The sequence below is a fragment of the Ictidomys tridecemlineatus genome, chromosome 2, assembly GCF_052094955.1.
Source record: "Ictidomys tridecemlineatus isolate mIctTri1 chromosome 2, mIctTri1.hap1, whole genome shotgun sequence".
NCBI classification, from domain to species: Eukaryota; Metazoa; Chordata; class Mammalia; order Rodentia; family Sciuridae; genus Ictidomys; species Ictidomys tridecemlineatus.
Window position 1 is genome coordinate 8,581,149 of NC_135478.1, and position 116,269 is coordinate 8,697,417.

The 116,269-nt window shown below is 47.8% G+C and overlaps 3 protein-coding genes and 1 non-coding gene across 12 annotated transcripts; 3 read left to right on the plus strand and 1 right to left on the minus strand.

The window, feature by feature from the left end:
* The first annotated feature begins 3,790 nt into the window (after window positions 1-3,790).
* Qtrt1 (queuine tRNA-ribosyltransferase catalytic subunit 1) lies at window positions 3,791-11,350 on the plus strand. Its single transcript, XM_005336140.4, has 10 exons — window positions 3,791-4,070; window positions 4,305-4,373; window positions 4,483-4,621; window positions 6,642-6,720; window positions 6,822-6,937; window positions 10,168-10,306; window positions 10,559-10,634; window positions 10,772-10,881; window positions 10,954-11,041; window positions 11,124-11,350. Exons 1-10 carry the CDS (start codon window positions 3,828-3,830, stop codon window positions 11,274-11,276), a joined length of 1,212 nt encoding a protein of 403 aa, XP_005336197.1. The 5' UTR covers window positions 3,791-3,827; the 3' UTR covers window positions 11,277-11,350.
* A 3,453-nt stretch (window positions 11,351-14,803) lies between these two features.
* On the plus strand, window positions 14,804-104,027 carry Dnm2 (dynamin 2). Of its 9 annotated transcripts, none has more exons than XM_005336146.5 (21): window positions 14,804-15,152; window positions 49,589-49,662; window positions 58,132-58,281; window positions 59,437-59,640; window positions 62,919-63,017; window positions 68,109-68,269; window positions 71,887-72,029; window positions 73,248-73,383; window positions 74,901-74,968; window positions 76,846-76,984; window positions 77,966-78,052; window positions 80,410-80,480; window positions 83,787-83,838; window positions 84,807-84,818; window positions 88,714-88,827; window positions 95,372-95,481; window positions 98,361-98,472; window positions 98,963-99,127; window positions 100,177-100,409; window positions 101,350-101,601; window positions 102,255-103,194. In XM_005336146.5, exons 1-21 carry the CDS (start codon window positions 14,992-14,994, stop codon window positions 102,319-102,321), a joined length of 2,610 nt encoding a protein of 869 aa, XP_005336203.1. In that variant the 5' UTR covers window positions 14,804-14,991; the 3' UTR covers window positions 102,322-103,194. The 9 variants fall into 9 exon arrangements, with proteins under 9 accessions (XP_005336203.1, XP_040146386.1, XP_005336202.1 ...); XM_005336145.5 differs by lacking the exon at window positions 76,846-76,984 and adding an exon at window positions 75,547-75,685 and having other exon boundaries at window positions 14,805-15,152; XM_005336144.5 differs by having other exon boundaries at window positions 14,805-15,152; window positions 102,252-103,194.
* Window positions 83,085-83,157, plus strand: Trnav-cac (transfer RNA valine (anticodon CAC)). Its single transcript has one exon. It is a non-coding gene; the product is annotated as a tRNA-Val (tRNA).
* Tmed1 (transmembrane p24 trafficking protein 1) lies at window positions 103,775-107,194 on the minus strand. Its single transcript, XM_005336141.5, has 4 exons — window positions 106,970-107,194; window positions 106,213-106,310; window positions 105,902-106,085; window positions 103,775-104,743 (listed from the first exon to the last, which is right to left on the minus strand). The coding sequence occupies exons 1-4, from the start codon at window positions 107,150-107,152 to the stop codon at window positions 104,525-104,527; spliced, it is 684 nt and encodes a 227-aa protein (XP_005336198.2). The 5' UTR covers window positions 107,153-107,194; the 3' UTR covers window positions 103,775-104,524.
* Between the last annotated feature and the right edge of the window lie 9,075 nt (window positions 107,195-116,269).

A 116,269-nucleotide genomic window follows, 5' to 3' on the forward strand; every position in this document is an offset into this window, starting at 1 on the left:
CGGGTTCTCACTGAGTTGCCTAGTCCTCACAGTTGCTGAGGCTGGATTTGAACTCATGGTCGGTCTTCCTGCCTCAGGACATTACTAGTGTGACCCCACCCAAACAGAGGTTGAGATTTAGGAATGTAGTTTATACGTCTGTTTCCGAATTTATGGATATTTCATATTGGATTAGGTCCAACTCTAATGTTATTTCCTCCTTATCTTTCCATTATTATTATTATTACTATTATTTTAATATTTAGTTTTTTGATATAGTTGGACACAATACCTTTGTTTTATTTATTTACTTTTATGTGGTGCTGAGGATCGAACCTAGGGCCTCAAACACATTGGGTGAGCACTCTACGGCTAAGCCACAACCCCAGCCCTAAAAGGATTAATTTTTGTTTGATAGTACAAGGTGCTTCAGGGACTCAAGCTCCAAAAAACTAGTGAAATTATTGAAGAACAACCATTTAGGGGCTGGGTTTTCGGCTCAGTGATGTGTGTTTAGCATGCACTAGGCTCTGGGTCCAATCCCCAGCACTGCAAAAGAAAAAAAAAGTTAATCAGGGGGCTGGGGTTGTGGCTCAGTGGTAGAGTGCTTGCCTTCGCATGTGTGGGGCACTGGGTTTGGTTCTCAGCACCACATATAAACAAATAAATAAAGGTCCATCAATAACTAATAAATTTTTTAAAAAAAATAGTTAATCAGGCTGGGCTCAGTGGCACATGCCAGTAATCCCAGTGGCTCCAGAGGCTGAGGCAGGAGGATTGAGAGAGAGTTCAATGCCAGTCTCAGCCATGGTGAGATGCTAAGCAACTCAGTGAGACCCTGTCTCTAAATAAAATAAAAAATAGGTCTGGGGATGTGGCTCAGTGGCCAAGTGCCCCTGAGTTCAGTCACCAGTACCACTCCCCCCCAAAAAATAATCAACACAGGATGAATAAGTCTGAGTTCTGAGTTAAATTGTTTAGGAAACTTATGTTGTTTGGGATCATGGTAAAGCTACGGGCTAATATAATTTGTTATATACCACTTAAATTAATAGAGCATGAACAAAAATACAAAAGGTAAAAAAGTAAAAAAAATCACAGAGTGCAAAAGTTTCACAGTACTAGAAGGAAAACATGAATTGAGAGCTGAGTGTGGAAGCACATACATACAATCCCAGCAACTCCAGAGGCTCTGGTAGGAGGATTGCCCAGCCTGAGCCACTTAGCAAAACCTACATGTCAAACAATAATGTTTATTATATATTATGTGATATTATATGTTAATAATAACATTATTATTAATGGAGCACAACCATCACACACTATGTCCAAGACTCAACATCTCTCACATTGGAGCACCATGGAGAATGGCTATGTATCCACACATGTTTATGTATAGGTCTGTGTGTGTGAGAGAAAAAAAAAAAAAGGGTCTGGGGTTGTAGCTCAGTGGTTGAGTGCCCTTGAGTTCAATCCCCAGTACCTCCAAAAAATAAAAATAAAACAAGGGCTGAGGATGTAGCTCAGTTGGTAGAGTGCTTGCTTCGCAGACACAAGGTCCTGGGTCCAATCCCCAGCATCATCAAAATAAATTAAAAAAAAATAAATGTATTGTGCCCATCTACAACTAAAAACAAAACAAAATAAAAAAATAAAAGATTAGTGATGTAGCTTTATAGTAGAGCATCCCTGATTCTATCACCAGTACTGCCAAAATAAATAAATAAATTTGGGCATTGCCAATGTGTAGAGAAATCTCACAAGGCATATCAGTTATAAGTGATATATAGTGATGGAGGATGGAGTGTTTATTTATTTACTACTTTTTGGTGTGGGAAATTGAACCCAGGGACACTTTACCATGAGCTACCTCCTCAGTCCTCCCCTTTTTGTGGTGCTTGTGGGGACTGAATCCTGGGCCTTATGCATGTTAGGCAAGGACTCTACCACTGAGCCACATCCTCAGCCACTCCTGCTTTATTTTATTTTATTTTTATATAGGACTTCATTAAGTTGTCCAAGCTAGGCTTAAATTTGTGATCTCCCTGCCTCAGGCTCCTGAGTCATTGGGATTATAGGCATGCACCTCTATGCCTGGCTGGGGTAGAGTGGTCTTGAGATTGTGTAGTGGTTTTAGAATTTTCCTAGGAAGAGCAAACACAGTGAAAAATATAAGCCCATAGGTTTTTGGGTAATTCAGAGGGGATGAATTGTCAAAGCCAACAGCAAGTGCAAAGGTCATGAACTGAACCACCTTGATGGGCATTTTTCAGGTGTGACCTCAATGAAATCTCTCCACTGCCTTCAGAACCTAACATCACTAGCCTTTATTACAATGTAACAGGCCTGAGGCTTCCGCAGAGGCAATCTTGCCCAAAGCAGCCCAGTTTAGGATATTTGCCGTATCAGTGAAAGTGTTTTAGATCAATGGCGCCTCCTGCTGGCCGCAGCTGGCCACAGCTGCATTTCTAACAGTAAGGATTATTAGATATTCTGTAATATTATGTTATTATTATTAATGGAAAACAAACAGCGTACAGTAAATCTGTGACTCAGCCCCCCCCCTCACTCCTGAGCTGCATGAAGAAAGGCACAGTGGGGATATACATATAAGCCTGTGTGTTTGTGCACGTATATGTATACACTTGTATGCACTAATTGAACAAACCCATATGTGGACAGGTTAGTGGCCTCAGCAGACTCCCCTGTCTTAAATCTAGGATTCCTCAGTGACGCACGCCTATAATCCCAGCGGCTCGAGAGGCTGACGTAGGAGAATAGCGAATTAAAATCCGGCCTGAGCAATTTAGCAAGGCCCTAACCAACTCAGTGACACCCTGTTCTAAATAAAATATATAAAAAGCGGAGGAGCTTGTAGCTCACTGGTTAAGAGCCCCTGGGTTCAATCCCCAGTAAATCCCTCCTCCGCCAAAAAAGCAAACAACACCACCACCAAAAACAAAACAAAACAAAACAAAAAACTAGGATTCTTCCTTTATTGAAGGAACTAATGTTTACTGAGCACTTATTGTGTGCTAGGCCTGGATCTAAGTTATTGAGACAAAGGAGTGAGGAGATGAAAAATATCGGAGCCAGGCATTGGGTAAAGAGTTATAGTATAACTGTCCTTCTCATTATATGTATATATGTATGTGTGTACGTGTGTCTGTATTCCTTCCCCCCCCCCATTGAAGCAAAGGGCACTTTACCACTGAACTACATCTCCAGCATTTAAAAATTGTACACACACACACACATACACACACACACACACACGTTGGCTTTTTTTTTTTTGGGGGGGGGGGAGGCAGGCTGGTTTTGAACCCAGGGGTGCTTTATCACTGAGCAACAACTCCATCCTATGTATGTATGTAAGTAAGTATTTATCTATTTTAGCATAGGGTCTTGCTAAGTGGCTGAGGGTTTCACCAAATTGCTGAGAGTCTCGCTGAACTGTTTATCCTGGGCTCGAACTCATAACCCTCCTGCCTCACCCTCCAGCGTTGCTGGGACTAGAGGTGTGCACCAGACGACCGGATCCTCAACCTGTTCAAGGCCCTTAAGCCGAATTGGCTACATTTCGTGCAGGACAATATTACGGCACTGAGAGGCTTTGATTGTAGAGAGAAAAGTCTCCCGAATGGAATTTGAACCTAGAAAAATTTAATTCTTTGCATTAGAGCGCTCCGGGAGGGAGCGTTCAGGAATCCTGCGAAGACGCGCTCAGACTTCGGTTGCCGTGGTTCCCTGACACTCTCCCGGATTCTCCAGCTCTGAGCGTCACGTGATCGTAGCAAATATGGCGCCGCCCACCAGGTTCCACGTCCCACGTGGTTCTGGTAGTCAAGATGGCGGGAGCAGCTACCCCGGTTTCCCTGGAGGCGACTCCGCGAATCATGCGTCTGGTGGCCGAATGCAGTCGCTCCAGAGCTCGGGCGGGCGAACTGCGGCTGCCGCACGGACCGGTGGCCACTCCAGTGTTCATGCCAGTGGGCACTCAGGCCACCATGAAGGGTATCACAGCCGAGCAACTGGACGCCCTGGGCTGCCGCATCTGCTTGGGCAACACCTATCATCTGGGTTTGAGACCGGTTGGTGAACTGTGCTCTGGGAGGGCTGTGGGGAGCGTTGGGGTGGTGGTGAGGCCTCAAGGTCTGGGCATGGCTCCAAAAGCATCGATAAATGTGTATTGAGTACCTCGGGTCGCCCAGGCCTTGTGCTGGGCTTGGGAGAGCTGCGGGGATTGAAGCTGGCAGCTCTGTCCCCATTACGGGCCCCTAGAATTGTGCTCACCAGTAACCTGGTACTTTCTTCTCTCACTGCAGGGCCCTGAGCTGATCAAGAAAGCCGAAGGTCTCCACGGCTTCATGAATTGGCCCCACAATCTGCTGACAGTGAGTGGAGTGGGGTTGGGGTTGGGAGCCCACTAAATGTCTTAGCTTCTCTGTGGTGAGGAGGCCGCCGTCTCCACACCATGACAGCTCTGGGTGGGGTGCCCTCCAGGACAGTGGTGGCTTCCAGATGGTGTCCCTAGTGTCCCTGTCTGAGGTGACAGAGGAGGGCGTCCGCTTTCGCTCCCCCTATGATGGTGATGAGACCCTTTTGAGCCCGGAGAAGTCCGTGGAAATTCAGAACGCACTGGGTGAGTGGAACCTCTAGAACTGCCCCTTTAAGTCTGTAGGGGATGGAAGTCCAGAGGGTCATGCCCCTTAGGCATTGTGTGGTTTGGGGGGAAATTACTCCCCCTCCCTGAGCTTCACTTATTGCAAGTCAAATATGGTAGCACGGTTTTGGTAGGATCATTGACAAGAATAAATGAAGTAATGTCGGTAAATCTCTTAGAACAGTGCCTGATATGTAATAACTTTTATTATCATCATTGCTATTATTTCTCAATAACCAATTATCTAGACAAATATCTTTTGAAATCCTGGTGACGAAAAGAGGAGATACCAGAGGCTTCTGGCCCCTTGATTGCATCAATATCCTCAATTCTTTTTTTTTTTTTCATTCTTTTATTTTGTTTATTTACTTTTTTTATGTGGTGCTGAGGATTGAACCCAGTGCCTTACATATGTGGTACTGAGCCACAATCCCAGCTCTATCCTCAGTTCTTTCATAAGGACAATTCGTATTTGTCAATCTTTCTTTTTTTCTCTCTTTGTATTTTTTATGGTGTTGGGGGTGGAATTCAGAGCTTTGGGCATGCAGGCATGTGCTGTACCACAGAGCTACACTCCCAACCCTAAATCATGTGTATTTTATGCTGGGTTTGATGATGAAGTGATAGTTATGAAGCAGTGTTTTCACGGGAGAAGAGGTGTCTCTAAAGAAGATCCAAGGATCCCCTGAGAGAAAGGATAATTGGACTTAGGACAGTGGGGTTCTTGGCTTAACTGATGGAAAAGAATTTCACCCTGCACCAGAGACATAGAGGTTGATTTAGGAAAGTAGGTACACATTCAAGGTAGAATGCCAGTAATCTCAAGAGAGAGGCCTTTTGGGATAAAGCAAGGAATACACATTCAAAATAGAATGTGGGCCATCTTGAAAGCTTTTAAAGTAAAGTGGGTGAGGGGTGGGTATAGGAAGGTTTGTAGGAACAATATCAATCTGGTGATCTCAAGATGACTCATTGTGGTCTGGATAATCTCAGAATCCTCAGGCTATGTACATAGCACTGAGAAGTCTCTTAAATTGTAGGATTCTCAAATATCATTTCTCTCTTTACTTAATTCATTTATGAGGGGAGGTTAAATAACAGTACACAGGCAGATTTACAAATTCCCAGGAATTTGGGAGTAATAGGCCTGAGAAAGAGGCTTGCTGTCTTAGGGAGTGTTAGGCCTAGAAAAGTATGCAGGTTTTTTTTTTTTTTTTTTTTTTGGTACTGAGGATTGAACCCAAGGCCACTTAACCTCTGAGCTACATGCCCAGCCCTTTGTATTGTTTATTTTGAGACAGGATCTCACTGAGTTGCATATGGCTTCACTAAGTTGCTGAGATTGACCTCAAACTAACTTTCTCCCCCCACCACATTTTTTTTTATTAGTGCATTATGAAATATATTGGTCTCAAACTTTCAATCCTCCTGCCTCAGTTTCCTGAGTCACTGGTATTATAGTCATGCACCATAAATTAAAATTTTTATTTCCTTGTCCCTCTTTATGTCTCCTTTCTTTTTATTTTTGTATTGGGGATCGAACCTAATAGTACTCTCCTACTGAGCTCCATCCCCAGACTTTTTTACTTTATATTTTGAGCTAAGGTCTCACTAAGTTGCTCAGGCTGGCTTTGAACTTGGTATTCCTCTTGCCCTAGCCTCCTGGATTGCTAGGACTACAGTTGTGTACCACTATGCCTGGTTTCCTTTCTATCTATCTATTTCTTTCTTTCTTTTTGGTTCTGGGGGATTGAACCCAGGGCCTTATGCATTCGAGACAAGCACTCTACCAACTGAGTTATATGCCTAGCCCTCTACCCATTTCTTATTCCTTTTATTCTACCTCAGTATGAGGTAGGACGAATGGTGTGTCATCTAATTATAATAAGCTGAGGGGAACTTGGAAAAACCTTTTGGATTCTTCTTGTCTTCAGAGGTAAGGACATGTCTTTCCTTCAGGTGTAGATTAGGCCCAGTGACTTGCCCTGTCTTATCTCAGGCTCAGACATCATCATGCAGCTAGACGACGTGGTCAGCAGCACTGTGACAGGTCCACGTGTGGAAGAAGCCATGTACAGGTGCGTGTGCATGTGTGTCTTGGAGGGGCCCTGGGTCCTACAGCCCTGCCTTGCTACCCTTTTTCAGGCCCCTAGGGCTCGTGACCAGAGCCCTCTTACAGGTCAATCCGCTGGCTGGACCGGTGCATTGCAGCCCATCGGCAACCGGACAAGCAGAACCTGTTCGCCATCATCCAGGGTGGGCTGGATGCGGATCTGCGGGCCACTTGCCTTGAAGGTAGAATCACATGCTGGCAGGACCAGGGCTTGTCCCTTGCTGAGGCCCTCACACAGGCCTGGCATACAGTGCTGCTCCTGCAGTGATTGTTAATGGGTCAAAGGGTGTTCTGGCTAGAAGGAACAAGGCAAAGACCCTGAGGCAGTGTGCAATAGAATGTATTTGAGAATGGGAGTAATTCCAGTAGCTAGTGGAGTTTGGGTATTCATCAGGCACCATGCCAAATGCTGGTCAGAAATTGACCTTTTGAGTCTTCATAACAATACTGTAAGATAAAGCCTGCCAGGCTTCCGAGACCTATAAGTATATGTCACTTGTTCGAGGCCTCACAGCTTGGATATTTTAGAGCTGAGATTTGGACCCAGGCTTTGGGCAGAACTTACAACATTAACTGCTCTAGTGTGTTGCTGCTGCCTGAGATAGTAGGATACACGGGGTCAGGAGTCAGGGGCTAGGCTTGGGGCATTGCTCAGTGGTGGAGACCTGGGGACACTGAGGTGCTGGGAAGGTGCTGAGCAGGAGGGTGGCCAGAGCCAAGGGACATCATAGAAAAATTTATGGGTGGGGGTAGGGAATTGGAGACCCATTGGGAGGCTGGAGTACTTGCTCAAGGAAAAAACGAGAAGATTGCGACCATGGAGTTAAAGTCAGGGGCAGAGAGGAAGGTGAGCCAAGTCAGTGAGGTGTTCTGAGCAAACTTTTGGGCATTCATTTCTGTCCATCTGAATCCCTTGATCTTTTGCCTTGTGGCTGTGTGCTCCTGGGCCAGCATTTCCATCTCTCTGAGCCTCTTTTCCTCTGTAAAATGGAAACTGAATCCCAGTTATCTTGGAGTGGAGGTGAGGATTGAATGGGAAAGTCTGTTCAAGTTATCCTACCTATTAGCAGGTGCTGAAGAGGTCATTGTTGTCCTCAGACCTCCTCCTCCCCCATTCCTGGTCCAGTAAGTCTTTTGAACAGAGACCCGCAGTGAGAGATTCAGCTCATGTCATGGTTCAGTGTGTATGGATGTTTATGAAAATGGAAACCAAGGCTTTCTGAAAGCATTACTTTTATACACCTGATGCTTTCTGGTATTTTCTGTTCTCTTTCGTTAAAAAATGAAAAACAAAAAACAGGGCTGAGGTCTGGGGTTGTAGCTTAGTGGTTGAGCACTTATCTCACATCCTCAGTACCACATTAAAAATAAATAAATAAAGGAAACAAGGATATTGTGTCCATCTTCAACTTAAAAAAAAAATATATATATATATATATATATATTTTAAAAAGAAAAAAACAACAGGGCTGATATCCCTTAAACAAATTCGTTTCTTGGCCACCTGTAGCTTGACAAGCACCAAAGTGCTCAAAGTGTTGTTCCAAGGCTCACCTGCAGCAGATCATCTAGTCATATGCAGCCTTTTGGGCCCCTCTCCCATTCCTGGCCTCAGCAATTTAGTGAGGCTCTAAATGGGTCAGTAACTTAGTAAGACCCTGTCTCATACCCTGGGTATGTGGCTCAGTGGTGAAGTGCCCCTGGGTTCAACCCCCAGTACCAAAAAAAGGGGGAAGAAAAGAAATCCCGCTCCAGATAGCACCTGCTTCATCAATGGTATGGCCTCACTAGGTTGAACTGGGTAGTTGGGGTCTGAGACATACATGGGCTTGGAGGCTGGTTGTAGGTAATATCCAGTTTTTGGCATATACAGCCTGGGCTAATGGTTTAAGCTGTGAAGGCTTAGTTTCCTCATCTGTCAATGATGAGTTGATTGATGCTATATTTGCACCTCCTTTCCCTTGGGTTCTATAACTGTAGACTTTACCAATCATGGTCTGAGAATATGTGGGGGAAAAAAATTTGCATCTGAGTCAGATGCAGTGGTGCATGCCTATAAACTCAACAACACTCAGGTGGTGGAGGCAGAAAGCTCACAAGCCTCAGTAATTTAGTAACTTAGCAAGACTCTTTCTGAAAACAAAGCAAAACAAAACTGGTACATAGCTCCATGGTAAAATGTTCTTGGGTTCAATTCCTGTTACCCCCCCAGGCCCAAATTTTATCAGTACTAAAACATGTACAGATATTTTTCTTTTCATTATTTCCTACAGAGTGCCATATAACAACAAATACATAGCATTTATATTGTATTAGGCATTATAAGTCATCTAGAGAGGGCTGGGCATGGTGGCACATGCTTATAATCCCAGCAGCTTGGGAGGCTGAGGTAGGAGATCAGTAGTTCAAAGCCAGTCTCAACAACTTAGTGAGGTCCTAAGTAATTTAGTGAGACCTTGTCTCAAAATAAACAATAAAAAGGGCTGGGGGTGTGGCTCTGTTAAGCCTCTCTTGGTAAAATCCCTGGTACCAAAATAAAGAGACAGTCTATAAGAGGATGTACATAGGTTCTATGCAAGTACTATACCATTTGATATGAGGGATTTTAACATCCTTGGGTTGTGGTATCCACAGGACCCCTGTGGAACCAAACTTTTTTAGAAACTGAGGGATAAAGGTCACTAAACATTAGTCATTCTAGAGGTACAATGACAAATGAATGCTTTGGAATTTGCCATTCATTTGGAGGCCTTCCAGAATTCATGTATTTTAAATTGTAGAAATGTTACAGGGTTTGATGCCAGGATCTTACTCCGCATATGGAATGTTTCCATATTCTCAAATCTTGAAAATTCTCAACTCATAAACTCATCTGACTCCAAAGGTTTCAGCAATGGAAGTATGGATCATGGGCTTCTCCTGAGAATTAAGTAGAGGGTCTTGCATGTAGGGCACTCAGAGTCAGCATCCACAGACAGATTCTTTTCCTCCTATGTGTTATATCTCCCCATCCTTCTCTCTGTCTTATGGATATCTGGACAAGGTCTTTCCTGGGGACAAGGATATGAGGTACATTTCCTTTTTGTCTGGTCACCCTTTACCTTCAGCTCAATGATGTGGTTATACCAGCATAACTTGAAAACATTGTAAGTTGAAATTAATTTAATACATTTGCTTTAGTGAACATTGTAGCTCAGCCTAGGCAACCTTAAATGTGCTCAGGATGTGTGTTAGCCTAAGGTTGGGCAAAACCATTTGACAAAAAGCCTGTCTTTATATGATGTTCTCATGTTATTTATTGAATACAGCCCTGAAGGTAGAAAACATGATGATTGTATGGGTATGCTTTTGCATCTTTGTAAAATGGAAAATTCAGAAATCATTGTAAATTGAGGATCATCTGTACCCTCAGAGATGACCAAAAGGGACGTGCCAGGCTTCGCTATCGGAGGCCTGAGTGGTGGTGAGAGCAAGGCCCAGTTTTGGAAGATGGTGGCACTGAGCACCTCCAGGCTGCCGAAAGACAAGCCCCGCTACCTGATGGGCGTTGGGTATGTTGGGGTGAGAGGAGACAGAACCCTGCCTATGGGGAGCAGATTCCTGAGCACCCTTTCCCTCGCTTGTAGAAGACATGGGGGAAGGATACAGCCCTGCTGTGGGGGAACTAAGGAGGACATGACTGCCCCCAGGGGATGGTTTTGAGACTATGTGGCCCAGCTAGGGGTGGGATAGGGGCCTGGGAAGCCCATGTAAGGGCTTCAGGCTCTCTCTTACTCCCTCCATGGCTGCCCCACTACCCCCAGCTATGCTACCGATTTGGTGGTCTGCGTGGCTCTTGGATGTGACATGTTCGACTGTGTTTATCCCACAAGGACAGCGGTGAGGCCCTGGGCAGGGAGCTGACAGATGGGCAGGGTACTGGCAGGGAGGGAGATGGGGGAAGAAGGAAGCGGGAGAGGGACCAGGAAGGATTCAGACCTTGTGACCTGCCTTCCACTGCCATTCTTGGTCCCCAGCGCTTTGGCTCTGCCCTGGTGCCCACAGGCAACCTGCAGTTGAAGAAGAAGCAGTATGAGAAGGACTTTGGCCCCATAGACCCCGAGTGCACCTGCCCCACTTGCAAGAAGTAGGTGATGTAGTTGGGGGCTGGAGGTGGGGAAAGCTGGGCTCTGCTCAGCCACCCCCTGCTGACCTACAGGCACAGCCGGGCCTTCCTGCACGCTCTACTCCACAGCGACAACACAGCCGCCCTGCACCACCTCACTGTCCACAATATCGCCTACCAGGTGGCCTATACCTGGGGGTGGGTGAGGGCAGGGGGAGGTCTCCTGGGTGCCCCTGGCCCATACTGATGCTCCCTTCCTGCAGCTGCAGCTGATGAGTGCCATGCGCACCAGTATTGTGGAGAAGCGCTTCCCTGACTTCGTGAGGAACTTCATGAGCACCATGTATGGGGACCACACCCTTTGTCCCACCTGGGCCACCGAAGCCTTGGCCTCTGTGGGAATAACACTGGGCTGACCTGGCCAAGGGAAATGGAGGTTGGGGCTGGAAGATACTGAAGGATTTTTTAAGCTTTTAAAAATTCTAACGTAGTGTGTGTCTGTTTTCTTTTGGGAGGTGGCCTGTCCCTGTTACCTTCCTGGTCTGGGCATTACTGCAGTTGGATTGTCCACCCCTCCCACTGAGAGTAAGAAGTGACCACATTGGCTCAGTGGTAGTGACCATGCTTAGCATGCAGGAATCCCTGGGTTCCATCCCCAGCAGTGCAGGGGGGAGGGGAAAAAAAGGAACCATGGCAGCAGCTGGTAACTGGAAACCACTTGGCACAGCCCAGCATGTAGGATGTGGTCTCAGGGTGGGAGCTACATCCTTTTTCCTGTGGTCCAGGCTTCCCAACGACTCTGGAGGTGATCACTCTTGTCCATCTGTTGACAGGTAAAGAAACAGGCCCAGGGAGAGGAAATAGCTTACCTAAGGTCACCGTCAAGGAAATGGCAGTTTGATTCTGCCAGTTTGATTTTTTTTTTTTTTTTTAATTAAAGAGAGAGTGAGAGAGAGAGGGGGACAGAGAGAGAGAGAATTTTAACATTTATTTATTCTTAGTTCTCGGCGGACACAACATCTTTGTTGGTATGTGGTGCTGCTGAGAATCGAACCCGGGCCGCACGCATGCCAGGCGAGCACGCTGCCGCTTGAGCCACATCCCCAGCCCCTGCCAGTTTGATTTTTATCTTCACTTTTATTTATTTATTTGGAGATGGACACAGTAGCTTTGTTTATTTTTTATGTGGTGCTGAGGATTGAACCCAGTGCCTTGCTAGGCAAGTGCTCTACCACTGAGCTACAGCCCCAGCCTTTGACTCTTTTTTTTTTTTTTTGAAGTGTGAGGGGGTACCGGGGATTGAACCTAGGGGCACTTAATCACTGGGCCACATCCCCAGCGCTTTTTTGTATTTTATTTAGAGACAGGGTCTTGTTGAATTTCTAAGTGTCTCACTGAGTTGCTGAGGCTGGCTCTGAACTCGAAAGCCTCCTGCCTCAGCCTCCCGAGCTGCTGGGATTATAGGTGTGTGCCATGGCACCTGGCTAGTCTTGACTCTTAATTCAACTGAGGGCCTCACATATGTCAGGCAAGTGCTGCACCCCTGAGCTACATCCCCAGCGCTGCCCTTTTAAATTGTATTTTGAGACAAGGTCTCACTAACTTGCTTAGGCTGCTTAGAACTTGTGGTTCTCCTTTCTGAGCCTTTCAAGTAGCTAGGATTACAGGCATGTGCCACCATGCCTGGCTTTTAGTTTCAATTGACACGTGGCACAGTGTAGCTGTCAGTAAATGATGTGATAATACATGTGATCTAACATTTTTACACTATGGCATGTTTTCTTTTCTGGGGGCCATCCTGGGAATGGAACCCAGGGCCTCTGGCAAGCTAGGCACATACACACATACTATCACTAAAGTGTTGTCATGTGTATTTAATTCTTGCAAAGTTATGATGCAAGATACAGGTATGTTCCCATTTTATAGATGAGGAAATTGAGGTTCAGAGCTATGAAGCTATTTGGTTACTATCAGTGACTGTTCAGACATGAACTGGGTGGCTTAGAAAGCACATTTATTCATCATTGTTTTGAAGGTTGGAAAGATCATGGTGCTAGCAGATTTGTGTTTGGTGAGGATTTGCTTCCTGGTTCATAGATGGATGACTATCTTCTCAAAGTGTTCTCACATGGTATAAGGGACAAAGTAGCTTCCTGGGGTCTTTTATATGGGCACTAATTACATTTAAAAGGTCTCTGCTCTTATGATCTAATCAGTTCTTTCCTCCAAATACTATCACATTGGGGTTCGGTTTCAACATGAGTTTTGGGGAAATGAGAAACATGTAGGCCATAGGATCACACAGTTAACAAAGTGGCCCATGATCTAACCCAAATATGAGCTGTTACAGAGCTGGTGTTTTTAAGTTAGGTTTTTAAAACTGAAAAAGTTGTGAGGAGCAACTCAATAGTGAAACTATTTGTATTAATTTATGCATTCCAGAAAATTTCCATGTATGTATATTGTTTTTCTCTAAAGTCAGAATCCTGTACAATGCAGTTCTGAATTTTATTCCTTCTCACCTTGGTATCCTCAAATTTTGTATAGGCCAGTACATAAAGAGCTTCCTAATCTTTTCTCTTTCTTTTTATTTTTTATTTTTATTTTTTTACAGTTTCTGCATATTATTATTCAACCAACTCCTTGAATGGACAGGGAGTTTCTAGTTTCTGCAATTGGAATCACGTCTGCAATACCAAACCTTGTTGGTTGTTCTCTCTCCCTCACACTTATTTGTTTTCAGTTTTGGAGAGTAAAAGGCTCTTTATTACCTCAAAAGGAAAAAAAAAAAAAGTTAGGTGTAAATAATTTTTTTGCCCATTTTTGAGACCTGTCATGGAGCAGGCATATACTATCGGCCACTCCGCCATCCTTCCCACTGTTTCTGCATGTCAGTGTACCCACTCGTGTCAATCCCCTTCTGCATTCTGTGTTGCTCCTGTTAACACACTGAATTCCCTGTTTTCTGGCCCACGTATGCCCAGAAGAATAAAATCACTTTGGGCCTAGAGTTACAGTTTCCAGAATCCCCCACCTTTGTCTGAAAAACAGCGGCTTTGCATTAGGGAAAGGATCCTGTTGTTGAGTTCTCAGATCCGTGATGGGCTAAAATTGAAGAGACTAGGAAACAACGTTGGAGCATTCCTCGCATTAAGATGGGACACTCGCAGATGGGGGGAGGCACCATATTTGCAAAGGCGTGACTATGACCTCTCCCTAGGAAGCAATAGTGTCGTCTGACTCATCTTCAAAGCGAGTAGGGACCTTACTCCGAAAGCTGACTTGCGGGCTGGGAGCCATGAGGCATCGTGGGACTTGTAGTTTTCTCAAGACCCCGGCACTCAAGTGACAATCACTGGTTACTACCACGAGGTGTCACCCCACGGCAAGTACGGTGGATCTTACCCTCCCCTTCAGAAGACTGGAACGCGAACATCACTGAAGAACGGAGTTACTTCAACTGACAGATACAGTCTTCAATCGGAGTCAAGATTCGGATGTTAAAGCCCACCCTTTTTTCTCTTATTGGCGGGAATTGCGAAGTGGTATTTATATAAGCCAATGGGAAATTTATAGGGAAGTAGGTAGTGTCAAGAGACAAATCAATGTTTTAGGATCGGTTCCTAACATCATTGGTCAGCTTTCACGACTGGCGTGTTTGCCTACCAATAAGACGCAGATCTCCCTACTGGGCGGATCCGAAGTGTAGTTTCCCGAGACACCGCCCCGCTGCTTTGACAACTCGTTTTCTGCTCCCATTGGCCTTTGGACACCAGCGACACTTCTTTCATCCAATGAGCTTGCGTGACGTTCCCTAGGGGAAGGCCTACATAGCCTTAAGTCCGTGCCTCGCCTCCATTGGCTCAAGTGCAGGAGTGATAGCGGTCCTGACCAATCGGCTGCAACACAAGTGCTTTGGGAGCAGCCCACAGGCCGGGGCGGGAGGTCGCTCAGGTCGGATGTCGCCTGAGAACCGGATGAGGCGGCGACCGTGAGGCCGAGCCGGGAGCGGGCGTCGCGCCGAGACCCGGGCGGGCAGGGAGCAACGGCCACCGACGCCGCGGGGCCGGGTCGTTAAGGGTCGGGGGTGGGCGCGGAGCGCCGGGCGCTCGGGCCGGGGCCGCCGGCGCCATGGGCAACCGCGGAATGGAAGAGCTGATTCCGCTGGTCAACAAGCTGCAGGACGCCTTCAGCTCCATCGGCCAGAGCTGCCACCTGGACCTGCCGCAGATCGCTGTGGTGGGCGGCCAGAGCGCCGGCAAGAGCTCAGTACTCGAGAACTTCGTGGGTCGGTGAGCGAGCGCGGCGGGGACTGCGGGAGGGCGGCGGCCTAGGGCGCGGAGGGCGTACCGGGAATGGCGCTCCCTGCGCCGCCGGCGTAACTGCGGCGTTTGCGTGCGGGCGACTGGGACAAGGAGGCGGTCCCTGTGGGACGCCTGGGCCGAGGGTTCCCTGCAGGGTCTGGGGTGCAGACCCAGGGGTGGTCGCTTGGGCTGGGTATCGTCGAACAAGGAGTGCGGTAGACCCCCGCAGTGTTATCTGGTCCCACTTTTTGTAGGTCACTTCTGCCACCTGGTTGCCTGTGATGGGGATAGATCCTCCTGCTCATCTGTCCTTCCATCAGGGATGAAACCTGCCACTTAGATATTTATCGGGGAGACCCCTGCGGTCTCACTGGCGGTTCATTTATCAGGGGCAGCCCCTGTTGTCTGGTTGGCTGTCTTTCTGTTCTGGGCATGCCTCCCTAATACCACCATTTGGCTGTCCATCTGTCCAGACCCATCCAGCAGCATACCCCTCATTCCCCCCTGCCCCCGCCCACTATCTGGCTAGCTATACAGAATGATCTCTGCCGTTCGTCTGCCCATCTGTGTCCCTTGCAGACTAACAGTTATCAATTCCTCCCGATTACCCTAGCTGCCCTCCACTGTCTTACGGACTGGATTCTCCATGGAGTCTCTTGTCTGGTTCTTCAAGGCTGACTTTTCAACTTTGTGTCTGCTGGCTCCTCTTTTGCCATTGAATCCTATCTGCCCTGGTGTCTACTCATTACTTCCTTGGCAGCTCCTGACTCTCTGGCTCGACCCCTCTGGAAGGGGCTGACAGGAGGGTAGAGCAGAGAAGAGCTGAAGGGTGAGAATTGAACTCTTTCCTCTTTCAAATGGGTATAGGACCCTGTAGGGAACTTTCTCTAGGGATTTTTCCTGGCCCATGTCAGGGCATTCTGGGGCCTACCCTTGCACACAGGGGCCAGCCCCCAAGCCAAAGCTTGCAATTTAGGGGCCTCTGGGAATAGGCTACTTGCCTGATCAAGCCAAAGAAGCAATAACTGAGCAGCCCTGAGAAGCCTCAGTTTGTTCTACTTGTCCAGTGGGCAAATTCCAGTCTTTGGATTTGGGAAGTGAATGAATGAGAACAGTGCTTGCTGACACCAAGGGATGTCAATTTACCCCTTTCCCCTCCCTTCTTATCCTTCTGTTTCTCACATGGGCGTCCACTTCTGCATTCCAGGAAGTACTCCATTTGTGATGGTGTGCCTGCCAAGTGATAACATCCTCATTGCTGTCATCGTCTTCATAATTATTGTTATTATTGTTGTTATCAGTCTTAGGGATAGAATTCATCCAGCAGGTCTCAGGCTAAGCTCCTCCTTGGTTCTGTGTTTTGAATCCCAGCAATGAGCAAGTGGCAAGAAGGTTTTTTGTCACCTCCTTAGAGATGAACTGGGAGGTTCTGGAAGGACTTGCTTTCCATCCAAGGCCACCAGGCTCTTGCACAGCAGAGCCTGAAAGCACTCAGGCCTGCCCTGCCTTCTGAGAGTCATGGGATTTTTCTCACAGCAGCCAGAATTTCCTCCTTTGCTACTTTGTCTCTGGCACTGTCTACTGTGGCAGAAAGGTGTGGAGTTGGGGGCAGCTGAAATTCAGACCAGGCTGTGGGACCCTTCTGCATAGCTGTCTTCCTTCTTCCCCAGGCTTCCAGTGGGCATCTTCAGAACTCTTTTTCATTTGCCTTGTGACCTTGCACAAGTGGTTTGGCTCCTCCAAGTCTTGAATGATCCAAGTTGAGGGACTGGTGATGGACTGAGAGGAAAGGGGGACTTTTCCTTCTCCATCTTTTGGGATTGAGGAGTTCACCTCTGCATACTGCTCTGCTGTGGCTGACGGTATTAGTCCATCTTACCATATGTCAAGAAATTGAGAGTCAGCAACTTGGTGGCAGCAAGCACTGTTCTCATTCATTCACTTCCCAAATCTCCCTCCCCCCCAAAAAAATGGATTATGGTTCTTCAAAAAGAATGTGGCAAGGATACAGTGTATAGTGCATTGAAAGCCCTTGCTTGTTTTTTTTTTTTTTTTTTTTTTTTGGTGCTGGGGATTGAACTCACGGCCTTGTGCATGCAAGGCAAGCAGTCTTCCAACTGAGTTATATCCCCAGCCCTGAAAGCCCTTGCTTTAAGAGCTGGCTCTGTAGTAGAGTGCTTGCTCAGTGTGTATGAGACCCTGGGTTTGAGCCACAGCACCGGGGGAGAAAAAAGAGTTTGTTTTAGCTGGCTAGTAGGTATGCTAATTTGTAGTTCCTACTAATTTGGGAGGCTGAGGTAGGAAGATCCCTTGAGCCTGGGAGCTCAGACCAGCCTGGACAACATTACACTAAGTGCTTGCTTAGTGTAATGCCTGGTATACAGTAGGTCTCTAGGTCTCCATGGATGGGGCTATTACTTACTTAGCTGATTCCTTTTATATTAATGGCAAAATTGAACTAGAATTAAAATGCTTTTAAATTTTGTATTGGACTTCTTCTTTTTTTTTTCTTTAATTTTGAAACAGGGTTTTGCTAAATTGCTTAGGGCCTTGCTGAATTGCTGAGGCTGGCTTTGAACTTGGGATTCTCCTGCCTCAGCCTCCTGAGCTGCTGGGATTACAGGTGTTTGCCACTGTGCCTGGCTGAACTTCATTTTTTTAAATTAATTTTTTAATTGAACTTCACTTAAGCTTTATGAGGGTGGCACTGCAGTGGTCCCCATTTTACAGAGCAGGAAACTGAGGCTTGGAGAGCTGAGCCATGCACTCTTGCTTGAAGTTGTTCAAAGAGGGATTGGGATTCTGGGTTGGGGGCTCAAGTCTCTGACCCTTCCCCACCTCCTTCAGTCCCTCTACCCCTTGCCGTGCCTCCTTACACCCACCTCTCCCTGTCCCTCCAACCTGGTGCTCACCATGACTGTTGAGGTGGCTCCCATGGCATTGTCTTCCCAGAATCCTGCAATGTAGACATTAGCAGTTAAGATCATTAATTCAGTGCCTGAAAATCTAAGTTGTAAAAAGACCTTTTCTTGGGTACAGTACTCAAAGAGAGCTTAAATTCTTCTATTTCTGGAATGTGGGTAAGGCCTCTCAACTACAAAGGCCTGCTAGGAGGCTGCTGAAGGTGGGCCACACTTTGAATTACACTCCCTATTTCCTCTCATGAATTTGGCCCAACTGAGCTGAACCTGTGCATATACAGTGGGCATCCTGGCAGGCTTAAGGAATGAGTGAAAGCGAGTCAAGGGCCTGTGGCTAGGCCAGCACCTAGTGGGTCAGCACTGCTGCTTTGTTTTTTTGCTTCCTCTTTGTGGATTTTCTGAGAGTGGCCCCCTTAGCTCAGGACTGTACCAGGGGTTGCAGATCACTGGCCCTGGGAGCTGAGAGGTGCCAACATTTTAAATGTAGACTTCACATTAAATTTAGATTCCTGTGGTGCTAGAAAAAAACCCCACATCTTTAGAGGTTTGCGATGTAGTGCACAGGTCCTGGGATCCACCATGTTTGACTGTGTAACTTTGCTGAATGGATTTGGCTTTCTGGGTTCCTTTTCTCATGAGGGTGATAGGGTTGGGGTGTAGCTATGGTACAGTGTGTGCTTTGCTTGTGGAAGGTCCTAGGTTCCCTCCCAGTTTTTAAAAAAAATAGGGGTGATAACTGGATCCTCCCTTGGAGCCTGGTTAAGTTAATGATTAATTCCTTTGGTTCTCTACCCATGGCTCCAGTCACTCTCGTTACTACTTCACTCTGCGGGGCCTGCATCTCGTGTAGTTCTAGCTCTTTGAGTTTCAGGACCAGCAGTTCCTACCCCATCAGGCTACATTGGAGTTTGAGATCCTTGGTTTTCCTGCTCTGCACTTGCAGATAGATCTATAGGCCTATGGGGACGCCCCGCCCCCCTTTTTTTTTGGCACCAGAGATTAAGCCCAGAGCCTTGCAAGGAGCTGGCAAGAAGGAAGGACTGGGCATTTTTTTCTTTTCCTTTTCTTTCTCAAACTTGGACTCCTCCCTGTTTAGCCTCCTGAGTTGCTGGGATTACAGGTGTGCACCACCATGCCCAGCAGAATTTTTTTCTTCTAATGAGGAGCAGGAGGAAGGTGGGGCCTCCAGTGGGTGGGTCAGCTGGGCTCGGCTTCATGCATCTATTACCTCTCTGAGCCTCAGTTCCCTCAGCGGGGAAGGGGGCTGGTCTATTCCACCTCAGGGTGCCAGCCCTCACTGCAGACTGTGAGTCCTTATGTGAGGAACTGAACTCCTCTTTAAAATGGGAGTTATACTAAGGTGAAAATTCTTAAGAGTTGAGAGGAGATTAGATGAGACATTTTAGAATGCTTGGAGTTAGCACAGAGAAAGTACTTAAAACAAAAAGTCTTCATTGAAGAATGTTTTTAACACTTTGAAGCGATTTTTCTGTGTGCCTGGGTACATGGCCCTGAGATAGATACCAAAACTCCTGGCTGGGGGAGCTGACCTTCCAGCAGGGAGCAGATAAAGGAGAAACTGTGGTAGAAGGTGATAACACTTATGAAAAAAAGGATAAAGGAGTCATCATAGTGTGTGGGGGAATTATACTGTAAATAGGGGAGTCAAGTGACATTTGACTAGAGACTTGAAGGAGGTAAGGAAAAGAGCTTGTGGAGATTGAGGCAAGAGCATCCCAGGTTGTGGGAACAGCCAGTGCAAAGGCCCTGAGGTAAGATGGTACCTGGAGGCCAGTGTAGTGAGAGACAAGGTCAAAGAGGAATTGGGGTGGTGTTGCTGGCCATTTTGAGCCTTGGGAGCAGGGAGGGATCTGAACAGAGGAAAAATGGCCCCTGTCACTGTTCCTCTCTCTCTGAATCTAGTCCCAAGCAAGCTTGAGGGTGCTCTCCTCTGATTTTCAGCTTTCCCTTGATTTTATTAGAGTAGATTTTTCTGTATGTAGAGGCCCTCTGCCCTTTTTCGTTTAAACAAGAAACAGCTGTCTGTGGGACTCCAGCATCTCCAGCTACATTAACATTTGGTCATGGTAATGTGTTCCTCCGGGGATGTGGATGAGCCACCGGGCTGCTGCCTGTGCCTTGGTGAGTGCTGGACAAATGCATGCCAGATGGCTATTGGCGCACCTGACCCACCTCCTGGACTGGTTTGTTCCTTAGTGGATCCTAGGTGTTCAAAGCCACTTGGAAACTCTGGTGGTTATTTCTTTTTCTTTTTTTTTAACATTTATTTTTTAGTTATAAGTGGACACAATATCTTTATTTTATCCTTATGTGGTGCTAAGGATAGAACCCAGTGCCTCACACATGCCAGGCAAGCACTCTACCTCTGAGCCACAACCCCAGCCCCAAGGGCGGTTATTTCCATTGACCTTTCTTTTGGTGAAAACCAAATTGCATTTTGAAAAGGCCATATCCTTGCCCTGGTGGTCTCTAGTACCTTGGTCATCTCGAATGGGTGGAGGCCAGAGGTGTCTAGGAGTGTGGCTCTCCTGGTGTTGCCACACACCGTATGAGTGATCTCGTTTGTTTGGGCAATGGTTTCCTCATCTGAAAAATAGGATCATGATGCTTTCTGTCTTCTGAGAGTTGCCTGAGAATCAAATGAACTAATCCTTGTGAAACATAAGACAGGGTTCTTTTGCCATCTTGGTCTTGAGTGCTGTCTGCCTTTAGCCTGGATCAGGGCTCTGATGATCAGTGTTCATTTTTTTTTTCCTTAAAGAGAAGAAACTCATCATTACTTTGTTAATATCAGAAACTCCTCATTTTAGCACATACTTGAACTGAGTGCCCATTAGGCCAGGTAGTGTTAAGACTCTTGGTGGGTGCAGCTGTGACCTGGACCTGTGAGATGCTCACACATAAGAATGCACATCCCGTTCCTCAGATCCTGACGTGCCAGCTGGAGGCTGTTCCTGGTTTGTTTCTAAGTGGGAATCATGGCTGCAAACAAATATTTGGCTGTGAACATTATTTACACCCATTTTGTGTCTGATGGTGGGAATTTGGGAGCTGAAACACCCAACAATAGGGGATTTGGCCAAACAGTGTGTCCAGACAACTGACTATGAAATACACTGAGAATGATCTAGAAGAATACTAATGACCCAGAAAGCTGTAAAAGACTTGTATATCATGGGCAGCGTGGTCCCCTCTTCTTTTTTTATGTATGTATGTATGTATATACGTCTACATTTTAGAAGTCCTAGAGATTGAACCTGGGGCGCTGTAACACTGAGCTGCATCCCCAGCCCTTCTCATTTTTTGAGATAAGGTCTTGCTCAGTTGCTGAGGCTGGCTTCAGACTTGGGATCCTCCAGCCTCAGACTCCCCAGTTGCTGGGATTACAGATGTGCACCACTGTATCCAGCACACTCTTGTTTAAAACAGTTGTATTTTTGAAATAAAAAGCCTGGAAAGTTGTACTGCACTCTAACCCCTGACGTGGTTTACCTCCCATGATAGTTTGATTTGCTTTTACTCATTGGGGGTTTACTTTTATAACTAGAAAGACAAATATCTCTAGAGCTTAGCTCTGGGCTCTCCCAAGTGGGGTTGTTAGAGCTTTTTGCCCAGGGAGGAACTGAACTGAACATGGCCCTACCTATGTACAGGATATTGAAATTCCCTGGTAACAAGCTGGGTCATTTTGAGGGAGCCTGGAGGATGGCCTTCTGGATAGTTCTAGAGCTTTTTGAGCTGGGAAAGAAGGAATTGGTTACCGAATGGAAACCCACATTTCTTTTTGCATTTGCATTTGTCTGACAGCAGCAGCTGCCAACTTTTGCCCGATTTAAATGTGAATGCTGAAATTATAGGTTCCCCAACTGCTGAAAAAATGGGAGCACCCGCTAAACCCTAATTTACTGGGGTAAAGCCAACTGCATGCTGTAATTAGGCCCTTATTGTGCCAAAGCTTTGGAGAATTGCAAGCCAATAATGAGATATTTATAGGGCATTAGCTGCAATCTGAATAAAAGAAAAAAATTGCCAAGCCTCCAAACAAAATGGCACAGGAGAGAAAAGACTCCTGTTTCCGGGTACATTTTAGGTTCCTGTTGGTATTTGGCAACTAGGGCCTTGCTGGGTGATGGGGAATTTCCCCTGTGGGAGCACCCTCAGCTTGAACCAGGGGCTGAGTGACCATTTTCGTTTCATCTACTCTTGGATGTTTGTGACATAATACCTGACATTTGTAGAGATGTCCTGCTTGGAGACTTAAAATCTGATTATGTGGTCCCAGCACCCCTAACAAGACAGCTGCACTTTTAGGATCACTGCTTTACAGGGAGGGAAACTGAGGCTAGAGCCAAAGGACTGGCCTGAAGTCCCATAGGGAGGAGCAGAGAGGCTGGGGTGTGACCAGGTCTATGTCCTCCTGAACTCTTATTGGGGACAGTGGGAATGGGCAGGTGTGGGCTTGTCTTGGGAGCTGGGCTGAGTGGTAGACATGGCATTTGTGACTGAAGATGGGGCTGAGGTCACATAATGGAGCAGCTTTGGGGTCTCAGGATCCTTTTGTCCCCTCACTGACCTACACTCTAGTCCTTTTTATTATTTATTCTTAACTTTCTAATTTTATTTTTGTTTTTTTTTTTTTTTTTTTTTTTTTTTTTTTTTTTTTTTTTTTTTTTTAAAGAGAGAGTGAGAGAGGGGGACAGAGAGAGAGAGAGAGAATTTTAACATTTATTTATTTTTTCTTAGTTCTTGGCGGACACAACATCTTTGTTGGTATGTGGTGCTGCTGAGGATCGAACCCGGGCCGCACGCATGCTAGGCGAGCGCGCTACCGCTTGAGCCACATCCCCAGCCCCTAACTTTCTAATTTTAAAAATTTTTTTTAGTTGTAGATGGACACAATACCTTTATTTTATTTATTTATTTTCATGTGGTGCTGAAGATCAAACCCAGTGCATCATACATGTGAGGCAGGTGCTCTGCCACTGAGCCACAATCCCAGCCCCATACCTTTTAATTTTTGTGACAACTTATTTTACCAGGTTGCCCAGGAAGACTTTGAGTTTGTGATCTTCCTGCCTCAGCATCCTAGCTGTAATTGTGGACATGTGCCACTGCACCCAGCTTTTCTGGATCCTTTAAGGTCATCAGCTGTGTGTCTAACTGGCAGTACCTATTCTGAGCCAGGTGCTGGGGACCCAACAGGGACTAAAATGGACTGAAAAACAGGGGAATAGGTAAATGAAGAACAGTTTGAAGATCGTGGGGACTCGGGGAATGAGAAGGTAGCCGGGGTGGCTGCTTTAGAGGGGGCCGTTAGGTGGGGGTACTGCAGTTGAATCAGCTCTTGAAAGACTTGGAAACAGCCCTCAGGCAGAGGGAACAGCAGGCTCTGAGGTCCCTGCACACTCCTGGCCTGCTGCTTGCTCACTGTAGATTGGCAGTGAACTAGTGGGCACGTGAGGGTCAGGAAACCACCCATCAGATGCCTGCTTTGCCTAAATTTAATTATGCAAGTTGAGCATGAAGACAGCATTCTTGTAAAAAGGGAAACCATCACAGATGAGGAAGAGCACACCACCTACCCTGTCCCTTCTTCCCAGCTGTGTAAGAAAACCATTGTCAGTTTGGAGTCTATCCTGCCAGACCCTCTGGTCAGTTGGTCGGTTCAGTCTGAGGTCTGTCTGTTGGTCGATCTGTCTGTCTGTCTATCTATTTGGTACCAGGGATTGAGCCCAGGGGTGTTAACCAGTGAGCCCCAGCCCCAGCCCCTCTAGCCTGTTTTATTTTTTATTTTGAGACAGGGTCTTGCTAAGATGCTCAGGGGCTCACTAAGTTGCTGAGACTGGCTTTGAGCTTGTGATCCTCTGCCTCAGTCTCCCGAGCTGCTGGGATTATAGGCGTGTGCCACCGGGCCTAGTCTCTGGTGTATTTAGGGCCTGCTCCCTCTGGTCTTTTTATGTATGTGCTGGTTCTGTAGAATGCAGCATTGTTAGGGGTTGGGTCTTTTTTGGCATGTTTTCTTGAACTGGGATAATCCTGCTTATATCATTCGACAACTAGTTTTCCAAACAAAGGACACTCTGTAGAGATGTTTCTGTATTGGTATGTTTGTAACTGCAGCTTAGACCATTCTGACTACCCCAAGGGGTAAGGAATAGAGGCAGGGATGGGACAGCATTGGGGCATCACCTTGATTGTTCATCCCAGTGAGAGACAGCAGGATCCTTAATGTGCCATGATCTACTCTGGGCCTTGGTACAGGTGCCTTGCCCACTTTGGGACTGGTGCTTGATCCCACATTTATCAATGAGGAAACTGAGGCGTTGAGTTTGTCCATGGATGCTGTCGTTTTAGTGTGCCCAGAGCCTGGGCCTTGGTGGCCTTGCCTCCTGACATGGTGGCTTGTAATTCACCCCTGGTTTTATTGGATTTTCCAGCTTTCCTTTTCCTCTGATCTGGGTTCATGTCTTTGGCACATTTTCCATGTGCCGGGCACTAGTTTTGGTCACATGGGCCCAATTTAGAATGCACTTGGACATGTAGGGGAGGATATGGAAGGGTAGATGGCCAGTGCCGGCCCTCACCCCGGCTGTGGCAGCCTTACTGCTGGGATTGGATGAGTGGGTCTGGACCAGGTTAGAGAGACCTCCACAGTATCCCCATATCCCACATCAGTGTCCACACTACATCCTGAAAAGACACTACATCCCTCCTCTGCTTTGAGCCCTCCATGGCTCCCACCTCACTCAAAGCAAACCCAAGACCTCCCATAACCAGACCCCGTCATCTCCCCGCCCTCAACTCTCCTCTCTCCTCCTCACCCTCCACCAAAATGACCTGTCTTCTCCAGGACCCTCAGGCACACTCTGTTCCCATCATCTGCATTTCCTTTGTCCCTATTTCTCTGTGACTTGCTCTGCCCTCCTCAGTCCCTATGCAGATCTCGGGTCTGAGAGGCATCCCCTTTGCCTGGCTGGTGGAAAGGCCCTGCCATTCTCAGGCTGGCTGCCTGGTGGGGTTTTTTTAGAGTGCTTTGCAGCTCTGCAGCTATTCAGTGCATGTTTGCTTGCTGTCCCGGGTCTCCCAGAACATCTGCTACTCAAGGACAGGGGTTTTGGTCTGCTCATTCCTTGCTGTCCTGGCATGTTGTAGGAGCTTATGTATTTGTTGAATGAATAAATGTACATTTATTGAGCAGGGGAGCTAGACGACAGCCTTGAGACTTGCCTTTTAGGACTCACAGTCTTCCTGGGGTGGGTGGATCCTGAAGCAAAGGCATCTTCCTTGCAGGGAGGATTGAGCCTTGCCCCTTTTGATACAAAGAATAATAACAATGATAGGGCTAAGGGGGAAAATGGCTACAATCCTAAGTTAGGGTGCCAGTGGTATCTCTGCTGAATGGCTTCTTTGGTGGTAAGATTGGGCTGAGCAGGGTCCCATACTAGTGGGCCATCACCTCTTAACTCCTGCTTCCCGTCTGGGAGCCAGGTGGCCCTGGAAGTGTGGGCCCCCTGCTGTCTTTGTAACAGGAGACCTCCTTTGGGTCACCCTGAACACACTATGGATCCACAGGTGTGGACAAGAGGCCAGCAGATGCTCAGGACCCTAGTGACACCCCTGTGTCCAGAGGAAGGGGGAGGCACCCTAGAGACCCTGACCTGTGACACATTTTTCCAGTGATAAGAGTCTTTCAGGGCTGCAAGGCTGGCAGATGAGCTGAGTAGGCAGCAGCAGTTCCTGCTGGGGTGACACTTGCCCTCTGGGTGATACACCCTGGTACAACCAGGCCAGCCCCAGAGGAAACGCCCAAGGTAGACTGGCATAGACTGGCGACACAGCCCCATCTATCCTGACCCTGGGGCATGTCTTCTGTCCCGAGAGAGGGTGGCAATCTCCTGGCCTCAGAGACCCCTGCCAGCTGGCCCTGGGGCCTAAAATTTGTACCCTATAGAACTGTGCCTTAGGACTGTTTTTTCTACCTGAGGGCAATGGAGTACTAGGAACCCATCAATCAAAATCGGGACTGTGGCTGGATAGCACGAGCTACCAGCTCAGCTGAGGGAGTCTTCCTGTGGTTTGGGTTGGTATGTCTTTTGGTTTTGCAACACTGAGCTCCCTGTCGTCTGGTCGGAAGCCAGTCAGACGGAAGCCCAGCTTCTATAGCATCTGCCTTGGTGGCATCACTTGGTGGCACTGACTGGCACAGGCTGCCAGGGAGCTCTGGGTAGGCTTTCTTTTATTTATTTATTTTTTTATTTTTATTGTGTTTTACATGTCTTTATTCTAATTAGTTAGGGCTTTCTTTTTTATTTTTATTTTTGTGGTATTAGAGATTGAGCCCAGTAGCATGCTAACACTGAGTTCCACCCCTTGCCATTTTAGTTTTTATATTTAGGGTCTTGCTAAATTGCTGAGGCTGAACCTGAACTGTGATTCTCCAGCTTCAGCCTCCAGATTAGCTACAGGTGTGCACCACTGCTTTGGTCTCTGGTTTTTTTTGTGTGTGTGCGTGGTGCTGGAATGGAATCCTGGACCTCTTCTATGCTCAGCAAGTGCCTTTTTTTTTTTTTTTAATTATTCTGATTTGTTATGACAGCAGAATGCATTTCAATTCATAGTACACATATAGAGCAAAATTGTTCATGTCTCTTGTTGTACACAAAGTAGAGTCCCACCATTCGGGTCTTCATACATGTACTTAGAGTAATGATGTCCTTCTCTTTCCACTGTCTTTTCAACCCCACTGCCCCCCCTTCCTTGCATTCCCCTTTGCCCTATCTTAAAGTGCCTCTGTTCTTCCCATGCTGCCCCACCACATCCCCAAGCAAGTGCTTTATCACTGAGCCACATCCCTAACCCCTAATTTAATTTTTGTATGAGTTATGAGGTGTAGGTTGAAATTTTATTTTTGTTTGGCTTTATTTTGCATAGGAATGTCCAATTCCTCTGTTTATTTTAAAAGACCATCCTTTCTCCATTGAGCTGCCTCTGTCAGAAATCAGTTGGCCAGGTTTGTGTGGGTCCTTTCTGGGCATTCTTCTCTAACATAGATCTGTACTTTTGTCCATTTGCCAAAACCACGTTTTTTTTTATTACTGTAGCTTTATGGTTAGTCCTGAAATCAGGCTGTGCGAGTCCTCTGTTCTGAGTTGCTTTGGCTAGTCTAGTTCCTTTGAATATGTATTTTAGAATCATCTTGTTTTCTACAAATAAAAGATCTTATACACGGAGAGTTTCGTTATTGTTTTTATTACTGTTTTGTTCCATTCACTGTCACTGTCCACCCGTGCTTGAGTCTTGTACCTTTTGACTTCCGACTCTCACCACTCTGGGCTGTTTGCCATACAGTGGAGAGAGGGGGCCTGTTAAGAACACAACTGTGGGCCAGGCATGGTGGCGCACACCTGTAATACCAGCTACTTGGGTGACTGAAGCAGGAGGACCACAAGTTTGAAGCCAGCCTGTGTAACTTAGCAAGACCTTGTCTCAAAATAAAAATTCTTAAGAGGGATGTTGCTCAGTGGTAGAGCAGTTGTCTAGCACATATGAGGCCCTCAGTTCAAGATCCAGCACCACCATAAAAACAACCCCAGTTGTCTCTGGGTATGCACAGGGGATTGGTTCTAGGATCCCCACTGATACCAAAATCCTCTGATGTTCAAGTCCTTTTTAAAAAATGATATAGTATTTGCATAGAATCTATACACATCCTTCCAGATACTTTAAGTCATCTCTACGTTAATTAGAATACCTAATACAATGCAAATGCTATGAAAATACCTGTTGCTGCTCATGGAATAATGATGAGGAAAAAAGTCTGTACATGTTCATTACAGATGCAGTTTTTTTTTTCACATATTTTTGATCTGATGTTGGATGAATCTGCAAATACTGTGAATTCAGAGGCCTAAGTACCCCCTTCTGCTCAGAACCCTTGTTGGTTCCCAGCTCCCTAGGGACAAAAACTAAAAGTCTACTGCAGCCCACAAGGCTCATGTGGTCTCCTTACCAATCCCCATATCTCATCACCACTGTTCCTGCCTCCCCCCACCTCCCTGGGTTGTTCTCCAGCCAGCTGGGCTCTTGCCAGTCCTCAAACATGTCAGGCTCCATCCCACCTCAGGGCCTTTGCATATGCTTTTCCTTCACCTAAACTGCTCTTCCACTTAGGTAGCCCTAGGCTCATTTTGTCAGCATCATGAGGCTTCTGCTTAAATGTCTCCTTCAAGAGGCCTTCCCTGGCCTCTCTCTAAAATGTCCTACCTTGTCACTCTGTCCCCTTGCTCTCTATTTTTTTTTTAAACACTTATCATATCTCTGCCCTACCTATTTGTTTGGCCCATTGTTCATCTCCACCCATGAGAAGGAGGGTGAGTGCCCGATGGTGGGGCCTTCTTCCTGGTTGTGCCCTAGTCTTACTGTGTCATAGGTAATCAGGAAACCCATCTCCCTTTCTGTGTAAACTTATGATTAGTCTACGCATCAATCACTGCATGAGACTTACTCAACAAAGGTGGCCGGCCCTGCTCTGCTAAACTCTGACCTGGGCTACCACCCAGCTGGGACTAAACTGTCCCAATTGCCACTTCATCAAGCTAGGCCAGGTGGGGGAGACACATCACAAAGAAGTGGAAGCTCCAGATAGGGGCCACAGCGGGGAGGGGAGGCTTTGACAGTTCAGGGTCTTCCTGGGAGTGTTTGTGTGGGTCAGTGGTGAGTTTTTATCTTTTTTGGGGGGCGGAGGTACTGGGGATTGAACTCAGGGGTACTTGGCCACTGAGCCACGTCTCTAGTCCTATTTTTTTTTTTGGATTTTATTTAGAGACAGGGTCTCACTGAGTTGCTTAGCACCTCACTTTTGCTGAGCCTGGCTTTTTTTTTTTTTTTTTTTTTTATTAAAGAGAGAGTGAGAGAGGGGAGAGAGAGAGAGAATTTTTAATATTTATTTTTTAGTTCTCGGCAGACACAACATCTTTGTTGGTATGTGGTGCTGAGGATCGAACCCGGGCCGCACGCATGCCAGGCATGGCGCGCTACCGCTTGAGCCACATCCCCAGCCCCCTGAGCCTGGCTTTTGATCCTCCTGCTTCAGCCTCCCAAATTGCTGGGATTACAGGCATGTGCCACTATGCCTGTTTTTATGTTAAAGAGGATTTTGCTGGCACCTAGGGAGTCTTTGTGCTTATTGTTTCCTTTTCTCTTATAATTCGTTCCCCTCCCCTCTTCTTTCTTTATCTCTCCCTTGAATGTGCTGGGATATGTGCCACCATGCATAGCTGTTACATATTTTTATTGAAGTATAAATCACGTACCATAAAATTCATCATTTCAAAGTATGCTATTCAGTCCTTAGAGTTCAGTCACACCACCACTATCCAATTTCAGAACATTTCATCTCAAACGAATCCCACACCCATTAAGCAGCAGTCACTCCTAGCCCTGGTTCCTGACAACTTCTAATATTTTTTCTGTCTCTGAATTTGCCTATTCTGGTATTTCATGTAAGTGGAATCATATAACATGTGACTTTTAGTGTCTGGTGTGGGGGGGGCTACCAGGTATTGAACTCAGTGGCACTCAACCACTGAGCCACATCCCTAGCCCTATGCAGAGACAGGGTCTCACTGAGGCTGGCTTTTAATTTGCAATCTTCCTGCCTCAGCCTCGAAAGCCACTGGGATTACAGTCACCCAGCCTGTCTGGCTTCTTTCACTTAAAAAAATGTTTTCAGGATTCTAACATGGTGTAGCAAGTATCAGTCCTTCTTTCCTTTCTTGGGTCCTAATATTCCATTGTAAGGCTGTGACCCATTTTGTTTATCCATTCATCCCTTCATGGACACTTGGTTCCTTTCTACCTTTTGACTATCAGGAATAATGATATTATGAATGTTTGCACACAAATATTTTGTGTACACATATTTCTCTTGGGCACAAACCTAGGAGCAGAATTGCTATACCATGTGGTAACTCTTGTGTTCAACTTTTTAAGAAATAGCCATTACTATTTTTCCCTGTGACTGCATTAATTTACATTCTTACCAGCAGTGTCAGCATTCTAGTTTCCCCATATCCCTGTTAACACTTGTGATTGTCTTTGCATTTAGCCTCTTAGTGGGTGTGAAGTAGTATTTATCTCAGTACTTTATGACTAATGGTGAGTTTCTCATACGCTTTATTTGTGTACTTTCTTTGGAGAAATGTCTTTTCAGATCCTTTTTTTTTTAATATTTATTTTTTAGTTTTCGGCAGACACAACATCTTTGTTGGTATGCGGTGCTGAGGATCGAACCCCGGGCCGCACGCATGCCAGGCGAGCGTGCTACCGCTTGAGCCATATCCTCAGCCCTTTTCAGATCCTTTTAAAAATCCATTTTAAGGCATTTTGTAAAAGCTCTTTATATAGCCTTTTTTTTTTTTTTTTTTAATGATCCTGAGGATTGAACTGAGGAGTGCTTTTACCACTGAGCTACAACCTTAACACTTTTCTTTTTTTTTTTTTATGGTGCTGGGGATTGAACCCACAGCCTTGTGCATGCAAGGCAAGCACTTTACCAACTGAGCTATATCCCCAGCCCTACACCCTTAACACTTTTTATTTTATTTTTTTGTGATGGGGTCTTACTAAGTTGCTTAGGGCTTCGCTAAGTTTCTGAGGCTAGTCTAGAACTTGGCATCCTCCTTCCTCTGCCTCTCGAGTCATTGGGTTTGCAGGTGTATGTTACCAGCTACTTATATATTTTCATTTAATATCTTTTATAGTTTCAGCTGTTACATTTAGGTATCTGATCCATTTCGAAATACTTCATTTATATAATGTGAGGTAAGAGAACAGCTTTTTAATTTTTTGCATGAATATTTAATTGTCCCAACTCCATTGGTTGAAAAGACTTATTCTTTCTTTATTGAGTGATCATAGCACCTTTGGTCGAAAATCAGTTGGCCATAAGTGCAAGAATATATTTCTGAACTGATTGTCAATTCTGTTCCTTTGATCTATATATCTTCCTTTATGCCAGTACCACACTGTCTTGATTACTGTAAATTTTAGTAAGATTTCAAATTATAAAGTGTGAATTCTCTAACTTTGTCTTTTTCAAGCCAGTTTTGGATGTTTAGGTCACTTTCATTCCATATGAATCTTAGGGTCAGCATATCAGTTATTGTAGATGTCATTGGTGTTTTGTTGGGGATTTCATTGATTCCTTACATCAATTTGAGAAGTATCGCTGTCCTAATAAAATGAAATTTTGAGATGTAGCTCAGTGGTAGAGCACTTAACTAGCATGTATGAGGCCCTCAGTTTGATTCCTAGCACACCTAAGAAAATAGGAATCATATGAAGTCTTCCACTCCATGAACACAAGATTTTTAAAAAATTCTATTTGTTTAGGTCTTTCTTTTTTTTTTTCTTTTCTGTTTTTTTTTGTTGTTTTTAGTAAACAACAGAAATTTATTTTCTCTTCATTATAAATAAGTATTTAATTTCTTACAACATTTTTATTTTTAGTTTTTTTCTTATAAAAATTTGTACTTCTTTTGTTAAATTTTATTTTTTTACCTTTTTTTGTTTGTGTGTACGTTTGCTTCCTTTTAATCTTTTTGTCCTCACTTTATTGTAGTAGATAAATCTTTGAATATCTGAGTCAGATTTTTTTTTCTATAGGTTATATATAAGGCAAGTGCTATACCACTGAGCTACACTCAGCCCTTTTTACTTTATTTATTTAAAAGAATGTTTTTTTTTTTTTTTGTAGTTGTAGATGGACAGCATGTCTTTATTTTATTTGTTTTTTTTTTATGTGGTGCTAGGGGTTGAACCCAGTGCCTCTCATGTGTTAGTCAAGCACTCTGCCACAGAGCTACAGCCCCAGCCCCCACTTCTTACTTTATTTAAAAAAAATTTTTAGATATATTTTTTATTTGTAGATGGACACAATACCTTTATTTTTTTTATTTTTATGTGGTGCTGAGGATCAAACCCAGGGCCTTGCACGTGCTAGGCAAGTGCTCTACTGCTGAGCCACAACCTGAGCCCCCCTTTTTACTTTATTTTGAGACAGGATTTTGCTAAGTTGCCCAGGCTGTTCTTAGACTTGTGTTTCCCCTACCTCAGCTTCCCAAGTAGCTGGAACTCATGTGTGTGTCTCTCTGTGTGTGTGTGTGTGTGTGTGTGTGTGTGTTGCTGGGGATTGAGCCCAGGGCCTTATGCATGCAAGGCAAGCATTCTACCAACTGAGCTATAGCCCCAGCCCAGCTGGAACTCTTAAGTATTTTATTTGTTTATCTACCTGTCTATTTATTTATTTGGTGCTGAAGATCGAACCCAGGTCCACTCATGTGGTAGGTGAGTGCTCTACCTCTGAGCCATAACCCCAGCCCAACTATTTTATTTATTTATTTATTTATTTATTTTAAGTGGATACAATATCTTTATTCTATATTTATGTGGTGCTAAGAATCAAACTCACTGCCTCAAGCATGCTAGGTGAGTACTCTACCACTGAGCCACAACCCTAGCTGTTATTATTATTTTTTAATATATTTTTTAATTGTAGATGGACACAGCACATTTATTTATTTATTTATTTATTTTTTATGTGATGCTGAGGATTGAACCCAGTGCCTCATACATGTGAGGCAAGCACTCTGCCACTGAGCCACAATCCCAGCCCCCTTTTTAATTTTTATTTTAAGAAAGGGTCTCGGGGCTGGGGATGTGGCTCAAGCGGTAGCGCGCTCGCCTGGCATGCGTGCGACCCGGGTTCGATCCTCCGCACCACATACCAACAAAGATGTTGTGTCCGCCGAGAACTAAAAAATAAATATTAAAAATTCTCTCTCTCTCTCTCTCTCCTCTCTCACTCTCTCTTAAAAAAAAAAAAAAAAAAAAAAAGGTCTCACTAGGGCTGGGGATGTGGCTCAAGCGGTAGCGCGCTCGCCTGGCATGCGTGCGGTCCGGGTTCGATCCTCAGCACCACATACCAACAAAGATGTTGTGTCCGCCGAGAACTAAAAAATAAATATTAAAAATTCTAAAAAAAAAAAAAAAAAGAAAGGGCCTCACTAAGTTGCTGAGGCTGGCTGTGAATTTTTGCCTTCTGGGCTGCTGGGATTACAGGTGTGCACCACTGCGCCTGGCTCTTTATGATGTTATTTTAAGTGAAATTATTTTCTTAATTTCATTTCCAGATTATTCATTGTCAGTATATAAATAACATAGCTGATTTTTTTCTTTTTTTTTTTTTTGTATATTGATCTTATATTTGGCAACCTTACTAAACTCATTATTTCTAGTAGTTGTCAATTTTCTTTTCTTCCTTATTTTTTCCTGTAGCTTCCTTAGGATTTTATGTAGACATGATCATGTCATCCGTAAATTGTTTTTCTTCTCCTTTCCAAACTGGATGCCTTTTATTTCTTTTTCTTAGGTAATTGCTCTGCCTAGAACCTCTAGAACAGTGTTGAAGTAACTAGAGTAATGCCAAATGTTGTGGCACATGTCTGTAGAACCCTAGTGATTTGGGATGCTGAGGCAGGAGGATTATTGCAAGTTCAAGGGAGCCTTGGCAATTTAGGGAGACCCTGGCTCAAAATAAAAAAGTGAGAAGAGCTGGGGGTTTGCTGAGAGAGAAGATGGGAATAGGAAAGGCAGTAGGATGAATTGGACGTAGCTTTCCTATGTTTATGTATGAATACATGACCAGTGAAACTCCATATCATGTACAATCACAAGAATGGGATCCTAATTAGAATAAATTATACTCCATGTAGTTAAAAAAAAAAAAAAAAGATCTGGGATGTATCTCAGTGGCAAAACATCCCTGGGTTCAATCCCTTGTACTGCCAAAAAAAAAAAGTAACCAGAGTGCATGGGGAAATCTTTCATTATTTCACCCCCAAGCATGGCATAACTGTGGGTTTTATGTTGAAGTTTGGATTGAAGAAATGCACTTCTGTATCTAGTTATTTATTTTTATGCAGTGCTGAGAATTGAACCCAGTGCCTCGCACATGCGTTAGGCAGGTGCTCTACCACTGAGCCACCACCGCAGCCCAGGGTGTGGTAGATTTTGTCTAATGCTTTTACTGTGTCTCTTGAGATGACCAGATAGCTTTTGTCATTGACTCTGTTAGTGTGGTGTATTGTTTATTGATTTAAATATTTTGGACCACCATTTCATTCCTAGGATAAATCCCAATTGGCCATGATATATAATCCTTTTATATGTTACTGAATTTAGTTATTACTTTGTTAGGGTACTTTTTTGTGTTTGGTATATCCATAGAGATATTGTCTGTTGTTTTCTTGAGATGTTTTTGGCTGGCCTTGGTATCAGGATAATGCTGGCCTCACAGAATGAGGCAGGAAGTTCCTTCCTCATCTTTCACTATTTGGGAAGAGTTTTTGAGGAATCGGTGATAATTCTTCTTTAAATGTTTGTTAGAATTCACCAGTGAAAGTTTTTAGTCCTGGGCTTTTCTTCTTGGCAAGTTTTTTGAACACTAGTCAAAAAACAACTTCTTGTTCCTTATCAGTCTATTGTGATTTTCTGATTATCCTTTTTTTTTTTGTACAGGGGATTTAATTCAGGGGTGCTTTATCACTGAGCTACATTTTGAGACCATTTTACTTTTTTATTTTACGATGGGGCCTCACTAAGTTGTAGAGGCTAGGTTTGAACTTGTGATCCTCCTGCCTCAGTCATTGGGATTACAGGCATGTGCCACTGCACCTGGCTGGTTTTTTTTTTTGTTTTTTTTTTTTGAGAGAGAGAGAGAGAATTTTAATTTTTGGTGGACACAACATCTTTGTTTGTATGTGGTGCTGAGGATCGAACCTGGGCCGCACGCATGCCAGGCGAGCGCGCTACCACTTGAGCCACATCCCCAGCCTGCACCTGGCTGTTTTTGATTTTTTTTTTTTTTTTTTTTTAAAGATTGTTTTTCTGGTCTGGGGCTGTGGCTCAGTGGTAGAGCACTTGCCTAGCATGTGTGAGGCATTGAGTTCGATCCTTAGCAACGCATAAAAATTTTTTAAAAATTGTTTTTCTATTTTCCATTCCTCTCTTTTAAATCTTTATCAATTTCTTTTTTCTGTTCACTTTAGGTTTGATTTGCTTCTCTTTTTCTAGAATCTTAAATTGAAGATTAAGTCATTATTTTGAAATCATTCTTTCTTTTTTTTTTTTTTAGAAGAGAGAGAGTATTTTAATATTTATTTTTAGTTTTTTTTCCGGCGGACACACATCTTTGTTTCTATGTGGTGCTGAGGATCGAACCCGGGCCGAATGCATGCGAGGCGAGCGCACTACCACTTGAGCCACATCCCCAGGCCCAATACTTTCATCTTATTTTTTTGTTTGTTTGTTTAATGTGATATCAGGGATCGAACCCAGTGCCTCATGCATGCTAGGCAAGCACTTTACCACTGAGCCACAACCCCGGCCCCCTTTTTTGTATAGTACTTAGATTCATCTATTTCCCTCTAAGCACTACTTTAGCTGTATCCTGTGGTTTTTTGAGATAGGATTTTGCTTCGTAGTCCAGGCTGGGCTGAAAGTGTTCCTTTTATCTCAGCTTCCCAAGTTGCTGGGACTATAGACATGTGTCACTGTGCCCAGCTAGAGCTTACTGTTTTTTTTTTTTAATACTGTGGATTGAATCCAGGGATGATTAGCAACTGAACCACATCCCTAGCCCTTTTTATTTTTTATTTTGAGACAAGTTCCCGCTGAGTTGCTTAGGGTCTTGCTAGATTGCTGAGGCTGGCTTTGAACTTGTGATCCTCCTACCTCAACCTCCTGAGCCTCTGGAATTATAGGCGTATGCCACTTGCGCCCTGCTAGGTCCTGTGTTTTGATGTTAGATTTTATTTTCAGAGTGTTTCTCAATTTCCTTCATGTCTTTTCCTTCCTTCCTTTTTTGTTTTTTTGGTACTGGGGATTGAACCTAGGTGTACTCTACCTCTGAGCTATGTCCTCAGCCTTTTCTATTTTTTGTTTTGAGACAGAGACTTGCTAAGTTGCTGAAGCTGGCCTCCAACTTGCAATCCTCCTGCCTCAACCTCCTCAGTAGCTGGAATCACAGGCATACACTACTGCATCTGGCTTCCTTATTTCTGTTTTGATTCTTTGAATATTTAGCAATGTGTTAATTTCAATTTATTTGTTGATATTTTTGTTATTGATTACTAATTTTATTCTGTTGTAATTAGAAAATGTACTTTCATTTCAGTTCTTTCACATTTATTGAGCCTTACTCTGTGGCTTGGGGTCTGTAGTAGAGAATGTTCTACGTGTGCTTGATAAGAATATGTATTTTTCTGTTGTTGGGTGGAGTGTACCATACATGACTTAGTTCGTGTTGGTTCATAGTCTTGTTCATATTTTCTATTTCCTTGTTTGTTTTTTTTCATTTTGTTTTGTCTGTTATTTTTTGCACTACTAAGGATTGAACCCAGGGTTTCACACATGCTAGGCAAGCACTCTATCACTGAATTACTTCCCCAGTCCTTTTTATTTTATTTAGAGGCAGGGCCTTGCTAAATTGCCCATGCTGACTTGAACTTATGATCCTTCTATCTCATCCTTCCTAGGAGCTAAGGTTATAGGTTTGTGCTTGACATTCCCCAGTCTTTTTTTTTTTTTTTAATGTTATTGTAATTTCAATACCTTTATTTATTTATTTTTATGCAGTGCTGAGGATCAAACTAATGTCTTACATGTGCTAGGCAAGTGCTCTACCACTGAGCTACAACCACAGGCCCCCATTTTTTTCTTTTTTGGGGGGGGATTACTGAGAATTGAACTCGGGCACTCAACCACTGAGCCACATCCCAGCCCTATTTTGTATTTTCTTTAGAGACAGGGTCTCACTCAGTTGCTTAGTGCCTTGTGGTTGCTTTGAACATGCGATCCTCCTGCCTCAGCCTCCTGAGTTGCTGGCATTACAGGCATGCACCACTGTGCCCTGCTTCCCCTATTCTGTTTAATGATTGGGTAGTAGTCCTTTGTCCCACCCAGTCTGCTAAGTCCAGTCATTTTCCGACAGGCATTTCCAGGTTGTTTCCAGATTTTTCCCTCCTAACAGCCTGCAAGGTCTCCAGACATGTGTGTCTGTTGTACTCAGGGTTGATCCTCTAAAGTGGGAGGCCATGTTGGAAAGGAAGTGGATTTAGGATGATGTTGCTAGGCCTACCGGGGAAGGCTACCCCATGGTTCTTGTGGGGGTACCAGAGAGAAGGGTCTGTCCCTGTTGTAGTGGCGCTAGTGGTTGACATCCCCCCACTCTGTCACCCTTGTCAACTAACCCTATGCAGTAGGACCCTACAGTACTGAGCACCAGGCTTCAAGTGTCTCAGCCTTCTAGTCCTAATGATAGCTTGTAGGTTGGGTGCTGTTACTGTTCCCATTTTTTGTATGTAGGCACCAAGGAGAGGGAAAATGACAACCCTCACGCCAGTCGCGTGGTGAGGCTGTTGGTTGAGCCATGAGGCAGCCGACCCCTGGGTATGGCATCTGTGCTCCAAGCGTCTCCACAGGAGGCCAGGGCTGGCTTTCTCATGTTTGGACTTCAGTTATCTTTCCAAATTTGCTCCCAGACATGCTGTGTGGTGACTGGATGGTTCCTGGTAGATGGGGACAAGAGCAAGGCAGGCTGGGTTGGCCCTCCGTGGTCAGGAGGGCAGCTCTTAGCACTGTGGCTTTGTTCTGGGTGATTAAACTGCTCTAGCCACCATTTTTCCAGGGCACAATGGGATTAGTAAGAGTCCTGTGAGGGGGAGAGAAAAGTCCATGTCCCCAAGCTCCCCATAGCTCCTGCATGTCATTTGTACCCTGGAGATGTCAGCCATTCTGCTGTGAGCCAGGTACTGTGCTGGGTGCTGGGGACATGGTTGTGAACAAAGCAGACAAGATGCCATGCCCCTGTGGGACAGCTTCGTGGGGGACTGGAAGATATAAAGGAAGGGTAAAGGCTAGATTGAGAAACAAGATCATGCAGGTGAGAGGACAGTCTGGTCCTGGAGGTGCCACCGAGCCAAGGTCCAACATGTGAAGGGTTCTATGCAGGCAACTGGTGGCTGAACTGCCCAGGCAAGGAATAAGTCGGAGGGCTCACTCATTGCAAGGTCCCCAGGAGGAATGTGCCCTGTCCCTAGAGTTCCAGTGTTTTTGAGGCAAGAAAGTAAGCAAGGAATAGCAGGGAGGTGACCACAGTAGTAATGCAGGCCAAAGGAAGGGACTGGATTTTGTCTTGAGTGAGACAAACATGATTGGGTTTTAAGTACATGTGCATTATGATCCACCTTGCAGTTTGGAAAGCTCTGGGCTGAACTTGGGCCACATGGAAGAAGTGTTGTGCTGACTGAGGGGCCTTGGCTTAGGGATGTTGGGACAGAGTAGATGAGCAGGGCATGCATCCCGGATGCACTGAAGCCGGGGCAGCAGGATTTGCTTAGAGATGGGCAGTGGGCTATGGGAAAGGGATGACCCAAGGAACAGAGATGAGGCTATCCTCTCCCTTGTGACACTGTGGACCAGGTCTGCTTGGATAGTCCCTTGGGTATGGCTGGAAAGGTGCTGGGATATCCTTGTCTACTCTCCTGCCAGAGGAAGGCACCTGCAAGGAGGATGGTTCTGGAGTGCTCTGGGTGGGCTGGGACGCTGCCTGTCTTGCTTCCTGCAAGTTACCAGAATCCTGATAGGGGTTCATTTGGGCCCTTAGGGTGGTGATTTGTACAGAACTTAGAATCATGTGTGGCCACCCACTTGCAGGACTGCAGAGATGCAGTGAACACTCACTTTGCTCCAGTACCTGCCTTGCCTCCGCGCTCCTCACTGCACCCCATTTCACAGAGGAGGACAACTGGTCCAGGATGTGAAAAATTCTCCTCCAAGGTCACCCAGCTGGCACATGGCAGGCTTGGGCCATCTGCTGAGTATAGAGCAGTTAGGACAACATCAAAGAGACCTCCAGGAAGCAGAGTTGAGAGCCCAGGATCCCAAAATGCCAGCAGTTTTCCCATCATGCTTGCAGACACTGCCTGGTTAACCAGTTGCTTTGGGGCTTCTCAGTCCAATCGACAATTAAATATTTGCCTGTTATAAAAATTATAAAAAGTTATAAAGCGTCATAAAAGACTGAGATTTGTGTCACAGTGGAGCCTATATGAAATAGATACTTCACCATTCCCATTTCACAGATGAACTCCATCAAGCCTCCACAGAGCAAGAAATATGGACGTACCCCAAAGCCCCAGATGGCAGACAGCTTCCGGCATATTGAATCTGGTCTACACTTCACACTTTGCTTTCAGCCCTGCAGTCTGGATTGCTTCCCAGACGAGTTCCCAAGATCGATTTAGCTAGTTCCCTGCTGCTGGACATTTAGGTCATGAATGGTTTTTCCTCTGAAAAGCACTGCCGCAGGCAGTTGGCCGACCTTGCAGTCCCATGCAGGCAGTGCCAGCATCATTATGGGCCCCGAAGGAGAGGAGCACATCTCACAGCCCTTCCATCAAGGTGCTGATCAATAAATAGATAAAGCAGAAAAAGGCTGTCTCCTGAAGGGTACTGGGTAGAGATCCAAAGAGGCTGGCCAGGTTCAGTGGCGCGCGCCTGTGATCCCAAGCAGCTCAGGAGGCTGAGGCAGGAGGACAACAAGTTTGACACCAGTCTGGGCAACCTAGTGAAATCTATCTACAAAACAAAACAAAAATGGTGACATGGGATTAGGGTCAGTAGGGTCAGCCAGGCCTTTTTGGGGAGATAACATCGGAGCTGAGCTTGAGTGAGCAGAGGAAGCTGGGATTGTCAGGTGTAGTAGGTTGTTCTTCCCTTGGATGAGAACGTCAGCGCATGCAGAGGCCCTAAGGCAGGCCTTCCAGCTGTTCTTTGACCACCAATGTACTAGAGGGAGTGAGCAAGAGGAAGATGGGGGTGAGGGCCTTAGAGGCCTTGGGGAAGCCTTTAAAGGTTGAGCAGAGAAGAAACATGATCTTGCTTCTTATTGAGTTTTGCTTTTTTTGTTTGTTTTTTATATACGTTTTTTAGTTGTAGGTGGATCTAATACCTTTATTTTACATTTATGTGGTGCTGAGGATCGAACCCAGTGCCTCATGCATGCTAGGCGAGTGCTCTACCACTGAGCCACAGCCACAGCCCTTGAGTTTTACTTTGATTTTATGAACAACTTCCCTCTATTTGGTACCAGGGTAAGAACTCTGCAAACTTCCCATACCCCTCTGAGGTAGGTGGCATCATTCCTATTTAACCAATGAGGAAACCACATCTTTGTGGCCCGACCTGCCCAGATTATCCAGAAAGGATATGGTAGTTCCTGGATTCTAGTGGGGCCTTGAAGAGTCACAGAGCCATGGCCACAAATCATAGTGGGCTACTTCTTGCTTTTGCTGCTACCCTGGCTTGTCCCTCAGACCACAGAGGAGGTGACAGTAAAGCCTGAGGGCCAAGGGTGGGGCTCTGGAAGCTGCAGGATTCCTGAGCAGGGAGGAGCTGCTGGGCTGGGCATGTGATGGTGGAACTGTGCCAGCCAGGGGTGAGCTTGTGGAGGCCAGGCAGGCAGGGCCTCTACCACTGTCTGACCCTCAGTCTGCTGCTCTGTGAAATGGCAAACCTGATCCTTCATTTTACCAACATGTTGTACCTGCTTGGTGCCTGGCTCAGGGCTGGGGGGAGAGCTAAGATCCATCCGGCCACAGAATCCCGCACCCATGAGGCTGCCGCTGGAATGGGCAGGTAGAATGGGGATAGGGATAGACTAGGAGGAGGAGACAACTAGGAGGAGATGGCAGTTGAACTGGGAGCTGCCAGCCTGCTCTTTGAGTGCTGCCGGAAGAGGGTTCCAGTCCAAGAAAGCAACCTGTGCATAAGCCCTGAGATGGCATTGGGCCTAGTATGTTTGAGGATCATGGGGGAAGCCTGCTTGACCTAGCAGAGCAAGCAAGGGACAGAGGAGGAGGAGGAGGGCATGGAGGGAGGGGACAATGCAGGTTGTGCTGGGTTGGGTGGAGAATTTGGGCTTTTCCCCTGAAAGAAATGGGAACCATTGTCAACTTCCAGGGAGACATGGCCCTGGGAGGCCTTAACAAAGAAGAGATGTGCCCTGACTTAGTGCTCACAGGTACCTCTGGCTCCTGTGAGGAGTGACAGGGTGTAGAAGAAAGGCCCAGGCAAGTAATAATGAGACCAAGCAACCAGTGGTGTTGATGTGGAAGAATTGTGCTGATTCTGGCTTGATTTGGAGGTGTCGCCAGCAGATGGGAGGAGTGAGGGGCAGGAAGAAATCCTGGTCGGACTTGAGTGAGGGCCATGCCAGGACACTATGGCACCTGCCTGGAAATGCTGAGAGTGGGCTAGGCACGCGACACCTGAAGCATCCACATCAAGTGCCCAGTTGTCACTGTTAGGAGTTCAGAGGAGCCCAGTGAGTTGGGCACAAGAGTAGCACCATGAGCTGGTCCGTGGCTCAACTTTTGCTCTAGCAAAAGCACAAGGAGGATCCAGGGTGGCTGGATCAGCCTCGTGGTGTCTCCCCTGCATTCCTGTCAGGGCTCCCTCCTCTTTGTGTGGCCTGGGCAGGAACTAAAATGCAGAGCGTCAGTCTGCCCATCTATGAAGTGGAGGTATTGGTTCTGCCATCTTTTCTTTGGGGTTGCCGGAGAAGGGGTTGGAGCAGCCCAGTGGCAGCACTGCTGACCAGGACCCTGGAATGTGGTACACCTGCTGAGGGACTCCTTGTGGCCCTGTGCAAAGGTCTGGCTGTGGTATTTCTTGAGTCCTGCCAAGCCACCTCAGGCTGTGAGAAGCTGTGAATAACCCCACTAGTGTATGACCCTGAGGAAGGACACCAGCCTGGGGCCTTGCTGGCTGCCCTGCCAGCACCAGCTTGCTCAGGTGACAGGTGGCTTGGGCCTTCCTGCTGACTCATCCTCTGTTGCTTATCTGTTTGTTTCCTGTTGCCTGAGAAGGCCATGGTTTTCAGCCTCCATTGTTCCTGCACGTAGCTGTCTCCACCCTCATGGGGCTAGAAGTCAAAGGGCTCCTGGTGGGACCTTGTGCTCTGTTCAAGACTATAAATAAATAGTCTGGCCTTCTCATCTGACAAGGGGTACCACCCCGACCACACCCTTCCCTCCCTGTCCCCTACCAGGCGTCCTCATCACCTTCCAGGGGGAGATAGCCCAGTTGAGAACTCTGAAACAAGCTTCGGTGGTGTGAAGTGATTTTTCAGGTCCTACAGCTAGCAGAGAGGGCAGGGGACACCCTTTCATCCCATACACAGTCAAACCAATACCCAGAGAGGCACACAAAACTGCCCAGGGCTCCACAGGCCATGGTCATTCGACAGACATTTAATGAGCAGCTGTGGTGCAGAAGTCCTACCTGCAGCAGGACTCGCTTCCATCGAAGGCCTTGTTAGCAGGGCTTTTGGTGAGGGACAGGCCTAAGCCGTAGCCTCTGACCATGGCTAGGTTGGAGGGCCTGTATAGGTTTCCTGGCAGGGGGAGCAACCCCTGCAAAGACTTGGAGGGCCAAAGTGCTAGAGAGATCCTAGAGGTCGGGTGGAGGAGGTGTGGCTGGAGGACCTCTACATTCCTGGCACTGGGCACTTGGCTTCTACAGGAAAGAGTCTTGGAGATCTTTGTTTTAGAAAGATAATGTTGGTGGTGGGGGATGGGCCAGTAGATTAGAGGCCAGGTAGAGAAATGATATAATAGTTAGCACTTAATTGAGCTACTGTGTGCAGCCCTGTCCTAGGCCTGGGGACCCAGCACAGGAGATCCTGCCCTGGGGAACTGATGTGGGCTGTGGGCATGCACAGTAAGAAGCAGTCCAGTGACATTTAGAATGTTAGCATATGCAGAGAAATGAGGAAGGGAAGGAGATGGGGAGTTAGAAGTATGGATGAGGTGAGAGGCGCCTTTCTGACCAGGTGTCCGTGGAGCCAGAGCCCTCAGAGATTGGCCCAGTTACTCTGTCTTATATTCCAGGAAACCCAGACCAGAGAGGCCTGAAAGTTGGTCCAAGGTCACGTGGCACAGAGGTAACTAAGATGGGTCTGGAATATAGGGTAGCCTGGGCGCACTGTAGCAGCAATGAAGAGAGAGGACAGGGGAAGGGTGGCTTTCATTGACCAGGAGGGACTCAGTGACCTATGGGATATGGGTGGGATCAGGGAGGAGGAAGCAGATGAGGCTTGAATTGAAAGTCATTTCCATTTCCAGCTAAGTAGACAGACAGTGTTCTGGGTACAGCTGCTTAGAAGGTGTTCCCAGAAGGCCCTGAGAGGGTTCCTGCCACTGTGTCCAGGAAACTCTTTGGACTAGGTCCCTCCTCATTGAACCCCTGGGAGATTGCGGGGGTTGTCCAGGCTAAGGTGGGTTTTGCTGCCCTTCGCATTCAGGCTGTGCCCTCCCCTTGTCCTTCCCGCTGGCCACCAAGGCCTCAGTCCCAGAAAGCTCCTTCTCCTGTGATGGCCAGAGCTTCTCTTGGGCATCACACCCACCGCCTGTTCTTCTGAGGCTCTGATTGTCCCTTGTCTATGATGAATGCTGGTGGCATCTGGGGTGTTACCATTGTCCTCACGGTGCCTGGTGCCTCAGATATGCCCAAAGCACAGTCACAGGACAGGACACAAGTAAACTCCAGTGGTTTGCAGTCTTGTCCTGGCTGGAGAGTTGTGTGGCTTTTGTATCCTATGTTCACATTGAGAGGCCAGCTGGCTGGTGGTCAGAGGACCATGGGGTCCCATGTACATTCCCAGCATCCTGTGTGTTGTGTGACTTTGACAGGCACCCAACCTCTGGACCTAAGTTGCTTTTTAAGATGGACCAGCAGGATGTGAGGGTGATCTAGCTGCCCATTGATTATCAGGGCTGATTGGTCTGATCTGGCTGCCAGGTGTCCCTTTCCTCCTTGACCACTCCAGTGCATTGCTGTTCAGTCACAGGAGACCACCTTCCCATGGAAGGTTGTTCTTTTTGTTTGTTTTTTAATATTTATTTTTTTAGGTGTAGATGGACACAACACAATGCCTCTATTTTTATGTGGTGCTGAGAATCGAACCCGGGTCCTGTCTGTGCTAGGCAAGCGCTCTACCGCTGAGCCATAATCCCAGCCCCTGGAAGGCAGTTCTTTAGTCAAGGGTATGGTAGACTATATAGAAGGAGCAGCTGTGTTCTCCCTGCTGGAACCTCCAGACTCTCAAGGTGAAGCCAGCAAACCCATGTCACTATGTCACCATGATTGAACTGGCTAATCCGTTGCAAAATTCTCAGCCCCTTGCCTGGCATACAGTGACCGTTCCATGACTGTTAGATCCTCTTTTTTTTTTTTTGTACCGGGAACTAAACTCAGAGGCACTGAACCAATGAGCCACATCCCCAGCCCTTTTTATATTTTATTTAAAGACAACTCTTGAGTTGCTTAGGGCCTCGCTAAGTTGCTGAGGCTGGCTTTGAACTCAAGATCCTCCTGCCTCAGCCTCCCAAGCTGCTGGGATTACAGGTGTGCACCAATGCACTCGGCTCCCCTTATATATTTTTTTAAGTAATTTTTTTTAGCTGTGTGCAATGGTACATTACCTATAATCCCAATGACTGGGGAGGCTGAAGCATGAGGATCATAAGTTCAAGGCCATCTTAACAACTTAACAAGACCCTATCTCAAAATAAAAAATACAGAGGGCTGGGATGTAGCCCAGTGATGAAGCACTTCTGGGTTTAATCCCTGGTACAAATTTAAAAAAATATATTAATTTTTTTTTGCAGTGTTAGGGATTGAACCCAGGACCTCATCTATGCTAGCCAAGTAGCCAAGTACTTTACCACTGAGCCACATCCCCAGGCCTTAAAAAATTTCAAGTGGTTTTTGGAAGCAGTAATGCATGTGTATGATGTGCAGTTCAAAGATGTTTGAGAACATGCAGTGCCAGGCTCCTGACAGCACCCTGCTCCTGAGGCTCTATTGTGTTTTGTTTTCTTTAGTCACAAAGTGCAGACGTCCTTCCGTACCTTTTTTCCCTATTCACTTAGTATATCCAGAAGGAAGTTCCGTGTCAGGAGATAAAAGACTTTTCCTTTTTATGTGGTGGCTGCACAGTGCCACGGATGGGCTGTCATTATTTAACTAGTGCTCCCTACCCCCACTGGGCTTTCGAGCTGCTCAGATGTGAGCTTTTCTTCTAATTGTGAAGCTAACGAGTTCAAGGACTAGTGGAGTGGTAGCTCTCTACTTCCAGGTCTCAATCTTCATAAGCTGTGTCTTCCTGGATTTTATGTTTATGACTTTTTGGTTTTCTTTTTGTTGTTTTCGTGCTAGAGATGGAACCCAGGACCTTGAGTATGCAAGGCAAGCACCCCACCAATGAGCCACAGCCTCAGTCCCACCTTCTTATATGTGTATGTATTTTTTAGTTGTAGATGGACACAATGCCTTTATTTTACTTATTTAGTATTTATATGGTGCTGAGGATGGAACCCAGTGCCTCACATGTGCTAGGAAAGCACTCTACCACCGAGCCACAACTCCAGCTCTTCTTGTTTTTTGAAGCTGGGAATGGAATCCAGGGCCTCACATAGGCTGAGCACATCCCCAGGCCAGTGAGCCCTTTTTCTGAGATTTAACTTAGACTTTAATCGTATAATTTTTTTTTTTTTTTTTTTGTAGTGGGGATTGGGCACTTAGGGTCACTTGACTATTGAGTCACATTCCAAGCCCTATTTTGTATTTTATTTAAAGACAGGGTCTCACTGAGTTGCTTAGCGCCTCACTGTTGCTAAGGCTGGCCATCCTCCTGCCTCAGCCTCCCGAGCCACTGGGATTACAGGTGTGCACCACCATGCCCAGCTAATTCACAATTTTTTTTAAATATTTATTTTTTAGTTGTAGTTGGACACAATACCTGTATTTTATTTATTTATATGTGGTGCCGAGGATCAAACTTAGGGCCTCGCACGTGCTAGGTGAATACTTTACTGCTAAGCCACAACCCCAGCCCTAAATCACAAATTTTAAGTGCACACCTTGATGTTTTTAATATAACTGCGTGGAACCTGTGGATCACTGAATAGATCAAGATTTAAGATGTTTTCATCAAACCAGAAGGTTCCCTTATTCCCCTTACAGCCAGTCCCCCTAAAGGGAACCCTCTAGTGCTCTGATTCCTATCACCAGAGACTTGTTTTGCCAGTTGAAGTTCAAATCTGCCCTATGACTCAGCTGGAGAAACAAGGGCATATGTCTTCAAAAGATGTGTATAGGAATATCCAGAGCAGCTCTCTTTGTTACAGCCCCAGACTGGGAAGACCCCGGTCATCTCTGTCACACCGTGCTTCATCCATGTAACAGGACACGGTTTGGCAATGAGAAGGGATGAATTTCGGTCTCGCTGGATAGGACAGAGGCACTGCACCAATGTTGGTGACTGTCCTTACACACTGTCCTCGAGTTGTCTAGCCATTGAGCATTCCTCTTCTGTGATTAGAAAACAGTCAACAGGGGCTGGGGTGGCGGCTCAGCGGTAGAGCACTCGCCTGGCACGCGCAAGGCACTGTGTTTGATTCTCAGCACCACATATAAATAAATAAAATGAAAATCCATTGACAAAAGAAAAAACCAGTCATCAAAGGGGGTGTAGTGGAATTGGGGACTCTTGTGAAGGTGGCACACTGTCATTGCTTCTACTAGTAACTGTGTTAGCACCCATGGTTTCTGAGATGCCACCTATATACAGGGTCCCTCCCATTCCTGTCTCTTGTGTCCTGCATTTGCGTCTTCGTGAGGCCCCAGGAAGGCCTGGACCAGGGCTACATGTGATAGCCTCCAGGCTGAGTCTCCTCAGCAGACCTACGGTGTCCCCTGAAGAGTCTAATGTCCCTGTGTCCACTGTGAGGGGGAGACCGTGGGGTGCCCTGTCTGGATGCAGTGGTGAAGAGCTAGTGTTGAGTTCTGATGACCCACAGTGGCCTCCTGGCTCTTTCTGTCACACTGCCCCTCCACACCAGGGCTGCATGTGTCTTGACCCTCGTTCCACCTTCTCAGAGAGTCCTGTTTGACCAGCCCAGCCCCCAGCCCTAGAGTCACCCCTGAGCAGAGGACCTTGGCTGAGGTACAGGATCTGGCTCAGTCTCCTCACTGGCCAAATGAGGACTACCGGGAGTAGAGGACTACTCAGTGTGTCGCATGAAGTGGGGCATGCAGTGTAGAGTGCTCAGGGCGGGGCAGGCAGGGTCTTTGGGCTCTGTCATCCTCTGGAGTATGACACCATAACCCCTAGTACCCAGGGTATGTAGAGCTGACTTTGCGCCGTAAGGCTGCAGGGGTGAGGTACAGAGCTGGCATGTTTCCTTGGGGTATTTTCTTCTCCTTACAACCAGTGTTTAAAAAGCTGACATTTGGGCTGAGTATGGTGGTGTGTTCCCGGCAAACCAGAAAGCTGAGGCAGGAGAATTACAAATTTGAGGTCAGCCTGCACAACTTGTGAGACCGTCTCAAAATAAAACTAAAAGGTTGGGGCTATCGCTCAGTGGAAGAGCACTTGCCTAACCCATGTGAGGCGCTGGGTTCCATCCTCAGGACCACGTAAAAATAAATATATAAAATGTATTGCGTGCATCTACAACTAAAGAAAAAATTTAAAAAATTAAAAATTAAAAAATAAATAAAACTTAAGGGGCTAAGGGTATAGTCCAATGACAGAGCACTTGCCTAGCATGTGAGACTCTGGCTTCAACCTCTAGTGCCACAAAACCAAAACAGTCCCCCACAACATGACATCTGTTATCATCAAACCCCTCCAGTGGTGAGTAGCTTCTTCATTGTTACTCCCACACCCCCCTTCAACATCACCCCTGCTGAGTCTGTCAACCAGACGAATATTCTGGCACTTCAGTGCCTGGTTCTGCTGCTAGTTAACTGTGTCTTCGTGGGTGCTTCCAGAACTCTGATGCTTGTGGAGATCCCCATAAGGATGCAGGTCATGTGGTCACTGCCATGTTCCTGCATCCAGGAAAAAGAGGTGCTGCATAGCATGCTGGGATGGCCACAGGCTGACAGATTCACAGCTCACCATGCACCTTGCTTGGCAATGTACCTCTCCACTCACCTTCTGTACACTGGTTTAGGATTCTGACCTCTGTCTAGGCTGAGAACCAGCACTCTCCTTTGGAACCCTCCAGGATCCCAATCTAGGGCTTTCCAACCTGGGGAGGGTACCTCCTTGCTAGGAGGGCATAGTACTAATGGCATTTGATCTACATCTGGTTGAGAACTGGGATCTGGTGTCTGTCTTGCCATGTGTGGGATATACACGCCCAGCACTGATTATCCTGTGTCCTGTATGAATTTTGGACAGTCTTCTAGGTACAAATCTTGTTTAAAATTCCCTATGCCTAGCTGGGCGCAGTGGTACACACCTGTAATCTCAGTGGCTCAGGAGGCTGAGGCAGGAAGATCTTGAGTTCAAAGCCAGCGTCAGCAACGGGCAAGGCACTAAGCAACTCAGTGAAAGCCTCTCTCTAAATAAAATACAAAATGGGGCTGGGGATGTGGTTCAGTGGTTGAGTGCCCCAGAATTCAATCCCTGATACAAAAAGAAAAAAAGAAAAATTTCCTGCACCTAAAACCTTTTTCATGTAAAATAAGAGGCTTTCACCTGCTTTAATATCCTCTAAGCATGTGAGTCTTTCCTAAGGAACCACTTGGGCATTCTCGCTTTCCTTTTTTAATTTTTATTTAAAAAAAAATTTTTTGGTACCAGGGATTGAACTCAGGGGCATTTAATTACTGAGCCACATCCCTGGCTGCCCCTATTTAAATTAGAGAAAGGGTCTCACTGAGTTGCTTGGTGTCTCACTAAGTTGCTGAGGCTGGCTTTGAACTCGCAATCCTCCTTCCTCAGCCTCCCAAGCTGTGGGATTACAGGCATGCACCATTACGCCCAGCTCACTTTCCATTCTTTTAATTTTATTTTGAGGCAGGGCTTTGCTAAGTTACCCAGGCTGGCCTCTAACTTGCAATCCTCCTGCCTTAGCCTCTCAAGTCACTGGGGTTACAGACATGCATCATTAAACCTGGCTTAGATTTAATTTTTTTGGACATGCAATATAATTTGCTGTCAACTACTTTTATTTTGCTTTTTTATCGTACTTGTGGCACTATAGTAACTTAAAATAGGTAGAAAATATATTGGGGGAGGTTGTCCAATTACTTTCTAAGGAGAGGGCCCTCTGGGAATGCTGGTGTTGGGACATAGCCTGCCAGAGGGAAAGAGGTCTATCCTCATGGCCTTTGGTCCCTCCTCTGCCCCTTTGACCTCAGGACCCTCTAAGATCAGAGTGTTCTCCAGAGATTGGTATCTGCCAAAGTTTGCAAAAGCGAGTTGCTCCACTGGTTGCAGTCACACTTCCTGCCCCTTCAGCCTGACATGTGAGTCATTTCTATTCCTTTGTTCTCTCACAGAGACTTCCTTCCCCGTGGATCAGGAATCGTCACCCGGAGGCCTCTCATTCTGCAGCTCATCTTCTCTAAAACAGGTATACTATGGTGCCCAGGAAGAGCTGGGGCTTAGGGTGGAATCCTGGGTTCTGGGCTGTCATTTGAGTTTGAATCCACATATCCCACATGTAGGGAAGTTGAAAAACAGTTCAGTGAATACCCACACCCCCAGAGTCCTCAACTGCGACCAGGTCCCTGGGTGTCATAGATCCTTTCTAACGTGTTTGTGCTGAATCCTTTCAAAATCATGAGCACACGTCAACCCGAAATGCCTCAGCACACTTCTGGCAATGAGGACACTTTCCTGTGTCATCACAGAACCAGGCCCAGTCATCGCTGTCTCTTGTCTGAGGCGCAGTGCATACTTACAAGTTGCCAATAAGCCCCAAATGTCTTCTATAGCTGGTTTTACAGTCAGGGAAACTGAGGCTTAGCCAGATTACCTGCCTTTCTAGTGAGTGGCAGATCTGGGATTCTCACCTAGGCATATCAAAATCCCACCTGGGACCCGGCTCCTGGCTGGACCTTCTCACCTTTCTCCCTTGACTCTGCTTTGCCTAGCATGGGGTGTGAAGCTCCAATGGGAGGTGGCAGGAGATTGGCCCAGCTCTTCCTCTTTCTGAGCTGCACCCTGGGGTATAGGTCCCAGGTGGGCCAGTGGACTGCTGCTTCTGGATCGGGCACCCAGACAGCTGTGCTAGTCCAGTGCAGTTGCAGAGCTGCTGGTTTCAGATGTTAGCCCTGAACCAAGTCCCTAGGAGGTTTGTCCTACACTGGGTCTCTGTTTCCCATTCAACAAGTTGGGGTGCTGGGGTGAAGATAAGCATTTTTCATGTGTTTCCAGGGTATGTTTCTGCCGTTACAGCTGCTGCTGCTGCTGCTGCTGCTGCCAGCTCCTAGTGGCACTGGAAAGCCTGCACTGGTGGATGGGGACTAGGAGCTGGGACTGTCCAGGTTCCCATCTTGGTTCCTGGGGTGGGCCCCCGTTCAGGATCTTGTCTGTCTTTACCTAATGCTGGCACACACCAGACCTTGCCGCGCGCTGCTACCCTGGTGGCTGTGGTTTTGTGCTTGTTGCCAGTGTGTCTTAGGGTGGCATTAGAAAGCAGGTCAGCTTCCTGCATTGAAAGTCACTGCCAGTCTTCATGGCAGGTTAAGGGTGGCTCCCTTATCACTGAGTCCATCACCCACCAGTGGGATTTGGATATACTTGGGGGCAGAGGCCCAGGGAGAACATTCTAGGAGGGGCAGCAGCATGTGCAAAGCTGGGGTGGGAGGCTGTGAGGTGAGGGTGGGTCCAGGAGGCAGGTGGGACATGACCAAGAAGGTATGGTAAGGGATTCAGGCAGCTGGAGCCAGGGTGGCAGTGGGATGGAAAGAGTATGGTTCATTTCTCTGGGGGAGGGACAGCATGGCACCAGGTGAGTGGTGATGGAGCCAGCCCAGGCAGTGCTTTGGTGGTGAAGGGCAGCCTGGAGGGGCCTCCAGGCCAGGCATCAGATGTAGAGGAGCCTGGGCTGGGGGAAACAAGATACTAATAGTAGGAGGGAGGAGATGTGTACCCTGTGGGACTCTGTGGGGTGCTGAGGGGGCTACACAGGGCTGTGTTGCTCCTAGAGGTGAAGTTCTGGGGGCTGAGCTCCAGAGCCAAGCTGTTCACATGCTTACTAGCCAGGAACTTGAGCAGGCAGCTTTCCTTTCTATACTGCAGTTCCCTCAACTATAAGTGGGTGACAGTGTGCCTCCCTCATGTCTTTACTTGGCCGTGGCCTATCTGTGTCTTCCTGTGGTGTCCAAAATGCAAAGACATGGCCCCTGAAGCTGGCTCTGGGTCCTTCTGTGTGACTCCTGAAACTCCCAAGGTTGCAGGTTTCTTGTTCAGTCTGGTCCCAGTGAACCATTACTTTTAACCAGTGAAGTTTAAAAATTACCCAGGACCACAGCCAGCAGGATTTTAGTGATCCATGGGTGAACCGGCCTTCACTGGGAATTACCCTTGAGCCTCATAAACTCTGCGTGCTAGGGACTCTTCTGTGTGGAATGTAATGTGGGTGACATGGCCTGCTGAGCTCCCTGCCCCCGGTCTTGACTTTAACTTTGGTCTGTCCTCACAGAAGTCAGAGAAGAGATGTTGGGATTTGACTCCCAGGCTTCCCATTGGCCTCAGAATAAAATCCAGCCTCCTCCTCAAAGCTTTGTGGCTTTGACCTGTCCTTTCTGGTCTAACAGCCCCTCCGGGTCTGTGGCTGCCCTACAGTCTCCCTCCTGACCTCAGGTTCATTTATTCTCCACCTCTAGGCCTTTGTGCTCACTGTGCTCTCTGCCTGGAGTACCCTGCCTAGATTTTCCCCTCTGCTAGGTGACCCTCACCCCTCCTCCATCCTGGCTACTTGTTGCCTTAGTCCCCAGGCTTGCATCCTGTGGCACCATCCTGTTCTTTTGTGTTTGCCTTGGTTTCTCCCTGCTGCGGTGTCAGTGCCCCAGGCCTTCATGCTGATCCTTGTTTCCTACTCTTCCCTTGTTCCCAACACAGGGCCCAGGCCAGGCACCAGGCATGGGCTGTGTCTTGGGTGCTATGAGGACCTCTGTGTGCCCCTTCTCTTCCAGTGGAAAGTGGGCTAAATCAGGCATGATGACACATGTAGCTCCAGCTACTAGGTAGGCTGAGCACAGGAGTTCAAGACCCCATCTCAAAAAAAAAAAAAAAAATAGCTGGGGTTGTCAGCCACTCTTTATCTAGCACTTTCTTCCTGGGCCATGCACTCCCCCACTCCCCCACTCCCCCAGCATTTTAACACTTTTTCTGGCCATGGTAAACCTGCCTGCCCATCTGTCTATCCTTCCTTCCTTCCTTCCTCCCTCCCTCCCTTTCCTTTCTTCCTCCCTCCCTCCCTTTCCTTCCTTCCTTCCTTCTCTCCTTCTCTTCCTTCCTTCCTTCTTTTCCTCCTTTTTTTCCTTTGATATTGGGGATTGAACCTAAGGGTGCCCTACCACTGAGCTATAGCCCCAACCCTTTTTATTTTTTCTTTTGAGACAGGATCTTGCTAAGTATCCTTCCGCTTTGGCCTTCTGGATTTCTGGGATTACAGGTGTATGCCACTGTGCCTGGGCTTAAGTGTGACACTATCCTTAGGTGTGACATTTTCCATCAGTGTGGGTCAGGTTGAAGACTGAGTCCTGGGTGGGTCCCCAACAAGAGACTAAGTATGCTGTTCTCTGGGTGCTCTTTTCTCTAAGAGGAAATGGCCTGGAGCTAGCATGGCTCAGATTGGGGACTGTTGGGATGCCAGCTTACATTTGCAGTGTGTCCTCTATTGGAAGATGTTGCCCACTTATCTCAAAGGGAGTTCAAGGGCCAAGTGGGATTGGAAGTGCTGTGTGCTGGACCCTGTCTTGGGTGGCTAAAGTCTCTAGAAAGTTCTGCATAAACAGATCCTGTTTGACTGTAGGGTACTCAGGGTCTCCCAAGTGTGTCAGCCCTGAGTCACTCATGCCCAAGCATGCCTATCACAATGCCAGATCAAAGGAAGGCAGATCTTGTCTTTCTTCTGTCAGGAACCAGCCTGGTGGTTTTGTTCTTTGCTTGGATGGCAAGCTCCCCTCTGTGCAGAGCCCCTCTGTGCAACGTGCTCAGACCGTGAGACAGTTTGTTGAGTTCCCCTAAGACTGACACCTAAAAAAAAAGCTGCCAGCGGGCTTCCTGTGCACCCACACCCAGATTTGATTACATTCTCATAACACTAGTAATGGCTTTGGATTCTATGCTAGCTTTTGCATTGTAGGGAAACTGAGGCACTGAATGAAGGACCGAAAGCCTGGGCTGAGTGTGGTTAGGCTATGGAGCTTTATAGTGCCAAAGCACTTCCACCTCACACTTTTCTTCCAAGTCCTTTTAGGGTACCTGAGGACCCCACTTAATGTGGATTTCTCAGCAGAACTCTGACCTTTATGACTTCAAAGAAATACTACTGGACATGTGTCCAGGTGTGTCTTTAGGATAGGGAGGCCATCCTCTGATTACCTGTGGCCTTCTTTTAGATCCTTTAAAACAAGAGAGCCCCAGTGGAAATCCTTGAGGGACATTGATCTCAGCCAAAGGGCTACTTCCTTGTGTCCCAGGTGGAGATGGGCTGCTGCGAACAGTGGGAATCCATTGGGAGATCACAGTGATGATATCCTCCTGGGCCAGAGCATCTGATGCTTTGTAATAGATTGGCTCATACATGTTTAGTAAGCAGCTATTACATAATCAGATGCTGGGGAGTGCAAAGCCCTTTGCTCTTTTTTTTTTTTTTTTTTTTAAGAGAGAGGAGAGAGAGAGAGAGAGAGAGAGAATTTTTTAATATTTATTTTTTAGTTTTCGGCAGACATCTTTGTTTGTATGTGGTGCTGAGGATCGAACCCGAGCCACGTGCATGCCAGGCGAGCGCGCTACCGCTTGAGCCACATCCCCAGCCCAAGCCCTTTGCTCTTGAATTCCAGCTTCTGTGGAGGTAGATAGACCTGGAAGGAGAGCAGAACCTCAGTCTAGAAGAAAATCACGAGGGCATCCACCAAGCTCACCATTTGGCCACTATCAGGAAACCCAGCAGTGGATGAGGATGGCTGGTTTGGTAGCCCGGCTTCGGGGCCAGGGTCTTATTTCTTCCGTCATTCCTGCTGTGTGCCAGGCCCTGGGCTGGGGCCTATGGAGCTAAGAGCCTTCTAGAGGCACCAGCCTGGCTGAGAGCACAGCAGGCAGAGGGGAGAATACACTGCTGCTAATAGGGGATGTGTCACTGTTGAAAGGCCACACCATTAGCCCAGGAGCCAGAGGAACTGGCTTTATTACCTGGAGTACTGGAACCAGGGAATGAGTGAAGAGTGCAGCCCAGCAGCAGGGACTAGGATGAGCAGTGCTGGCAGTGGCTTATGGCTTGACCTTGGCAGCTGGGGACAAGTCAGTCTTAAGGTCTCCAAGTTCTTTCTTTCTATGTGTCTACCTGTCCATCCATTCCCCCATCCCCCTCCCATCCAGTGCTCCCACCAAGGGCCTCACATATGCTAGACAAGTGCTTCATCACTGAGCTCCACCCAGCCCCTTTTATTTTCATTTTGAGACAGGGTCTTGCTAAGTTGCCCAGACTGGTCTCAAACTTGTAATCCTCCTTCCTCAGCCTCTCAAATAGCTAGGATTACAACTGTGTACCACTGTACCCAGTGCCTCTGACATATTATTTGAGTCAGTGGGTCGTTAACTAAATCATTGCCAGCATTTGACCACATTTGTATTAGGACCTGCAGGAGGAGATGGGATGCTATTTGACTTCTGAGACTCATTTGCCTTTGTGTGTGTGTGTGTGTGTGTGTGTGTGTGTGTGTGTGTGTGTGTGTCACTGGGGATTGAACCCAGGGCCTTGTGCATGAGAGGCAAGCAATCTACCAACTGAGCTATATCCCCAACCTTCACTTCCCTCTTTTGACTCCCTCTTGTTTAGGTCAGGGAAATGCAGAGCCCTTGGCCCCCATCACTGTTCCTGCCATATTGTGCCATGGGGTTCTTTGCCCACTCGCATGGCAACAGTGGTGGCTGTTCCTTTTTGTATACAGATGTTGATTCCTCAAGACTTCATAGAAGCCCTATTGTAATGCCCAGTTTACAAATCAGGAGACAGCCTTGGGTGGGGGGGCGCTCTACTGCATACTAAGCTAATAACTTCAGTGCATACTGGTTTCTGAGGTGCCACAGCTGGTGGGCCACATAAACAGAATGCAGACTGATGAGTTCAGATAGGGAAGGAGGCCAAGATGCAGGATTCAGGGAAGTCTTCCTGGAAGAAACGACTGGTAGGGAGGACCTGGAGGAGGAGGAAGTGAGGCCAGGCTTTCCAGACACCATGCCCGGCAGGGGAGAGGACCTATGTCCTGGTTTTCAGCCTCTCTTGTGTCCCATATCCCTTGCACTCCTTAAAGGAGAGTGGCCTCTCTCTGGGGCCAAGCCAGGGCCTGAAACTGGAAGAGAACTGAGGTTCTATGGGGGTTGGGGGATATTACATTTTTAGTGGCTGCTACAGGAAGAGTAGCCAAGTGTTTCCTCTTATCCCTGTGGAGGGCCAGAGTGTGACTGTCCTTGGGAACTGGGACAGCTGATAGCCTGGGTGGGGTGGGGGAAGGGATCCTGAATCCTCTAGCTGGCATCCTTATTGCCCTGCTCCTGGGTGGCCATGCTTGTGCAAAACGTGAATCTGAGTCCACTGAGGTCCACTGACCCTGCAGCAGAAGCTGAGGAGTAAGATCCTTCCAGAGGCTTCATGGAGGCCCTCTGGCTTAAGAGTCATGAACCCCACCAGGCTGTCTGGGTTCCAAGTCCTGTCTCCACCACTGAGCTTTGTCCAAAGTCATTTCACTCATCTGGGCCTCAGCTTTCCAATCTTTGAAATGGGGGTCATGGAGATGCCTACCTACTGTGAGACTCAGAGAGAGTAGGGCCTGACCGGAGTGAATGAAGGTTGGCGGTTGGCACAGTCAGTTAGGTTTTAGTGATGGAAAAGAACTTTTCTTTTGGCCGCCTTGTACCTCTGGATAGTGGCACTCCAACAGTGCAGGCTTTCTGCATCTCTGGGCTCCCTCTTGGTCTTTTCAGTTGAGGCAGCTGCTGCTTTTTTTTTTTTTTTTTTTGTAGTTGTAAATGGACAGAATGCCCTTATTTTACTTATTTTTTAATGTGGTGCTGAGGATAGAACCCAGTGCCTCACACAAGCTACGCAAGTGCTCAGCCACTGAGCCCCAGCTCCAGCCCGAGGCAGCTTCTTGATGGCAATGCTATTCATGCAGCCAGGTCTCCTCCTGGTGGACGTCTTGGATGTTTCCAGTTGTTAACTCAGAAATGCCATGCCAGTGCACATCTTTGCATTTCTTCCCTGGACCCGTTCTCCAGCCCAGTGGCCCGTGTGACTTGCTTCCTTTGACTTTTCAGCATCACTGCAGGAGCTATGATCTCTGAACTTGATGGTCCCTACCTCCCAGAATTTTACTGTGAAAATTCAGATATCTGGAAAAGTGCAAAAATTGTATAACGAACGCCTTTGTGTTCAGCATCTACATTCTACCATGAATGTGTTCGTTATTTTTATTATTTCATGCAGTACTGGTGATTGAACCCAGGGATGCTCTACCGCTGAGCCACCTCCCCAACCTTTTTATTTTTATTTTTATTATTTTGGCACTGAGGAGTAAGCCCAGGGACACTTTACCACTCAGCTACATCCCCAGTCCACTTTTATTTTTTATTTGGAGGTAGGGTCTTCTTAAGTTGTCAAGGTTAGACTTGAACTTGGAATCCTGCCTCAGCCTCCCAAGTTGCTGGTATTACCCGTGTAAGCCATCACAACTGACCAGTTTTTCTGTTTGCCTGTCCCATCTCTGTGCTTTAGGACTGGATTCCCTCATTCAGGACCCACACTGCCATGTTAGTTACTTATTTATTCCTCTTGTTCTCATTCCCAATGTGTCTTTCAGACACCCCAAACTCCTACTTCTGCTTGAGGTCCTGCCCAGAAAGCAATTCTTTTGAGTCATTTATATCCAGGTGGGGTTCCCCTTGAACATATAGGAGGGGAAGGAGGGACATCAAGATGGCTTTGGCAAGGCCAGCAGGGATACTCTGGTTCCCTTGGGGAAGGACAAATACTATGGGAGCTGGGAGGCATATGCTTGTAATCTCAGCGACTTAGGAGGCTAAGGCTAGAGGATGGCACGTTCAAGGCCAGCCTAGGCAACTTAATGAGACCCTGCCTCGAAATAAAAAATAAAAATGGGCTGGGGATATAGCTTTGGATAAAGCTGAGTTAAATCCTGAGTTCAGTCCCCTGCCTCTCCAAAAAATGCTGTGTGAGAACATCTATTACATACTGAGTCTGCCAGTACAATTTGAACATCCCTGACTGAAAAATACAGGACCTGAAATGCTTCCAAACATGAACTTTTTCTTTTCTGAGTGCTGACATGACACCCAAATGTTGAATTTTTACATCTGACCTCATGGATGGTTGCAGTCAGTACCGGGGGACACTTAATGTAGTGTCTGAATGTAGATGCTGAACACAAAGGCGTTCGTTATACTGTGTAAAATCATCTTTAGGCATGCGTCTTGGGTATATATGAAACAAATGAGTTTCACATTTAGACTTGGGTCCCATGCCTAAGATAGTTCACTATGTATGCATGAATATTCCAGAATCTGAAAAATCCCCAGATCTGAAACATGTCTAGCTTTGAGTATTTTGGATAAGAGATACTCCACCTATTATTTCTTGTGGAATCTCCAGGTCTGAAAAGGGGCTCTGTCTATAGGAGCCCCACTTAGTACTGGTCATAAGAATGAATCTCTTGCTCCCAAAATTCCTAGAGTGATTTTAACTATTTCTTCCCCTGCTTGAAAAAGCACTCATTCCAAAAGTCTTTCTATTCTCTACCCTTGACAAGACGGCTTTTCTTTCTCATATTGAGTATCTCTCTTCCTTTTTCAGAATATGCAGAGTTTTTGCACTGCAAGTCCAAAAAGTTTACAGACTTTGATGAAGTCCGGCAGGAGATCGAAGCAGAGACCGACAGGGTCACGGGGACCAACAAAGGCATCTCCCCAGTGCCCATCAACCTGCGCGTCTACTCACCACATGGTAGGCAGCTCAGAATGAGACCCCCCACACATGAGAGCAGAAGAATGCTGGCTGTCCCCCAGGCATGGGGAGATCTACCTACTCACAAAGATTATGCTTCCTTTTTTCTTCATAAACACACAGCTCTAAAAAACCCCCACATACCAGGAAGATTGCTGAGAGTAGTGAGGACTGGGGCAAAGTGTAGCTCTCTACTTTAATCAGGGCATTATCCTTGCTGCCTCTCCTATTCCATAAGGGACACCAGAAACCAGACTTATTTGCAGATGTCCTCATTTTAAAACTCTGAATTAAAACATCAGCCTGCTGCTATATGTTGCTGTTGGCCCAGAGGCCTGGATTGTGATAGCAAATGTCCTTTGGGGACCATCTCAACATATTTTTCTTGAGATGGGTTCCTGGTGATAAATTCTAAAATGTATTTATTTTTGAATTAATGATGACTATATATTGCTCGGGAATTTAAAAATTACCTGAGAGGGTGGGAATATTGCTCAGCAGTAGAGCACTTGCTTAGCATGTGCAAGGCCCTGGGTTCCATTCCCAGTACCCCCCCCCAAAAAAAAAACATCAAACAGTATGTGGCAAAAACCTACCTTGCTTTTCCATCAATGTTACAAATATATTTCATGTTCGTCAAATAACAATGCACATGCAGTTGTGAATATGTACATATATGTATCATATATGTGCATACCATCAATTTTCCTGAAAGCATACTATAGAAATCATTTGTGCCTCTTTTTTGTGTGTTTCTTATAGTTCTTTGGTATTGGCTGAATGGGTGGACGAATGGGCTGGAATTTAGCCACTTATGAATTCCAGTTTGTAGCTGTAAACATCCTGATTTAAATATCTATGTCACTGGAATGGAGTAGGTAGAGGGTAGAGTGGAATCCTAGGAAGGTTACTGGATAAAAAGTACAGTTGGGGTTGGGTGTGGCTCAGCGATAGAGACTGACTAGAATGCACAAGGCCCTGCATTCCATCCCTAGCACCATGTTTTAAAAAGGGGTGTGGTCCAGTTGGAGTGTCTAGGAGTCATCCAAAGTCTGACCCCCTCCAGGAAATTAGGGATGTCACCTGGATCTTAGGGCTATGTATGCTTTGCCTTTTGCAGGTTCTGACCACTTTTACCTCTGATTTCCTTTCCAGTGTTGAACTTAACCCTTATCGACCTCCCAGGCATCACCAAGGTGCCTGTGGGGGACCAGCCCCCAGACATTGAGTACCAGATCAAAGACATGATCCTGCAATTCATCAGTCGAGAGAGCAGCCTGATCCTTGCTGTCACACCTGCCAACATGGACTTGGCCAACTCAGATGCTCTTAAGCTGGCCAAGGAAGTTGACCCTCAAGGTAACCAGGCAGCAGCTCCTTCATCCCGTCCCAGTATTGAGACTTGCCAAGAACCCTGGATTCTAAGTCCTAGCATTCTCTTAGCACATGGCCCTTTAGGAAAAGACCTCCTGTGAAATTCTCAGTGTTCCCTGACAGGACTTGTGATGGTGGTGGGTGTCTCCTGAGGGCCCACAGTGGGGCCGTTGTATGTCCCTCCTTGGACATGATGCTGCCTGCTTTGCTAGTGCAGGAGGGTAACCTAGGGGAGTGGGAACAATTCAACTATGTTAGTCTTCTTTCTGTTACTTCAACAAATACTGGAGATAATCAACTTATGAAGAGAAAAGGTTTGTTTTTGCTCACAGTTTTGGAGTGTGATTGATTGGCCCCATTGCTTTGGGGTCTGCGGTAAGGCATCACATGACAGCACATTCATGGAGCAAAACCACTTACCTCATAGTCAGGGAGCAAAAATTAAAGAAAAAGGAAGGGATCAGGATTCCATAATTTTCTTCAAGGGCATGCCCCTAAAACCTCCCCCTAGGTTTCCACCTGTCAGATTCCACCCATTGTTGCCACTCTGGGGAGAAATCCTTTAACACATCGTCCTTTGGGGGAGCATTTAAAATTCAAACTCCAAGGGCTGGGGTCGTGGCTCTGTGGCAGAGCGCTTGTCTAGCATGTATGAGGCACCGTGTTCTATCCTCAGCACCACATATCAATAAATAAAATAAAGATCCATTGGCAACTAAATAAATAAATTAAATTAAATTCAAACTCCAGTACCAGCCCTCACGGGGGGCACAGATGCAATTCCAGATCCCATCTTTAGAAGTTACTTACCTTCCCAAGGTTTGGTTTCACTCTGTCAAAACTGGAACATTAATCCCAACCCATAGAGTGGCTTTGAGGTCTATAGATAATCTCCATAAACTGCTTCAGAGCCAGGCAGGTAAAGTAAAAGAGTAACAAGTTACTGAGGAACTTGGGGTCATATGGGGTAGTGGAGACTGTGGTATTCCTGGCCAGAGGCTTGCAAAATCAAACTTTTCAAATGGCCACTGAGTGTTAGTTAAGCACCTGCTATGGGCCAGGCTCAGGAATGCAGACTGGGGAATGGAGCAGGGAACAAATCAGCAGGCTCCTGAGATACTGATATTCCATTGAGAGTGTAGAATAATAACCAGGAACAAGCACGCGAGATCCTTGCAGGTAATGGCAAGTGTTGGGGAGAACGTATTTTAGAGAGTGGCCAGGATTGAATGGTCAGGGACCTCTGTGGAGGTGAGATTTGAGCAAGACCAGAATGATAAAAAGATGAGCAAAGAAAAAAATCCAGAAAATTGGACAGTGGGTACTAATAGCTGGAGTGGGGAAGGGGGTAATTTGAGTCTGGGGTATTCACGATGCAGCAAGGAGACCCTGTGTGGCTTAGGCAGAGTGAACTAAAAGGTAAAAGGTGGAAGGAGACACAAGTTGAACAAGGCCTTGAGAGCTGCTATAGGGGGCTGTGGTTTATTCTGAGAGTCTTGGAATTTTAACCACGTAGGTCACAAATGGAAATGCATTTTGTGTGATGCCCTCCGACTTCCAGGGTTCTGAGTAGTTTGGAGGAAGTTGGGTACCAGTAAGGAGCCGGGGGAGTTGTCAAGGCCAGGCAGGCTTGTAGCTCATGCTACCTAGTCAAGGGTTAGGCCCAGGGGTCAGTCAGTCTTGTATGTCTCTGAAAACTCCTCAAAATCCAGTGCTGGGGGTGTGGCTTGGTGGGAGAACATTTGCCTATCATGCCTGAGACCCTGGGTTTCATCCAAGGTTTTTTTGTTGTTGTTTTGTTTTGTTTTGTTTTAAAGAGAGAGAGAGAGAGAGAATTTTAATATTTATTTTTTAGTTTTCGGCGGACACAACATCTTTGTTTGTATGTGGTGCTGAGGATCGAACCCGGGCCGCACGCATGCCAGGCGAGCGCGCTACCGCTTGAGCCACATCCCCAGCCCCTAAAATAAAGTTTTCTTTAAAAAAATGTTCAGGGCTATCAACTGAGCACTTGTGTGCTGCTGACGAGGAGGCTGTGCCTGCTATTCCCCTCCAGGGCACATGGGCACACTTTCTTGGGGGAGGCTGCCCCTGCCTCCCTGTCAACGCCAGTCTTGTCCTCTGCTGTCTTCACATGAAATGGGTATGGTTATGAAAAAGGGTTAATCAGGTGGTGCAAAAATGGGCATCAGTACAGTTAAGTGCCATTTGTGAACCCGATGCTGGCCTTAACATTTTTTTCTGTCTTCGAAAGCATTCGTGATTATTACCCAAAAATAAAAGTCACCATGGAAAAATAGAGAACTCAGAAAGTGACAGCTCCCCTCCCCCTGCAGAGATACGGCTGGCTACATTTGGTAAATATCTTTCCAGAGTCATTTTTACCCATAAACGTGCGTTTTTAAATTAAACTATTGGCCAGGTGCAGTGGTGTGCGCCTGCAATCCCAGCCACTCGGGAGGCAGAGGCAGGAGAATTGTGAGTTTGAGACCAGCCTGGGCAAGAGTGAGGCCCTGTTTTGAAAGAAAGGAAGGAAGGAAGGAAGGAAGGGAGGGAATGAGGGAGGGAAGGAAACATGGCTTTCACCCCATCAATGCCCAAGTTGGCACTTACCCGTGATTTCCCTGGGCTTCTGTCTGTCCGCTGTGTGTGTCTCACACATGTGACACATGTAAGTGTGCACACACAGCTAGCACAGCCCTGAGCTCAAGCCCTGCATGGGCATTTGATGTGCAGGTGTGAAGCTATGCTATGAGGAGGTCCTTGATTTTGGCTGAGTAGGGGAGAGGAGGTATTTGATGGGGTGGGCCCCAGAGTAGCACTTTGCCATTCAGTTGAGAGGAAACCCTGGAAACAGTTGCTTCAGGTTCAAGTGTGATGTTGGGACTTATATACAACTCAGAGCACAGCATTGAAACTGCATAGAAATTGACTGGGGATAACTCAAGTTGCCATGAGGTTCCCTGTAGACCCTGAAGCAGCAGGTTCTGTTGCTAATACGAGTGACAGTGGTGGTGGTGGCGGCGGCAGCCACTTTTTATATATTGACTTTTTGAATGTGCCAGGTTTATCCTGTGGATTACCCTCTGAGATCAGAACTTGTAACTCTCTTCATTTGATACTTGAGATACTGGGGTCCAGACAGTTAACATGGTTTGTTACCGTATGACCTGACAGTGGCAGGGTAAATTGGACCCCAGGTGGCCCGGGGCCACCAGTCTTGTCCTTCCTCATGGTGCCTTCTGACCTCTGTGCTTTTTCAGGCCTGCGGACCATTGGTGTTATCACCAAACTCGACCTGATGGACGAAGGCACAGATGCCAGGGATGTCCTGGAGAACAAGCTGCTGCCACTGAGAAGAGGTGTGGCTGGGGACAGGGGCTGAGACCTCAGAGTGGGGAGTGTGGACTTGGGAAGCCATTGGGTGCTCAAGGGGCAGGGAGGATGGGCTGGGTTGTATTTGTGTCTTTTTCTTCTGATTTTTATACTTTGATTTTTCAGTTATACAATGAACACCTGCTCTTTTTTGGAACATGTATACAGAAAGAGGAAACTAATCTCACCCACAGCCCTACTTCCCCAGACAGTAGTAATACTTTGTGGCTATCTTTCCAAACAATTCTCTAAAGTTTGAAACTTTTTTTTTTTTGGTGTTGGGAGTCCAGGGCATTGTGCATGCTAAAGCACATACTCTACTACTGAGCTACACCCCCAGCAATTTTGTGCTATTACTAATTTATTTTATTTTATTTTATTGTTTATTTGTTTGCTTGCCTTGCCAAAAATAGAAGCAGGGCCCACCATATACTAGGAGCATTCTACCACTGAGTTTCATCCCCCCATCTTATTAATTTTTGAAATTACTTTCTATTATGAACATACGACGTACCAAAAAGTAGGAAAGTTTTAGTAGTCCTGTGGACCTGTTGCCCAGCTTCAGTGAGTGTCACACAATTAATTTTAAATCTCCTGAATGTCGTTGTCAACTATTGTTATTTTCTTCCTGGGGGATTTTTAAAGCAAGTCTAGACATTATATCATTTTATACATAAATATGCGCATTTCTTTTCAAATAATGCTTCTTCTCATCCCTTTTCTTTTTCTATACCTTTATTTGAAGAAGAAACTAGATCACATCCCACATTTGGAATTTGACCAGTTGTCATTTCCTATCAGCTGGTAATTAGATCCAGATGGAAGCCTTATTATCTTCAGGTTCAAGTTCAGGGTTGGGTATTCTCTCACAGGAGTAGCCTCAGCATTTTGTTGTTGCTGTTGTTTGTTTGTTTAGTTGTCAATGGACTTTATTTTATTTTTTTATATGTGGTGCTGAGAATTGAACCCAGAGCAAGCTCTACCACTGAGCCACAACCCCAGCCCAGCCTCAGCATTTTAATACATATTTTTTTCAGTTTTAAGATTTTAAAAATATTTTTGGTTGTAGATAGACATAATACCTTTATTTTCTTTGTTTGTTTATATATTTATTTTTATGTGGTGCTGAAGATCAGACCCAGTGCCTCACACATGCTAGGCAAGAACTCTACCACTGAGCTACAACCCCAGCCTCAAGATTTTTTTAAAGTGTTAGACTCACAGCCAAACTAAGGGGAAAGTGCAAAGAATTTTTCCAAAGTTTCTATGTGCCCCTGCTATCAACATCCTGTGGCAGAGAGGTGCTTTCATTATAATTTGTGAGCTTCCATTGACACATCATCACCTCAAATCCATAGTTTACATTAAGGTTTACTCTTCGTATTATAAATATTTTATTTTCAAAAGATGAAAATAAAAAGATGAGTATCTTCACACAACATATGTTAATACTAACATCTGTCAGCCATTTTGTGAGAATGTTGCCAAAATATAACATTTATCTTAGCAAAAACAATAAGCCAAAAAACATGAGAATAGCAAACATTTATTGAGTATGTATATGTACCAGCCACTACTTTAAACTCAGTATGTGAGAACTCATTGAATCCTGATAGCAACGCAGTCAGGTGGTTTATTCTGTTCTCATCCCCATTTTATAGAAGAAACTGAAGCACTGGGGGACTAAATCCCTTCACCCAGCTCCTAGAGCTAGGGAGTAGCAAACATAGTTTTTGAGGCCCTAGCCCTTCAGCACCATGCTACGGTGACCCTCTTTTACATTTCAGACATTTCACCATAACAGGTCAATAGTCTTCAATGTGACTTCAGGATGTCTCAGGGAATTCCTTACATAGGGCCCGAAGGCCATCACATTATCCCTACTTGTTGGACACTGAGGCCACTTCCTGATTTTCACCATGGCACAATGTCTGGCTATTTGATTTTTTTTAAAATATTTTTTTAGTTGTCAATGGACCTTTATTTTATTTATTGGTTCGTGGTGCTGAGAATCTAACCCAGTGCCTCACACATGCTAGGCAAGCCCTCTGCCACTGGCCACAACCCCAGCCCTGGCTATTTGATTTTTAAGAACATCCTTCTCTCTACGATCTGCTCTCAGCTGTGGGCATATTCTGGTCTTCATCCCTGTTGGCATCACTTAGACCTTTTCTTTTGCTCCTGGGGGTTCCTGCCTTGATGACTAGGATGGACCTGGGAAAATATTCACACTTCAGTTGTCACCTTCCCCTAGCACTGCTGAGACACTGAGTAGTGAGATGGCCCCAAATCAGAAGGGAGCATGGTCAGAGGCCAAATCTAAAAACCCACTTTGCTGTGAGGATCAGGGTCTGAGAAGTGAGTCAGCTACCAGCCAGCGTTGAGGAAGGAAGTGCTGGGGCTAAGAGGAAGCCAGCCCCACACCCTTGACCAGCCACTCTGCCCTGAGCTCCCTGGAATGGTCTTGAGCCTCCCCCTTAGCCTCTGGGATCAGGGGTGTGCTCAGCATCTATGGGCACTAGCTGAGCTAAGAATCCAATGGCATGGACCTTGTGTACCTCATTCCTCACTAATGACCACATAACTCCTTCCTCTTGTCATGGAGGACAACTCGCGTGGGCCTGCTCCCATATTGTCTCGTGATCTCAGGCTCTCTCTTTCTCAGTTTCTTCCCTCTCCATGTGGCTTCAGAACTCCTCCCCCTGAGATCTGAGGGTGTTGTGCAGGAGGCCCTGAGTTTCATCTCCTAGCACCACAAAATAAAAGTCCTTCCCACTGGATCCTTATTCCTGGTTTACAAGACATTTGCAACTCTAGTACCTTTAAAGGAACCGAAGTCCAAGCCAGATGACCTCTGTCTGCCCCACCCTGATATTTCCCTCTGTATTCTGATACATGTACAGTATTGAGTATGGCTTGACAGGGTTCTAGGTTCAGAGTCTACTCTGACTTCATGTTGGCATGCCTCAGTTTCTCCATCTATAAAATGGACATAATGACAGCTTATGAAGAAGACAGGAGCCATCCTGTCTACACAAGTCTTAGCAATGTAAATGGCAGGCACCCCAAGAGAAACATGTACAACCCCCACCACTGGTGTTCTCATATACCACATGGAGTATGAGTACAAGACATTTGTCACTTTGGACCTTTTGCCATTACCTTTCCAGTTTTAATTATGTTGATAACAATAGCAACAACTGTATCTGTGTCTGCTACTAGGTGATGTTCTTTTTGTTTTTGATTTGTGGTACTGAGAATTGAACCCAGGGGCGCTCACTTCTACTGAGCTACATCCCCAGCCCTTTTTGTTTTTTTATTTTATTTTTGAGACAGGTCTTGCTAAGATGCTGAGGCTGGCCTCAAACTTGTGATCTTCCTGCCTCAGCCTCCCAAATAGCTAGGTAAAGTTCTTTATTTTTCATGATACCCATCTGTATACCCTTAGTGCTGAGTGCCTCCTGCCTGGATTCAGGGAGTCCTGGCTGTTCTAGGTTTCTTTTCTTTTTTCTTTTTTTCTCTCTCTCTCTCTCTCTCTCCTTTCTTTCTCCCTCCCTCCCTCCCTCTCTCTCTCTCTCTCTCTCTCTCCTTTCTTTCTCCCTCCCTCCCTCCCTCCCTCTCTCTCTCTCTCTCTCTCTCTCTCTCTCTCTCTCTCTCTTTTTTCTGTTGGGGGTAGGGGCTCTGCTGGTGATTGAACCCAGGACCTTGCAAGTGCTCTACCACTGAGCTTTATCCCCACTCTTTTTTTCTTTTTAATATATTCCTTTTTTCCTTATTGTTATTTTTTTAATCTGTGTGTTCATTCATTTAAAAAGATAGGGTTCCTCACCTGGACCCCAACGTTCTGGGCTCGATGTGTCCTCCCATGTTCTGACATTTTGTTTGTTTGTTCATAGTACTAGGGATTGAACCCAGGGCACTCTACCACAGAGCTACATCTCCAGCCCTTTTTATTTTTTACTTTGATACAGGGTCTGGCTAAGTTACCTAGGCTGGCCTTGAACTTGCCATCCTGCCTCAGGCTCCCAAGTTGCTGGGATTACAGGTGTGTGCCCCTGCACTAGCCCATGTTCTGCCTTTTTGAATGCCATCCCTTGCCCCTCTTCTCTCCAGGTTTCTTTATTTTCAAATATTGTATATCTTTTTCCAGACTAGCATTTTTATTCTAAAAGTGTTTTTTACTATTGGAAAAGTTGAAAATTATACTGAAAGCAACAAATTGAGGAGATAATCTCCTGATTCCACTAAGCCACACCTCCAGCTCTCTCACTTGATTACTTTTAACTATTTTCTTGTGTTTCATTCCAGAAAACAATTGCAATCTTTTTTTTTTTTTTAATCACTCATGTTTTCTTCAAGTTTTTTTCTAGTTTTCTTTTTTCTGTGGGGATCTGTGATCCCTTGAAAGTTCATTTTGGTAGGCACCCAATGTTGATTCTTTGCCAGCAGAACCCAGGTTTTTTTCTTTGCCAAATAATTTTGGCAAAGCTTTTATGCCACCAATTTTGAAATCTTCAGTTCCCATCTACTTCTAATGGTGTTTTTGGATTTTCTATTTGGTGCCTTTCATCCCTCTATGCATAAGGTCCCAGTATGCCAGATATTGAAAACATAGTAGCTTTGTAGTTGTGGTGGTGGTGTCTGTTTGTTTTTGTCTCTGTGTTTCTTTGCTTTGTTTTTTGGGGTGGTGGGAATGGAACCCAGGGCTTCTTGCATGCTAGTAAGTGTTCTGCCGCTGTGCCATATCATCTCAGCCCTGTAGTAGCTTTTAATGTCTAGCAAGATTTAGCTGCCTTCTGATTGCCTTGTAACTGTCTTTAGCTTTTTTCTGGCATCTGTCCCACAGACTGGATATGAGTTGTCGTTCCTCCAAACATTTATATTGCTTTTCCATACCACTTTCTGCTGCATTGCACTGTCAGTTTTTTCTGAGTATTGTGTGTTGACCCATGTGTCCCAGTCTCCACACGTCCATCTCTACACCCAAACCTGGCCCTGCCCATTTTATGCCCATAGTAGATACCCGGGCACCTTAGTGCTCCTGACCAAGGCCTTATCCTTACTGTGTCTTCCCACAGGCTACATTGGTGTGGTGAACCGCAGCCAGAAGGACATTGAGGGCAAGAAGGACATCCGTGCAGCACTGGCAGCGGAGAGGAAGTTCTTCCTCTCCCACCCAGCCTACCGGCACATGGCTGATCGCATGGGCACCCCACACCTGCAGAAGACCCTGAATCAGGTACCATGAGGATTTGGGGTCTCTGTGTATAGTGGAACAGTCTGCATACTGCACAACAGCCACTGTCCATACTTGTACCATCTTCAGTCTAAACCAGCAGGGTTTTTTTAGTAAAATGGGTTCAATCCACATTATTACTCCACAATGAGTGCTTTTAATATGGAACCTGATAGGATTGGGTTGGTTCAATCTGTTGGTATTTGACTTTTTAATATTGCCATTATTTTTTGTTTTTTTAATTGCCATTGTAATTTAGTCAAAGGCTCAGAAGTTTGCATGCAATTCTGGAGTTGGTGACCTGGATTAAGGTTGCCTGGACTAAAGCAAAGCCAGGTGGCCTTCAGTACCTGACTGCAGCTAAGTAGGAAGACTCTGCAGTCTGAACCTCGAGGTTCCAAAACCCAGCCCAGCCTCAGATGTGTGGTCCCGGCCCAGCTTTTCCAAGGTTCTCTCCTCTTGGGTCCACCGATTGAGAATGGTCACTGTGCCTGCTTCCTAGGGCTGGCATCTGGAATCAGCAGGGCCATGTGTGTTCAGTGTACAGCACAGATGCTGCATGCAGTATACTGATACATGGCAACAGCCACCCTGGAACTGGATTGTTTTCCCATCCCTCTTTTTGAGGTAGTGTATTCCTAGGGTTCATAAACAAAAATAATATTGAAATGTATACAGTGAAAACTTTCCTTCCATGGGCTCCACCATCATTACCCTGCCTGAATTTTTTTTTTTGTCCATGAAAACAGAAAGAACTGTGAGAAGTCCCTCTTCTCCCTTACCATAACCATGATAGTCAGGGATTCCTGCTGCCTTGCTTTTTTTCTGCTCCACACTTACCTTGGGGAGCGCCATCCCGATAGTTATGGACCCTTCCTTACTCCCAGAACTGAGCCCTAATCTGCTCAACAGGTTTATTGTTTTTTTCTCAAGTGCTTGAGATGGTTTCTAATCTTCCTGGTCAATAAACAGCTATAGTTTGTATCATTTTGTAGATATATAGTTTGTATCATTTTGTAGATGTATAGATGTATAGATTTCCCTGGGGGGTAGACTCCCTGCTGTGGCGTTGTGTAGAAACAGGTGATAGGCTGTACCTGGCCTGGCCTTCACTGATTTCCGGGTTTTCCCAGACAGTGTTGCCCTCTCAGTTGTCCCTGTGGTTGGGCAGATCAGGGGCCAGCTTTTGGGAACTAAGCAGCTACAGCAAAGAGTAAAGAAGGGCTCTTTACTACAGGGACAGATCTCCTGGAGATAGTATGGGACAAAGGAGAGCAGATGGAGTAGGGATCCCCGACTGCAGGCATTGTTTATGATAAGAAAGGGAGAATGGGGACTTCTCAAAGTGCTTCCTGCTTTCTGGCAGCTTCAGGATGATGGCCTCAGAACAGCAATCTGAAGGTCATACCTTCATGCACAAACTGGGGACCCAGTGGCACTGTGAGAACAGATCCTGTCCACCCGGAGGACTTTCTTCTTGTCCCTCTGTGTGTATGTATGTGTGGTATTGGAGATCAGGGAAGGCTTATTTTTAGTGGTGGGCCAGGGAGCAAGCCACCAGGTAAATGGATGATCAAGTGTTAACTTGGACTGGGGTGGGGACCAGAGGTAACACAGAGCAGGCAGCTCAGGGGAGGGAAGAGGGAAGTCAGCCTCCCTTAGGAGAGGCCCTCCAGGACCGGAAGTAGGCAGGCCTCAGCAGAGGGGAGGAGGCAGAAAAAAGGAAGGAAACCTCCACTGCAGCTGGCTAAGGCCTCCCAGGGGCCCATGGGTGAGTGGCCCAGAGGCCCCTTAGGAGTCAGGAAGGGTTGGCCCCTTTCACATTGGGTGACTTTCTGGGACAGTGTTTCCCCAAGTTAAATACTGTAGGATCTGACGGGAGTAAAGGTCTGCAGAGCCCCAAGCATCAATCCCCACCATTTGAGACTCTCGGCTCCCATAGAGAGGGGCCTGTGGGCTGGGTCATGGAGGCAGGGACCCCTGCTTACAGAGAACTCCGGGGTGGCCTATTAGAGCCACACCACAGATGAGAGGCTTCTTTATGCCTCTTTTCTAGCTTGATAGATACTTAGAAAATTCTCTTCTATTAGAGACAGGTGGCAGCAGAATTCTGGTGTTCACTTTTTGGGTAGTGGCTGATTTTATGGGTTTTGTTTTTTTCATTCATTTTTTTTTCCTTTATCTTGTATTAGGGGGAAAAAAGGTCATCCATCTCCATAGTGACTGTCCCATTTCTTCCTTTCCTGTAATGGATGCTTGTGCCTTTTCCAGAGGTGACCTTTGTCATCGCTTCCTGTGTTTTCTTCTAGGGCCTGAAGAGAGGGACATGTCTACACTGTATATCCCTCCTTCCCCTCCCCGACTCCACTGCTTCCTCCTCGTCCTTTCCTCCCTCTTCCCCTCCCTCCCTTCCTTTCCTTCTTTTCTCCTTTTTACTTTTCTCCCTATTTTCCCTTCTCTTTTTTTTGGGGGGGGGGTTACTGGGGATTGAATCCAGGGTGCTGTCCTACTGAGTTACATCCCCAGCACCCCTACCCCCTTTGTTTGAGATAGGATTTTGCTTAATTGCCCAGGCTGGCCTCGAGACTTATGATCCCTCAGCTTTGGCCTACTGAGTAGCTGGATTGCAGGTGTGTGCCACCGCACCCCACCTTCCTTCCCTTCTTCCTCTTCCTCCTCCTTTACCCCCTCTTCCTTACCATTTTTTTTCCCATTAAGTGGGGGATGGAACCCAGGGCCTGTGTGTGCTAAGCAAGTGCCCTGCACTGAGCTATATCCCTATCCCTTTTTCCCCCTGCCCTAGATGGCAGTAGCTTACCCCCATTCCATATCTAGTTTTCTGTCAAACAGCACATCTTGTGGGTCATTCCCTGTCTTTTTTCTGCCATGAACCTCCCTTTCAGAGATTAACAGATATCAGATTCATACAGTTCAAAAGCAGAATAAGGGGCTGGGGGTGTAGTTCAGCGGTAGGGCACTGGCGTGCGGGAGGTCCTGGGCCCCATTCTAAGCACCACAAAAAATAAATTAACTAAAGCAGAACAGTAAAGCAAAAGGGAGCACTGAGAAGGCCATCCTCTGACTAGCCCTCTCTATGCTCCAATCCACCGTCTTCTGTGTTAGTTTCTTCAGAAACTTGTGTTGAGGCAAATGCAGGTGCTGCCTTTCTTTCACAGCAGGGAGCCCGTCGTATGTGCATTGTGTTCTTCTCAGGATATCTTTTCCACCTAAGTTTGCAGGATTGTCACTGTCGGTCCTCTGGTCAGTGGGTTCTGCGGGGCTGCGCGGACTTCTCACTGAGTGGTACCGAGGCGGATGTCCCGGGTCAGCAGGCATCCTGCCCTCTTTGCCTCCTTGTCAGCATCTGTGTGTCTTCCGTGGTGTGACTGCCTCATTGACCACCCAGTGCCCTATGGCAAGGGTGATCACTCAGTCGTGGCCCCTCTTTTAGCCTGGGCGTAAGCGTGTCCATTGCTGGATACTTTTTCTGTTGCTTTTACTTGAGGCTGAGGAGTGTGCTGGTCTCAGGTGGCATTGGCCCTCCATGGGGAAAACAGGGCCTGCACCTTCCTGGTTTCCTGCCCACAATGACCTCCCTGTTATCTGCCCTTCTCTTGCAGCAACTGACCAACCACATCCGGGAGTCACTGCCAGCCCTACGCAGCAAGCTGCAAAGTCAGCTGCTGTCCCTAGAGAAGGAGGTAGAGGAGTATAAGAATTTCCGTCCCGATGACCCCACACGGAAAACCAAAGCCCTGCTACAGTATGTGCCTCTCCTTTCCCTCCCACCTTCCCACAGCATCCCGGGCTGGGTGCCCATTTGACCTTGTTGTCTGTTCATTCATTCAGCAAGTATTTGTTGAGAACCACCTGTGTGCCAGACCTTATCCTACGCACCATGGTGTGGCAGTGAATAGGGCAGGTGCCCATCCCTCTCCCCAGGGAGGAAGGAATGGGACAGAAAATTAGTAAGTAGCAAAACATATGGTAAAAAGCTGAGCATGGGGCTCGGGTGGTGGCTCAGCGGTAGAGCGCCCGCCTAGCACGTGCGAGGCCCTGGGTTCCATCCTCAGCACCACATAAAAATAAATAAATATTATGAAGATATTGTGTTCAACTAAAAAATAAATATATGTTTAAAAAAAAATGCTGAGCATGGCAGTGTACACCTGTAATCCCAACTACTGGAGAGGCTGAGGCAGGAGGATGGCCAGTTAACTTCTGGCACTGGGAGTCTGAGGTGAATTACTATTAGTTGGAAGCATTTTTCTTTTTTGTGAGTGCACAGAATAACTATGTATTTTAGGGTCAGCGACTTTTTGAAGTTGATGAAATGCACAAATGCCATCAGTTCTCAACAGTGACAGTGTGAGGTAGATGTTGTTCCTATCCACCACTTTGCACATGAAAAACTGAGGTGCAGGGGACAACTTTGCCTGTCCAAGCCTCAGCACTCATCAGTGGTACAGACCCCACCTGAACAGGCTGGAAAGGGAACCTGTGTAGCCACCTGAGTTGCTGAAGGGGCTACCTTTTTTATATTAATTTTTTTTCTTTTAGTTTTAGTTGTTGATGGACTTTTATTTTATTTATTTACTTATTTATATGTGGTGCTGAGAATCGAACCCAGTGCCTCACACGTGCTAGGCCCCAGCCCCAGAGGGGCTACCTTTTTACACCCCCATCTGCCAAGTCAGGTTGAGCCTCAGGGTAGAGGTTGAGTAGCTGTGATGTCAGATCTTCATCTGGAAACTAAGAAAAATAATTAACCCCCTCAGGTTCAGTGGGAGGATAATCTCAAGAGGCTTTGCAAACGTTTGCCCTCAGCAGCTCTTGTATTTTATTGATTTGTTTTAGTATAAGCCTATATTTTGCTGCTAAAAATGAAGCAAGCAAGTACATCATGGTTCAACTGGGAACATAATTCCAGAGCCATGCAGACACCTCGGCTTTGACATTTGTGTTTTCTTTTTCTTCATAGGATGGTCCAGCAATTTGGGGTGGACTTTGAGAAAAGAATCGAGGGCTCAGGAGACCAAGTGGACACGCTGGAGCTCTCAGGGGGCGCCCGAATCAATCGCATCTTCCATGAGCGCTTTCCCTTTGAGCTGGTGAAGGTAGCACCCCGGAGATGGGCCCCATCTCTAGCCAGGCACCCTCCCTCTTGGCCTTGACTCTGGTCTTTCTGGCCATAATGTCTGTGGGTAGACCATGGCCCAGAGGAGGCATCCCCATGGGCTTTCTTCCCCCAGTGGGCAGCTTAGGAGTTCGGGGCAAAATTATATTTAAATCCCATTTGTTTGCATTGATAAAAACCAATATATGTTCTTTGCTAATTCTGTCAGCCCTCCAAGTTCATGTGTTTCACATTCACAGGTTTAACCAACTGCAGATCGAAAATACTAGAAAAGAAAAAACATCTGTACTGAACACTTCAGAACTTTCTTGTCATTATTCCCTGTGCAAAACAGTGTAGCTATTTACATAGCATTTACTTTGTGTTAGGTATTATAAATCATCTAGAAATGTGGAAAGATATGCATAGGTTCTATGTAAATATTACACGCATGGCATAGTATATATAAAGGACTTGAGCATCCCTAGATATGGTGTATTGGGGGAGGATCCTAGAGTCATCCACTGTGGATACCAAGAGACGACAGAAAATGGAGGTAAACTTGCAAGGAAAAATGTCCTCAACATGTTGTTAAAGGTAGAACCAGTTATGGAGCCTGCAGATACGGTGTATATGTACATGGCATAATAACAGCCTTCTGTGTGAAATTGTATGTAAATGTCTAGGACTACATCTGTATGGACAGATCTGCCAAGATGTTCTTGAAAATGTCAGCTCTGGAGCCTGGGATTTGGGATCCTTCTTTCCTCCTTCCCTTCCTTTTTTGGTGATTTATTGGACACTTTACATTTTTTATGATGAGCATATAACATTTTTTAAAAAAAATAAATAAAATGCTTTTCAATAAAAGGAGAGAAATACCCATAATCCTAATAGCCACAGACAAGGCCTATTAACACTTAGCTAGGCATATTTTCTGAATTATTTCTGTGCAGATGGGTAAGCCTGCCACAAACACAGCATGTGTCCTTATCCATAATTGTATATACATATCTATTTTGTAATCAAAAAACAAATTATGCCTCTTTGTGACATGCATTTTTCATGCAGTAACCATCTTCCCAAACTAGTTATCAACATATAACAAATTGTTAGTGGCAAATAATATCCTGTTTTATGGCTGTCCCATCATGTACTTAATCTATCTCCCATTTTTGATCATTTAGGTTCTATTTACACTTTTCGGCAGCTACTGAAAAGTTCTGTGCATGTTGGTAAATCTTTCTTAATTCCTTAAGATGAATTTCTAGAGTATTGGAACTAGTAAGAAGTATAGAAATGTTTTGGAGAGATTATTACTTTATACAAACCATGTGAGAGTGTTAGTTTTAGAACATCTTTGCTGAAACTGGGTTATAATTTTTAAATTTTTATTCTTGAATTAAATAATTTATCCTATGAATACAACTGTGCTAGGAAATCACCTTCCCCAAGTACACACCTGTGCTGGGGTACCCCAGGGACCTCCCTTCATTTGTTTGGCTTATCTCTTCTCAGATGGAGTTTGATGAGAAAGACTTAAGACGAGAGATCAGCTATGCCATTAAGAACATTCATGGAGTCAGGCAAGTTTCCTTCTCCTCCACAGTGACACCCTCTAGCCAGTTGGGCTTCCCAAACCTCTGGGCACCCCAATTGTGAGGCTCTTGGGTGATTTTCAAGAGCTGTAAGCCTGTCCTTTTGGGTCGCTAAAGGCATTGAAGGGGGGCATGTTTCAGTCCTTCCTGAATCTTTTGCAGGCCACCGTGCATAGCATGGCCCCAGGGTTAGACACAGCTGATTGGTTGAGCCTTAGTCACTGGTAAACTAAGAGAGCTTACCCCAGATGGTCTGGGGCAGGGTAGGGCAGACTTGAGTCGGGTTCATAGAAATCTCAAATTTATCCTCATCGAAGGTCCCTCATGAGAGTCTTGGGTCCCCTTCTTATTCTAACAAAGGTAGTCTTTCCAATTAGCCAGCCTTTATTGCCATTGGGTCCTTGGGTCACCTTGGGTTTCCCCACTGTGGACTCAGGCATCTGATCCCCAGATTTGATGTAACCTTCTTCTTCCTTGGGGACCCAGCCAGTACTTAGGAAATTTCTGATCATGCTTTGTTTCTCTCTGACTTATCTCCCCTGCCCCCCGGGTACGGATGGTTTTAGGACTGGGCTCTTCACCCCGGACTTGGCGTTCGAGGCCATTGTGAAAAAGCAGGTCGTCAAGCTGAAAGAGCCCTGTCTGAAATGTGTCGACCTGGTTATCCAGGAGCTAATCAATACAGTTAGGCAGTGTACCAGTAAGGTATTGGATCCCTGGCAGGGTGACTCCTGGCCTTGTGGAAACCCGGGTATGGGAGTTTGGTATCAGGCCCCCAGTGTTGGTCATCCCCTAAGTTACCTAAATTTCCAAGAACTTGACCTCTATCCAGAGGAAGGGATGGGACCATGTCAGCCAGGGCCCACTGGGGGGGTGTCAGGCCTCCAGAACTGGCCAGACATGTGGACAGGCCTCCCTGGGGCCCTGATACCAAGCCTAGCATGTATCTGGTGGAATTGGGGCTTCACTGGGCTGTTGCTTTGCTGCCTTCTGGGAAGCAGAGAGGGACCCCACGTCAGCTGCTGGAGGCCAAGCCCCTGAATCTACTTGACTGTCACCCCTTTGTGACAAATGCCCAGTATCCTCTGGCTTCTCTGGAGCCAACTCCTTCTGTTTCCCCATGGTGCTGGGAAAGGCCCAGATGCCAACAACATAACAAATACTTAGTGCCCAGCTTGATAAAGCCTCCTGATCTCCCAAGTGCCCCCCGCCAGCTCCCCTGCACCCCATGCCACGTACCCCACCCCCTACCCAGCCTGTCCTCAGCCCATCTGATCACAAGTACCTGGGTGCCAGCTTTCACAGGCGGCTGCCTCCACTCAGCAGGACGTGTCGGGCTCCCAGAAGGGCCTGTTTCCCAGGGCAGCACGCTTTGGCCAAGCCACTCAAATGCTTCCCAGCGGGCAGTCTGTGCTTGTGCGACCATGATGTCCTCAACGCTCTGGGTTGGCAGGGAATTTCTGCTTGATATCTTTGTTCTTAGTCTGGAAAAGCCCCCATTTGCTTCTTAAGCTCCTTCAATTGGAAAAGGGGGAAACCAAACCTGCTTGGGTTGCTGATTATCATCCTAGAACCCTTTGTCATGAATGTGACCATTCAAGGCCTCCACCCATCATAGCTGTTCACAGATCATGGTGATCCATAGCACCTCCATAATTAAATGCCAGACCAGTCCTCCCCTCCCTTCCCCTCCAAGCCTCTGTGATCTGAAGCAGCTTCCGGGGCAAATGTGGGCACAGGCCCTCCATGCACGTACTAACCAGCTGATTCTCGTTTCTTCTCTCTCTCTGTCTCCTGTCTTGTGTGTGTGGCCTGCACTATCCCTGGGTGTCTTTCTACTTCGTCCCATCTTCCGCATGACCCAGGACGGGGCTCTTCACCCCGGACATGGCCTTTGAAGCCATTGTGAAAAAACAGATTGTAAAACTCAAAGAGCCAAGTTTGAAGTGTGTTGATCTCGTGGTCTCAGAACTGGCCACAGTCATTAAAAAGTGTGCTGAGAAGGTAACAGGTTTTGTTCTTATCGCCTCCGCATTTGTCCCCCATCTTATCCCTTCCATTTGTTTGTCTCAACCCAAGCATCTGGAAAATTCTGCCTCGGTAGGAATCCCCTTCTGTGGACCAGTTGTCACCTGTTGATATCTCAACTTTGCATGGGCAGCTGTGGGAGTTGGGTCACAAACACATCCCACCTTTGCAGTTTCAGGTACAGTGGGGACCGGAGGCCTTTGACATTGTCAAATGCATTGCTTTTACAAAGCAGTGCCTATCCCTGTGACCCTTGGAGAAGAGTGGTTTCCCAGCTATCACCAAAGCTCTGAAACATTGTCAACTTGTAGACCCACACGTGTTTAGATTATAGGGCATTTGAGAGGTTTTCAGGGGCAATTTGACTAACCAATCCATTTTCCCCAACTTGTGGATTTCACCCAAACCACGAAAGGTGTGACTCCCACACAAGTGTGGTTTGGTTCAGTCACTGCTGCAGACAAAGGTGAGGGGCCCTGGGGTGTTAGCCCAGTGGGTGCCAGAAATGCAACAGTAAGGAATGGTGTCTGGCAAGGGGGTCCCTCCGAGGTGGATAGCCCAGATGCTGCCCTCGTTATCCTAGAGGAGGTGCTAGACACTCACAAACTTGGCAAGCACCTCCATGGTCTTGTCACCCAGCGCTGTGCAAGAGGGGCCTGCTGGAACCTTGAGTGGCAAATCCATGCCATTCACTTTCTCTGCCACCTTTCACCTACCAATCTCTGGCTCACAAAGCAGCTCCTTGTGCATGCATGCGCACCCTCTCCCTCTCTCCACTCCGCCCCCTGCCCACCGTCCTGTTCTTGTCTCCCAGCTGGAGCAGCTGTGAGATGGGAACAGAGTGGGGATTTGGCCCCCCATGTCACTCCCCTTGCATTTTCCACTTGTGTGGTTCGTGTTTCTCCCTGGTCAGGCCACTAGGACCCCACCAACACGAGCCCTCTGCTTGTTCCCTAGCTCAGCTCTTACCCTCGATTGCGAGAGGAGACAGAGCGAATTGTCACCACTTACATCCGGGAGCGAGAGGGGAGAACCAAGGACCAGGTATTGGCACTTTGTCTTATTTTCCAGGTATAAATTTTATGTCATCAGTTTTGAGTGTAGGTTCTGTAAGTTCTGACAAATGCATAGAGCACTGATCAAGGTTTAGCGTGGTGGGCTGAGGATGTGGCTCGCTGGCAGGCTGCTTGCCTCATGCATGTTTGATCCCCAGCACTATTTAAAAAACAATTCCAAATTATATCTTATGATTCTGTGACCTCCCCGCAGGTTCCCACCCTTGTGCTCCTCTGTGGGAGACTGTTTCACCCCCAGGCCCATCTCTCCCCAGTTCCTCCCTGTTCCTGCAGATTTTTGTTTGGGCTCCTATAGCACCTGTCCTGGTGACTGGGCTTCCCTGACCCAGCACCGTGCACGTTGGGTTCCTGGTGGTGCTTGTCGCACATGCTGGGAGCTCGCGGCTGTTGGTGCTGAGCAGCAGTCCCTGTGGATGGAGCACAGCTCCTGCTATCCATGTGCTCACCAGAAGGCAGCTGGGGTGCCATGGTGGAGAGTGGGGCATAACTCCATATAGCCTCCCTCCTCTGTAGCAGTCTCATCTGTCACCTGCTGAGCCCCAGGAGTCACAGGTGACTCCACATGTGAGTTGTCACTGTTCCTTAATTGTCCTTTTTTTGTGGCCTTATAGCAACTGTTAAATCCAGGTCCAAGATGAACATGTGTGTTGCGTTTGCTTTTGTCTTGTTTTATTTAGAACAGTCCCCCTGTTCTGGTCTTCACTGGGGAAGAACGTGGCTCATTTGTCCTGGAGGGCTTCCCCTAGTTCCCACTGGACCAGTCGTTTCCTCTGTGAGCCTGTCCACTGTTGCCTCATTGCCTCGTAGCTTCTGGAGCCTGGAAGTTTTATCAAAAGCCTGGGAGATTCCAATTCATTTTGTCATTGTTGGCAGAAATGCTGCTGTCCCTTGCAAATGTACACAGCCCCTGGTGCCCCACAGTTGACAATGCCAGAGAGCTCTGGTCCGAGAGTTCTGGGGTGATCATTTGGGCTTTACGAAACCAGCCCTCAGGAGTCCCCTTGGACACAGCACCCCTAGGCATTCTCCAACAACCTCCAAGGTCCCATTTTATCTTTGAGAACTCCAAGGCACACAGAGGGAAAGTGACTGGCCAGGGATCAGTGGGAGCCTGGTTGGGGACACGAGAGCTCCTCCTCCCCAGCCGCTTGGCCTGGTCTTAATGGGAATTGGGCCAAAGAGCTTTCTGAGCCTGTGCTTCCCATCAAGCACCTTCATCCTGGCTAAACTCGGACAGGGATTGTTGCAGGGAATTTGCGCTGCGTTTGCAGGTGCCATCCGGTGTCTGAGACTGCATCCTTCCTGAAATGTATGTGCAGACATGTGCATATGTGTGGGTGCCTTTGTGTGTGTATCTTATTTTAATGTTCTCACTTAGCCAGTTTATCTTTGCAGTTTTTGTTGTTTTCTTTTTTGGTTTTAACATTTTATTTGGAAGTAATTTCATTAGGGAAAATTTCAAAAATAGAACAAGAGTCTATACTATTTACTCAAAATTAGCTATTACCTTTTTACCTGTTTTTTTTATTAATTCGGTGTGTATTACAATAGAATATATGCACAGTTATATACCTACCACACATGTGTATGTCTGTGTAAGTCCTTAGTTTGAATGTAGCATTTATAACGCATTGGGTGCTAAAGATTCGATGCACTGTAAATGCTGGAAACCTGGCTGGGGCAAAGCTGAGTGGTCGAGCTCATGCTGAGCATGTGCAGGGCCCAGGGTTGCATCACTAGCACTGCAAAGAAAAAAGAAAACATTGAACCCTGTGCAGTAGAGTCTTCTGTTAATCCCATTCCACAGCTTAGTAATAAAAGATCCAGGGTCGCGGGCTACTTAGAGTCGAAATGAGACTCCAGCTCCAGTGGTCCACTGGGCTGCCTGGCACTGTTCTCTTTTAGTGCAGTCATTTTTCTTTCTTTCTTTTTTTCTTTTTCCTGTTACTAGGGTTAGAACCCTGAGGACTTTACCACCAAGCTACAACCCCAGTTCTTTTTTTATTTTGAGGCAGGGTCTCACTAAATTGCTGAGGCTGGCATTGAGCTTGTGATCCTCCTGCCTCAGCCTCCCAAGTTACTGGGATTACAGCATGTCCCACTTTGCCCAGTTTAGCTCAGTCTTGCTTGTGTGTGCGGTCCTGACCATGGAAGTACCCTGTCCCCTCTGTATGCTTATGGGCCCCCAGCCCCACCCATCCTGGCTCTTGCCTGGGAGGCTGTGTGGTTCTGGGCCTTCTGCTGACAGGGTGCATGAAGTGCTCCTGCTGCTGCCCCTTCCTTCTTGGCTGGGCTTTATACCCACAGATTTCCGCTTTCTCCCAGATTCTTCTTCTGATAGACATCGAGCAGTCCTACATCAACACGAACCATGAAGACTTCATTGGATTTGCCAAGTATGTACTTTTGGGGACAGTGTCTGGTGGGGCGGCCCTAGGGAGGAGTTAGGTTCCCTCAAGAGGGAGGAGCCAGAGGGTCTCTGTCATCAGGGGTCCCTGGTTAAGCACAGAGCCATTAGAGAGTTTGTGGGCCCTGACCCAGTGTCCCCACCCAACATGTTCTCTGTGGGCATCCCAGTAGCTAGTTTTATGAAATAAAAAGATAGCCCTTGGTCAGATTCAGGGGTGGGGCTGGCTAACTGCAGTGCTCCTCTCTTCAGAGAACTCTCAGAGCCTTTGTGGACCAGTGTGTGGCTTGTTTCAAACCTGGCTATTTCACAGCCAGAGCCTCCTACAGGCTCTGAACTTCAGAGGGTCTCTGTGAGATGTGCTGTTTGGGGTGTGTGTGACTTCTGGGCATGTTGCAGGTTTAAAACCAGAATCTCATGGCACTCAGATGTGGGACAGGCTTTGATTTAGGCAAGTCTTAGACAAAAATGGTATGATCTTGGGTGTTACCTCCCTGATTCCATTACCTCTGGGTCCCCTTGACAAGCTTGTACATCACTTGGATTGTTCCATTCCACCAGGCACCAGCTTCCTTGTACCAATTTAGCAGATACTGCTGGTGCCTTCTTGTGCCAGATCTAGTGATAGAGCAGCATGTAAGCACAGGCCAGGTTCCTACCCCCAAGGAAGGCCCTGGCAAGCACAGGCTTGTACCCTTGCAGTTAGCATACAGGATGATCGGGGCCAGGTGGGGACTCTGAGGGTCCCAAAAGTCCCAAGGGTGACTTTGGGGACTGGCCTTGGAGTCCTAGAGGCTTCCTTAAGGAGGACCTCCTGGTGCTGAGACTTGGACGGTGTAGGTCTTTGGTAGAAAATGTACCAGTGAACTGGACAAAGTGGATGGAGGTTATGTTCTGGGCTGGGTGGGTGGGAGATGAGTGGATTGACTGAATGAATGAGGGCACGATCAGTTGCTCCTCCCGAAGCCCAGGAAGCTGAGGGCCCTGTCTGGGCTGTCCCCACAGGGGGTGGCCTGGGGAGCCCCGGATGTGGACTGTGCTTAGGTGCAGTTCTCAGAGCCTGAGACAGACAGACTTCAGCCCTGAGACAGCCCTCCCACCCGTTCTCCCTGCCACCAGGTGTGCGGGGGAGAAAACGCTGGTCCCTCTCTTTGGTTTGCTTCTGTTTTCCTCACTTTGACGTCTCTGCTTCTCACACTTCATCCACAGTTCCTTCTCACAATCTCTCCTGTTTTTCCTTTGACCACTCCACTCTTTCCTCTGGATTCCGGGGCCTTCCCACTTACCCCAGCTGTTACTATACTGAGCAACTGGTCACCGGGTGGGTATTGCCTGCTGTGTGCCTTTTCCCTGGTGTGTGAATGGGGACGCCTTGGCTGGGTGGCCCTAAGGCCCAGGGGGATATCCCAGAGGTCCACTGAATAGCAGTGGAGCACTGTCTCAGAGATGGGGCCAGTTCAGGGTCTTTGGATAAGGTCAGTGAGTGAGGCAGCTATAGCCCCTCCCTTTCAGAGCTCCCAGCCTAGGAAGATGGAGTCATTGGTCAAGACGTGACAGAAAGGAAAGACTAGAAAAGGAGAATAGGCAAGGGGCTATGGGAAAGGAGAGTGAGGACTGGAGAAGACATTCCTGAGAAAGTCATGACAGCAGGTGACAGGCAGGGCCCCAGGGAAGGAAGGCCAAGAAACAGAGCAGGGGACAACCAAGACAAGGTGGAAGTGACAGGAGCTGGTGGCCACACCTCTCACCAAGAGGACCCTATAGGATGCAGGGAAGAATGTGGAATTTGGTACCTGGAAATCTCTGATTGGGTCCAGCAAGGGCGAGGGCCCACCACATGGGCTGTTTGAGGAAGGGTGGAAGCCTTTAGGGGGCAGCACATCTGGGACTTCTTGCCACCCACCCTTGCTGTGAGTATTGTCTGTGCTCGTTCTCACCTCCCTCAGATGCCATTGGTCACACTCCTTTCTGTCCTACAAATGTTACAAACAACTCATAGTAAATGGCCTATGGTAATCACATAGAACACTAGGAAAATTGTTCACTAACATTCTGTCTTCATTCTTAATACTCCAGCCTTTACTGATTTAGAACTAGAAACTTCCTGTACATACACAAACACTCGTTCTGCCTTATCCATCAGTCAACTTAAACCATAAGACAAAACCCCAGAGGTAAAGGAATGAAACCAAGCTGGTTTGCTTTTTGATATTATTCTTAAATTTCCAGCTAAGGCAATGAGATAAGAAAATATGATGGAGATGTAAATTGTTTGCAGGTGGTAGTATGATTATTTGAATGGCAAATATATTAGAAAGGGGGTTGAGTAGGTGCACACATAAAATACAGTGGCCTTCTGTACCTATACGAAGTAACCAGAGATAGGATGGATAGAGAAGAAAAGAAGCTGGGCATGGTGGCACATGCCTGTAATCCAGCTGCTTGGGAGACTGGGGCAAGAGGATTGCAAGTTGGAGGTCAGCCTGGGTAATTTAGCGAGATTCTCCCTCAAAATATAAAAGGGATTGGGCAATGGCCCAGTGTCAGAGTCTGAGTTCAATTCCTAGTACCATTAAAAAGAAGAAAGAGGGCTGGGGATATAGCTCAGTTGGTAGAGTGCTTGCCTCACATGTACAAGGCCCTGGGTTCAATCCCCAGCACCACCAAAAAAGAAAGGAAAAAAAGAAAAAGAAGAAGGCAGGAGGAAGAGAAAGGAGATCAGCAACTATAGACAAATAGGGTTCCCAATTGAACTTAAATGTTCTCTGACTTGGGTCAGGAGCAATCAGAGACTAGTGCCATTTTCATAGCCAGCAGCTATCCCACAGTCTGACCCCCCAGGGCTGGATTGCTTTGTGGTTAGTGCTACTTACAACCTGGTATTGGTGTTAGGAATGGGAAGAGAGAGTATAGGGAGAAACCTCAAGTGTCTGACCCTCAACCATCCTGGTGCAGAAGTACCCCTGTAGTTACCTCCTGCCTGCCTCCCAGCTACCTGGCACTCCAGCTTCTCCTGTCCTCTCTTAGAAGTTCCAGGATCTTGTGAAAAAAACTGGCACTTTTGGGGTAGTGAGATCGGGGTCTAGAAGCATTAGTTCAGCCACATGTGCTTTCTTGTTCTGTGGGCCCCAGCTGTTTTTCCTGGGCGGCATGCGGAGAGCATCTGTCTTCCTCTGTCCATAGCTGGTCAGTTGGTCCCCCAAGGAAAGAACCCCACCTGGGCAATCAGGGCCTCTTGCTCCTTATGACCCTCCTGGCATCTCATCCACATGTGCTTTCTCTGCTTTGATTTCAGCGCCCAGCAGAGGAGCACACAGCTGAATAAGAAGAGAGCCATCCCCAACCAGGTAGCTTCACCAGGCTGCAGTCACCATTCCACCATGGGGGTGGGGGAGGGTGCAAGAGATGACCAAAACCCAGTAATGGCACTTGACACATAAACTGCCCTGCCAGGAGCTCACCCCTAAGCACCAGACCATCCACTCTTAGCCTCCGAAGTCCACTTAGATATCAGTGTTTCCAAAAACAGTGTGAGTGCTGAAGCTTTGGTAGGGCCACAAGGGGCAGATTTCACATGCATCGGGAGCTGTCCTATTTGATATCTAAGGCCAAGATTAAAGCCTGGCCCTCGAGATGGGGTGACACAACCATCACCCAAGGTGTCTATAAGCAAATTGAATTCCTATCTCCTGCCCCAAGGATTGGGGACCTGTTGGTGAGAACCATGGAGGCTACATTGTCACAGGCATCTCAGAGAAGTCTGGGTTGGTTTTAATCCCATACCCAGACAGACCCTGAGCCTTGATAACTTGTCCCAGCTAGAGGTCTCGCAATGGCTTTATAAATACCAATATTAGGTGGGGTTTTTGTTTGTTTTGGGGTATTTTTTTTTTTTTTAAGAAAACATTGTCTTTGTAAAGTTTCTGCCACTTGTCCCCACCTTTTCCACATCAGGCTGAGGTGGGGGTGGGGATGGGGGCGGGGGCTCTGCTGTTTATCTTGCACGATTATAGAGTTGATGAAAAAAAAGAATGTAACCTCTGCATGATTTTTTTTTTTTTTTGCTGCTTGCCATAGGTAATATGTACATTGTTGCTTTTTCATTTTGAGAGATGATAATGAATTAAATATTAACACCATGAATATAATTAATAGCATGTAATTTTTTTCTTTTGCTGTTTTTTCCCTGCTCCTCTCTTCTCCCATTATTGTGCTTTTTCCTGCTTTTTCTCTGTCCCCTCATGTCCCTTTCGTCTCTTTTCCTCTGCCTGCTCTTCCTTGATTTACCCACAACCCTAACTTTGCATTCTCAAAGGGGGAGATCTTGGTAAGTACCTGCTTAGTGTGGTAGCAAACATTAGAGAACCTAGTATCGGTGGAGATCCCGCCCACCCTGTAACATTCCCTTCCCCACAAAATAACCCCCCCAAAAAAAAAAAAAAAACTAAAAATAGAGCTAACCTGGAAATCGCACGTCACAGTTGTCATTGGACTTTGCATTGTCCTGGGTGTCAGTTGCCCTCACCGAAACACTAACCTGACCACCACCTTTGTCAGAAGCCCACCTCTCCAACTGATGCCTGGCGGGTTCACCTAGGGTCCTATAGATCAGGGATGGCAAATAATCAGCTTGTGTACTATCCCTGCCTCTGCTCCACTTCCCTGGCTGTGGAAGATTCTCCTCAAGCCCTACTGAAATTTTTTATTGCTGCTGTCACTCCTCTTTCTGCCTCCAGTGCAGACATCACTTACTGACCAGAGCATGTTTTTCCATATGCAGAAATTTCCTCTCCTGTGCTCATGGCAGGCATGGCTAATTGATTCAGCCCTCTTCCCCATTTACCTTTCCTCTATCATGTGCCAATGGCAGACATTGCTAATCAATCCTGACATTGTATCCTAATACATATGCCACCACTCCCCATTCCCTGACCGATGTGACTAACTGATGAGGGCTTTTAAAATTTCTTCATATAATCCTGCTTCTGTATCCATGGCAGGCATGTCTAATCATTCAGGGTGTGTTTCCTGGATTGCTGCCACTAGCCTCTAGCCTCTGTAGCAGATAATGAGACTGTGGTGTTCCACATGCCCCCTTTCCTTATCCTTTGCCTGGGACAGACATCAATAATCAATCCTAGTACCTGTTCCTGCCATTCTCAGAAATCTCACCACAGTGCTCTGGGCAAGGTGGATTGTATTTGCCATCCCTGCTGTAGGTAATGCCTCCTCCCCTTGCTCAAGCCCTTGAGTGGCTCAGCCCAGCCCAGAAATGGGCAGAGGCCACTTGCGTCTGAGAGCTGAGTCCAATTCAAGGCACTCACTGCGGGCAGCTGGCCTAAGCCTCAGTCTGAACCTCAGAGAGCACTGCTCTAGCCTTAATAGAGGCCCCCTTCTCCAGGACATTCTCCCACTGCCAACCCTCTGCAGAAATCTTCCAGTAACCCCAGGATCAGTAACTGAGACAATGCTATCTCAGGGCTTTGATGTGCCTGGGTTCCTAGAAGATAAAATAAAGATAGAGCCAAAGCAAAAGCCTAGACCCATGGGGAGGATGTTTTGGGGAACAGATTGGCTTTAGGCCTGTGGTTCCCTCTTGCCACACACCCCTCCCCTCACCAAGTTCCTTTGAACTTGAAAATTTTCTTCCCCAAACAGTTCAGGCACATGCCTGCTTTCCTCCTCCCCACATCCCAGATGTTTAGTCATTATTCTTTTCCTATCAGATTCTACAACCCTGGCCATAAAGCCTTGAGTATGGCTGTGGCCTCTGGGTGTCCCAGCCATGGTTTCCACCCCTGCCTGGGACCCTGACTCAAGAGAGAAGGCTGGCCTAGCCTGCCCGCTGACCCCAGCTGCACTGCTGCTTGCCTGCTGCCCCTGGCTGGCCCTGCCTACCTCTCTGCGCGCCTACCTGCCTGTCAGTTGTGCACCCTGGACCTCCGGAGCCCTACCTGTCTCTCCTGTCTCCCTGGGGAGTACCACTCCCACTTTCTTATGAGCCCAGTCCCCTGGGGATGGCCCCTTGGCATTCCCTTTCTTTGGATCACCGTGGGTGTCTGCCCACAGCTCACTAGGGAGGGATTTAGACTCTGACCCTTCTGAGCACTCATGCAGGCAGCTCTCTAGGTGGCCTGAAGGGAAGGTGCCTCAGGGCTTTTGCCAGGCCTCACCGAAGCCCGCACTCCCCAGCCTCCTGCTCCAAGGCCTGGGTATGCTGTTCCTTGAGGGTGTGCTCTGGGAAGGGCCCCGCCCATGGCCATGCCCCTGAAGCACAGTCTGTGGGCTCTGGCCTCCCCTAGCCTCAGGTGGGAAGCAGGCAGCCCAGGCCACAGAGGGATGGTTGGAGCAAGCTCTCTCCCAGGAGAGCAGAGACCACACCATGCAGGATTTCTTCTTTTGGGGAGCAAGGACAGCCTGGATCCCTATTTTCATTCCATGACTAAACCTAAGCCTACTATGCTCTTAATCTGTGCCAACCCCTGGCCTACACCTGGGTGAGGCAATCCCTCTGTCTGCCCTTGGGTAGATGAAGGAGCAGAACATGGGCGCCATAGAAAGCCACTCAGGGCTGGGCCATATTGTTAGAACCACGAGGTCCCTTCTGGGTCCTATGCAGTTTGGCCTTGGCCGCGGTCTTTCTGGAGACCAGCTTTGCTAACAGTGCAACAACTATCCCAGTGAGTCTGGGATTGAGCACATTCCAGAACACTGAGCCATCCTTCCATGCTAAAATCAGGACATCTTGGAAAAATTAGGATGATGGTCACCTTCTTGTCAGGGAGACTATCATGACCTTGTTTGGCCTACTGGCCTATGTTCCTGATGGCTGCAGGGGTCCTGAGATCTCTTTCTCATCCCAGCAAGTGATAAGTCTATACCCTTGACCTTAACAAAGGGTGCCAAGTGACAACTTTATGCTGTCCCCAGCCTGGGCAGGGACTTCAGCATAGTACAGGGTGCCTGGGCTTTAGTTGCCACTCTGCCTTCCTTGCCGCCTACAGCTGGAAGACAATATGCAGTCATGGGCAGGGGCCATGGGCTGGTGGCCCTGTTAAAATTTGGTACCCTGGAGGGAGGTCCAGTAGGCACAGTGAAGCCCTTTCTCAAAGCTGCCTACCAGGAAGGTTTCCGGGCCCCAAACTCATCCCTAATGACCCCATCTCAAGTTCTCCTGCCTAGTGCTGCCCTGGGAGTACCCAGTACCAGCCCTTCCAGCTGTCATGGCCATGTGCCCACCCTCTAGAGCTTGGCCCGTCTGTTGCTGTCTTGGCCCCAGGCAGCCCTGTCTGTGCCTCCATGTGCTTTCACTGCCTGGGGTTCCCAGTTCAGTGGGGGGCGGGGGGCTCTGGTCCACATGTACCTACCTCCATGTCCCAGGGATCATGGGAGCATAAGAACGTGGCCAGCCCCCTAGGCTGCCTGCAATTAGCCATCAGGTAAGTCTCTAAGCAGGCCTGGGGTCTTCTCTGCACTCGATGACAGTGACAGCCAGACATCCCAGGGCCCTGAGATGCCATGCAGAGAAAACTGCAATTTCTGGGCTTAAAGCCACACTGGGGCATGATCCAACCCCGATAGTCCTTGTAGGGTCCCTGAGGAGGTTCCTCTGTGCTCCAGACTTTGTCACCAGCCCTCTAGGAAGAAATGTCCTCCCAACCCTAGTGACCTGGGCACAGATGAGCCAGTAGTAAGGGTAGCAGTCATTGGAGTGGAGTGAGAGTCATTCCATGGCGTCGGCTCCTGCAGTCCTCCAGTGACAGCCACCTGCCAGAGGGCATGAGGGGTGACGCTGAGGGCACCCCTGGTTACCTTTTCTCATCCAAAGAAGATGTCACCTTCCATGTGCCCCTGCCCTGAACACAAGCCCCAGATTTTCCCCTGGGCCTCTTTCTACCAGGTGGGCGTGCATTTTGCCTCCTGGTTAACCAAGTTAGCCTCAAGCACAGAGGGCCTCACAGGGTCCTGGTTCCCTATCAGCACTTGAGCTCTCGAGTTACTGTCCTGTCTGTCTGCCCACCTGCCTGGGCACCCTGCTGGGTTTCCAACTGGGAGTGCTTGGGGTGAGATGGAGTTGGGTTCCTGGCTTAGGGCTAGAGGTGTCTCTGCCATGGTCCCCAGCTTCCTGCCTTTGCTGTGGGGTGAGGGTGCTGGCTGCTGTGCTGGGGGGTAGCCAGGGTGATGGAACACTGTTCCCCACTAAGCCATGTCCTCCCCCCCAGGTGATCCGCAGGGGCTGGCTGACCATCAATAACATCAGTCTGATGAAAGGTGGCTCCAAGGAGTACTGGTTTGTGCTGACAGCCGAGTCACTATCCTGGTACAAGGATGAGGAGGTGAGTGGCCGGTGGCAAGGGCTGGGTGATGGGGGTTGTGGGTGGGTACGCCCACACATGCTCCCTCTAGGCAGCAGCTATCCATTCTCTCGCTCATTCACTGTTCATTTGGGGCAGGTTCTAGAGGGTAGGCTTGGTGTGCTGGGCATGTCTCATCATAACCCAGCCCCTTGCTGTCCCCTGTGAGGTCGAGCCTGATGGCAGTCAGTTGCCACAGGAAGCTCTTCAGGAGGTGAAGAGCTGCCAGGAGGTTGGAAATGGACCCTAGGTCTGAGCACCATGACTCTCATGAGAGAGGCCACAGCTAAGGGTTGGGAACTCAAGTGCACGGCCAGCCTCCTAGAATGTGGGTTTTGTCACTCATGGGCTTGGCCAGGCCCTCCGGGCCTTGGTTTCCTTACCTGTGAAGTGAGATAAATGGTCCCTTCCCCCTGTGTGGTGCGTATCCATAATAAGTGTCTTTTGAACAGTATGCACATTCGTGTCATTGTGAGAAGGAGATGTAGAGGCCTCTGGGGACTGTGGGAGTAAGAACTGCAGAGAACAATGTTGCATGTGGAGTCCTACCGAGGAGCTCATCCATTTGGCTTGAAACTACGCACTTGGTGGACCTGTGGGCAGTGAGCTATGAGCCAGCTCAGCCCTGGCCCAGCAGACCCTCTTCTGAACAGATCAGACAGGCACTGCCACCCAGGCCACTTCTGCTCTGTGCTTGCCCACCCTCCACTCCTGGCTGACCCATTTCTTGATCCTGTCAGTATAATGACAACCACAGCTTAGCAGGTGGGGAGTGAAGCCACTTCTTCCCAGTGACATGGGCCAACCATAAGGGATGCAGTTTCTCTCCATAAACTCAGCCAAGATTGCTTTAAGCAGGCTATTAATTTAGGTCTGTAACAGAGGTCCCAATGAAGGGATGCAGAAATTCAGAAATCTGTTTCTTGGTCATGTGTCTGTGAGCTTGGTGTGCCCCTGCTGCCAGAATGTCCAGGGCCTGGGCTCCGCCTTCTCCGTCACCACCTTAACACATGGCTCCTCCTTGCTTTCCAAGACTATCCCCATGTCCATCATCACATGGCTTCTAGCAGCCCCAAGAAGGGAAAGAAGAGTTGAATATGGTGGTACACACCTGTAATCCCAGTGGTGCAGGAGGATAAGAGCTCAAAGCCAGCCTCAACAACTTAGCGAGGCCCTGAGCAACTTAGCAAGACCCCTGTCTCAAAAAAAAAAAAAAAAAAAAAAAGCTTGGTAATATGGTTCAGTGGTTAAGCACTCCTGGGTTCAGTCTCATGTACCTAAAAAAAAGAAGAGGGAGATGAGGGGAATGCTGGCTCCGTTTGTGGGCTCCTAGGCAGCAGTCTGTTCGCAAGGCTACTCTGTGGCAACTGGGCACCTAGCTGACAGTTCATCACCCTAAGAAGAACGTGAGAACCAGAGTTTGATGCCTAGTGTTCTACCAGGATCGTGAGCAGGTATTCTCACCCCTTTATGTCTTGTCTTCCTATCTAGAAAGTGAAGGCCATGGCCTGCTTTCTCTGGGGTTATGGGAGTCCAAGGGGTAATCCTGGTTCTAAGCCAAATGCAGGACCTGGCTCTTAGCATGTTCTTGGTGATTTGTCCTGGTGGTCGCCTCAGGTTAGTCTTCCAGCCATTCTGCATGAGGGAACACCCCCCAGTTCACAGAAGGGGAACCAGAGTCTTTGAGGGTGTTTTTCTTAGGATCATGCTGGGGCCCAGCTCCAGATCATGGCGTGGACTAGCATTCACTGCCCAAGTGCTTCACTGCGATACAAAGCCAGCTAGCTAGTGCCCGTGGTCCCTGGGATGGCACAGCAATGACAGCACACCAGGTGTTCTCCATGATGAAGCCAAGCTTCTCTGATCACTTCTAGAGTGGGAGGAGGCCGAATGGAAACGCACTACTCTGGGGGTCCCTCAGGGACAGGCTAGCCTGGGCCCAGCCTTGTATCCTTCCAGTCAACCTTAGAGAGGAGGCAGTTGGAGCCTCCTTGAGGGCCCCTGCTGGCCCAGAAGCAGCAGTGGGAGGGCCTGTACATTTATGCAGCCCCCTCCCTGTGGCAGTTCCAGGGCTAGGAGAAGTCACTGAGTCCCCACACAAGGCACCCTCCTCCCTTTCCTCAGCAAAGTCTCAGGCCTGCCGTAGGCATGGCACTGTCACCCCTCAAATGCCAGTTGGGAAAATTGAGACTCTGAATAGTGACTTGCCCCCTTAGCACAGTGCAGAGATGTGTCCCTGTGTGGTGGACACCCCTGGCCTATGACCGTCTGTGAGCACATGCCAGCTGACCTGAGGGACAGCTGCCCCTGTGTTTAAGCCACTCCCCCGTAGCTCAGGCTGGATACAGTTACTGCAGGGGAAGGTATTGGTGTGAAAGGTGGTCATCCCTCTTCACACCAGGCTTACACACTCAGCCCTGGACAGTTCCTGGAGCCTTCAGAGCCCTGTGCCCCCTGAGGGACCCTGTTGGGGACTGCTCTAATCCCAGGGTGGTGGGGTCGATAGAGCTACCACAAGAATTTCTGGGGTATACCTGGAATCCTCCAGAACTCCAGGCCCAGCAAGCCTGACAAGGTTGACATGTAGAAGCAGGTCAAGACTGGGTGTGGTCTGGCCTCCCTCCACCCACCCCCACCACCGCCCCCTGCCATCAATTCCTCAAGAAACCATGGGTCTGGCCAGGCATGGTGGTGCAAGCCTGTAATCCCAGCTACTGGAGAGACTGAGTCAGGATGGTCACAAGTTTGAGGTCAGCATGGGCAATTTAGTATGACCTTGTCTGAAAATGAAAAAGGCTAGGGATGTAGCTTAGTGGTAAAGCACCCCTGGGTTTGATCACCAATACTGCAAAAAAAAAAAAAAAAGACGAAGAAGTAGTAGATAAGCAGCTACAGAGGCTGTGGGATCCATCACTCCTCAAAATGGCCGGGGTAAGGGGGTGGGGATGGCCCTTTCGCATTCCCCCCCCCCATTTTTGCCACCAGTCTGAAACCCAGTCTGCTCTGTGGAATGTCAGCTGTCTAGGGTCTTTGGTCCCCCAGGGCAGGACCAGGCTGGAGCGGCTGAGACGGCAAGGCATTGGAGTCCCATCTCCAGTACTGCACAACAGAAAAAAAAAAGTCAACCGGGCTGGCCCCTGCCCTCCATTGTTTTGGGGGTGTGCGGATCTTCTGGGTTCTGCCCATGGAAAGACCAGGCCCCGGGCAGGGTGCCACGGTGCGGCTGCTGGGCCGAAGCCTAGACTGGGCAGGTCACGGTGTGGCCGCGCTGCAAGTCCAAGTTTACGAGCTCCTCTTCTGTACCTTGAGGAAGGGCCCTTTGATTTTCCCTCGTTGGGGGGCATTTTAAGCAGGAGCCTCCTTACTCTCCCTGGAGGCCCCAGACTGGAAGCAGGGGCAGGGTTGGGAGGAAGGTCGGGCGCTGGTGGTAATGAGAACCAGCCAGACCCGTGAAAGGGGCCCTGTGTGCGCCCCAGACACAAAGCAGTCTAAGATCAGAAGGGACAGGCACAAAGTACTACCCCCTCCCTGCACCACTGCCCACATTGGGGACCCTAGCAGTCACCCCCAAGGGCCAGGCCACTTTTGTAGAAAAGCTTTGGTGAGAGGCAAGATGTCAGAATTTCTTTATTTCTGAAATAAATGAGGAGACATTAACAGCGGAAGGGGAGAGAGGGGAACAATCCAGCTAGAGACCCCCAAGCCCAGTGCTCCCTTGGCCTTTATCCAGCACCTCGTCTCCCCCCCAGACCCTTCTTCTTTGCTCCAGAATCTTCAGTTAAGTCTCCAACCCAGTGGGAAACAGGACTGTGGAAGGTGACACTTACCTCAAGGTGTGCCTCACTCTGGGGGTGGCAATAAGTTTAAGGGACCGGCGGGGGCCATCCTGAAGAGCCGTTTGCCCAAGCCCAGCCTAACCAATGTGCAGACTACTGTACACATTCAGAGCCTCCTGAACACTAGTCTGAACACTGGGATGGCGGGGCCGGCTACTCATCCCTTGGGCCCCCAGCACGGCAACGGCAGGGCCACCACGCGAGGCCATGCCTCGGCTCCTCTGAACAGGCGAGAAAGCCACTGCTCCTCCTGCGACAGTCTGCTCTGTCGTCTCTTCTGACGTGGCAAGGCTGCAGCCGGCTCACATCTGGAGAAAGTTGTGGGTTTTCAGGAAATCCAAAGGAGGGGGTGGGGGAGGAGGTTGGTGGGAGGGAGGGTTGGGTCGGTGGCCTGTGCGCAGATCTCTGGGGTGGGGGAGGGGTGCCAGCACTCCTCTATGTCTGTGTGTGCCTGTGTTCTGTGTGTGTGTATGTGTGTGTGTGCGTGCGTTTGTGTGTGCGCACGCGCATGTGCTGGCAGTCGCAGGAAGGCAGCCACCGATTTCTGGGCGGAATCACACTATAAACAGTTCCAGATGTAGTGTCTCGCTAGGAGCCAGGAAGGCCTCTGACTCAGTTGCTTGGCCTGGCTGGTGGCTGGGAGCTTCCTGCCTTATGACAAGATGGGGCAGGGGTCACAGAGGCCCTTCCACAAACCTCCAGGAAGGCCCCAACCCTGGCCCCCTCTAAAGCCCTAAGCCCTTCCCCAAGAAGGCGGAAGGCCCTGGGCCCTGTGTGCCCTGTTTTGTCTGCAGTAGCCGTTGACAGCCTTTCTTGGATACTGTCTCTCCCCTGGGCTCTCAGTGTCCTCCTGTCTCGTGGCCAGTGGGCCCCTCTGTCTGTGCTGTGCCCTGAATCCTTGACCAGAACCCTGGGGGCTGGCCCTGGAGCCAGTCCTACCAGCAGAAAACCCCTGGAGCCTCAGTGGGCATGCCACTAGGGCTTTGCCACGTCAGCAATCCTCACTTCCTGTCATGAGTATGGAACTCAAGTGCTTCCGTTGACAAATGGGGAAACCAAGGCACAGGCGAGAGAAGAGATGTGTTCAAGGGCACACAGTCAGGAAGGGGTAGAGCTGGCACTTGGCCTCAGCCAGGCCCCCTTGCGGCCAGCCCCACCTAAGTCCTGACTCTCTGCCTGAGGGGCAATCCCTAGCTCCCTTCCCTTCCATCTCTGTGGCTGCTCTTGAATTCAGAGGCAGCAGCAGGGTTGAACTTCATTCTGAGGCTTTTCAACAATATGGAGACAGGATGTGTGACAAAAAATTTCTAAAGACATCTGAGTGCTGAAGAAAGGAGAATCGCAGAGAGAACCCAGCTTTGTGTCAGGTGGACATGGCTCCTGAAGTCCCACAGTGGCCCACACCACCTGCTGTGTGCCCCTGGACAGCCAGCTTTCCTCACTGAGCACAGTGTCATCCTAAGGAGATTGAAGGAGAAGGTTCCACGAGCTGATAGATGAACAGCACATGGCCTTGGTCACTGGGACCTCTGCTGCTGCTGTGGGTCACATCCATGTGGGAATCAGGGACCCTGACTGCTTTGGTTCCCTGCTATAGAAGATTGGTTCATGGGCCGGTGGGGGTGCAGTGGTAGAGTGCTTGCCTAGCATACACAGGCCCTGGGTTCCAACCCAATACAGCAGCAAGTGACACCACTGAAGGGGCTCAGTCCCGTGTTGGGCACAGAGTAACTGCGTAGTCGATATTTGTGGGTTATACAGGTCTTGTGGTGCCACCTCCAGCTGTGACTTGCAGGCCGAGGGTCACACCTCTGAGCTTCCTCCCCAGCAGCCTATGGAGCTGCCATGCCCGACACTTGGTGGGCACTCCCTGAAGGGGGCCACCCTTACAAACCCACCGACAACCGGGCATGAAATGCATGCCTGTAATCCCAGCCACTCGGTAGGCTGAGGCAAAGAAATCACAAGTTCAAGGCCAACCTGGGTGACTTAGTGAGACCCTGTCTCAAAATAAAAGGGGCTGGGAATGTGGCTTAGTGGGTTCAACCCCAGTACCAAACCAAACAACAACAAAGCCACGGATGATGCCCAGGCATCAGATTTCCAGCTCTGGGATCATGTGAAGCAGCAGTCGAGGTGTAAAACCCAACCTGCCCCCGCCTCTGCCTGCCCCTCTGTGCCTCAGTCTCTCTCCCTGTAAAATGGGATCATCATGATAGCTCACTGCTAGGCCCTTTGGGAAGTGCTTCCATTCACTCACTGGGGGTTGGGGGGGTGGGTTCTTCATGTCCTCACTGAACAAAATAGATGGGCATCTGTCCTCCAGGAACTACTGAGCCAGCCCAGGTGACATACAAGCTATCACATGGGTCACTAAAAGCAAGGCTCATGGGGGTGTGGGGTAGGGTCAGCCCATGAGGGGTCTCTTCTGCATAAAGACTTGAGGTAGACAAAAGAAACCCTCATAGTTCAAGGCCATTGGCATGGAAGCAAAGGTCCTGGGAAGGGAACCCCCTTGGAAGGTCCTGAGTGTCAGAAGGAGAGAGTAAGGGGGAGAGCTCTGGCAGATGAGTTAATTCACATAAAGTCGGGAGCATGGGAAGTGCCACATGCCCTGGCCGAGCATTCTGGCTTAAACTTCCTCATGTTGCTGGACATCCCAGAATGACTCTTGTCCCCTCTGCCCTCAGGAAAAGGAGAAGAAGTACATGCTGCCCCTGGACAACCTCAAAATCCGTGATGTGGAAAAAGGTTTCATGTCCAACAAGCACGTCTTTGCCATCTTCAACACAGAGCAGAGGTAAGGGGTCCGCAGGGCCTGGGAGGCCTGGGATGCAGACAAATGGCCTCGTTCCTAGTCTTTCAACAGCGTGCACTGAGTGCTTGCTCCCAGCAGTCCCTTCCTTTCCTTCCAGAAAGGAAGTAGGGTGAGAAACAGAAAAAACACCGGGTGTTTCTGAGGAGTAGTCAGGGAAGACCTCTGGTCAGAGATGGGGATGAGGTGAGTCAGCGAAGGCGTGGGGAGCAGAGGTACCACAGGGAACCGGCTGTGGTCCTCACAGCACCCTCTGGTAGTTGTGGGGCAACCCTTGGTGGGTGGGCAAGGAGAGAACCTGGGGTGGGGCGGGGCCAGGTGGGAGGTAATGGAGCCAAGGATGTGGAGGAGGAAGGAGCAGATTCCAGGTAGAAGTAGAGCTGATGAAATCCTCTTGGACAGGCATGAGCAAGACACTGATGGCAAGCCTGGGGACTTGGGCCTCAGCTGCTGCTAAGGGCTAAAGGGGGCAGTGAGGTAGGGCAGGTTTGGGCTTGGTCAGCAGCTCAGCTGGGACCTTGCTGAGGGAGAGGCCTGGGAGACACCCTCAGAGTAAGTGGGAGGCGAGGGAGATGCAAAACGTGGTGTCCAGGAATGAGTCTCAGGCAGAGATGTGAACTGGGGAGTTGCTGCTACACGGATGGGATTCAGAGTCCTAAAATCGAGTCAGCCGGGGGCGTAGCTTGGTGCTAGAGCACTTGCCTAGTGTGTGCCGGGCCCTGGATTTCATCCTAGTACCACAAAAAGGAAGAACAGGAGAAAGAAAACAGTCCTGAAAGCATATGAGTCCCCCTTCAAGGGAAGATAGAGATGAGGGAGGACCCAGGAAGCTCTTAGGACCCACCTGAGTAGGGGAGCAGCTATTAGCAAAGGCCTGGTGTTTGTGTGACCAGCCAGTGGGCCCTGGTGTCCTCCCTGCTGGCCCCAGCACCGTCGCCCCACTGCTCATCCCACCCACTCCAGCTGTCTCCTGTTTTCTGAAAGAAAAGTTCTGTCCTGGGCTAGCTGGCCTACACCTCTGAGACCCAGCTTGGCCAGCAGCCAGGGCCCAAAACCTTTTAGATTCACCTCCCTGGCCAGGAAGCCTTCTTGTGAACGGGAGAACCTGAGCTCTCCACTGGGACACGAAGCCCTTCCTGGCCGCAAGAGACAAGGCAGCCATCCCACCTCGGAGCCCTGCGCCTCCCTGGACAGGGGTGACAATATTACCAGAAATATCTTTTAAGACTGGAACTAAGGCACTCAGAATAGTAATAGAAACAAGTAAACATTTCCTTGTGTAGTTACAGAAATTAAGTCTAAAGGGAAGAGAGGCAGCTCTAGGTATTGGGGCCCAGACCCCACTTCTTGTTTCTCAGACTTCCTGGATGCATTCTCAGACTTCCGTCTCTTTGTCCAAGAGGGCCACCCAAACTCCAGCCATTGTAAAGCAGCAGAAAGGAGAAGAGCCACAAAGGCCCGCCCCTTCCCTCTGACTCCCTCCAGACTCTTTCAGGGCAACCACTTGCCCACACTGGTTGGTCAGAGCTCTGTGATGGAACCATGGCTGACCTCAGGGCCAGCACTCACTTGAGAACTTTAGGGTCACTTGCTGCCTCAGCCCTAACTGTTTGTGGAACAGGCTGGCATGTGTGCCATGTGACACCGAAGTTTCTGACCCATAGAGCACTTGAAAAACACAGTCCCTCCTGTCTTGCTTCTCAAGTCCTTGGTGCTCTGCTTCTACCACCAACTTGCACAAGCCTTGCCAGGCATCTTGTTACTGTCCTTGGAGTTCCCATTGTACCCACTCCTGGGACTCAACCACATACATGCTAGACCTCTGGTGTGCAATGGCCACTGGCAGTTATTTACAGGCAAAGGATGAAATGAAATGAAAAATTCATTCCTGTGGTCGCTCTGGCCCCATTCTCAGTGTTCAGAAGCCTCCTTGGTGGGGCAGAGTCAGGGTGTTGAGCTCAATGATAGAGCACTTACCTACAGTAGGTGAGTTTTTGGATTCAATCCCCAGCACTGCAAAAAATAAAAATTAAAAAAGGCATTTTAGGGCTGAGGTTGTGGCTCAGTGGTAGTACGCTCACCTGGCATGTGTGAGGCCCTGGGTTCGATCCTCAGCACCACGTATAAATAAAATAAAGGTATTGTGTCAGCTACAACTAAAAAATATTTATTTTTAAAAAAAGGCATTTTATAGAAGCTGCCTGCGCCTTAGGCAGCCACATTGGACGGACATTACAGAACATTCCCACTGACGGGCGTGGTGGTGCACACCTGTAATCCCAGCAGTCGGGAGGCAGAGGTGGGAGGATTGCAACTTCAAAGCCAACCTCAGCAACTTAGCAAGATGCTTTCTCAAAATTAAAAGGGCTGGGGATGTGACTCAGTGGCTAAGCACCCCTGGGTTCAATTCCTGGTACAAAAAAAAAATCCACTGTGACAGAAAGTTCTGGTGGAAGTTACCTCTGTAGGCTTCCTCATTGGGAGCTTCCCAACCCAAAGGTAGGTGTTATGACACACATGCCCACTTTGGGGCTTTTTGACAGCTTTTGGCTCCCACAGGAGAACTCAAATGAAGGGTACGGGCAGTTCCCAAGAAAAGAGTTGGCAACAAAATCCAAAGCCAGAGGTACTGCTCCACCAGGCCCTCCCTGGGCCTGTGCTCTATGCCTGGTCCCATTTACGTGCTGGACACACTAACTCACAGTGACCCCTCAGCATCAAGGAGGAAGGTGCTGAAGCCATGCTGGAGCCCAGGTCAGGTTTGAGTCCCTGCTCAGGCAGAGAGACCCCAGAGCTCACACCTCTTAGAGGTCAGTCAAGTCCATGGGCAGGGTCAAGCTACATGCCCCTTCCTCCTGCCCCAGGAATGTCTATAAGGATTTGCGGCAGATCGAGCTAGCCTGTGATTCCCAGGAAGATGTGGACAGCTGGAAGGCTTCATTCCTACGTGCTGGGGTCTACCCTGAGAAGGATCAGGTGAGGAGCCACCCTGCCCGACCCGCCCAACACTCCTTGTGCTGAGCTGACCCATCTGGGAGAGGAAGGAGGCAGGTCATTACTAGACCTTGTGTACAAGGATTCTCTGAAGGTGTGTAGCTGACGCCCACTTAAGCAAGAAAAGCAGAGATGGGATCAGCTTTTCATCAGAATCCCAAAAGTTTTCAACTGAAGCTGCTACAGTCAAGGATCTCCATGGACTTGGGTCCCATCTGCGTGGTCCTCTTCTCTCTTCCCATCCTTGAGGTGGAATGAGCATGGATGCATTTGGTCTCCAAATACGTTGTTACCACAACTAGGGGAAAAGATCTGGGGGCGGAAAGGACCTACAGGATGTCAGGGCCCCTGACAACCAGGGGTGTTTGGTTATTGGTGGTACATGGCAAGCAGTACCCAAAGAAAGGCAATCACCTCACTACAATCACCTCAGGCCTTAGTCACCCCCCACCGCCTCTGCTCCCTTTTGCAGGCAGAGAATGAGGATGGGGCTCAGGAGAACACCTTCTCCATGGACCCGCAGCTGGAGCGGCAGGTGGAGACCATTCGCAACCTGGTAGACTCCTACGTGGCCATCATCAACAAGTCCATCCGCGACCTCATGCCAAAGACCATCATGCACCTCATGATCAACAACGTGAGTGCAAAATTCAAATTAGAATGTGTCATAACATTGGAACCTGGATTGCAGGCCACACTGGGCTCCTGGTTCCATTTAATCAGGTAATTGGAGCTAACACTGCGCTTGCGCGCTTTGTCTAAACCCTGTATTCCCATCTCTAAGAAGTCTGTGGCCTGAATACTCCCATCTTACCTAAATTTGTCCTACCCTCGAACAAGTATAAAATTAATAAACAAAAACTGGTAGTGTTTAAAGAAAAGCAGTTAAAAGATATAATGGGAGAAAAGATATCGATAAAGGCATAAGGTACTGGGAAGAAGGGCTGGGGATGGAGCTCAGTGGTAGAGCACTTATCTAGCATATGTGAGGGACTGTGTTCAATCCTTGGCACCACATAAAAATAAACAGATAAAATAAAGGCATACTGTCCATCTACAACTACAAAAAATGAATTGATTAAAAAAATGCAAAAAAAAAAAAAAGGTATGATGAGAGAAAAGATACAGAGGGATAAGATACTACAATAAGGGTTTGGGGTATGATTCAGTGGTACAGCATTTGCCTAGCATGCATGAGGCCCTGGGTTCCATCCCCCAGGACTTCAAAAATAAATAAATAAATAAAATAATAGAAATAAATTGAACAAGAATCTTGTGAAGGTGGGAAGAGCATTTTGAAAGCACCCCTGAGAGACTTGGCAGACAGCTGGATAGAAAGCTTACCAGACACACTTCCAGCTATGCACTCCAGTGTAAAGGAAAAACCAGGCTAAGCACATGGTGCATGCCTGTAATCCTAGCTAAGCATGAGGGTCACAAGTTCAAGGCCAGCCTGGACAACATAGTGAGACCCAGTCTCAAAAAGGGCTGGGGATACAGCCCAATGGTAGAGTGTTTGCCCAGCTTGTGTTGGTTTCAATTTCTAATACTGCAGAAAGCAAAAGGGGGGAAAAAAAGCCAAAGGAATCTCTGTTCTAGATAAAGGGTGGTTTTTCAGTCATGGTGAGCCACTGAGTTCTTGGCTCGGGTGATGGGAGGGCCTGACCTCCCAACCTTTGTCTCCAGACGAAGGCCTTCATTCACCACGAGCTGCTGGCCTACCTATACTCGTCAGCAGACCAGAGCAGCCTTATGGAAGAGTCAGCCGACCAGGCCCAGCGGCGGGACGACATGCTGCGCATGTACCATGCACTCAAAGAGGCACTCAACATCATTGGGGACATCAGTACCAGCACTGTGTCCACTCCCGTGCCCCCACCTGTTGACGATACTTGGCTCCAGAGCACCAGCAGCCACAGGTCTGGGAGACTCTTCCCCTGCATGTAGCAGAAGCTGCTGCTTGTGGGTGCCCAGGTCCATCCACATATCCTTCAGGGTCCTGGCAGGAAATGGGGCACAACAAAAGGGTAGGAAGGGTGAAGGGGCCCAACCCTAGATGGCACAACACCCAGGGCTGAGCTGCTGTCCTGCCCAAAGAAACAAGGGAAGAGGTGGGTTCAAGGTGCCAGTCAGGGCTGGGGTGGGTAGAAGCTGCATGTATATATAATCCTGACTCCTCATTTTCCTGATTTTCTGCCTTCTGGTGCTTTCTATTAGTTAAGCCCTTCTGAGAGAAAGAGGTCTAGGTGATGCTGGCCATAGGGGTTAGCCTCCTGGGACAGAGAAGAAAACAGGCAGGCGGGGGGGGGTTCCTAACCAGCATACCCCACCAGCAGAGCTATTGGTAGAACCAATACCTATCTGCTTGGGGTTTGGGGATACCAGGCAGGGACACAGGAAAGATAGTTGCTCTGCTGAGACCTTACAGTACCACAGAGTTCCTTAGAAAGAGAACCCAGATTCCAGGTCTGGGGAGAAATGGGTGCCCAGGCTCAGCAGAGAGCCCACGTAGGGGCTTGCTGGTTCTGCAGCATCTGGAGGCAGTACAACTGGATTCTGGAAGAGTCTTGGACTACGAGGGTGGCTCAGAGGCCATGGGGGGGGGGTCCAAGTGGGGGCTGCTAAGTGGTAAATGCCCTTTAGGGTGTAGGCATAACATCAGGGAAGCCGGAGCCCTTGGTGGCAGAGGGGAGGCAACGCCGGGGCATGGCTCCAGCTGTGGGTGGGAAGAGAGTCATTGCTGAGCAGGTCTAGGGAAGGGCAGAAGCCCCCCGAGTCTGGGCCCCCAGTGCCACACTGTCATGGCCGATGCTCACACCTCCCCACTTCACCTCACAGCCTCTCCCCATTCCTCCACAGCCCCACTCCACAGCGCCGACCTGTGTCAAGCGTGCACCCGCCAGGCCGACCCCCTGCAGTGAGAGGTCCCACACCAGGGCCACCTTTGATTCCCGTGCCTGTGGGGGTCGCAGGCTCCTTCTCAGCGCCTCCCATTCCGTCTCGGCCTGGACCTCAGAGTGTGTTTGCCAACAATGATCCCTTCTCAGCCCCACCTCAGATCCCATCTCGGCCAGCACGGATTCCCCCTGGGATACCCCCTGGAGTGCCCAGGTAAGGTTGGACCCCGCTGGCTGCCTATCATGTAGAGCCCCAGCCTGCACACTGGGGTCTCTTCTCGAATCTGACTCCCTCCCTCCTAAAGATCTTCTGCCATGCTCTAAGCAGGGAGTGGAAGAATTGTCACCATCCTGGGGAATGAAGGCCCAGAGAGGCCAAGTCCTTTGCCCAGAGTCAGAGTGGTAGAATCAGGGTGACTCCAGAGCTCTTGGCTCGTCCTTTAGACCTAAGTAGCAGGCCACCATGTAGCTTGGCACCCCTTGCCCTGGGTGCCTGTGAATACCATTTACCTTTGTTTCCCTACTGAGGACAAATGCCCGCGCCAGCCATTGCAGGCTTCCCTCACCCCCACCCACCCTATGGGCCAGCTCTGTTCTTCCTACTTCTGTGAAGAACCTGAGATCCAGGGAGGGCAGGGGACATGCCCAGGGTCACACAGCAAGCCAGTGACTATGACACCAACGGACAAATGCCAGGATTTGTCAACTCCCTCCTGGTTCTTGAGCAGTCTATGGTGTACCCATTACTGGGAACACCTTGGGGTGGGGTGGGGTGGGGTGGGGTGGGCTGGGTCCTCAATAGTTGCCCTACTTCTAGCCTCACTACCCTCTCCCCCTTCCCATCTGTCTTTATTCTCTTTGCAGCAGAAGACCCCCTGCTGCGCCCAGCCGGCCCACCATTATCCGCCCAGCCGAGCCCTCCCTGCTCGACTAGGCCACACAGGGGGCATTTCCTCGGGGGTCCTCACGTACCCGCGGTGCAGGAGCTTCGGTGGTCTGGGCCCCTCTGCTGCCCCTGGCCCTCCTGCCCCTATTCTGGGACCAGGCTCCCGTGGGCAACCCCTGCCTCTTCCTCCCTAAACTTGGCCCCAGTCACGGGCTGGCCTGGCCCCCATTCTGGACTGGACACTAGAATGAAGGGGCCCCGGAGCCCCAGGCAAGGGGGTTCCAGGGCACTGCACTTTGCGGGGTAGGGTCTCAGGGTGGCAGCAGGAGTAACCACCTTGGATACCAACTTGAATGAGGGATCCCGGCTGTGGTAGCAGGGACTCTGCCAGGAGCTTCTCTGGCCGGAGATATTCATATAGGAACAGGCTTTCTGGAAGCCGGGGTGCCAAGGGCATCTGTATCCCCTAGTCCTTGTGGGACAAGGAGTATTTCCACCTCTCTCACTGGGAGTTCCCCAGCAGAAGCCAGGCCCAGTGGGCGCAGGACTGTCCACCGGGCCCAAGTTGTACATATTCCTTCCTAGGCCATATTAACCACAGCCTGAGCCCAGCCTGAGCCCAGCCGAGGCTTGGCTGCCAGAGGTGCCTTCACCAGGCCTGGAACTCTCAGCCCAGGCCAGCCTCACTCTTTCCTCTCTGGGTGCCCTCCTTCTTCTGGGACCCTCAGGGGGGCTTGGGCTCTGTGTGGGTTGCGGAGGCTTTGGGAGTCTCTCAGCTCCCGTCAGGCCTCCTCCTACCAGGCGGGCTCCAGGCACCTCTCTCAGAGCAGAACTTCTTGCTCACTCCTTTCTCGGTTTGACCACTGTAAGTGCCTGCACTCTGTATCCTATTAATAAACTAAAATAAAGGGAAGAACCTTCTGGTGGCTGCTGTGTGGGCCTTTTGTGTCGGTGTTCAGGCTGAGGTTGTAGCCTAGCCTCTCCTGGGCCTCTCACCAGGACCCCTTTCCCTTCCATGAGGAGCCCTGTAACCTCACCTAGCAGGGGCTCTGCTCTGCTCTTGGACAGTCATTTTCTGGAGGAAGCCTGACACCAAGGGAGAGCTTTCACCTTCCTCAGTACCTCAGAATTAGAACAGATACTCCCCGCTCACCCCCCAAGCCCCCAGCCCCACGCCTGGCTGCTGCAGGTGACCCAGTGCTGAGGTAGAACAGGAATCCCAGCTGCTACCCAGACCCTGCATGGTCTGACCCCTCCAGGCCTCCAGGTCCCTCTTCTCCCTCTCTTGCTCTCTTGGGGGACCCAGGCCTTTTTTCCCAGCCCGGGACACAGTTAAACTTTGCTTTCTGATTTTTCTTTTGTGCCCAGGCGACCACCTCCATCGGCTCCCGCCCGACCTTTCTTCTGAGCTTCGTGGGAGATCCCTCCCGCCTGCCTGGCTGCCCTCTTGGGGGCAGGTCTGTCCCAGCTGGTGTCCCTGAGCCCCAGTCACCAGGCTCTGTGAGATTTTCTGACCATAATTTATTGACTCCAGTATGCAGGCCGGACCACCCTTTGTTCCTTGGGGCTCCTGCACAGGCTTTGGCCAGACCACCCCTCAGCCTTGTCTGGGCCCCTTGCACAGGGAGGGGTGGGTGGTCCTGCAGACCCTCTCCTGGAGTTCTGTTACCAGACCTCACACTCAGCAGGCCCCCCGCTGGGCCGAGGGGCCAGGGCCTCTTCCTGTCAAATAAAGTGACTATCCTGGCAAGAAATCTGCAGCCCTGTCTCCTTTTCAACCCCTGACATGAGCAGGCCGCCCCCAGCCTAGGAGAGAAACTAAGGCTTAGGGTCCCACAAGTAGCAGGCACCCTCCCACCACAAGCTGGCTTGGGGAGCCCAGGTGGGGACTCGGGGAAGTTGGCTTCCTGGGCCTGTCCCACTCTGGGTAGTGCTGATGCAGGCTGGAAGACTTGAGCTAAGGCACATTTACAGGAGGCAGGGCCAGGAAATCCAAGGGTTGCATTCCAATGCTGCGTCACCCACCATGCACAATTTCCAGGAAAGTAGAAGCCGATGCTGAACTGCCCCTTTGGGGGGCCCAGGTTTGCAAACCAGTGGTGCTCTCTGCACAACCCAGGAAAGGAGCTGCACAGGGCCACACTTGTGGTGCTCACTGCACAGCCTCCCCTCCTGCAGGAAACTACATGGGGAAAAACCCCCAATTCACACTGGCTGCCCCTTTTTTCCAGTTTGTCCTCCAGGGCAGGGGCTACGTGGGTACCGGGTGCTTGTCCTGGAAGAAGCGCTTGAGCGTGCAGACTTGCAGCACGGCCACCAGCAATAGCACTGCTACATTGACAGCTGACCAGAAGTTGACCCGCTCCAGGTTGCCTTCCTGCAGGTTGCGGTCCCGAGCCTCAAAGGCCCGCAGCAGTGTGAGCATCTGGATGCTGCGCTCCAGCCGGGTCCTCATGGTCTCGATGGATTCCTGCAGAGTGAGGGACAGAGTCAGGCCTCCAATAAAATGAGGAAAAGAGCAAGGCCATGTTGGGCAAGAAAGAGAACTGGGGACACACAACTTGGCCAGACTGCCTAAGTCTGAATCCTCACTCTGCCCCTCACTGGCTGTGTGACTATAAGCAAGTTAAATAACCTAAAGGCCTCAGTTCACTCTCTGCACTGCCCCCACCTTTGGTACTGGAGACTGAATTCAAGAGTGCTCTACTTTGAGCTACATCCCCAGCCATTTTTATTTGGAGACAGGGTCTTGCAAAATTGCTGGGGCTGGTCTCAAACTTGCAATCCTGTTGCATCAGCCTCAAGTAGCTGAAATTACAAGCACATGCCACCACATCCAGCTCTGTTCACTCTTCTATTAACCTCAGCATTACTGTGGAAGTTGAATTTGTAGGGCAATGGAAGAAGGCTCAGTGGTAGAGTGCCTTCTTAGCATGCTTTGGACTCCCAGTACCAAAAAATAAAAGAAAAAGAAAAAAAGTTGAATGTCTAGATACAAGTATATGGAACATATTTACTAGTGATTAACAGAATATTTGCTGCACCCAGGTACAGTGGCACACTCCTGTAATCCCAGAAGTTTGGGAGGCTGAGGAAGGAAAACTGCAAGTTCAACTTGCCAGTCTAGGCAACATAGGGAGATCCCATCTTAAAAAATAAAGATGGGATCTCCCTATGTTGGGAGACGTAGTTCAGTGATAGAGCACCCCTGGGCTCAATCTCCAGTATCAAAAAAGAAAAAGATTATTGAAGTCACACTGCCTGGGTTCAAATGCCAGCTCTCACAGTGGCTAGTTGTGTGGTCTTGTATGAGCTACTTGACCATTTTGTGTCTCATTTACTACCTATAATATGGGGAGACAGCACAGCCCCTAATTCATGAGGTGGTTTGGAGACTTGATATATGAGTTATTTGTGACATAACTATGCATTATTTGCCTTAGAACAGCATTTACTCGTAGAAATGAGCTATTATTTAAACTGACATTAAGTTCAAATATTAAGGTGGGGACAGCACTATGTAGGTGAGTCAGTCAGGCCAAGAGGGAGACACCAGTCAAATCAAGAAAGAGTAGAATGCTCTGCTGATAAATGCCCAAAAACGCAGCCCAGCTCAGCCTGGTCGCACCTTGATGTCCTCCATTTTGACATCCAGCATCTCCTCTGGCTCCACAGCCTCTGCCCAGCCCTCTACCTCCTCATCGTCTTGCAAGCTGTCAAAGATGAGCTCGAAGAACACCAGCTTTTCGGAGATGGTGCTGAAGGAGTTGTCAAAGCACAGCTTGTAGTCCCCCGCCTCTGTAGGCTCCACACTGGGCAGACAGACACACAGACGTGACCATTAGTGCCAGCAAGAGGGACTCTAGGGCAGTAACCCGAGGCCCCTGCGGAGGGGCAGGGCTGTAACTGAACCCAGGCAGGGAGCAAGACTTAACTCACGTGTGCACCCCGTCAGCCTTTCGGGACTCGCTGACCAACAGCACACCCTGAGGGCTCTCCAGCGTGAAATCCACATCCAGCCCAGCACCTCCGATCACCTAGGGGGCAGGTAAGAATGGGTAGAGATAGGAGTACACCAAGGGCACCTACAACTCATGTTCCCTGCTGAATCAACCTGCCCAGATGCACACAGACCACCGAGGGCCTGAGTGCTGACACCTATACCTACAAGGGGGTCGTGCCTCCCAACTGCCCCTCTAGCTGCACCCTTTGCCCTGCCTTAGTCCTCACTGATTTGACAGCCTCAGGGTGGATTTTTTCATCAGGCCATACCCGTCAAAAGTCCTTGATCGATGTTTACCTCGCCGCGCTTTACTTGGCACTGCTCCAACTGAGATGCCAGGGCCTTGCTTTCCTTTAAATCAATCTAACCCTAACCCTCACGTTGACCACTCCCTTTATTTTAGTCTACATATAATATGGCCACGCCCACTCGCGACGGTCCGGCCCTGAATGCCTGCCTTTACTTCCAATTGGCCCCGCCCCCTCAGCAGTCTCACCGTAGCCCCACCTTCTTCATTATTCCCACCCCTTCCGCTCCCACGCGCCACGCTGTCCGGCTAAGCGCTTCCTAGCCCCGCCCCCGCGTCATGCAATGGCTCCTCCCGCTTCCCGATTTAATGCACGCCTTGCCTAGCTGCTTGGCCACGCCCCCTTCCCCTAGCCCCCACTAGTTCCAGGGTCCGGGACCCTCTACCTGGTACTCGGCCTCGAGGCTTGCGTTGGCCGGCGCGGACTGGTAGAAGCACTGCTTCCTCCCCGCGGGCAACAAAAACGTGAACTCGCCGTCCTGGATCGGTGGGGGCCCTGCCCCTCTCACCCCCACTGGCGGCAATAGCAGCCACAGGGCCAGGAATAGGGCCGAGCCGGCCGCCATCATCCGGGTCACCCTCTGGTCTGCAAACGGGTCGCGGCTCCTTTAAGGGATAGCCCTGCCCACTCTGCTACTTCGCGGAGCTGATTGGTAGCCACTTCGTGTTGACTGACAGCTGCTGAGGGAACTGGGAAGGACCCCCTGAGAGAGGAGCTGTCCGGATAAATGCCATATGCGAGTGAAAAGACTCAACCGAGAGACTTTTTTTTTTTTGAAAGGCCTAAAACTGTAGTCTCAGTCGTTCGGGATGGGGAATAACAAAACTAAGCGCCATGATGGCACATATTTCGCAGGCCTCAGTTAAGACAACTAAGGTAGAGGTGGCCCGGGTCCTTCTAAAGCGCCTCGCTGAGGTTTTCCCAGAGTACACGGCGCCGCGACCGTTGGTCAGTCTAGTCTGGACAGAGCGGACCCGGGTTGCTTGACATGTTCCTGCGCGCGACCCGTAGGGCTCGCTTATCTTCGTTGCGGCTGGGCTTAGAGGCTTCACTATTGAGCCTCTAATGTTATTGTATGGGCCGCCTCCCCCGAGATTTGACGCCCCACTTCCCATTCTGTTTGCACCTTAGGCCATAATTTTCAATTTTGTCTTTAAATTGGGGGTTATGATGCGCCCAACCCTTAGAAGGGCTGTGAGAATTCAGTGAAAGGAGGTTGGAGGTTTGACCATAGTGAGCGCTTGGCTTTCCTTGCTTCAAGTCGACGTGGCTTCAGTTTGCATCCCATGGGTCTTAACTACAGGACCCGCACATAAACTCAAGGCTCTGGGTCAGGAAAACGACAGCCATGGTGAGAAGAGGTGAAAGTGTGGGCCTGGGAGCCAAATTGCCTAATTCAAACCTCACTCCACCCTTCACTTAAGGCGATCGACCTGCTAAACCTCAGTTTTCTTGTCTGCAAAAGGGGGATAATGATAACCCCAGCTGTGAATAATAGCTGTCCCATTGGGCTGCTGTGGGGACTGAGATGGTGTTTGCCAAGTGCTTATTTTGCGTTATAATGCTTGGCAAATTTTAAGCTAGTGAATAATTTTTACTTGGTTCCTGGTTTATTGTCCTCCATTGAGCAGCCTGAATTTAACCGCTTTCAGCCTGGCTTTAGAGAATCTGGAGGCCACCAAGGAAGTCATTAGGCCAAACGGAATCTACCTCTAAATATAAGAAGAAAATGTTAGCCAAGCATGCTGGCACACACCTGAAATCCCAGTGACTCCGGAGGCTGAAGCAGGAGGATTACTAGTTCAAAGCCAGCCTCAACTGATAAAATATTTTCAACACCAGGTGTGGTGGCGTACACCTGTAATCCCAGCAGGAGGATCTTGAGTTTAAAAGCCAGCCTCAGCAATTTAGGGAGGCTGTAAGCAACTTAATGAGACATCCTCTCAAAAAGGTTTGGGATAGTGTTGGGTTGTGGTTCAGTGGTAGAGCGCTCGCCTCGCAAGCAGGACCCCTGGGTTCGATCCTCAGCACCAGGTAAAAATAAATAAGATAAAGATATTGTGTCCAACTACAACTAAAAAATAAATATTTTTTAAAAAATGGGGATGTGGCTCAGTGGGAAAGCACCCTTGGTTTCAAAAAAAAAAAAAAAAACAACGATGTTTAAGTGGAAATCTTTAGTCTTCCATGATGGACTGACTGAAAGAGATTGGCAGCTGGTGATAATTACTCTTCAAGTAAAGCTAGATGTTGTCAGCTCTTTCCTGTATGTGGGAAATATGAGGAAGTAGCATCAATTTGTAATGTCAAAGTTTATATACACACTATTCCTTTTCTCAGTGCCAAAATTTTTTTTTCTTTTATTTAGATGCACTGCTTATACATTTTAAAGTAGCAGCAGAGAGTAGGTAATTCCTGTTTTTTATTTTATTTAATGGATTCTTTAAAAATGCACTAAAATTCAGGGCTGGGGATATAGTTCAGTTGATAGAGTGCTTGCCTCACATGCAAAAGGCCCTGGGTTCAATCCCCAGCATCACTTCACATTACATTAGATTAGCCACTTTATTTTTTTTATTTTTTTTTTTTTAAAGAGAGAGTGAGAGAGGAGAGAGAGAGAGAATTTATTTATTTATTTTAGTTCTCGGCGGACACAACATCTTTGTTGGTATGTGGTGCTGAGGATCGAACCCGGGCCGCACGCATGCCAGGCGAGCGCGCTACCGCTTGAGCCACATCCTCAGCCCCGATTAGCCACTTTAAAGAGAACATTCAGTGGCATTTAATAGATTCACAGTGTTGTGTAACTGTCACTTCTATGTAGTTCCAAAATATTTTCATCATACCCAGGTGCAGTGGTGCATGCCTGTAATCCCAGTCTCAAGAGGCTGACCGAGGAAAAAAGCATGTAGGAGGCCAGCCTCAGCACTTTAGTGAGACTACACCTCAAAATCAAAAATGAACTGAGTATGTATCTCAGTGGAATCATGCCAGGATCCAATCCCCACACCAAAAAAGATGTATATTTCATCAAGAAGAATCCCCACGTCCTTTAAGTGCTTATTCCTCATTCTTCCTCACCCCAGCCCCTGGCAACCACCTCTACCTCTATGGATTTAACCTACTCTAGATAGTCCATAGAAATTGAATCATATAATATGTGACCATTTGTATCTAGCTTCTTTCATATAGCATTTTTCTTTTTCATGGCTGAGCCATATGCCATTGTATGCGTATACCATAATGTGTATCCATTCATTCATTGATGGACTTGGGGTTGTGTCATCTTTTGGCTGTGGTGAATAATGCTATTGTGAACATATGTCTAAGTATTTTTTAGTATCTTCTTTCTAGAAGTGGAATTGCTGAGTCATATGGTAATTGTATGTTGAACTTTTTGAAGAACTACCTAAGTATATTCTACAGTAGCTACATTTTTCCATTCCTTCTAACATATATGTGATTGGAACATGATTATTTTATTGATTCAGGGTCTAGCTATGTTGCCAAGGATGCCTTCAAATTCCTGGGCTCAAGAGATCCTCCTACCTTATCCCTCCCCAGTAGCTGTCACTGGTCACTGCAGTGCACACCAACATACCTGGCCTGAAATGTGTTTTGTTTGTTTGTTTGTTTTCAGTACTAGGATAGAAACCAGGGGCCTTAAGCATGTTAGGCAAGTGCTCTACCACTAAGCTACATTCCCAGCCCTCATTTCTTATTTTTTTTGGTACTAGGGATTGAACCCAGGGCCACTGAGCCACATCCCCAGCCCTTTTTTTTTTTTTTTTTTTTTTTGTATTTTATTTAGAGACAAAGTGACATTGAGTTGCTTAGGGCCTTACTAAATTGCTGAGTCTGGCTTTGAACTCGAAATCCTCCTATCTCAGCCTCCAAGCTGCTGGGATTACAGACATGCACCACTTCACCCAGCCCCCTTTTTATTTTTTATTTTAAGACAGGGTCTCATTAAATTGCTGAGACTGGCCTTAAACTTGTGATCCTCCTGCTTCTACCTCTCAAATTGCTGGGGTTGCTGGCATTTGTGGCCCTGCCCAGCCTGGAACATGATCTCAAAAACGCAATAATCCACAATGTTTGTTCAATGAAATAAAGCCACTCTGTGAATCTAAGGGTTCCAAAATTTCTCCACATCCTCACCAACACTTGTTATTTTCTGTTTCATTTTTATTATATCACCCTAATGGGTGTTAGTGATCTAATTTTGGTTTCCCTAATGACTAAGGATGTTGAGCATCTTTTCATGGCTGTGTTGGTCATTTGTGTATCTTCTTTGGAGAAATATTTATTCATGTCTTGCCAATCTTATGATGATGTTAGTTGCTAGAGTTTTTTTGTTTATTATGCAGACAAAAGAAAGAACAAACAGAAACTCACTCTCAGTCCTTGTGAATCTATGCTGCAGTACTCTGGTGATTAGTAAGGGCATTTAGCCTCTATCTTAGCCTTCACTTCTTGTTCACAGTTGGTCTAGAGATCAGCCAGAGATGAGTTCTTAGGATCCTTTGGGTTCATCTGTTCTTTCTTTCTTTTTTATTTTATCTTTCCTTTTCTTTCTTTTTCTTTCTTTCTTTCTTTCTTTCCTTTTGTGTGTGTGTGTGTCTGTGTGTGTTTGTGTGTGCATATATGTATTCGAGATACTGAGGATTGAATCCAGGGGCACTAACTATATATCCCCAAACCTTTTTATTTTTTATTCTGAGTCGGTGTTTTGCTATGTTGCCCAGGCTGGCCGGGAACTTGAAATCTTCCTCCCTCAGCCTCCTGAGTTTCTGGGTATAGCCTCTTAGGTTTTTCCCGACCACGTGTCTCTTATGCACATTCATTGTTTTCGTGTGTGTGTGTGTGTGTGTGTGTGTGTGTGTGTGTGTGTGTGTGTGTGGGGATTAAACTCAGGACTGGCACATGCTAGGCAAGCACTCTACCACTGAGCAACTCCAACCAGGAATGCACTCTGAGTTCAACAGACACCTGAGTCAGACACTTTACTTGAAGAATGGGGATTCTCCCCAGTAGGCCTCGTACTGGGAACATAGATTGCTCCCTTCAAGATCTCTGCTGTGCTGGGGAAGGAGATGGGGTGAAGCTTTCCTGTCATGTTCAAGTTGTCTTTTTCTTGACTGAATGTTCACTTAGCTTACCTAAACTTTTGTTTTTCAGAGTTCGGACAAAGTTGGTTCCAAGCATTTTTGTTGTCTTACTGTTTCTATGATGGGGTAGGCCCTTGGAGATACTCTTCTTTTCCTGCTGACCTCTAGGATCTACATGGGTAATTCATGCCCCTTGACTAAACACAAAGACTCTCCCCCTCCCCAATTAGTCAACCAACACTAGCTGAGCATCTCACACTGAATTAAACCAGCACTGTCCATGTCCTCACGATGCCGATGTCTTAGTTTGGAGACAAAAAACAGACAAGCAAGTTTAGCACTAACATGATTTCAGGTAGCCATGGGCACCAAGAAGTAAAAGCTGGGTGGTAGATGGTGATGGGGTTGGTAATTTAGGCTGGATGGCATCAAGTAGGGCTTACCTGAGGAAGTGGGATTTAAGATGAGATTTGACATGGAAGGGAGAGAACAGGACCCTGAGGTCAGAAGGCACTTGGGAAGTTCAGGGGCATAGGAACACCAGAAGGCCCAGGGTGACACAAGTCATCAGTTAAGAGATGGAAACAGCCCATCAGAGCTACATCAAGGGTCCTTCTTCACTTTGTAGGGTTGGCCTAGAGTCATAGCCTGCTGTGTTTCTTAGAACCTCGAGGAATTTGCAGACTGGCTTCCAAAAGTCAGTGATCCCCAGAGATAAAACCCAAGAATTCTGTGAGTGTGTGGCAGCCACTGTTCTCCCTTCACCCCGCCCCCTGCATTTCTCTGTGCCCCAGGATGCTGACAGCCACACATAAGGACAGCTTTACCCCTTTATACCTGCAGTTGAGCTTGGCCTTGGTGGATTATCTGAGTGCTAGCAGAGAAGGAAGCCTAGGTCTGCATTCCTTGGCTCCTGCCTAGTTGGTCTGCATCTCTTTACCAAAACCTGCAACTATAGCGCTCTGAAACTAATTTCCATAATTCCTGTTCCATAGGTGGTAACAGCCCCCTGGCCTGAGGTTCCCTCACCATCCCTGTTTTCCCTTCACCCTGCCCATGACTCCTCAGTAGTTTTGTTTTTTTTTTGTACCAGGGATTGAGTCCAGGGGCACTCGACCTCTGAGCCACACCCCCACCCTATTTTGTATTTTATTTAGAGACAGGGTCTCACTGAGTTGCTTAGCGCCTCACTTTTGCTGAGGCTGGCTTTGAACTCACCATCCTTCTGCCTCAGCCTCCTAAGCCACTGGGATTACAGGTGTGCACCACCAAGCCCCACTCCTCGGTGGTTTTTGAGGGCATCATCTATCAAGAGTCAAATGAATTAAAAATGCCAGGTTGCTGATTCCAGCCCCATAGGAACTGCTCCCAGGATGAAGCCTTTACATACATCCAAGTCCCTTCATGCATGATACTTCCTTCCTGCCAGAAGCCTCCCTTGAACCTTCTGAAGCTGGAGTGAGCTTCCCTCACCATCACTGAAATACCACTTCATCAGCTCCTCACTTACATTTTTAGTGGTGCTGGGGACTGAACCCAGGGCCTTGTGCATGCGAGGCAAGCACCCTACCAACTGAGCTATGTCCCTAGCCCGCTGTCCTCACTTATCTGACTCACTGACTTCTGAGCTCCTTGAGGACAGGAGCTATTTCACTTATCACAATATATCTGGCACCCAGCACAATTCTGGGCTTTTGGTGACCCTTGATAAATAGCTGGAGGAATAAGTAAATGAGAAGTCTTTCTTAACTCCATCTTCTATGCACCCAGCATAAAGTCACAAAAACAAATGGACTGAATGGGTGATTTACAAGTTTTAGGTCAGATAATGGAGAAATATTTAAGGTTCACTGTGTGCCAAGCTTTATAGACACTGCAGGTGACATCACAGACTGTAACTCTGCACTCCTGGAGGAAGAAAACTTTTTAAAGAAATCAGGATAGCCAGGTAGGGTGGTGCACACCTGTAATCCCAGCAGTTTGGGAGGCTGAGGCAGGAGGATGTCGAGTTCAAAGTCAGCCTCAGCAAGATCAAGGTGCTAAGCAATTTAGTGAGACCTCATCTCTAATAAAATACAAAAAAGGGCTGGGAATGTGGTTCAGTGGTTGAGTGTACCGAGTTCAATCTCTGGTATCTCCCCACACCTAAAAAAAAAAAAAAAAAAAAAAAAAGATAGAAAAAAAATCAGGATGAAGTCAACAAATTCAGGAATGTTCTTGACCCACAGTGGCCTGATGTAATTGATAATTGCAGATAACTGATATAATTAGAATAATAATTGATATTATTCCAAATTACTGCAGAGTACAGTTTCATTTCTATTACACATCCAATGTGAATCAAGATATGGTTGCTAGACCATTAAAAAGTGTTAATAAATTTCAAAGGATTGAAACATATGGATTATATTCTTTGACCACATAGGAATTAGAAATCACTAACATTCAAGCTACCAAAAAAGCCCAAATGTTTGAAAAGTAAACTATGTACTCCCAATTAATCTTTGGGTCATAGAAAAATTCAAAAGGGAAACATGAATATTTAATAATGACATCGAAGCACAATATATAAAGATGTGTGCTTTAGAGAGCAATGTATAGCTTTAAATGCTTTAGAACAAAAGTTTTTATCTGGGTGCAATGGCCGGTGTCTGTTATCCCAGTAGCTCTGGAAGCTGAGACAGGAGGATCACAAGTTCAATGGCAGTCTCAGCAACTTAGTTAGACCCTGTCTCAAAATAAATTTTTTTTAAAAAAGGGTTGGGGATGTGGCTCAGTGGTTAAGCACCCTGGGGTTCAGTTTCTGGTACTAAAATAAAAAATGTTGGGGCTGGGGATGTGGCTCAAGCGGTAGCGCGCTCGCCTGGCATGCTTGCGGCCGGGGTTTGATCCTCAGCACCACATACCAACAAAGATGTTGTGTCCGCCGAGAACTAAAAAATAAATATTAAAAGATTCTCTCTCTCTCTCTCTCTCTCTCTCTCTCTCTCTCTCTCTCTCTCTCTCTCTTTTTAAAAAAATAAATAAAATAAAAAATGTTCAAAGAAAAGTTTTAAGGGCTGGGGTTATGTTTCAGTGGTAGAGCAACTCTGCACATGTAAGGAACTGGATTCTACCCTCAGCACTGTATAAAATATAATAACAAACAAAATAAAGGCATTGTGTCCATCTACAACTAAAAAATATTTAGAAGAGCATAAAGAAAAGTTAAAAGACAAATAACCTAAACTTCCATATTAAGAATATGCCAGTGGGCTGGGGATGTAGCTCAAGCGGTAGCGCACCCACCTGGCATGCATGCGGCCCGGGTTCGATCCTCAGCACCACATACAAAGAAAGATGTTGTGTCCCCCAAAAACTAAAAAATAAATACTAAAATTCTCTCTCTCTCTAAAAAATAAATAATAATAATATGCCAGTTAAACAAAAGATAAGTAAAAGGCAAAAGAGATTAAAGGTAAGCCCCCCAAAATTGTAGAAAAGAGAGGGAGAAAAAAGTCAAAAGTTAGTTCTTTGAAATGAAGAACAAAATTAACCCCTAGCAAGACAATCAAAAAGAGAAGCCAGGCACCTTGATGTACTCCTGTAATCCCAGGGTCTAACAAGGCTGAGGCAGGAAGATTGAAAGTTCTAAGCCAGCCTCAGTAATTTAGCAAGGCCTTAAGCAACTCAGTGAGATGCTATCTCTAAATAAAGTATAAAAAAGGGCTGGGGATATGGCTCAGTGGTAGAGAGTTTGCCTAGTGTATGTGAGGCATGGGATTTGATCCTCAGCACCACATAAAAATAAAAGTATTGTGTCCATATACAATTTAAATTATTTTAAAGGGCTGGGGATAAATAGATAAAATAATAAAAAGTGATTCAATGGTTAAGCATCCCTGGGATCAATCCTTGGTATCAAAAAAAAAAAAAAAAAAAAAAAAGAAGAAGAAGAAAAGGCTTGGGATATAACTCAGTGTATAGCATCCCCGGTTTCAATCCCCAGTAACTAACATACACACAAAATAAATAAATTAATTAATTAATTAATTTTAAAAATGCAATTGCACAAACAAAGATCACAGGGCACTATAGAAAAATTCAATAAGGGAAGAGTCCAGAGGAGCTTGGAATGGTTTTCCAGAAGTGATATTTAAGCTGAGACCTAAAGGAAAAGTGGTATTCCACCTGGTTGAGAGAATTGTGGTAAGGAAAACAACAAGTGCAAATACCCTAGGGCTGGGATGAGCTTTGTGTGTCCATAGGAAAAAGTCCATTCTAATGTTTTTTTGTCTTTTGGTGACCATATGCTGCCTCCTTCTCAGTGTGGAGCTGGAGCTGTTTGGCTTAAATAAAAACATATAGCAAGACCAAAGCACATCTACCCATAAGACAGAAACTTAGAAGTTTCTGGGCTGTAAACAGGAGGCAAGAAATCCTGCAAACTATGCCATTTCCTCAATTCTAGACAAATGTTACTTTTTCCCTGGTTGGTGAAGCCCAGAGCCTTCTCCCTGTAGATGCCGACTGGGAGCACCCACTGCCCCCTAGCATTGTCTTATGCCATGAGTTCTTTGAATCTGATGTCCACT

Excerpts from the sequence above, each read along its gene's own strand:
- Qtrt1 (XM_005336140.4), top strand. The coding sequence starts at position 3,828 with ATGGCGGGAGCAGCTACCCCGGTTTCCCTGGAGGCGACTCCGCGAATC. Across the intron at positions 4,071-4,304 it reads ATCATCTGGGTTTGAGACCG|GGCCCTGAGCTGATCAAGAA; the intron begins GTTGGTGAACTG and ends CTCTCACTGCAG. Across the intron at positions 11,042-11,123 it reads TCCACAATATCGCCTACCAG|CTGCAGCTGATGAGTGCCAT; the intron begins GTGGCCTATACC and ends CCCTTCCTGCAG.
- Dnm2 (XM_005336144.5), top strand. The coding sequence starts at position 14,992 with ATGGGCAACCGCGGAATGGAAGAGCTGATTCCGCTGGTCAACAAGCTG. Across the intron at positions 59,641-62,918 it reads CAAGGAAGTTGACCCTCAAG|GCCTGCGGACCATTGGTGTT; the intron begins GTAACCAGGCAG and ends GTGCTTTTTCAG. Across the intron at positions 78,053-80,409 it reads AGGGGAGAACCAAGGACCAG|ATTCTTCTTCTGATAGACAT; the intron begins GTATTGGCACTT and ends GCTTTCTCCCAG.
- Tmed1 (XM_005336141.5), bottom strand. The coding sequence starts at position 107,152 with ATGATGGCGGCCGGCTCGGCCCTATTCCTGGCCCTGTGGCTGCTATTG. Across the intron at positions 106,311-106,969 it reads GCCTCGAGGCCGAGTACCAG|GTGATCGGAGGTGCTGGGCT; the intron begins GTAGAGGGTCCC and ends CCTGCCCCCTAG. Across the intron at positions 106,086-106,212 it reads AAGGCTGACGGGGTGCACAC|TGTGGAGCCTACAGAGGCGG; the intron begins GTGAGTTAAGTC and ends CTGTCTGCCCAG.